Consider the following 117,310-nt stretch of genomic DNA (forward strand, 5'->3'; position numbering starts at 1 on the left):
AAGATTGGTGTAAGAAGGAAAAAAGAGGGGCGTGTGTGTGTGTGTGTTTTCATTCTTCATTGTCTTTGGCAGGAGTCTCGCGCCGTAATCGTGGGCAGTTCCGGCAAGAACAATCAGATAATGCTCCTTTTTGAAGCTCACCAAACGCACACACATACTTCGGGTGAGGGCGGGGAGGTGGAGCAGAGGAAACAATTCATTTCCCTCCCCACCCACCTCCCCAAGTTTCTTGTTCCCTCTACATGCAAGAGAGACGCTTCTTCGGAAGCAAAATACTTTTTCTTTCTTTCTTTCTCAATGCTGGAAAAGTTTCTTCCGTGGGTGGGAAGGGGCGTGGCCAGCAGGGGTGTGGCTTTTCCGCCGCCGCCGCCGCCACCACCCCCACCTCGCAGTCCCAATTTGCATCGAATGTTTCATCAGGACTTCCTGATCTCTTTCTATTGGCTGCAGGTAGAGAGCTGGACGAAAAAGAGAGTGTGTCTCGCTGGGAACTCATGCAAATATCTGGCCGATCTCCACCGCCCCCCCCCCCCCACCGCGCGCCAGCCCCAAGTGCACAGCCGCGCTTCTTTCCCTCCTCGTTTGCTGCCGAGCCGAGCCGCGCCGCGTCCCGGCGGATAAGCACAAGCACGTGTGAACGGAGGGCGATCCGTTGCCCGGACGCCCCTCTCGGGCGGAGGAGCTTTTGGACCATTGCATCCTGGTGCTCCGCCGGCCACATGGTGGATCGCCTGGGTGGGAAGTGAACGGCTCGAGAGGAGGGGGAGGTGGGGAAGGCGTCGGGACGCCAGCCGAATTGGAATCATGAATGAGATGTCTAGCTTCTTGCACATTGGGGACATCGTCTCCTTGTACGCAGAAGGGTCGGTCAATGGCTTCATCAGCACTTTGGGGTGAGTTTGCAGTGCCCTTTCCTGTGGGGTTGTGGAGGGTGGGAAGAAAGAGAGCCAGTCCTTGCGAGGAAAGGAGCTCGGCGGCGGCGCTGAGAAGGAAACGGAGCTGTTTCTAAGGGCTGCGATGGCTTCACGGGTGTCATCGAGGGCGATGCGCGAGTTTTTCGTTAGCCTGAAGTTGAGCTGAAGTTCCGGAGAGCGCCTGAGTTGCATAGACACCACGGCCCGTGGTTTTTTTTGAGACTGGTTGGAGCACAGACGCGGGCATGCAAGCATTGCTGAATGGCAGCGGGGATCTCTTTCTGTAGGGCCTGGATCGAAAGTGGTTTGTTGTTGGCTTGTTTAGTCCGGCAGGATCTGCTTGCCGAGAGTGGTCAAAAGCTCGGCTGGTGTGGAGCTCGAGATGTCTTCCTGGTTTGGGCTGTAATTTAGTCCCTAGCCAGCAGGGGTCCGGGCTCGATGACAAGGGCAACTCAGCCTCAGAATCGTAGAGTTGAAGGTACCACGAGAGTCATCCTCCAGTTCAACCCCCCCCCCCACATTACAGTAATCTTTTACCTAAAATAGGGCTCGAACCCTGAGATTAAGAGTCTTTATGCTCTGCGGACTGAGCTGACAGTGGGCTTCCTTGAGCCTCTTGAGTTTTGGGGAAAGACAGTGGCTTTGGCCATAAAAGTCAGTGCCTGCTCTGGCAACAAGAAGACCAGAAATAAAATTGCTCTGACCTCTGGGCCAATTTGCACAATATATATATTTGCGGGAGGCAGTGCAAGACAGGAGTGCCTGGTGTGCTATGGTCCATGGGGTCACGAAGAGTCGGACACGACTAAACGACTAAACAACAACATATATTTTAATCCACCCAGTTCTTCCTGGGTTTGCACTTGCCTGGGCGGATGTAATTGGTAACAAGTTATCATGCATATTGTCTCCAGAGAGCACCATGACTGTGACAATGGGGGGGGGGAAGTGTCTGAACAATCCTGGGGATTGTTGCCGCCCCCATTTATGTGATTGCCTGATCAACACATCAAGTGTATGCTTGAAAGCTTGGGCGTAGCCAAGGGGGAGGCAGGGAGGCAGCTGCCCCCTCAATCAGTACAAATCAATACAAATCTGAGGTTCTGCCCCCACTAACAAAAACCTTCCTCCTCTAACAAAAATCCTGGCTATGCTCATGCTTGAGAGCCCCATTCATCCAGAACTATTTGCTAGGACATAAGATGTACTGAATGAACCAGCCCTAACTGGCATTTTGATCCATGAAGTGGCAGGGATTTACTTTTCTCCTGCTCATCCCTGCCCCTCCTAAAGTTTTCAACAATGATGATGACAAATCCTGCTACTTTGGTTCGCACTTGTGATAAACAACACCCCCTCCAAAAAAAAAAAAGCATGACCCAATAACATTAATGCAATTAATGCTTTCAGTGTTGTATAGATGAATGCAAACCGAATTCCTGCTTTTGCCTTTCTTTTAGAAAAACAAACTGTATCACGAACTGTAGACGCCTTTTCCTGAATCACCCTGGCCTCGCCTCGCTTGCTAGTGCTGTCTACTCCCAGCTCACCCTCCCACCCTTGTTCCTCCTCTCTCCAAATCTCTCCCTTCGCTTTTGTCCTGTCTTCTGCTTAATTTTGTAAGCCTGCTGGGCAGGGACTTTGTCACTTCTGCCTTGTGTGCAGCACCTAGTGCAGGGCTGGTGCTCCATAGGCGCTAATTAACAGCCATGAATCAGTGCCTGTAAACTGTGACATAACCTGCCAAGTAGTTTGTCAGTGCGCAGTACTCAGTAGCCGCTAAGACTGTGCCGTCCAACTGTGCTAATTTATTCTTTGCTCTGGTGGGCTGTTTGTATCCTCAGCAGACCCTGTAAGCGTTCCCCGGGAGAAGAAAAGGAACAAAGTAATGTTAGTGGCTGGATGTGGGTAGATTCTTGCTTGCTGTCTGCCAAGGATCTTGCTTAGAGTTGTGCTGCTTGTAAAAACCATGCAGGATGCCTGCAAATCCAGAGTAGGAGTCAACAGCGATGGCGCTGCCCCCACAACCGGCAGACCCAGGCATTCTTTTTTTAACAGGCCCAGCAGTCTGCTTGTGCCTAGATGGCAGAGTCCTATGTTGATTGCTCTATGGGGATTTATACATGGGTGCTGTATAGTCAGTGGCTGAGGACAAGAAGAATTCCCTTCCTGTCTGAAATGGAAGTGTTGAAGGGGAGCACTGTGTTAACATCACAGCAGCTGCCATGCAGGCTGTAAACTGCTTTGTGCTTCTTGCAATCTTCAGTAGTTGGGAGGAGGTGCAGCAGAAGGCCCAACGAAAACTATGCAAGTTGGAAAATGCCCATTAGATGCATTTGGACTGGTGCAAGCAGAACATGAGTGACAAAAGTCACGCTATCCTCCTCTGGAAACAGACAGGGGGTTATTGCTCTTCACTTGGTTCGAAGAACGGACTATAGAATTCCTTTAAGGCATAGCTGTCAACTTTCGGATTTGAAAATAAGGGATCAGCAGCCTCACCTGTCCCGGGTGAATGAGGGCAATGGGGAGATTATGAAACTCTGTCTACAATGTGAAGAGAAGGATTAAGTTCCTAAGATTCAATCAGGGAAGAGATTGCTATCCCAGGATCCACTTTTGGAATGAGAAAATAGAGGCAGGAGATGGATTAGAACGGAGGAAATATGTAGCGGAAAAGAGACACAGAGAAGCAGACCAATTAGAACAGGCATCCCCAAACTTCGTCCCTCCAGATGTTTTGGACTACAATTCCCATCTTCCCCGACCACTGGTCCTGTTAGCTAGGGATCATGGGAGTTGCAGGCCAAAACATCTGGGGGGGGCGCAGTTTGGGGATGCCTGGTCTACAGTATATCTAACAATGCAGGATAGCAGCGGGAAATGGCGCTGAAATAAGGGAGTTTCCTGCAAAAAAAGTGAGGGTTGACAGCTATGCTTTAAGGGTCTATAGCACTGTAACCCAGGAAGATAGGACCAACTTTTAGGAAGCAACTACTTGGGTATTTACAGAGCATTATGTTACCTATACAACGGCCATTGTGGTCTTTGTGGTACACCACAGGATGAAATCAGCTAATACCTTTGTCTTTTCAAGATTCAGCTTCATTTATTTGCCCACATCCACCCTGTCGCTGCCTCCAAGGTTGGGTTGTCATGTGTCTCTTTTTCCAGGACATGTCCTCTTTTTCAGGGGTAAAATTTGAGACAAATTGCATTTGCTTTGAATGGCTGTCATAGTGTCTTCTTTTTTGCTCTTCAAAATATGGCAACCCTACTCCAAGCACCCTTTCTAGCACCTCAGCTGCCTCTCCCAATTCAGATGAAACGGAGAGATAGAGCTTGGTGTCATCTGCTTATTGGTTTCATTTCACTCAGCAACTCATTGTGACAGCTCCTCCCAGATCATTCAGGAATTCATCAGAAGTCTCAGAGATGCATCTCAATTGGTCCCCCATCCCAGCAGTGTCAAATTCAACCCATACCTCACCAGGAAATGTGGTGGTTGCTCTTATATATCTATTGTCATTGGATGTACAGAGTTACCACTTAGACACTGCAATATTAAGCAGCATACAAATTATTAAAATGAAAAAAATAAAATTTGCAAATGTGAATTGCTTTGATGGTCCCATGTAGGGTGGCAACTTACTCGCCCCCAAGAAAACAAATCAGGACACAGATTTGCACAAAACATGCATGTGCTAGTTTGTAGGCATATATACAGATTTAGAAATGCTTGCTGTTATTGATGCATTAATACAGTACCCCAGACTGTCGTGGTTAGGTAACTTGTCTCCCTGCAAGTATGGTATCTAGACGCTAACTGATAGGCATCCTGCTCTCCCTTCTAATGGTTTTTAGTCTTTAAATCAGACAACCCTTCAGATAGAGGACTGTCCTCTTTAAAATAGGACACATGACCACCCTAGCCCTATTGCATGGGTAGGCAAACTAAGGCCTGGGGGCCGGATGCGGCCCAATCGCCTGTGGACGGTCCAGGAATCAGCGTGTTTTTTCATGAGTAGAATGTGCCATTTTATTTAAAATGCATCTCTGGGTTATTTGTCTGCCCCCCCCAAGGTCTGAGGGGCAGTGGACCGGCCCCCTGCTGAAAAAGTTTGCTGACCCCTGCCCTATTGGAAAGGAGTGGATCATTGCCTTTGCCATTGCAGTAGTGCACCAGATCAGTGAGAAATGGAATGAACTTTTGCTTTCAGTTGCTCATTTTTTGAAATAGTCACTTTCTCTCATTGAACTCATTGTTTAAGTGTAGTTGGACTGTGTGCCCTTTGTGCATAAATTTCAATTGCAGCTCAAGCTCTTTGCTAAGGTTGGTATTGAAAGCCTGCCAAAACACTAAAATTGCATGAAATGACAAGGTTGGAATGAATGCAGGAGACAATTAAAGACTTCTTGCAGAAATGAAAGGCTTGCTCTCCTGCCTGTAACAGAAGAACCCGTTGGTGACCAAACATGTCAAATTACCCTAAGGCTAAATAAAGCTGCCAGTTACACCCTTCCCATGGCATACTTAGTTCTGAAGGCTTTGCGTTAATCTCATCAAAGTTGAAGGGGGGGTTGGGGAATCTACCAATGATGCTGGATTAAAGCAGCAAACATGAGCGCAACTGTGATCATAAGGACAATTATTAAAGGGGGGCTTATTTCTATTGGCAGATGGAAGCCCTTATTTTGCTCATTCCTGTGTGTCACTGAGGAGTTATGTCTGCCCAGATAGTGAACCATTATGGTATATAATAACAGTGACAGTAGCTTGGCTGTTGCCATGGCTAAGGAAATGACACTCAGTAGCCATGGAGGCCACAATTCTACATCACATGTGCCTTGCCATGAAAAGTCTTTTTAATTTGCTTATCTAACAGAATCTTTTTTAAGGAAATGGTCCTGATATTCCCCCCCCCCCCATGTTCAGTTCAAACTCCATACATCCATATTGGCATAATAACTACCAACAACAGTAAGGGGTTAGGAGGGGGGGTAGAGCCTGGAAATACAGGCTGATTAGTTTAATGTCTGTTCCAGAAAAAACTGATGGAAATCATTGTTATAGACAGAATTACTGAGCATATAGAAGGACAAGTCTTGCTGAAGCAGAACTAGCATGGCTTCTGCATGCGTGGGGCCTATCTCACTAGCCTACCCAAGTTCTAGGAGAGTATCAACAAGCATATTGATAGAGGAGTTCCTCTTGCCATGGTGTACTTAGACTTCAGAAAAGAATGTTTAGCAGTAATGGAGTGAGAAAAGTCATATTGCGGATTAGTAACTGATTAATGAACATGCAGCAGAAGGAAGGAATAACTGGATAGTTCTCCCAATGGAGGGATGTGGAGAATGAAATCCACAAGGATCAATCTACCTGTGCCTTTTAACTTTCCATAAGAAAGGAAGATAGGTAAGGTGGGCCTAGGGACTGCTTCTGTGTTTGCTCTTTACTGAATTAGGACAGTGGTCTGTGCAGTCCACTTCTGCCTGCCCTGGTTGACAACTCCTCTTAGGATGCAGGTCTTTGCGAACCCTCCTGATGGTGATGAGGGAAGACCTTCTGCATGCTAGGAATGGGCTCTGTCAATGTGTCACACACATCGTAATCATTTTCAGCCATTTTCAGATAAAGGCACATTCTAATAATTGCCCTCTACAGATGGTCAACTAGGGCATGGAAAGATTGATTTATTTTCAGAGGATTTGGCTTTCAGTTTTTAGTCCTTTGTCCTACCGGTAATTGTTGCTTCCTTCTTTGCTGCTTAGCCTTGAGCTAAACATACAAAGCTACCTTATATTGAATCTGGCCTTTGTCCCATTAAACCCAGTGCTGTCCATTGGCAGTGGCTCTCCAAGGTGACTTACTTCCTAAATTTGCTACCTGAGCCCCTTTTTAACTACTGATGCCAGGGGCTGAATCTGGGGACCCTCTGCCAGAAGCAAAAAGCAGTCTTGCTCTCCAGTGTGGAGTTGGGCAAAGGGATCTATACCAGGCATAGGCAAACTCGGCCCTCCAGATGTTTTGGGACTACAACTCCCATCATCACTAGCTAACAAGACCAGTGGTCAGGGATGATGCGAATTGTAGTCTCAAAACATCTGGAGGGCCGAGTTTGCCTATGCCTGATCTACACCATTGGTGGTGGGGCACATGTTTCTTTCCTGACATGCATTGCTAGTGCTGTCAGGATGCCAGCCATGGCTTGGATCCCAACTACTCATACTTAGCATAGACCCATTAAAATCAATGGGACTTAAATTTGCTCTAGATATGACAAGGCTGGATTTAGTCCTATAACTCTGGGTGGGTATCCAGTGAATCATGAGAATTTGGTGAGGGAACTGAGCTAGATCTTCCCTACTGTTACAGTTCCCAGAGTACCTTGGGGAAAGCAAATTACTGTTAAACCTGCAGTGTCCCAAAGCTGACAGGGATACTGGTAATTATGGCAGAAGGGTGGGCAGAAGCTAAATTGTGACCTATTACCCTGTTTCTGGTGAACCATCTTGTAATGTCAATGGTGGATCTATTCCTTGATTAGATCAGGATTCCAGAATATAGACTACTGGTAGTCTATCCCAGAACTTGCAGATAATTCTGGGAGGAAGAACACCTGTCCACATGTAACCGTGAACAAGGAAAATACTCAGAAAGAAACCTCTTCATTTAACAACCATAGTCTCAGTCCATGTTCTGATTTCTAAGGGTCCCAGGCCTCTAAACTTAGCACTCCTAAGTCCCTTCTGGTTGCAGGTTGCAAAAAGTGCCGGACTATGTGAACCTTGATTGGATCCGCAGGACTCTTCTTATGGGAAGACCCAGCCAGATGGGCAGGGTACAAATAAATTATTATTATTATTATCATCATCATCATCATCATCATCATTGTCTTTTAGCAAGAGTTCTTAGTCATAATTCTCTAACATGATGCCTTAATAGTTGAGAGAACTCTCACTTAAATAAATAAATACTTTATGCTTTAACAGTAAATTGGTACATCCATTTCACAATATTCTTCACTATCCTCCTCTCACTTTGAACAGGCAGCTAGTGTTAGTAAATGTTAGTAAAAAAAGAAGAAAAAAGACTGTAAAGTCAGTGTAGACCATAGGAAATTAAGCCAGCACATGTTAAAATGTGTTTGGGGTAACACACACTTGGTTTCAGCCCATATTGTAGACACAAATGCAATTATTTGAATTAATAATTCTTTACACCACAAACTGCAAACTTGCATTCCATCAATGTAGAACTACTTCTGCTTATTGTGAAGAATGGAGCATGCAAACAGTATGTCAGAAAAGAGTATGACTATGTGCTGGGATTGCACTCTGACCTGGTTGAAGAGGAAGGGCTTTGAGTAAACATGGCTGTATAAGTGACTGCTATTTAGTTTTCAATCACACCTTCAGATAACTATTATTGTGGTTGCATGTGGATTTGCAGGGTGGGGCTCCATGGAACAGGATTTAGTACACAGGAAAGCAGCAGCAAATCTGCATGGTGTGAAATATTATTCTGTCGGTAACAATTAAACAGGCACAATAACATGGCTTTGACAGTTATTGTCTCATGCTCTTCCAGTGTTAAGAAAGAATGGGGTCCATTTCAATTGGCTGGTAGGGAGGTAAATGCCCAGAGAGCACAGAAGACTCTTTTAAAATGCAAAGATTCCCTTCTTATGAGTGGTCAATATTGTCACGAGCCCTGCAGTGTGCAGTCAGAATTTGGTTGGATTGGCAGGCTCTGACTCAAGAGAAGGAAAAAGAAAAGTGGTGTGGGAAGGGAGGGCTGAATGGTGGGAACACAAGTTGGATGAGGGAGGATCTCCCCTTACTACCCTGACTTCAGTTGCTTAGGGACGAGGGAGCAGGGATGCTAGCTTATCCTCATTTTCCTTTAGAGTGGAGAGTTTCAGTGGAGGATGGGGAGGGCTTGGAGCAGCCAAGTGGGGAGGCAGAACCGGAGGTAGCAGCAGTTGAACAGGAACCCGAGCCGGAGAGTGCAGTCTTGAATCAGGTGCTACCTTCACAGGTGGGAGTACAGGTAACAGACCCACCCACCCAAAAGGTAGGTGGGTCCGACATTCCTGCGAGGCAAAGGTATTTTGCAAAGGAGAGTGCCACACCTTGTCTTTCAAAGCTTGGTGGGTGAGGCGTGGAAACTTGTTAGGGCATCTTCATTGCTTTCATCCAGTTCTGAACTTCTTGTCCTGCTCTTCAGCTCCTGAGCCATGACTCCTGTTTCTTGTGCCTGATGCTGAACCTGGACCATTGTTTGTCTGAATAAATATCTCTTTCTTACTTACTTACAAGCAAGAGCCTCTGCTTGGGTGTGTCAGGGTGGCAACCAGGGCAGATAGCCAAGGTTCTCTGGTGCCAGCTTCTTGAGGCACACATGTTTATTAAGCATATGTTGGCTGGTTTGGCTGTAAAGTAGGAATTGGAGGTTAGCTTCTAACATTAAACATAGTGCATGAATGATAGAAACAAAACCCACATCCTTCCTTCCTCTCACCCCTCTCCTGCTCTAAAATGGTTTCTCCCACCTCATTGCAGATACCCGATGTGAGCCAAGGGAAACCACCTTGCAGCTGTGGAGCATGGGAAATTAAGAGAGAGGGAGGGGCAGGTTTCACTCCAGTCCTCTATGCACATCATTTAATTTTAAAGTTAACTCCTCCTTTCCCACCCACCCACCCACCCCAAGCTGATGTGTTAGAATCTAATCAAATTATTTCCAGGCTTTTAAAATCTACACATATGCTTTTTGGACTGTGTGTGTTCTGTGAAAGGAAGTTTTATATATGCAGCTAGTTAAAGAAGGCACAGATAGCTACACACATTGTTTGGGTAAGTTCACTTTTTGGCACCAATATGTGATCTTCTTCAGACATAAAACAATATTTGTTGCAATCAGTACTTCTCATAAGATCATTGAAATAGTCTTAATCAGGTCAGGGTCCTTTGTTCATTTGGACACTGTCTGCAGAGGAAGAATGTCCATTTGAATCTGAACCTTGCTTGCATATGGACTTAAGGGGTTCACTGTAACTGCTAATCAGCACATTTAGCCCCTTTGAACTTTGACAGGGGTGTGGCCAGGCAGACCACGTCAGCCCACTGGGCAATGAGGAATGACTGACTTTGCCCACTGGCCAGATCCAGTTCCATAGCTCTGATTTTTCTGATAGTGTCTTACGTGAAAGCGTAAGAAAAGCCATAGAACACCACAGTGTGCTTAATGGAACACAACAGTCCTTGAAAATTGCTCATAGCAATTTAAAGCGAATTTGCACACCTAATTGCGGCAATGGCTTGCTAATTTGCATGTGCAAAATTGCCATCTCCTGATGAGTGATGATGGTTCATTTGTTCTTACCGCCTCAGGCATTTATTCAACAGGAGCCCCTTCCCTCTCCCCATATCTGCCTTCACCAAACACCAAGATGGAATCAGGCTTGGTGTCATTGCTCCAGACCTCTGTGCACTTGGTCAAAGGTGCAGTTAGAGCATCTGTGTGTACAAATAGACATGCACAGGCTGTGTACATGTATAGGGACCTTGCCTTTTTCAGAATTCCCAGTTGCATGGAAAGAGCCTGGAGAGAGATGCTATTCAAGGAACACTCACAGGTTGGGAGTGGGGGCAGAGGGTACGATTCCATTCCTGTCTTCAGAGAATAAATGAAAACAGCTAGGAAGGAGCAATATTGAAAGGAAAATTAGTGTGTCCTGGGTTGTATTGTCTGTTGTCTCACAGCTTGCCTTAGACTGAATTATCCATTCTGTTGAAGTGTCCATTCACATATGCATGTACCTCATTTGAAAACAACCATGATGAGAGATGCCTTTCAGGATCTCAGTCAGTGATCTGTTTACAGCCGTGGTTGGTTGGGTGCCTTTGGCTGTTCACAAGCAGGGCACACAGAGATGATGGTCTGTGTTTGCCCTCAGCACCTGTTTGTTTGTTTTTGTATCCACTGCTGCAGAATGTGATGCTGGCTGGTTGAGCCACTAGTTTCAAAGGACTAGACCTGCTTTCTCCAATACGGTGCCCCCTTGATGTTACTAGATTACAACTCCCATCAGTTCCAGCCAGCATGGCCAGCAGTCAGCAGTATGATGGGAGTTGTAGTCCAACAGTGTCTGGAGGACACCAGGATGAGAAAACCAGGACTAAGACCGACACCTCAGTGGGTTTTTTTTTTAAAAAAGGCTGAGATCACAAATGCATGTCCATCACTTTATGCTTGCAGCACCGAAAAATGATTTGAATGGAACTTCATGTTGCATTTGTTTCTGAAGTGTGTCTTAGGCTGGGGTAAAGTAAAACAGATTATAGATTGATGCTGATCAAATGGTGGAGAAGCAGGAATTCTGGCGGCAGATGTGTCAGTAGGAAAAGCGCTAAAACCACAGCTTCTATGGTTCTTTAGGGATTTTTTTTTTCAAGGACTGTGTGGTTCATGGTGTGTTGTGAGGTTGCATTTGCAATTTCCAAGTCACAGTTCCATTCAAGTGAAAGCTCTTTAGCTAGCTGCCTTAGACACCTAGAGTGGCCAGATGGTGAAAAGGAGGGGATTGCTCTACCTTGAGTAGTTGTGTAGAAGAAGGCACTTCAGCAGTTATAGGTCTGCTCTTCACAGTCAGCACTGCTGAAGTGCAATGTCTGCCATATATGGATGATAATAAGTACCCTGCCCATCTGGCTGGGTTTTCCCAGCCACTCTGGGCGGCTTCCAACAAAGGTTAAAAATACATTAAAATGTCACACATTAAAAACTTCCCTAAACAGGGTTGCCTTCAGATGTCTTCTAAATGTCAGGTAGTTGTTTATCTCTTTGACATCTGATGGGAGGGTGTTCCACAGGGTGGGCGCCACTACCGAGAAGGCCCTCTGCCTGGTTCCCTGTGGCTTTGTTTCTTGCAATGAGGGAACCGCCAGAAGGCCCTTGGTGCTGGACCTCAGTGTCCGGGCAGAACGATGGGGGTGGAGACTCTCCTTCAGGTATACTGTGCCGAGGCTGTTTAGGCTTTAAAGGTCAGCACCAACACTTTGAATTGTGCTTGGAAACGTACTGGGAGCCAATGTAGGTCTTTCAGGACCGGTGTTATATGGTTTCGGTGATCGCTCCCAGTCACCTGTCTAGCTGCCGCATTCTGGATTAGTTGTAGTTTCCGGGTCACCTTCAAAGGTAGCCCCACGTAGAGCGCATTGCAATAGTCCAAGCTGGAGATAACTAGAGCATGCACCACTCTGGCGAGACAGTCTGCGGGCAGGTAGGCTCTCAGCCTGCGTACCAGATGGAGCTGATAGACAGCTGCCCTGGATACAGAATTGACCTGCACCTCCATGGACAGCTGCGAGCCCAAAATGACTCCCAGGCTGTGTACCTGGTCCTTCAGGGGCACAGTTACCCCATTCAGGATCAAGGAGTCCTCCACACCAGCCCGCCCCCTGTCCCCCAAGAACAGTACTTCTGTCTTGTCAGGATTCAACCTCAATCTATTAGCCACCACCCATCCTCCAACCGCCTCCAGGCACTCACACAGGACCTTCACTGCCTTCACTGGTTCCGATTTAAAAGAAAGGTACAGTAGAGCATATTGATGGAGCCCCAGCACAACCCCCCTGATTATTTCTCCCAGCGGCTTCATGTAGCTGTTAAAAAGCATGGGGGAGAGGACGGAACCCTGAGGCATCCCACAAGTGAGCTTGAAGGGGCAAAATCAAAGGGTAGGGCCACACTTTAGGGTTTCCCTTTTGGGGTTGTGATGAGGGCAAGGGTGCCTGCCTTCAAACTGAACTACAATTTTTTGTCAAGTCCCTGTTTCGTGGACTAGAAATGTCTGAGGGCATCATTGATGGGAGGAAGGAGTACCAGGGAGTGGAGTGCAGTCCCAGAACCATCCTTGGCTGAGAGTCCTGGGTGGGAGGTAGCAACCTGGATGAGAGCCAGAAAGCTGCCCAGAACAACACATGTGTGTGATTGATGGGTGGCAATATCTTAAATATTGTATATGCTTCTGCCAGTGCTTTTACTGTTGCCTTGATGTTTTTGCTGCAGACTAGATTGAGAGATTGGTGATTAAGAAGGAAGTGTTGGAGAGATTGGGTGGATGGTGCATTTGTGAGTCTTGCTGGAGGTGTCTGAGTAATATGGCATGAGTGATAATGGATGAGAGGGGGATGCTCTGTGATTTGTGTTGATGCAGTGTGAATGGTCTGAGTAAGGAAATCGCTTGGGAGTAGGTGGAAGACAGAATTGGGTGTGTGATGTGCGTGTGTTAGTGGGGCAAATACTGCACATTGCGAGTCTGGCTGTGCTTTGGCAAGCCGGAGGGTGAAGAGACAAGGGATGGTGCCCCTATTCAAGTGGCTATTGGCAGGAGACAGCATGGTGAGCAACGAGGTGGATAAGGTTGGAGGGTTGAGGGCAGGGTCAGAATAGCTGCAGACCATACCTCTCTCCTGTTCTCCATTCACCTTACTGACACTTGATGGCCAGGCTACTGAGCCATTTCCCTGATCCCTAAAAAAGTTTTCTAAGAGTGTTGCTACATTTTGGGTTTCTTTAAAAAAATATTGTTTCATCTGTTATTGCAGTCTTAGTTTTATATTGTTATTTTTATTTCGTCTGTCTATCTATCTACCGTATCATCTATCTAGCTATCTGTCATTTGTCCCCCCCTCTCTCTCACACACACATTATCTTTTTGTAAACTGCTTAGAGGGTGTTCTAGTATTAAGTAGCAGCATATAAATATATGAAATAAATAAATAGAATAACCGACACTTCAAGTGTCCCTATTTTCCAGGGACGTCCCTGATTTCGAGAAGCCATCCTGGTTTCTGATTTGATCCTGGAATATCCTGCTTTTCCTTGGCATGTCCCTATTTTCATCAGAGAAATGCTGAAGGGTATGGAATAACGCTTGCATTGAATCCTAAGCCCAGTGCCTTGCTATCTGGATTGTCCTAGATTAACATCCTGTAGATTCATCCCAGCCCTCTGCTCTGGAACTGTACAACAAATGCAGCATTTCTATTTTGGCGAGTTCCCTACTGGGACAATGCAGCGTGAATGCAAGTGCAGCAGTGGCCCAGCCTGGACCTGCGCTAATTAAACACTGGTTCAGCTTCCTTAGATCATGATGCACTAATTGCCTGATTCTATCATCTAGATAAGGAACCCTGAATGGCCTAATTACAATAAGGTTCTGTGTGCCTCACCTCCTTGCTGAATCTACTCTTGTATTAAATTTCATGTGTTAACTGTTTCATGTCAGCAACACTTGCACATGCAATTCGCCGCAGCTGATCCTTGAAGGACATTTCAAGGGAAAGCAGAAAATGTGTTTGGTTCTCTTCTGGCCCTGTTGCCTTTTCTTTTCTGGATGCCTTAAAACAACTGCAAATTGACATGTACAGTATTTTGTTCTGTTCAGTCATTGTGCTGACCACAGCAATGACAAAACAAAATAATGAAATCAATGCACTACATACATAACATAGAATTGGGGATCACCAAATTCATTTCAAAGTAAAAAAAACCAAGAAAATAAAACACTTGTCCACTTTAAAAGCAATCATTGACACAGCCTCCCTTTGTCCTCATGAGGCTTCGAGTATCCACAAATTCTTGTCACTCAATGGGCTTAAACAGCACAGCGAGTACCAGAAAATTGGATAGATACCTACTTCGCAAACAGAAGTTACACAACTTCTCTTTGAGCAATGTGTAGATCCAAACTTTCTTAATGGTGCAATCCTAACATACATGCCTCCTTAGAGTTGGTCCTATTGAGTTCAATGGGTTTATTCCTAGGTAATTTGGTATAGAACGGCAGTCTAAGTGTATATTGATTTTCTTTGTTGCTTATTTATGGTATTCAAAGATCAGCAACTTTTAGTAGCAGATATTTATACGCAGTAATTTTAAATATCCTCAAAAATGTCAGATGCCATGTGAAATGTACCCTTTAGCTTTTGTTTAACAATAACCTCTTGAAAACCTTTCATTTAAATTACTGCAAAAGGTTATTAAATTAAATGTTCTAATGTGCTTGTGATGCTGCTTTGATTCGCTCACCTTTGATTTGCAAAGGCAACAAGAGTCAGTGTAAGTGAGAGCCAATGTAGAGTGTCAGTCTGACTTAGAAGACCTGGGTTCAAATCCGCACTCGGCCGTGAAGCTTACTAGGCAACATTGGACCACCAGTCAGTATCTCTCAACCTAACCTACCTCACAGGGTTGTTGTGAGGAGAAAATGCTTGTGGAATGAGTGAGTGAGAGAACCAGGTATAATCTGTGGAGGAAAAGTGGTTTAGAAATGCAATAAGTAAATGCAAAATAGTATACTACATAATTAAGAATATGGTTGCAGTCATTTGAATCTCAAATTTCAGATTTACTTCCTCTCTACTAGAGTGTTTTATGGCCTGTTTTGCCCCAAATAGCCCCCATTTGGACTGGACACACACCGTCCAACATTTCTCTGATGAAAATAGGGCCGTCCCATTCCATAATGCTAATTTTACTATTTATACCCCACACATCTTACTGAGTTGCCCCCAGCCACTCTGGGCGGCTTCCAAGATATATAAAAATATAATAAAACATTAAACATAAAAAACCCCTTCCCTATACAGAATTGCCTTCAGACGGCTTGGGATCGGATAACTCCATACCTTCCAACATTTCTCCAATGAAAATAGGGACATCCTAAGGAAAAGCAGGACATTCCGGGATCAAAACAGAAACTGGGATGGCTTCTCTAAATCGGGGACGTCCCTGGAAAATAGAGACACTTGGAGGATCTGCTGTACATTTAAAGGAATATCATATCCCTTTAAGCAGCCATCTCTCCCCCTCCCCTAAATAATAGAATAATAGAAATCATAGAATTGTAGAGCTGGAAGGGACCACAAAGGCCATCTAGTCCAGGTATAGGCAAACTCGGCCCTCCAGATGTTTTGGGACTACAACTCCCACCATCCCTGACCACTGGTCCTGTTAGCTAGCGATGATGGGAGTTGTAGTCCCAAAACATCTGGAGGGCTGACTTTGCCTATGCCTGATCTAGTCCAATCACCTGCAATGCAGGAATCTTTTACCCAACGTGGGGCTTGAATGCATGACCCTGAGATAAAAGAGTATCATGGTAGCTTGTTAAGGCTGCTGGTTGTTTTTAGGAGTCTCCTATTCCGCTCACAGAGCTACAATTCCAAGAGTGTCTGAACAGTAAATCCTTCTTCCCAGTGAATTCTGGGAAGTGAAAGGCAAGCCGAACGGAGAGAGAGCAGGCTAATTTCTTACCAGAAAAAATGAGAAGAATGGTATCTCTGCCTTTTATCCCATATCTCAGATTCTACAAATGCTAGATATTTATTCCTTTTTTAAATAATGAAAGCTGGCAACCTGGGAATTATGGTTCATCCAGGGAATGCAGCTGCCCCCCCTTGCTTGCCTTCCCCATGTGGATGACCATGGTGTGGAAAGCATTATAATGAAGTGGCTCTCTGGGGAATTAAATACCAGGAGAGGAAATAGACTATAAGCAATGCGTCAGGCACACCTTAGTCATCACTGTTTTTGTCTTCGCAAAGTGAATATTGATGACTAATATCCCTGGCATCAGATATGTCTTTGTTTCGTACGCTTGTATCATTGAAGATTGTTCTCTTCTGTCATTATTATAAAATAAGAAAATAAAACCGACCGTGTTTGCCCTTTTCCAGAGAGGGGAAGTGTCTGGCACTTGCCCCCAATTCCTAAATAATTGTGCATACTCTTAGGAGGTGGGCAATGGTATAAGTGAGATAATAAGACATGGCAATTATTCTACAGCACTTTGAAGTCTTTAGAGTCTTTTGCATGCATTATCACAGTATCTTGAATTGATGACAATCGGTAGATCTAAGAAATGACGAGCAAAGAGTTTTGTTGCTTTTGAGTCAGACTGGGATTTGGGAGAGGGTGGAAATTCAGAAGTTTCCAGGCTTCCAGAATGCAAACTTCATTTTTTACTCTTTCTCTCCCTCACTAGTCTAGAGGAGTCAGATAAATTGGGAAAGAAAAAGTGATTTATATGCATTGTACATGTGATATAACATTTTGACACCAGACGGCGCAGTGGAGTCCCGTTTTTCTCTACCTGTTTTCCCTGTTTAAATTTACAATGTATTTAACTGAAATGCTTCTTTGATGTGTCCAGCCTCTGTGTGCTAGTATTCATGGTCACTCACTGTGCTATTGAGTTAACAGTGCACTTCTGAAGGGCAATTAAGATTTTCTGTTTGGTGGAGGCAACTCCCAACATTCACCCACCCCTCAATGAAATCAATAGGATTTATGCCCAAATATGAAGAATCGTAGAATCATAGAGTTGGAAGGGTCCCTGAGGGTCATCTAGTCCAACCCCTTGCAGTGCAGGAAGTTTGCCCACAGTATCTCTGGATGGACTCAAACCACCAACCTTCTGGTTAACAGCTGGACACACTAACCCACTGTGCCACAGGAGAAGTATGTGATGGATTCAGGACAAGCAGGGCTTTAAGGCTCAGCACACGTTAACAGCTTGAAATGCAGCAAAGTCCATTAGCAAAGTCCACTCCTGGCTGCTATGTTTCAAGGCGCTTTTTAATGTTGCTGTTCATGGCAGAGAAGGAGTGGAGGTGTCTTCACCCAATCTCTGTTACCTGATTTGTTTCCCCTGCACCAAACTCCAATTCATGGAAGCTGTCATAGGTGCATACGCTATGATCTGTGAAATGTACTCACCTTGGTTTAACTGTGGCTTCTGTTTTCTAATCCGATGGAAACTGGCGTGAGAGAAAGAGCATCAAGCAGGAGTGCAGTGGTACCTCGGTTTAAGTACACAATTGGTTCCGGAAGTCTGTACTTAACCTGAAGCGAACTTTCCCAGTGAAAGTAATGGAAAGTGGATTAATCCGTTCCAGACGGTTCCGCGAAGTACTCAACCTGAAGTGTACTTAACCCAAAGTATGAGTGTAATTGGTTCTGGAAGTCCGTACTCAGCGGTGGAGCTTCATGCTCCGTCACCGGGGGCAGAGAGCAGGTGTGCTGCCCCCAGTGACGTGGTGCGTGTTCTGGGGGTGGGGCACCCATGCGTTTTGGGGTGGGGTGCACCGTGCGCCGTGACGTGGCACGCGTTTTGGGGGCGGGGCAGGCAGCGGCAATGGCGCCCCTGGGATCGGGTCGCTCGGTGCTCGGGGTGCACCGCTCCGACCCCCCTATCTTCCTATGCCCCTGTTCCTACTTATCCTGAAGCGAACTTTCCCACTGAAAGTAATGGAAAGTGGATTAATCCGTTCCAGATGGGTCCGCGGAGTACTTGAACTGAAAGTACTCAAACCGAGGCGTACTTAAACCGAGGTATGACTGTATTTCTCAAGAACCAACAGGACGCTTATGGATTGTGGCTGAAGTCAGAATCATAGGACTATAGACTTGGAAGGGAACCAACGGGTCATCTAGTCTTGTGTACTTGGGGCTTCAAACTCTGCATTGATTACTGCAATGTGTTATACGTAGGGCTGCCTTTGAAGACGGTTTGGAAACTTCAGCTGGTGCAGAATTTAGCAGCCAGGTTGCTCACTGGAGAAAGATGGTTTGAGCATATTGCACCAATCCTGGTCCAACTGCACTGGCTACTGATTAGTTTCCAGGCCCAATTCAAAGTGCTGGTTTTGACCTATAAAGCCTTAAATGGCCCAGGACCGCAATACCTCAAGGACCACCTCTTTCCATATGAACCTACCCAGACCCTGAGATCATCTCCTAATCTGAGGCCCCCCTTCGTGTGTCTCCTCGAGAGGTCCAGAGGGTGGCAACACGAGATCGAGCCTTCTCTGCAGTGGCTCCCCTTCTGTGGAATGCACTCCCCAGGGAATTTCATCTGGCGCCCTCATTATACACCTTTATGCACCCGGCAAAAACGTTCCTTTTTAAACAGGCCTTTGGTTGATCTGATCAAGATCCCATACCCTTTTAAAATGTGGCTCTTTTTGGAGGGGTATTATTGGGTTATTGCTTTTATTTTTGATTTATATATTGTGATCTTTTCTGTGAATTGCCCTGAGACCTCTGGGTATGGGGCGGTATATAAATTCAATCAATCAATCAGTCATAAATTCAATCCATCCAACACTAGAGCCAGAGTAAGTGTTAATGTGTACACAGTTGGAGTTTTGATGCAGGTTAAAAGCAAGCACAGCACATATATGCATTTATCCTTCCCTGCCCCATATCTACCGGTAATTATTTCCTCTTCCTTCCCCTGCTACAGACGGGCAGCAGAAAGAAAAGGTTGAAGGAAATGTTTGTGCATTAGAAACCTGGGGAATAGCTGATAAGATTGGGACCACGCCCCATGTAGACCATTTGGTTTCATTTTCATAGAGCGTTTATGCCATCCTAGCTCTTAAAACAGATAAGATTGGAGATACTGCCTTTTAATAAATAAGAATCAAACAAACCACAAATCAATGAATAAATATGCAAATAGAACCCGGATGTTAAACTTATGGCTGGGTGGGTTAACAACTGGCCATGTGGCAACCCTAACTTAAAGGCATGATATATAGCTGCAGTGCGGAATCTCAGAAGCAGGTTTTGGTTCTTGATATATGAACAGAAGCAGCACAGGCTACTGGTATGGAGTTCCGGTGTCATATAAACCCAGGCTGTGTTTCCAGAGCAGCTGCTACCTTTTTGTTGTGTTATATGGCTGTGAAGGAATGTGATAAGCAGTGTAACCCGGGTGGGAAGAGGTGGTGGAACAATGTGGAAGGTACCAGGAAGAGCGAATGGAAATTTGAACTGACAGCAAGGAAGTTGTGCACGTCAGCAAAAACTGATTGGACGGAAGCCTGATAAATAGAAATAACAAATAGTTTTGGGGTGAAGCATGTGACTGATAGGAATACATGGGGAAGACTATTGTTGTTCTAGTTCAGGCATCCCCAAACTGCGGCCCTCCAGATGTTTTGGCCTGCAACTCCCATGATCCCTAGCTAACAGGACCAGTGGTCGGGGGAGATGGGGATTGTAGTCCAAAACATCTGGAGGGCCAAAGTTTGGGGATGCCTGTTCTAGTTGGTCTGCTTCTCTGTGTCTCTTTTCTACTACATATTTCCTCCTTTCTAATCCATCTCTTGCCTCTATTTTCTCATTCCAAAAGTGGATCCTGGGATAGCAATCTCTTCCCTGATTGAATCTTAGGAACTTAATCCTTCTCTTCACATTGTAGACAGAGTTTCATAATCTCCCCATTGCCCTCATTCACAAGTCAGACGTTTTCAAAGCCAGGCTGCGGAACACACCCCGTTACTCTCTTCCTACAAAAGTATATTTTTGTTCTTTTCCTTATTCTTTAGGTGTACATCCTGCCCTTCATCACTTTTGTGATCCCAGAGCGGATTGAAGCGGTTTAAAATCTGCAGCAAAATTAAAACAAGCCATTTGCTGTGTAAAGCACAATTGTAAATCAGCAGCCAACAGCAACTTGTCCCAACAAAGCGCAGCAGCAAATATATCAGATCTTCTCCGGCTGCATTACAACAGCAGGCACATCCATCTCTCATTGTTGTTGTTGTTTAGTCATTTAGTCGTGTCCGACTCTTTGTGACCCCCACGCCAGGCACTCCTGTCTTGCACTGCCTCCCACAGTTTGATCAGACTCATCTCTCATTAGCCCCTACCAAAAGCCCGGGAGAATAAATATGTTTTTAATAGGTGTTGAGAAATGCTCAGAGACCACCCTGAGTCTCTTTTGAAAGGGAGGGAGTTCCACAGCTAGGATGTTATGACAGAGAAGTGGCCCTATTTGTGGGTCAGCACCCCACTCCTTGGTAGAATCAGAAGAAGGGTCTCTGTATTATTCCAGTCCTCCTTATCCTCCACACCTTTGATTGCTCTGTTTACCATATAGTCCAGGGTCAGGGAGCTTTTCAGAAGGCTTTGGAGCTGGGTTTCAGAACTGCAGTTCCTTCCCTGCCTTCATCAGGACCTCCTGCTGCTCCCCAAGGCTGCCATTTTAATTATGATTAATAGATGTTGGTTATTTATATTTCCAGACATTATTTCATTTACTTTCCTAAGAATTTGGGCTGGAGTTGATGACAACTTTATATGCTCATGAAGGGGTCCTGCTTTATTATGTTTGAACTAATAAAGATGTGGTCCTAATATGGATTTTGGGATCCCCCTCCCCCTTATGGAACAATGCAGCTAACTTTACTTTTTGAGTTTTCTTCCTGTAATTCTATCTGTCCCTCCCCCTCACTTTCTACTCGATACTGTACTTTCATAGGGTTACTGTGTGGCAATTAGTGACAAAGCTGCCGAGTGCTCAAATAAACATAACACCTGCCCTTTTGCAACTGTTTTTATTTTGCAGTGGCCCAACCTGTCTTATTTGTACAACAAGTTTTGCTTTCTCACAATGAACATTAAAATCATGGATTGTGTTTAGAATGACCTTGTTGGAAACGGGAATTGGAATGGATTTGGTTATATACTGTCGAACTGTTTTATAAACGACATTTATGAAAAGACAGAAATGTACATGCAAAAAATAACTATGGAGAAGCGGTGGAAGTTGTGACTTACCTTAGATGTTTTCTTCATCCTTTTCTTCTCTTTCTTTCTTTTTCTGCTCTTTCCTGTTCTTTATTCTTTCAATTTTCATATTCTTTTCTTTATCTCTTCTTTATCTCTTTTTTATTCTTTATTGACGAGTGAGCTGAAATGGTTTTGAAGTTGTGATTTCATATAATATTGTTTTGTTTGAATTGTTTTAATGTATGGTTATTGTTTTCCTTTAATGTTTTTAAATGGTATATATCAATAAAGGTTTTTTTAAAAAATCTAAAATAAAAATAAAAAAATCACGGGTTTTACCGGTTAGGCACCTAAATCAAACCATGCAAACGTGTCCCATGAAATGCCCCTTTCAGCAGTGTGGTCCCAAACCATTTTGATGCCTTGAAGCAGAGTCCAAACAACAAACTGCTCCCTCCAAGAGTGGTTGATGGAGGAAGTGTTGCTTACCTGGTTTCCCAATGTGAGGCTCACTGTGGTTAGCAAGACCACAGACAGGTGAGGCAGCGCAGGAGGTTGGTGTACTGTAGGAGCATTGCGAGCATCATCAGATTGGCTGCACCTGCATCACACCAACCTCGCTGCCGCCTTGCTCCTCTCCCTCTTGGTAACCAGCATCAACTGTTCTGACATTTATAATCTCATGCAAATCAGTGCTTTAATTCTGATGGTTTTAAACATATCGCCTCTAATGCAAGTGGTAGTGTATGCACCAAAAAGCTTTTATGGAATGCTTGAAAACAACTTTTAGGTCTTAAGATAACCAGTGCCTGCTGTATAATATTGCTTGCTCACTGTCTCAGCAGAATGGAAATTTGTCTCATCATGAGAAGACCAAGGGCACATCAGTTAAGTGCCTGGTAATGACTCTGGAGCACATTCTGATTTCAGCAACCTTGAGAGATCAAAGCTGCTATGTTAGCTTCACAGGGATTAAACTAGGTGCCAGAAATGAGAATATGTCACCTTTTGCTACATCATATCTGTAGCTCAGTCAGAAGAGCGTGAAGTGCTTCTTGTCAAGGTTGTGGGCTTGAGCCCCACATTGGGCAAAAAGATTCCTGCATTGCAGGGCATTGGACTAGATGGCCCTTGTGGTCCCTTCCAACTCTACAATTCTATGATTCTTTGCTTCCTTACACCTCTGATTTGCAGGATGATTGCCTAATTTTCTTGCTACATCCAGGTCTTGGGGATCCAAGTGATTTAGAGAATCTAAATACGAATTCCAGTTGGCCGAGCAACAGAAGAGAGTGCTCTTCTCAGATTGTGAGAACAGTTCAGGGGATGGAAAAGGCTTCTTGTACAATCTTCATAATTTGAAGTAGCTTGAAAACACTGAACTGAGAGACATTAGGCAAACAATGTTGGGTTTCTGGGTTTGTTCCAAAGTACTCAAGAGGCCTCTTGCTGCTTAAGTGCTTGCATCTATTTCCCAGTTCTTCGTTGTTCTCAAAGCCCTTGGGATAAAAGACTGGCTGGCCCTTTGCATGTCAGAGAGGTGAGCAGATTTTCAGTTAGTCAGCCAATTATACATATGTCCCTCCTTTCTTTTTGGGAACTCAAGGTGATAGATGCACGGTTGCCTTTGAAGACAGTTTAGAAACTTCAGCTGGTGCAAAGTTCAACAGCAAAAATATTCAATTGTGCAACTGCCAGGACCATATAACGCCACTCCTAGAAGATCTACAGAACACTGGTTACTTCTTTGTTTTGTGTTCAAAACAGTATTACTGTACTGTTTTGTTTTTTAACCTTTAAAGTGCAATGCATCTTGCCCTAGATTATATTGAGACTGTCAGAAAAGGCACTTGAAGTACTGTTGCTGCCTACAAGATCTATTCTTGAGCCTTTCGAGTCAGATCTTTGGTCCATCTCGCTCACTATTGTCTACGTTGGCTGGTAGCACTTCTCCAGGATTTCAGACTGGGGACATCCCCACATGTTGACAGCTGAACCAGTGACTTTCTGCATGTAAAGGAGATGCTTTGCCACTGAGCTATAGCTTTCTGGATGCTGGTAGCTTGGCTCCGGTAATCCCTGCCCAAGGAACATAGGAAGCTGCCTTCTATAGAGTCAGGCCATTGGTCCATCTACTTCAATATGGTCTACACTGACTGGGAGGAGCCTTTCAGGGCTTCAAGGAGGGGACATTTCAACCTGGAGATGCTGGGAATTGAGCCTGGTACCTTCTGTAAGCAAGGCAAATGCTCTACCACTGAGCTTTGGCCTTTTCCCAAGTTGATGTATATTCCCATGGTTTGCTTTCTTCCTGCTTTCAGGTGGCAGATGAACTTCATATTTCTGAAAGCTCTTAATTGGCGTAGGGTTTTTTTTGGCTGGAATCTGCAGAACTTAGTTTCCTAACTTCTTTAATAAGAGAGTTCCCCACCACTCCATAAAATCACTTTGCCTTTGTTTGGGACATAGAGTTATATCCAATCATGTTAGCCCTATTCAGAGTAAACCCATTAAAATTTCAGGACATGACTAACTTAGGTCTGTTCATTTTACTCTGAGTACAACTTGAGATACAGCTTATGCTATCTAACTAGGGATGTTTACGCCCATACCTTTTAAAGTGTTTTCACAAGTTGCTGCCTGCCCTTTTCTTTCCTGCATCAGCAGACATTCCCCTCCACAAGATTATAAACTCTTCTCAGTGTCACTTGTGAAAATCCCCATACATTTTCACTTGTGCAGTTGGGTGGTGGTAGGAAATGCTTTTGAGTAGTGAAACAGCCAGAGGTGAAAAGGTTAAGTGAATCACCCTCTCCTTTTGTAGTCATTTTGTCTGCTTATGTTTAAAAAAAGAAAGTTGGGGAGGAGAGATGTTTGTGAATGAGCATCACATGTAGTTGGGGGTCACAGTGTCAGTAGTGAAAACCCTTCTCTGGATTCTTCTGCTCCTTATTCACCAAGGTTCACTGCTGAAGTGTCCACTGTTAGATAATAGTTCAGCAAACAAAAAGAAATGCTTTTTGAAATGGAAGAAAAGAACCCTTAAATTTGGATAAGTGTTTCACGGAACACTAATGTCAACATGAATCTGGTGACCCAAGTTACATTTTTAATGGATAGCTGGCACACCCAAAAGTGTTGAGCTAGTACTGGCAGTGCCAGTAGCCTCAGGATCTACCATAACCCAGTAATGGATCCTGATCAGTCATATTAGAATCGCTTGTTGGAGACCATCTCCAGTCACAAAGAGAAAGGATTACCGCTGTGGGACCCAACCTTCATTTTGACCCTTCCTGCTGAGGACACCTTGGCATTGTTTGAATGCATTCAGTAAAAGCTGGTGTACCTTTGAAATTCTGGCTGCCTGCTTCCTTAAGTGCCAGGAGCAGCTAGCTGTTTGTTTCACTACCATAGGAAGAGCTGGAAAGGAGACAGATGGAATGAAGTGCTCTAGCAGGCAGAGCCTGATTCTCTGGAGCAACAGGGTCCCCTGACATACAAGCAACAGGTTGTTCAACATGCAGCTGATCTCAGATCCTGCTGGAATCCCCCAGCCTTCTTTTGCAACATTCTCCCCAGCAGAATGTATTGACAGCCTGTGATATGGCACTGTATTGTTTCTGTGAAGGCAATGGGGGGATTATTGTTGTTCCTTCCACATATGCCCCAAGGTAGTGTACAAAATCTAAAAATAAAAGCTAAAGAACAGTACACAATTAACAGAAGTCGAGTTTAAAAACAATGCAAAATAGACACCTGTGGCACAGTCTTATTCATTCAACTGGGAAATGTGCTTTATTAGTAATCTGGGGGTCCTAAAATAAGCTTATCACCTACACCCTGGTCATGTTTTCCACTTGTACACTGTTGTGTCTGCTGCTCTGGCTCTGACTTACATGGCACGACTAACCTGCATCTCTCTGGCCCAAGGTGTGGTGGCTGGTGCCAAATGGAGTTGGTAGGGTGGCAAGTCGGGGAAGCCGAGCCAATGACACACAGAATGATCCCTGAGTTTTGTCAATAAGAAAGCAAGCTGGTGGGGGTTTGGCTGGGGCAGACTGAGGTTGGTCAGCCAGTGCCCCCTTTCCCGTAATGGAGCTGCCTCCCTTGCCTCTGACTCTGAGGACTGTAGCTCAGAAACCCTCATGCAAGGATGGGGAACCTTTGGTCCTCCAGGTTGCTGAACTACAGCTCTCATCATCCCGGGCCATTGACCATTCTTGCTGCGGTTGATGGGAATTGCAGTTCAGCAACATCCAGGGGGCCACAAGGGTTTCCCATCCCTGTCCGAGTGGAACCACAGGCCCTTCCACTCTGTTGAAGCTTATGACTGCTCAACCAAGGTGGTCTCCATTCTCATGGAAGGCAGAGGGAGCTAGTCAGACCTGCAGCTTCTTAGTTTGAGGTTGACTGCTGCTGGAACATGTGGACTCTGTTCATATGGATTTTCCAGCCTGGGCACTACATGGAGCTGTCCAGTCACTGTTGCTGGAGACTAAGTGGCCTCGGAAGTTATGAGGGCTTTTCTCCAGCTTGGGCTGGTGCAGCAGCTGCAACGGTTCCTGGATCAGGATAATTTGCCTGCAGTGATCCATGAGCTGGTAATAATCTCAAGGCTGGATTACTGTAACACACTCAATGCTGCGCCTGCTTATATGGTCTCCATATCAATGTGCCCTTCCTTCTTGGCTCCAGTGTTTAAACAGTGACACATTTGAATGATTAAACATTCAGTTACATCATTTAAAGCTTGCAGCCATAGTCAAGATAGAAATAAACTTCAACAAAGGGCAAGATGCATCAGAGTTATTGTGGCTCCTGAAATGAGGGGGGGACCCAAGGTTTGAGGAGGTACACCTCCAGCATCTGTGTTATACTACTGGCCTCTATTGATTCATGATGACAGTGTTCTGCGCTATATTGCAACTGGAAGCATACATGCCAAAATACACGGAGGAGTTATGTTATTATATACTGAGAGGGATGGTGGCAAGTTACCAAACCATCTTCCTCATTATCATAGTGCAGAGGGTTTCTGTTGACAAATAGGAAATAACTTTTTAATTGCACAGAATGTTTATGTATTAGGTACTGTTGCCTAAGCAGGCTGAATGAATTATCAAGGTCCCAGGTTTAACCCCTGGTATCTCCAGCTAAATGGATCTTGGGTAGCAGGGAGAAGAGAGACCTGGTCTTTCTGCCTTGGTCTAAGACTGCCTCTCTTGTTTCATATCCAAGCACTCACTGAGCCAATGTGGAGAAAGTCTCCAATGTGGAGGAAGAGTATACAGAGAGACAAAAAGCTTCTTCAACATTTAAGATCATAGTGGAAAGTGTTCAAAAACATGAAAGGTTATCACTGCTGATGTTGCGTTATTTCCAAAATGAAACAAAAAGGAATTGTAATTCTTGGGTTATTGTGGAAATGATTATTCTTAATAGAGAAGTTAGTTGATGCTTAGAATGAAAGTGATTGTTCTCAAATATATGGGCTGTCAGAAAGATGTACCAAATTATGTATTTTGAGTAACTCAGTCTGGTATGAGTAACCCCAGATGTTCAAAATCATGAATTGTCTTCCTTAAAGTCACAAGATTAGACTTTAATTATTCTGCAATTTTAACACATAATGCATTTTGAAGCTTTTGCATTAGCTGTCTGTTTTAGAACATCTTGGCAAATGTTAATTTTCAAGTTTCGCTGCACTGCTACAGGATGTTCAAGATTTATTTTTATTCATTTTTTTAAAAGGGAATTTTAAATTTATTTTTCAAAGCATATTTGGTCTCTGGTGTGTGTGTGCGTGTGTGTGTACAAACAAACCAGATGCCTGATTGTTTGGATACCCCACCCCAAGGTGCTGCTGGTGTACCATGAAATAATGGTGCTGTATCCCCAAAATTTAAGACTAGGTCTAGGAATCTGTGTTATTGCTTTGAATTATTTTTGCAGCTTTGGCAAACACAAAGCAGGACGTCACCCTGTGTCTCCTGTTTTCTGTGATAAAGGTACAAAGGTAAAGGACCCCTGGATGGTTAAGTTCAGTCAAACTTGAATATAGGGTGCGGCACTCATCTTGCTTCAGGCTGAGGGAGCTGGCAGAGCAAGGAGACAGTAGAACAGATAACTTTTCAGATCATTGAAATCACTGAGTTCAAAGTCAAATACCATAACTGAATGTTCTCTTGCTTGTTTTTCAGGCTGGTGGATGACCGGTGTGTAGTGGAGCCAACAGCTGGTGATTTGGATAACCCACCCAAGAAATTTCGAGGTAAGAGACTAATGAAGCCGTAAAGTCAACATTTTTGCTGGATCAACTGCTTTGAGATTCCCTAAAAACAATTCTCTGTTTAGGTACTGATTTGCGGTTGGCTTTAGCAGTGAGTGGCACAGCTACATTACTGTTACAAGTCTAGCATCATGAGTACTAATTTGGTTGTTATCCACAGCCCTCTCACAGAAAGACAGTTTGTTGGGATAACCACTAAACTTAAGAATCCTTTCCTTGTCAGCTCTGTCAAAGACAAAAAATGTTTCAAACTTTTTATATTTTGGTGCCTTCAGTTTTGCACTCTTTGAGAGAGTCAGTTATATCTTATTGATATCTTTAAAAAAATTTATCACATCACATTTACTCACTACATTAGCCCCCCAGGAAACCCTATTATTAATTATTTTGTATTTTTATTATCATTACTTTATTTTGGTTTATTACAGTCTTCACATTAATGTTGCTGGATAGGTCCCAACAATTTAAAATATAACATTCAAAACAGTTTAAACAAATCACAAGAACAGGGTAGGTCTCAAAAACATATAACTTAAGTGTCAAAAGCCAGGGTAAAGAGGTGTATCTTCAACACAGACAAAAAGGTGCCAGATATATTTTTGTAAGGAGGGAACTCCACAACCTAGGTAGGAGCTTCCACAGAGAGATCCCTCTCCTGGGCCACCACTCCTTGAGTTTTTTCTGAGGGTGGTAGAACTACCAAGAAGACCATATCTGCTGATGTTAACATCCAATAAGGCTTGCAGGGAATGAAACTGCCTTGGAAGTATTTGGAGCCAGGTCATTAAGGCCTTAAAAGTTAGTGTGAGCATCCTGGATTGGACCAGGAAACAAACCAACAACCAGTGCAGTTGTTCTACAACAAGGGTTCTGAATGGAATCCCAGCCAGTAACGTGACCATTGCATTTTTCTTCTTCTTCCAAACTTCATTGATAATTTTAAAAACAATTACCAAGCACAAAGTGCTGTCTTCCAGGACAAATGCAGGTACAGATATTGAAACAGACTTAGAAAATCTTTTACTTTGGAGATTAAGCTCATGTCCACAGGGTATACTTCAATCTAGTGTTACGATAATTTCTCCTCAGTGACTGCTGTGACTGAGACAGAAGGGAAATCACTGTACTATTGTTAATTGTTTCTGAGTTCAAGGGCAGCCCCATGTTGAGCACATGGCAATAATCCAGTCTGGAAATTACCAGAGCACAGAGGGTTGAAGTGTAGAGTACAGTATAAACAAATAGAAGTGAACGAAATGTTTTTGTTTTTGTAAAAGGTCAATAAAAATATTATTAAAAAAACAAACAAATAGAAGTGAATAACAATAAATCTTGTCAAGGGTTCACAGCATAGGAGCCAACTCCTAGGGGCTGAGGTCCCTTCAGCCCCTGCAATAAAATATATGAGGGGGCTTACCCCCCCAGTTGATGGCCATTGCCATTCAAATGATGTGCGCATGCTGTGTCTTGTGATCAATTATGTGGGACAGGGTTTTCCTCCCGCAATATTCTATCCAAGTTGGCCCCCCTGGTTCACAGTGTATTGTAGTTCTAATCTTACTTTTAAGTTTTGGATTGGAGCTGATTGGGATTGTAACAAGTGGAAGTATAATCTATTTATGCTGTATCAAACCGAATGGAGAATTGCATGGATAGATAGGAGGAAGCAAGCAGAAAATGACTGCATTTCTTCACCCCACTGGCGGAGCTTCAGGCTCCGGCACCGGGGGTGGGGCTGGCGCGCATTCTGGGGGCGTGGCGTGCGCTCTGGGGGCATGACGCGCATTCTGGGGGCGTGACGGGCAGCTGCCATGGTGCCCTCGGGATCGTGCTGCCTGGGGCGGAGCGCCCCTATCGCCCCTCCCTTCCTACGCCCTTGCTTCACCCCGCAACCTTGTGAAAGGAGCGAGAGTCACAGTGGGCTCTCCTAAGCCACTGCGGCCATCTCCTCCCCATCCCCATCCCCAGGCAATCCCCATGCTTGGCGCTCTGCTGTTGTGTCAAATACCCTGCAGGCCAAACGTTTTAAATGGAGCCCCCTCTACATCTTGCATCCAATATCCCACTCCACCCACTGCTCCCTAGTACACAGCTGCTTCCCCATGAAAAGCAGGAGCAGAAAAAGAACAGGTTCCAAGGTGAAGGCATGAAGGGACCTTCATTTAGAATATCTGGCACTGCAGGAGCTGCTGAACTACAACTCCCATCTGCCCCAGCAAGCATGTCTAAAGGCCAGGGATGATGGGAGTTGCAGTGCAGCAACATTTGAAGGACCAAAGTTTCCCCATACCTGGTTTAGACGGATGGGCCTTCTGACATCCAGCACACTCAACATGGCATTGGCTGACATGAATGCCCAGGTACGGAAGGGGAGGCTACCTTGGCTTCTTATGAAAGGCATTTCTGTGCCTGCTCCCCTTGCACATGGTGTAGGGTTGCAGCTTGTGTGTTTCAGCCAAACGCTGAGCAGCCAAGAAGCCACTCAAGCCAATGCCAAAGCAATAAATTTTATTGGGAGCTTGCATTGGCTCTCTAATGCCGGTTATATGGCCAGGCTCCCAAGCACATTCAAGTCAGTAGGGGCTTTCTTTTTTAACTGAATGCATTCTCTGATCTCTCTGGCTGATGCATTGACTTGGTTAAAAAAATTATTTGAAGTTAGACCAAGCTGGGGGTAGAAGAACATGATTTAAAGACAAAGCAAAATCTGAAACTTAAAACTGATACTGGGTAGAATAAATTTCAGTATCATATAAAATATAAGTCTTGGTTCTCAAGATTCCCCCCTCCCAAATGCTATTGTTAAAGGGAGAATAATACTTAACCTTTTTATGGTGCTTTCAAAGTTTTCTTGGTGTTCAAAGCTCTTTTTTGCATCTATTATCCAGATGCGATCCTTACCTGTAAGGTAAGTTGGTATTATCATTAACCTCCACTTAGCAGATGGGAGACTCAGGCTGAGAAAGTGGATTTCCCAGTGCTACCTAGTGAGCTCATGGAGTTGTGAGATATGAACCTAAGATGTCCTGATTCACAGCTCAGTTTCTGAACCACCACACAACATGAGCTGTCTTCTCTGCAATTTGTTTCATTCACTCTGCTCTGGCAATGTAAGATACTTGGAGGTATGCCAACTAAGAAAGGGCACAGGAAGGGAGGGCACTTCAGGAATACGGTTAATTTGCTAAGCTTTGTGTATGTTACCTTAGATTATTTTTCAGTATTCACTTTGGTGCTTCTTGAGCTCTGTTCATTTATTGGTAACAAGAGCCAGTGGCGTTCTGTCAATCAAACATTAAACATTGTTGGAAATGTAAAGATGAATGTAGGATATATACCTAGGAAGGTGAACTCAATCTTACTATATTTCAGTCCAAGGAACATTCCCCCAAGGCTGTTGGTGGAGTGCCTCTTTCTCACCTCGTTCAGGGATGTTTCCATTTGAGCACCGATGAAAACAAAATTGCAGGTGTGGCTAAATAAACATGGTGCAGAATTACCTAGTCTGTTTTTCTAGTGATTTGAGGGAAACTTTGGGTCTGGGTTATCTAGCCAATGTTTCCTCCATCTTGATTTCTTTGACAGCTACTGTTGATAGGTAGCTATGCTGCCCCCCCCGAAGATAATTCGGCAGGCTGCTAACAAGATCAGAACCACCTCTGTTGCTAGAACACACAGTGAGAGGCAGGCCTATCCAAGGATATTGGAGGTTTTGTGCTCTCTCTCTCTTGTAATATGGGAGGGTAGGTCCTTAGCTGAGCAGGAGAGCACCTGCTTGGCATGCAAAAGGCCCCCAGTTCAATCCCTGACATTTCCAAAAAAGGCTGGGCAGGACCTTTGTTTGAAATCCTGGAGAACCATTACCAGTAAGCATAAATAGTACTGAGGTAGATGAACCAATGGTTTCTTGGAATAACCTAAGGTCCCCCATGATGCTGAATGCTGGAAGTGTGGGAATGTTGTGGGTAGCAGGAGAGGATATATTGATTAAATATTATCCTTCCTCACGCTAGTGAGTCAGTAGCAGAGTACATTCCCCAGTGTATAGCAGGAAGCTAGTTGGTAGATTCAGTTGAATCTCTTTACTTAAACAATCTAATCTGGCTTGTCCACATTGGGTTAGTTCCTGGTAAATTCCCTTTATTCCCTCTTAAAAAGAATAAAGACACAAAAGTCTTCTTTTAAAAGTAATGATAAAAAGTTTACTTACATTCAGTTCACAGTAGGTTCCCTGAAGGCAGGCATTAGCTTGTAGTTACAGAAAAGGGTTTGAGTTAATCCCATATGGGAATGAGCCCATGTGCTGCTGGCTGAGAGCCAGCAGACAGCAAAATAACATCAATATCAGAAGAGAGTCAAAGAGGAAGATGGCTGCGTGACTGGCCCTTTTACAGGGCCTCACAGGGTCACACCCATCTACCTGGTCACATACAGGGGGGCGGATGCTCCAGACAGGTGTGACAGGAAGTCCTCCTGGCTGGAGTAAGATCCCCTGTGTGTCTACTCTGGGCAAACAGGAAGTGTTGTACTTGACTGCTTATGTTACATCCCACAGGAAGAGGACAGACAAAAGGAAGAACTCTCTTCTCACTGTGCATAGTTAAACTATGGAATTCACAGCCACAAGATGAAGCAATGGTTCTCATCACCAACTTTAAAAGAGGCTTTGACAAATCCGTGGACGATAAGTCTACCAATGGCCATTGGCTGTGATGATGACTATGTCCTACCTCCAGTATCAGAAGAGGTGTTCCTCTGAATACCAGTTGCTCAGGAGTACAAATGGTTAGAGTGCTGCCATGCTCGGGTCCTACTTTTGGGCTTCCCCTTGGCATCTGTGTGGCTGAGAGAGTACAGGCTTCTGGACTAGATGGGCCTTTGATCTGATGTAGTAGGACTCTGATGTTCTTAGATAATCTGAAAGAAAGAAAAAATAAACAGAAAAGAGCCTTATGAAACTGAAGCCTACCAACACTTGAAGCCCAATAGGCATTCAGGATGTATTATCTGCTAAAGGAGCACGGCGTGTCACAAACCATAGTATCGTGAACACCGTGGACAGATATGTCACTGCAAATATTTAGGATTGTGAGTTGCGTTTTGCCAGAATTTAATCAGGAAATAGTCAGAGCTAGTGGCCTGGAGGGATACAGGCAGTTCCAGAGAAAGTCAAGCTGGGAGAAGCAATCAAAGCGAGGGCTCAGGCAGCAGTCAGTAGCTTTTAAGGGCCAGATGACTGACTTATTATATCTGTGCTGGGCTGGTAGCTGCATCATCATCATCATCATCATTATTATCTCTTACCCGCCCTTCCCCATAAAGTCCTATGGCAGGTTACAGCAATTTAAAAATACAATATTAAAAACAGTTTATAACCAATTACAGTTATGAGACTAGACTGGGAACGAAAATACTGTATGTACATCTATATCTCCAGGTATCTCTATATATCCAGGGTGTCAAATACTAGGGTAAGGGTGTGTGTCTTCAGCACCTTTGGTACCACTTTCTGGCCATCTCCTGTGGTGATGCTGGTGATATGCTTGTGCACTACCATAGTGGCATTGGGGCTGTCACAAGAGTCCTTTGTGTTATATCAGAAGTGGGGATGTCCCCCCCCCCCCCGGTTGAGGACATCATCAGTGGTCGGGGGACCTGTGTATCAGCAGTGGCTAGGGCCCAAAGTGGATAGGTCAACCCTTCTCTCTTCTCTTCTTTCTCCCCATCCATTTTTCTTTCTTTGCCACTCTCCTTTTAGACCTGATACCTGGTGATTTTCTCCTTGGACACACCCATAATATGCAATTCCAGCTCCTGTGGAAATGGGCAAAGTGCTATTGAGGCTTTTTTGTGCTCCTGTGCCTTTGATTAAAATGTTATACAGTATGCACTTTCCTAGGACCCAGGTGGCGCTGTGGTTAAACCACTGAGCCTAGGGCTTGCTGATCAGAAGGTCGGCGGTTCGAATCCCTGTGACGGGGTGAGCTCCCGTAGCTTGGTCCCAGCTCCTGCCAACCTAGCAGTTCGAAAGCACATCAAAATGCAAGTAGATAAATAGGAACCGCTACAGCGGGAAGGTAAACGGCGTTTCCATGTGCTGCTCTGGTTTGCCAGAAGCAGCTTTGTCATGCTGGCCACATGACCTGGAAGCTATACGCCGGCTCCCTCGGCCAATAATGCGAGATGAGCGCGCAACCCCAGAGTCGGTCACGACTGGACCTAATGGTCAGGGGTCCCTTTACCTTTACCTATGAGTAAGCCCCATTGAACTGGGCCGACTTCTGAGAACTTTAGAGAACTGCGCTGTGGAAATCTCTTGGATGATGTAGACACGGTGCCAGGAGAAGAGCTAACCTGAGCCACTCCTGTTTGGCACACTTCAGCCATGCCTTCTGTGACTCAACCTTTGCTAATTGTTTCCTATGCATGCGAGAGCCATGGATTCTCAAGCATGTCTTTGTGGTGTGTTGGCTGCCTGGTGTCCCGTTCCAAAGGAAAAAAGGTGATGAGTCAGGAAAGGGCAGGGCAACTCTTGGCCTGTGAAACAGGATGTCAGGGCCAAAACATCGGTTTTCTTTCCTAAAACCATCCCTTCTCTTAGTCCTTGTCCATTCCAACAACCCCACTTTCCCTATAAGTATAGAGGCTCATTTCCCTTCTCAACAATTTCTCTTCTGACTTGCATTGTCACCACACTCTGGCCTAATAATCCATCTAAACAAAGCATTTGGATGGAATTCATACGCTCCGGCTGCCCCTATGCATCAGGGACAGACATCAGGGCTGGCTCTACCATTAAGCAGAGTGAGGAAGCCACTTCAGGTGGCAGATTCTGGTGTTACGTGGGTTGTTGGTGACAGCATCCCTCTCAGCTGCTCCTTCTGCTCAACTTATTTATCAATACATTACACAAACATACAGAAACGAATTCAAATACAAGCATTAAAAATACAAAAAGTATGATTCTTAAAAAGGAAGTAGGAGCGGAGGACGGATAGAGAAAAAAGTCGTAAGAACAGTATTTAAAACCAATTGTTCTAGAAAAACCATTAGGAAATGTATCCGCATTCTTCCATCTCCATGTTAAGGAGAAGGCTACATTTCAGGGGGAAGGCAGCCCACAACAAACAAATGGGGGAAGCAAAACCAGAACTTGAATTCTTTTCAGACGCAGACTTTTGACCTATTGCTCAAGCGATGGCACACATTCCAGCTGCCTATGCGTTTTGTAGCATCGTATAATGCTCATGGGTTGAAAATATCCTCCAGCTATTTGCAAGTTTAAACAGAGTGATTGGCAGCTTGTGTCAGTTTTAGTGGCTATTAAATTGCTCGTTGCTCTTCTACCACCATTTTATCTACTGGTAATCTTTTTATCCTTGCCCTTTTGTTTCCAGGAGTATCCTGTACAAGGCAACACTATAGATATAATTGTATGTGGTAGTGATAATGTTTCCTCTATTTGAGATGGAAAGGGGTACAGTTATGCCATTGTCAGAAGTATTGGCTTTTTAACGTTCGTGCATTTGTTTATTTCAAAATATATCTACGCTGCATTTCTATGCAAAGCCCATCTGAAATGGTTTACAGCAATAGAAGAACTACAGTGGTACCTCGCAAGATGAAAAGAATTCGTTCCACGGGTCGTGCCTTCTTACAAAAATTTTCATCTTGTGGAAACAAACGGCAGACGGCCAAAACAAACAAACAAACAAACAAGCAGCAAAAACCCCCCGTCTTGCGAGATGTGGCCATAGAAAGCTTCGTCTTGCGAGGCAACAAAGAATCGCTAGACGCTTTCGTCTAGCAAGTTTTTAGTTCCACGAGGCATTCGTCTTGCGAGGTACCACTGTATATCATTTAAATACAAAATAATGAAACCCATCCTATTTGTTAGGTTTGACTTGCTCATGGTTTTCTGTGTATATATGTATGTGTGCTATGATATTTGTGCTTCTGGAAGTGAAAAACCCCTTTGCTCTGCCATCACTTGTCCTTGTCTTGTTTCCTTTGCCACAGCTCAGAATGGAAACATGCACAGGAAAACAAAACAGAAATACACTGTCTGTATTGGGTAGAATGCTTTCAGATCTGCATACACACATTTCTTTTCTGGGGCTTCCTGAATCTTGCTATGCAGTGGGTTTTTGAAACAGAATGGATTTCATATTCTCACAAGGATATGCAACGAACCTAGCATGAATCCTCAGGTGTTTACACTTTGCCATCCTGGGATTCAGGAAATTTGACCCTGAATGAATGCAGTGCCAGCAGGGCATGTGCCACTCCAGGGCTGTTTCTCCTCTTGACGTCATAGGATTTCAATAAAAGCAGCTTCAGGTTACTGCAAGGAAACCAGTGCAAGTAATAACATCGACGGGTCCAAACACTCAGAAAAACCTCACTCTCTTGAAAACTGCTGGAGCTGACACACCTTTTGTGCAGAGTTCTAGCTTTCAGGAAAATTCACTCCCAATGAATTTCAGAAGGCTGGTCTATTAATCAGACAGTGGTTCAGCACTTTTGATATTCTGTGATATAATTATTTACAGCACAAGATTAAAAATGCTATCCTCAACTTCTGGTCTTTGGCACATGTTATCACATCCTTGTGGGTCTTTGAGCTTTTTTGGTCCTAGGACTGTGTAGGGACTTACTGGGCAATTTCTAGAAATAGAACTCCCCCATTTCAGGTTCACTTTTTGAGACAAAAACACGTGGGCCTAGATTCAACAAAACAGTTGTATCAGCAATGAGTCTGGCTAGTGCAGTGTGGCTTTCCCTCATCTTCTCTCCCCATGTGCCTATGCACCCCCCCCAATCAACCCCAGAGGGTTGGGAGAATCCCTAGAACAGCACATGGGGGCAGGAGAGCAAAAAATGGTTGCGCTGGCAGAACAATAATAATAGTGTGAAATTGAATTCCTCCCATGGTTTTGTCAAAAAAGACGAGACAATCTGTTTGCCAAGCAGCAGACACAGCTATAGTGGTGACCTGCACCAGACGACTTATGAAACCTCCAAATTAAACTAAACTAAACGCGGGTGGCGCTGTAGGTTAAACCACAGAGCCTAGGGCTTGCTGATCAGAAGGTCGGCGGTTCGAATCCCTGCGACGGGGTGAGCTCCTGTTGTTCGGTCCCTGCTCCTGCCCACGTAGCAGTTCAAAAGCACGTCAAAGTGCAAGTAGATAAATAGGTACCGCTACAGCGGGAAGGTAAACAGCGTTTCCATGCGCTGCTCTGGTTTTGCCAGAAGTGGCTTATTCATGCTGGCCACATGACCCGGAAGCTGTACGCCGGCTCCCTCAGCCAATAAAGCGAGATGAGCGCCGCAATCCCAGAGTCGTTTGCAACTGGACCTAATGGTCAGGGGTCCCTTTACCTTTACCTTTAAATTGAACGAAGTATATAATTCTGAGGCATGGATTTCTTTTCTGCCCTGGTTTGGACCTTGGCATTTCGCTGACTGTATTCCTCTGATCTTCCTTAAGTTTCTTTTGTGGATTGGTCTTCAAAGATCACTGATGAAATTTCACTTCATAGTGAAACTGCCCTGATATTCCTTTTTAAACACCCCCCCCCTTTGGGCCCATGCAAATGTCACTTAAGGCTTTCCTATGTGCCTCTGTTTGATTGCAAATGACACACATTCATGCAAATGGCTGCTGGAGATTTACTGAATCTGTATGTTTCTAGAGAAGCAGACTTCTTAAATAGCATTTGCACACCTCTTCAGAAACAGGTATTAAGCTGCACATGTTCAAAAAGTCATGTTGGCAGCAGCCCTTAGAATCCAGCTAAAATCACATAGTTCAGCTATGAAGTGTCTGGACTTGGCTGGGCCAACAGAAATGTCTGATCACAGCTTGGCAGTTCCTTCCCCTCGCCCCTTTCCATGCTTTCCCCGAGGCTTTTTCAGCAAGGCAGATCCCCATGTTTGGACACGTTTTGGGGGGGGAAAGGAAGGTGTTCAAATCTTGTACTTTGTCAGAGAGATGACAATAAATGCTTTAAGGTTTTTTTAAAAACACACACACACACACACACACACACACTGTGGGTGGCTGGCTGGGTGTAACAGACAACATTATTGCACATAAACCCCACCCATTGAGGACATAGCAGCAGGACCGCTGATTCCATTCATACCCTCTGCTCAGAAGCAGCTCTGTGTCCAGCAGGATCCGCAGGAAGCAGAGCCATTCCACTAATGTATTCACACCTCTGCTCTAATTCTGGTGTTCAGTCCTCAGGGAGACTTCCAGCTAAGTCACCGAACTGCTGGTGCAGTTTAACCTTGACACGACTCACTTGCAAGCACATGTGCCTATTCCTTTGGTGATGATGGCAGAGGCAAGGAGTGGGGGCGACCCTGCGCTAAATGATGTGGGATGCATTGTCCACACTGACTGCTGTGGCTCGCCAGGGTTTCAGTTAGGGTTCTCTACCAGTCCTACCCGGAGATGCCAGGGTTTGAACCAAAGACCTTCTGCACCGAGCAGATGCTGTACCACTCAGCTACATCCATTCCTTTTGCTGTATCCCTGGGGATGCCAGCGCATTGCTGTACCCTCAAGCTCCATTTATTCTCTGGGTTAACCCTTCTTTATTTAAGTGATGGTCTTTGGTGAGGGTGCAGGGCTGATTTCCAGGTAGGAATTTTGAAACTTTTTGGCTCAGCCCTTATTCTTGTCTGGCCTTCCTCAGATCACTCTGGTCAGACCTCACCTGGAATACTGTGTCCAGTTCTGGGCACCACAGTTCAAGAAGGATACTGACAAGCTGGAACGTGTCCAGAGGAGGGCAACCAAAATGGTCAAAGGCCTGGAAACGATGCCTTATGAGGAATGGCTTAGGGAGCTGGGTATGTTTAGCCTGGAGAAGAGAAGGTTAAGGGGTGATATGATAGCCATGTTCAAATATATAAAAGGATGTCATATAGAGGAGGGAGAAAGGTTGTTTTCTGCTGCTCCAGAGAAGCGGACACGGAGCAATGGATTCAAACTACAAGAAAGAAGATTCCACCTAAACATTAGGAAGAACTTCCTGACAGTAAGAGCTGTTCGGCAGTGGAATTTGCTACCAAGGAGTGTGGTGGAGTCTCCTTCTTTGGAGGTCTTTAAGCAGAGGCTTGACAGCCATCTGTCAGGAATGCTTTGATGGTGTTTCCTGCTTGGCAGGGGGTTGGACTGGATGGCCCTTGTGGTCTCTTCCAACTCTATGATTCTGATATATGGGCTCCCAGCTTGTTACCTGGAGGAGAAAAAGTATGAAAAATAAGAAATTGTACCATTAATCTCCAGCACAGGCGATTGATGACGCATTGGGGCACATCAGTTCTTGTACTGAGAGACAGTAAGGACCCACAGCCCCTTCACGGACTTGTTCAGTACATGAGAGGTTGTTTTGTGTGACGCTCCCTCTAGTTTTCTATGTACAAGCATTTGTGTGTGAGGTGTGTATATGAATGTGGAAATCTGAGCATTTGCCAATCTTTGAGCACCTACTAGCAGTAGAACAGTCCAGACCAGGCAGAGGTTGACCACTTAGTCTGCTGTTTGTGAGGAGCTGGTCCTAATTCATGAGGAAGAGTCAGGACCTGCTAAGGTAGGGGTTTCCAATATGATGCTCTCTAGACAATGAGAGTTGGGAGTCCAGCAAAACTCGGGGAGGGGGAAGGGGGGGGGTCACCAGATGCATTAACCCTGTGCTAAGGAATTCCACTGGTATGGGAGGCGAGGTGTCCTTGGTGTGGGACTTGCCAATAGCAGAAGCAGCTGTGTGGAATGAGACGACCAAAAAATGGCTTCCTTCCAGAACCGGTGAGAATAATTTTTTGCGCCTGCTTATTCATCACTCACTGATGAATAACTGACAGGTTTGCCAGCAACTTGGGACGGGATCCAAGAATGGAAATTATTTTCTTCTAGTGTCTGAAGTTTCTATGGTGCTATTTTAGGAGCAATTAAGAGCCATCAAGGACTTTGGTTCCATCCACCTGGGACCATCTTTCTAACAAACAATTGAAATCACTGCTACTGGTAGGCCAATTTTCAAAGCAATTTTCACATGTTTTGCCAGGGTGGGGCAAAAATATCACTCAAGGATCAGATTAATCTTCAAGCAGGGGAATTTAAAGAACTTTTTAGGGTAGATCTACCTTTAAATACAAGGTTGCTAGTTCCCCCTTTTAAAAAATGGTCACAGTGTGAATGGCACCCACAAATTGCAAGGCTGATTTTAATTCTTTCTCAACCCTCCTTTATTTATTTTGATAATGCATTTTGTGCAGGGTCAAATGTGAAGAAGAATTATTCTTACTGCTTAATAGAACTTTTCCATCCTTGCCGAAAAGCTGTACATGCTATTACATTTGCAGGAATTGCTATTGCTTCCTAAAAGATGTATGAGAATCTCTTTTCCTAGCATTTGAGAGCTACAGGAGGGATGGCGATAATGAAAAACGGCCCTCTTTTTCTAGCATCTAAAAGCTGTAGAAGGATTTGCATTCTCACATAGCTCTTAGACACTAGCAGTGACACAAGGGGAGGTGGACTCCCACAGCTAAGAGTCTTGTCTTTTCCAGACTTTTCAGATACTGTATGTAAGATTTACATCGTATTTAACCTGAAAGTTAACATTAGTAGAAAGAGAATAATTTGGTGAGCAGCAGCTCTTAATAATCAGTGGTGAGCGTTAGAAGAATGCAATGCTTTTAGGCTTCCCACAGGCAATTGGTTGGCCACTGCGAGAACAGGATGCGCTAGGTGGGACATGGGCCTGATCCAGCAGGCGCGTCTTATGTTCTTATGAATTGTGGTTTTAGCAAGCTAACGCTTGCTAACGTCTTCTCGTTACAGATTGCCTCTTTAGAGTATGTCCTATGAACCGCTACTCCGCCCAGAAACAATACTGGAAAGCCAAGCAAACCAAACAGGACAAGGACAAAATAGCCGATGTGGTACTGCTGCAGAAACTTCAGGTATGACAAGCTCCAAAAAACGTATTAACCACATTTCTTTCTGATCTGGCAAGGCTGGAGGACCTTTCCATTGCTTCCTGCTTTAGACCTTGCTGTATTGTCTATTGTCTACCCTCAGCATCATCCTTGCTGCCCCCTGGAATTCGTAGGGTGGAAGGCCAACAGTAGGGGGAGCCAGAGCCAATGACAGACAGAGCCAACTCAAGAGCCAGCCTCTTGGTTGTTCTGCCACCCTCAGAAGCTCAGCTGTAAGGGATTCTCTGTGGCAAAGCCTCAGTTGTGGAATTCCCTCCCCGCAGAGTTTCATTTAGCAACTTTCATCATATCCTGGTCTCTCTCTCTCTCTCTCTCTCTCTCTCTCTCTCTCTCTCTCTCTCTCTCTCTCTCTGTGTGTGTGTGTGTGTGTTTGTGTGTGTGTGTGTGTGTGTGATACCTTTGTGTATACAGTGATACCTCAGGTTTCGAATGTCTCCATTGATGAACGTTTCGGTTTTCGAATGCCGTAAACCTGGAAGTAAATGCTTCGATTTTCGAACACACCTTGGAAGTCAAACATGCCACACAGCTTCTGCTGAGTGCAAGATCTGGAGGTGTAGCTGTTGGCTATTGAGGTTTTGGGTTTTGAATGTTTCGAAGTCAAACCGTCTTCTGGAATGGGTTATGTTCGAAAACTAAGGTACCACTGTATGTATGTATGTATGTATGTATGTATGTATGTATGTATGTATGTATTTACAGTGGTACCTCAGGTTGCGGACCTGATCCGTTCCAGGATGTCAGTCGCCGAGTCTGCGCCTGCGCAAAGTGCAATTTTGCGCTTCTGCGCAGGCGCGTAGGTTACGGACGCGCCGAACCCAGAAGTAACCCGTTCCGGGCCTTCTGGGTTTGGCGCGTCTGTAACCCAAAAAGACGCAACCCACAGCGGACGCAACCCAAGGTATGACTGTATGTATGTATGTATGTACGGATGTACAGTGGTGTCTTGACTTACGAAGGCGATCTGTTCCGCGGCGCTCTTCGTAAGTCGAAACCTTCGGTTGTTGAAGCGTCTATTGTGCGCGATTTTGCGCTTTGCGCATGCGCAGACTGTGCAGGCAGTGAAAAGACTTCCGGGTTTGCCGACTTCGTAAGTCGAAACCTTCGAAAGTCGAGGCATTCAGATGTCGAGGTACCACTGTATATGGGATCCACTCTATTGTGATAGAAAATTGTTTTTAATATTGTATTTTTAAATTGCTATAACCTACCCTGGGAAGAAGTAATAATGATAATAGTAATAATCCTCCAAATTTATCTTCACTGCTTTATGGCATATAAACTTTCTCTTTTGGGGGAATTTTGTTTATTTATTCATAATTTTCAATTTTATACCGTACATTTCACTAATTTTATACATTTCACTAAAAACTTTCTTTTTAAAAAAGCTGAGATTCTTAGGATGCTGAATTCTGTGCCCAGAACCATTCCTGCATGTGTGCATTGTGCAACTGGGAAATGCACACTGGCCTGACTTTATAGAAGGGCTTGTATTTGCACTGCCATTTCACACACCCCCTCTGTATAATGAGCCCCAGCTGTTCTTCTGGTTCCCTGGATCACGCCCAGTGCCTCCCCCCCCCACCTTGTGTAATGAGATTCTAACAGTAATTCACACCATCAACAATTGTGGTTAGCCTACATGGAGACAAATGAGTAAATTAATACGGTATTTGAAATATAATGGAAGTAGATTTTCTGTGCAAGGAGGGGCATAGCTTGGCTCCATTGTTCCTCACCTCTCCCAGCTGAGGCATTTATGTAATGCATTGATATGCTGCCGCTCAGCCATAATTTCTGAGGAGTGTCCCCAGCAAAACAATAAATAAAAAGAGCAAAGCAAAAATGCAAGTCCAACACCCAAACAAAATAACCCACAACAGAAAAAAAAGATTTAAAACAGAGGCAGAAAAACCAGCCCTAACATTCCTGATTCTTCAAAAGTGCTTGTGTGTTTTGAGGCTACAATGCAGCCTTGTTGCAGACAACTTTTAAAAAACGAGGCCTGTTTTCATTTTTTAAGGACAACCCCCCCCCTCACCAGGTTAGGCTGATAACTGTATTTCAATCAGAGGAAATGATTTTCTAAAATAGAAACAGAAAGAACGGAAATCCAGTCACACCTTTTTTTTTTTTAAGAACGATCTGAATTTTCCTGGGGCAATTCTCCCAAATATTTGAAGCTGAACGGCACCATCAGAGCCAGCTTTGCAGCAAAGTTTTGCACGTGTGTACTCAGTATCAAGTCTCAGTGAGTTCAGTACACAAATCCCATTAAACTGTGTATTGGGTTGCAGTCTAAATTCATTTTGGTGGCTTTGGTGAAATTGTAACCCATTTTTAAGCATCCTGATGGACTCTGTTCTGCTCCATTGGGGTGATCAGAAGGCATTCCTGTCCTCCTTCCCATGTTGAACCTAGGTGAGATTCTGCCTTCTGAGCCCTTGTTATCAGGCAGGAACAGCAACATCCTTAGAGCTTCCACCTTCTAATTTTGGGCCTTTCATATGGAACACCTTAGCTGACCAGCTCCCTTCTGAGCCTTAGAAGACTGGTTTTTGTTTTAAATTATTATTTATGAAGGCTCTTTGAATTGTAGGTGGGCTAGAGATAGAGGCTGCTTTTATTCAGTCCTTGGCTATTTCCTGATCCCTGCTGGTTATGCTATTGTTTGCTAATTTATTTATTTTGGAAAATATATCTTGCTCTCTGTCCAACAATCACTAAAACAACAAATACAGCTACAAGTCAGGAGCAGATAAAATGCTAAAGTAACAAATAATCTTAACATGCAAGTACCGGTCACTGCAAAATTAAGACAAGAGATTAACAAACAATTGAATGGCACTGTAATTTTTTATTGTGGGCACAGGTTTTTTGGTGAATGAGGTTTTTTTTAGAAATAACATTGATTCGTGTTAAAAGTAAATGAATGCACAAAACCATCCTCCTTTGCCAGTCAATGTGGTTTGCAGGCTTCCACATGGGAAGATCTGTTCCCATGTGGGCTGCGCGTTCCCCTATACACTGTGCTTGCTCAGTTCAAGCTCCACTCCTAGCCTAGCCTTCTGAAAATGGGATCCCTTACCTTCTTACTTGTTGATTTGTAATTCCTTGCCATGAAGGTTATTCCTCCAGCTGTGCTCTAAGAACCAGTAAAGTTATTTAAGGTGGGTCCACCACTTACACATAATTTACTTACATGATTGCAACCTTAGGCACATGCCCAATGAATGGATGAATGAATGAATGAATGAATGGAGATGGGAAATCTGTGCCACTGAAAGAGCTTTTTAAGCCCTCTGCTTTGCTGACCTGACTCTGGGAAGGGCTCTCAAGGGCTCTAGTAACCATGGCAAAGCAGAGCTCCCATATGTCCAACCCTTGGGGCTGATGCAAAAGGACACCCTGCCCCATGGTAACAAAATCTGCCAGGCTGAGGAACCAGGTCACACTCCCCCATCTTGCTTCCAACAAAGGTAATCAAGCAGGGAAACCAAAGCTGTTCCAAACTGTGTACACATTTTAAGCTTAAAATGCATCTAAGGTCATTCTTACTCTCAATGGCTTGGGGATCGAAGATGGCTTGGGGAAAAAACTCATCAAAACGCAGAAATTCCTAAGAAACAACAGGACAGATCTAGATTGTAGCTAACGTTGTATGTACACCACTTCCCAGACTGCATTGGATGCAGAGTAAAATTCAGACACAAATTCAATCTGGACACAAATTCAGGCTGGAAGCCAGATTGAAATGCAGCTGCAAATGGGCCTACTGGTTCAAAAATATAATTGTGTCTTTTTAAAAGCTCTACCCTAGGCAGATGCTAAGGGCTGGCTTCCAGTAATGCTAGCCAAGGGTTCCTGTTGTTTTTGGTTTGGAGTGGAGATGGGCAGATGGGTTCAATTTGCACCTGTGCAGTGGCACTTCATTGTTCCTGGTGAGCCATAGTTTGTTTGAACTCTGGCTTACTGTTACATGCAAATTAGGCTGTACTATACTTTCTCCAATCATGGTGTAGAGAAGGAAGCTACAGGTCACTGAGTTCTCTCCGCAAACAGTGGAAACAATCTGTCACATTTTTTTTTTACAGCTGTTAAGGTTAAAAACTTGCATTCAAAAAGCAAGCAAACTAAAAAGAATGGAGATGCCTCTTTCTCCTCTCTCCTCTCCTCTTTCATTAGGTTTTCCCCTTTTCTTCTTCCTTCCTTTGTTCTATTTTAGACCAAGTACTGTAGCTGTTTTATATTAGTATATTATAAAAAAGATACTTTGTAATTGGTATGTATTTTTGTATATCTCCGAATAAGTATCAATAAATAATAGTTATTTTTTAAAAAGCAAGCAAGCAAGAAGTCTCACAAAACTGAATTTTGCATCTAGTATCTTAATGTGAAATTGGGAATATGCACAGCCCTGAATACAGACCATTGTGCCAGTTTAACCTTTATGGGCGACACTCAGGAAGAGCAAGGACTCCACTGAAGCACAGAGAGAATTTCAAATGGTGCCTTCATTTGCTGTTGCTTCTGATTTCTTCCTAGGATCAGAAGGTTCAATCATGCACACTTTTCTTTGCCTTGCGTACCTAGATCCGTTCCACTATCTGCTCCATCCCATACTTCCTGTACTCTGACCCAGCCCAGGAGCCTCAGGGGTTATTTGCTTATTTTTCTTTCAGTTCCTTTTGCTGCCGGTATTTCTCCTGAGCAGCAGGCTTGTCCCAAACTGTGCGTGCTCTGCTTTCCTCCCCTTTGCTACCAGACTGGAAACCGAGTCAAATATTAATCCGGTGTTTTGGAGAGATCAGGGTTTAATTAAATAAAGAGTGCAGTAGCGTTTCTGAGGGCTTTGGATTGCCAGTGAAGCATCTGAGAAGAGCCAGCCTCTGCCAGGGTGGATTTGTGGTCAGGGCACCACCTACTTGGAAGATGGTTTTGTTCCATGGCTTGAAGTGGTTGACTCATGGCTAATGGTTGTTCTCTTGCACCGCACAAGCAATTCTCTTTCCTGCAGGGCAGCCTCAGGAATCCACCCTCACCGCTCCCTTCTTTTTTTCTTTTTCTTTTTTCTTTTACATAGTCAAACATTTAATCTCATTACATTTGTTGTATTTACAATTTATCTTTTACGTTTATCCATATCATTGTCTCCTAGTCTTAATTCTCAAATTAGAGATTCAACTTAACATTCAAGACTTAAACTTAGAATTTAAGATTACAAATTCGACTTCCACACTACTTTCTTCTGCTATTTTTGAATTCGCATGTCTGGTTGCGCGGTATAACATTCCTTATAGTTTCAGTCCATTTTCAGCTTTCTTCATATGATTATTAAACCTTTATATTCTTACTTATATACTTATATCGTCTTACTTAAACCCCATTTTTTTGTTTATTTTTTTGTTTCTTTGCTATACATTGTATTTGTATTTTCTATCTGTATATCCAATAAAGATTTCTAATTTGTTGTTGTGGATTCATTTCCTTCTGCGAGTAATTTCTTATTAAAGATGTTATTTTAATTCTACTATCTTGTCTATGTATGTTATAAATTTCCCCCATTCTTTCATATACACCCCACTGCCTTGCTGTCCTATTCTCGATGTTAGTTTTGCAATTTCCATGTACTCCACAATTTTCTTTCGCCAGTCCTTCCACTGATGGAATTAGCTCTTGTTTCCAAACCTGAGCTAGAATTACCCTCGCTCCTGTATTCACATAAAAAGGAACCATTTCACGTTATCTTTCTCAACATCTTTTCCCACCATTCCCAACAGGAATGCCTTTTATTTTTTTTTGTAATTCCTGGTTTGGATTCATTCTGTTATGGTCTGTGTTTCCCTACAGCATGCTGCACAGATGGAGCAGAAGCAGAACGAAACCGAGAATAAGAAGGTGCATGGGGATGTGGTGAAGTATGGAAGCGTCATACAGGTATGGAAGGTTGTTTTTCTCCTCCGCTTCTGAGAGCTGGGAAAGGTGAAGGAAAGGCAACCAAAAGCGGTTGGGGGGGAGTGGGGCCGGCAGAGCAACTCGCCTTTGAGGAAAAGAAAGGTTTAGAGAAAAATGGTGATTGAGGAGGGATGTAGAAAAGCATGTATGGTGTGGGAAATGTGGACAGAGAGAGGTTTTTCTCCCAGTCTCCTAATACTAGAACCCGGAGATACCCAACGAAGCTGAATCTTGGGAGAGTCGGGGAAGAAAAGAAAGCATTTCCTCACACAGTAAGTAGTGAAATGATGGAATTCGCTTCCACAATATGTGGTTATGACCACCAATTTAGAAGGCTTGGGAAGGAGATTAGATTACTTCCTAGAGCAGGCATCCCCAAACTGCGGCCCTCCAGATGTTTTGGCCTACAGCTCCCATGAGCCCTAGCTAACAGGACCAGTGGTCAGGGATGATGGGAATTGTAGTCCAAAACATCTGGAGGGCCAAAGTTTGGGGATGCCTGTCCTAGAGGGTTAGGCTCTCAATGGTTACTAGATATGATGGCTGGTTGTGAGGCGGCATGCCTCTGAATAATAATTTTATTTATTGGTGAACAACAACAGTGTGAGAGAGCAATTGCCCTCATCTCCTGCCTACTGTGGGAAGCAGAATTGGAGTGGTGTGATTCAGCAAGGCTCTTATATTTCTGATCCTACATTTTTGCTCCCAGTTCCCTGGTAAGAGTGATTGATTGTTAAGCCAGTCTGGGAATTTTAGCTCTGGGAGGGGTGTGGGCCTGTGGGGGGGGTCTCCCATCAACTCTCAGCTCCCAGAATTATTGGGTGGGAGGGAGCCACGATGGGTTAAAGTGTTATCATAGTGCTTTTAACATACTGTATGTTGTGAATGTGGCCTAAGTTTTTCTCAAGCACTCTGTGTAACCGAGTACCGCACAAGGTTCCAGGTAGGAACTGTCCTGCTTCGTGTTTGGTTTTCCAGCTTCTCCACATGAAGAGTAATAAATACCTGACCGTTAACAAGCGCCTCCCTGCCTTATTGGAGAAGAATGCCATGAGGGTGACGCTCGATGCCACAGGCAATGAAGGCTCCTGGCTCTTCATTCAACCCTTCTGGAAACTGAGGAGCAATGGAGATAATGTGAGTGTGTTATGGGGAGGCAGAAAATAATATGTGACTCTTCCCAGTAATACTGCTATAAGCTTTAGGCCATGTGGTGCCCCCTAGATGTGGCTGGACTACAACTCCCACCATCCCTATCAATGGCCATGCTTTCTGGGGTTGATGGGAGTTGGTAGTCCAACAACATCTAGAGGTCACCTTGTTTGCTATCCCTGCTGTAAGCTATAGATCTCCCAAGGCTTTACAAGCAGGGATTGATTTAGGATTGTCCACTTCCCAGTGGAGCAGGTGCCACTTTTAAGGAGGAGAAATCTCTGAGAGAGGCAGCAACTTGACTCGAAACACACAAGGAGTTTGGCGACTGAGCTCCCAGGATGGACTCTCAGCCCCAAATCCCAGGAAGATATTTCCACATTTTCTATCCTGAAATTTGTTAAAGGAGAGATTGATTTGGGGGTACTGTGTCATGGAAAGGAGTACATAATCTGGCCAAGTTCACAGATGCTTCTTTATTACTCAGTGGTTGCAGTGTCAAATGATGATTTATGTGTGCGTGGCAACAGGGCCGTCTTGAGCAGATCGCGCGCCCTGGTGCTGAGGGGCGGAGATCGCTCCGCCGCCCGCCCCGCCCTCGCAGGGCGCAATTGGTTTTCATGCGGCTTTGCCGCGCAGCGCCCTCCTTCCCAGGCCGGCGCCCAGCTTACCAGCCCCGCGCCATGGTGCACTGCACCACCGGGGGTCTACGACAAGCCGGGCCTGCGTGGCAACAGCTGCAGACTGAGTTTTCATATCAGCTCACACAAAGTGCTTTTTGATAGAGGTGGTTCACATTGTTGCAAGTACTGTAATTGAATGCTAAGGTATCAACTTAAGAGCTACTGGGTGATATGCATGCATATGCGAATCAGCTTCCCCCCCCCCCCCACTGGAATGTGTTTGCAATTCAAATGGGTAACTAAAGATTGGGCGGGAAATGTGGGATTTGTTGGCTGCAGACTTACACTTAGTTACCTGGAAGTAAGCCTCATTGTGCTCCTTATCTTATCTTTGAGTAGACATGCATGGACTTGTGCTACCAATTCCTCAGTTGCCACATTTTCTTCATGTTCACTGGAGGTATTTTACCGGTAGGCCAACACTCACTAACCCCGAGGTTCTCAGACTGTGGTCCACAGACCACCAGTGGTCTGCTTCATTCAGGTTGTCCATGGTGTGTCTGAAGAACATCACATGTTGAATTCTACAGCTTTCCAATTGTAATACAGTAACCTAGATACAATTTAAGACATCAAAGAAGTGCTAAAAATAAAAATAAAAAATCCTACAGCATCTAGCACAGCGCATTACAGTTGCTACAGGAGGCAGGAAAGAATCTTTAAGTGATCTGCCAAGGTCCTCAGCAACATTTAAGTGGTCGGGGGGGGGGCGAGGCGGTGTGTGGGGGGGAGACTTTGGAACTGCTGTCCTAACTATTATGACATCCTTTCCCAGGTAGTTGTTGGAGACAAGGTGATTCTGAATCCTGTGAATGCTGGGCAGCCTCTACATGCTAGCAACTATGAACTCGCTGATAACCCAGGATGCAAAGAGGTACTAGGAATTGGGAGAAGGGAAGTGGTGTGAATATGGGGCGTTAATGACAGTGGCCTAAGCTAGATTGCTATTTTAGATCCCCCCTTACAGGATTTCATTTGGGGCTAGTTGTGCGTGTGGTGCTGTGATCTAAACCACTGAACCTCTCGGGCTTGCTGATCAGAAGGTTGGCTGTTTGAATCCCCGCGATGGAGTGAGCTCCCGTTGCTCTGTCCCAGCTCCTGCCAACCTAGCAGTTCAAAAGCATGCCAGTGCAAGTAGATAAATAGGTACTGCTGGGGTGAGAAGGTAAACAGCGTTTCTGTGCACTCTGATTTCCGTCACGGTGTTCCATTGCACCAGAAGTGATTTAGTCATGCTGGTCACATGACCCGGAAAGCTGTTTGTGGACGAATGCCGGCTTCCTCAGCCTGAAAGTGAGATGAGTGCTGCAACTCCATAGTTGCCTTTGATTGGACTTAACCGTCCAAGGGTCCTTTACCTTAGTCGTATGTTGCATGTGCATCTTCTAACAGCTCTTTGTTTTCCTAGGTGAATTCTGTCAATTGCAACACCAGCTGGAAGATCAACTTGTTCATGCAGTTTCGGGACCACATGGAGGAAGTGCTTAAAGGGGTAATTATGAGCGTGTGTCCATCAGCCTTGAGTCGCTCTGCTGAGGACATCTGCTGAGTTTAGTTTGGCTTTCAAAGAACCTTGCTTTAGTGTTTGCTCCTGGTTTAAAACAAAATATGGTTTGTCACTGAACAAGCTAATTTCAAACCATGGGCCATGAAGCTGGTTGGTTTAACTTATCATTGCTTTGAACCAGGAACCCTGGTTTGCACATAATGGTGACTAGAAATTGTTTGAAAGGAAACTCAACTTGGCAGAAGTATTCCTCCTAGTCTTGTGGGAGGAGGAGAAGGAAGGGGGAAGTGTTCAAGCTTGATATCTTACTTGCCCTTGATGAAGCTCATCCACAGAGCTCCAAACCATGCTTTAGTGTTAACGTGCAGAGTATGCAATTATTCCCTTGCATTGTGGTTTCCCTAGAGTCTAGACCAGGCATAGGCAACCTTGGCTCTCCAGATGTTTTGGAACGACAACTCCCATGATTCCTGACCAATGGCTCTGTTAGCTAGGGATCATGGGAGTTGTAGGCCAAAACATCTGGAGAGCCAAGGTTGCCTATGCCTGGTCTAGACAGCAAGAAACTATATTTGCATATATATTTTTTTTGTATTTGACTGACAGGGGGACGTGGTCAGGTTGTTCCATGCAGAGCAGGAGAAATTCCTCACCTGTGATGAATACAAAGCCAAGCTGCACGTTTTTCTTCGAACTACCTTGCGGCAATCAGCCACATCAGCCACAAGCTCCAATGCACTCTGGGAAGTTGAGGTGAGTGCCAGGCCTATTGCAGGTTTTTGCTTGCAAAAAGTTGCCTTTCCCTTTCCCTATATTGTTTATTTAATCTGAATGCATTATTACTTTAGCTTACATGGCAGGTCTGTGTGTTTTGGTGTCCCAATTCTGTGTCTCCCTGATGATCAACAACAGGAATGTCCATGGGAGACAGCATTGCATTCTGGGTTGTTTTAAATAGTGACAATGAGGGATTAATTGTGCTCACATGGACTTCACCTTGGCATGTACTTTCAAAGCTGTAGACCAGGCATCCCCAAACTTCGGCCCTCCAGATGTTTTGGACTACAATTCCCATCTTCCCTGACCACTGGTCCTGTTATGTAGCTAGGGATCATGGGAGTCGTAGGCCAAAACATCTGGAGGGCTGCAGTTTGGGGATGCCTGCTGTAGACCAACCTTGGAACAAATAAATTTTAGAAATTAAGCACTGGGATAATGTGACATTTCTCAAGTTTCAATTTCTTAGCTAAAATAAAGTGGTCTAAAGATTCCTATTGGATTCCTATTGGATTACTCGGCACACCAGGAGATGGCACATAACTCCTACTGAAGCCTTTGGGGAGCTAGAGAGCAAAGAATAGCCTCATCACAAGAGCCAAAGCTAGCCTAGAAAAGAAGAGTGGATTCTGGGTAAATGCATAACAATAGTGTCATCAGATTATGCTTTGTTATTACTCATTGTCAGAGTTTGCCTAATATTTTAAAAGCATCTCAAAGAAGAGAAAGGCTCTAGCTTCGCTTCTCAGCAAAATAAATCTGAAGGTGTTACCAGATGTTGATGTATCCTTTGTTTAAATCTATAAATTCCATGACCAGAGCCAATCACAAGGAGGGCTTCTGTGCAGCACTGGTGACTAATGCTTTAGTCAAGTGGCATGGACAGCTCAGGTAGACAAGTGGCCTCGAAGAGCCAGAGGATTCAAGCATTCCTGTGCTTTGGCCAGCAAAAAGGCAAGTATCAGACCTGCGACTTACAACACACTGATTTTGCTTTCCAGGTGGTCCATCATGATCCCTGCCGCGGTGGAGCTGGGCACTGGAATGGCTTATACCGCTTCAAGCACCTTGCCACGGGGAACTATTTGGCAGCAGAGGTGAGAGGAACTGAGTAGACTCTAGCCTAGCAGGTTCTGTGTAGACTCCAGTAGGTTGTGGTTTGGGTTCCCTCCACTAATCAACACTATGTTAAAGCTGAACTTCAAGCTAAAACTTGGCAATATGTTGGGATGAGTCATTTTATTGGCTCCATTTAGGGCGAACTCTAGAGCCATGCCTTTTGATGTAGTATCAGTTTGATCTTTCCTCTTTCTTTACCAAAGTGTCCCAAACCGTAAAGCCTTATAACATTCCTGAATTGCAGGCTGCATCACTATCTCCTCTGCGCATCTCCCCGCCCCTGCAGGCTAGGTTTGACTGGTGGGTAAGGACTCTCACCTGTCAATTACCTGGTGCCCACAATGATGCCCGGTGACCTGTACTTGCTTCCTTGTTGTCCAGGCCTAATTGCCATGCCAGATCCAGGCTCATGCCAGATCTGCCTACCTCACCCCCATCTTTTGCCCTGGTTGCTGTGAGTGTAGGGCTGCCGATGTGGTGATTGTTCTGCCACTTCATAAAACAGTGTTGTACTGGGTAGGGAGTTAGCATTGCACCCAAATTCTGCAGAGTGTACTTCATATTTTCAAGATCACAAACTATGCAGATTTTAGTTCGCGTTTTCATATAAACACATGCAAATCAAACTAGGTACTCCCGTCATCTGACTATGCCGTACTTCTTAAGTGAATGCATTCTCAACAATATATGTTCCATATAAGTGACATCCTATGGAGAATACCCCAGGGCTCTCCTGCACTCTCTATAGAGGGGCCTGCCATTTTTCTTATGGTGGATAGAGACTCTCCAGACTCTTCTCTGATGCTGTTTGTACAAACAGCCATTCAGAAGTAGGAGTGTGTGACTGTATTCCAAAGCGGAGTCCGCACTCCTATTTCCTCCTTGCTCAAATTCCTCTGTCAGTGAGAACAGTAGGGAAGTTATGGTGCATCATGAGGTTTGCTGAGCTGAAGCCACTCTTTATGTGAAAACAGCTGAAGGGGAGCCGTCATCTTTGAGCTGATCTTGCCTTCACTGTTATAAATGGTCCTTGGGTGACTCTAGGCCGCTCTCATAGCTCTTTCTTGCTTACAATGATGGACCAGGGCCATAAACAATATTATTGCTGGTCTGTGCTGCTCATGCCAGGCACTTCCCAGCAACTCAAGCCTACTGGTACAGCCTCTTCTGTAATGAAGCCTTTCATCACTTTATAGCCGTTTCCCTTCCTCGGCTTGATTAGTGGCTACAGAGGAAGGATTCTCTTTGTTTGTTCACTTTGAGCCAATATCTGCTTTCCCTTTTAGTGGATTAGGCTCAGTGTTTAGTAGCTCCAAAAAAAATGTGGCCTGGCAGGTTGCAACTCACTCAAACATCTCTCGTCCAAATCCTGTTTCCTTGTGCCTTTGGATAGTATGGTGATCTGGCCAAAGCAGCTGCACAGGTGTCTCCCGGAGTCTGGATGTGTAGCATTATAAACTATGTTATTCAACCTCTGGACTTTTAGTGTTATATATCTGACCCCTGTGTTTTCCTCCCTCATGGTTTTGATTTATGGACTACCTAAAATGAGGCTGCATTTTCAATTTTAATATTGTATTTTAATCTGTATTTTAATTGTTTTCTTTTGTTTTATGTCTTATTGTAATTTTATTGGTGTTAGCCGCCCTGAGCCCGGTTTTGACAGGGGAGGGCGGGGTATAAATAAAAATTTATTATTATTATTATTATTATTATTATTATTATTATTATATGACGGTTAAAAATATATCAGGGAAGTGGCTGATATTTTTATTTCTTCAACTTTCCAGGAAAACCCCAGTTACAAAGGAGACACAGGAGAACCAAAGTCCACGGTAAGTTGCCTCTTGCATTTGACTTGCTTGTGATGGTTTGGCTTAGCAGTATGCAGGAGGCAACTTTTTAGATTGGGCTTTTAAAAAGTTCACTTTTCTTTTTAAAAGTTACATTCATAAAGTCATTCATTTATTTTTATCAATTTATTTATAACCCACCCTTTGCCCTGAGGTCCTGGGGCGGGGTGGGGTTGTGTGTTACAGCATTAAAAACAATACTAAAAACAAAGTACAGGTAATAGCTTTCACAGCACTCTTATCTCAGTGCCTCTAACTGGGTACCCAGACATTATCAAGGCAAATTTCTATGCCAGTGTATGCCACAATGAAACCAATTGGCCTGGACAGGTGCCAGTCATTAATACTTTTCTCTCTCCCACCCTCCTCTCCTCTCTCTCTCCTCTGGCTTAAATTGCTTTAGAATTTTGCATCCCAAACTCATGGCCAGCAGCTGTGAAATACTAAAGCTACATTTTGTTTGCTTTATTCTTTCATTTTAGACTTTTAGGTCATGTGTGTGTATTGAAAGAGCATGTAAAAATGGCAGAATTTTAAAATTAGGACTAAATAATCAACATTTCACTGAAATTACAAGAAAAGCCACATCACAGAGAACAGCAGCAATTACTGCAATAGCAAAAACAAAATTGACTAAATAAATTTTCATACCTGGACTGGCTTGCTGTAGGTTGGTGCCCTGAAGATCCCATAGCAAGTTCATGACCATTTTTGGTGCACGAACTTTGTTGGGTTTTGCTCACACCTAACTGGGAAAAAAATTGCCTTATTTTGGGACAGGCCGGAACAAGTCGCTGCAGTCGGAGATACACAGGGGAAAAGATCAAATACCGACTGGTGGCTGTGCCTCACGGCAATGACATTGCTTCCCTTTTTGAACTGGATCCCACCACACTGCAGAAGACCGACTCTTTTGTCCCACGGTAAGTTGCTTTATCCAGGACGTCCAAAGAATCCAAGCCAGAATGGAGATATAGGACATAAGCCAGAGAGAAAGGCATAGCTGTGTGCAAATAGGAGGCATAAGAAAAGAAAGTTGAAGAAGGTCCCTGCTGGATCAGACCAAAGGCCCTGCTAATTCAGCATCTTGTTCTCATAGGGGCCAACTCAATGCCTATGGAAAGTTCACAAGCATGACTTAAATGCAGCAGAATTCTTCCCACTTGTAATTCCCAGCAATTGGTATTAAGAGGCATAGAGCCTTAGTTGAGGCAGAACATCACTCCTGCAGGTAGTAGTCACTGAGAGAGCCTTATCACCATGAATTTGTCTCCTTCTCTTTGAAAACCATCCAGGTTAGTGACCACCCATCTACATCTTGTGGGAGCAAATTCCATAGTTCAGCTATATGCTGTGTACTTTCTTTTGTTCGCCCTGAGTCTTCTGAGTTCTTGCATTGTGAGAGAGGGAAGAAAATGTTTCTCTATCCACTTTCTCTATACATGGGGCACAATCTGACGCATAAGGTGGAACTGGAGCGGAGCAGGCAGAGAATGCACACAACAGAGTACATGCAAGTAGGAAATAGGATTCAGAAGTGATGAGACTGTGGACCATGGTCTGGCCACAGCCCAGGACGCTGTTTTTAGCGGCCTACCACTGATTTCCAAAATGGTGCATAGCACCGTTGTTGTAAAGTTGTAGAGAAGCTCAGGAGAAGCGGAAGGAGGGCACCTTTGTGTTTCTTCTCTAAAACCTAACAATAATCCTGTGCCAGAAGGAAGAAGCAATGCTTTTCAAAGGGGAGGAAGGACACATGGTTTTGGAAGGGCTTTCCTCCCCATTACAGAGTTGGGGTAAGAGGCTCTTCTCCTAGCCCAGGGTGTGATGGAGAGCAAAACAGATGCAAGTGTTCGAAAGGGTGTCCTGTCCAATGAGTGCGGTTCAGAGATGAACGGTAATCCCATTGAAACCAATGGAATTTACGGCTTTAACGGCTTCGGTCTTATTAAAGTCAGTATTTATGTACCACTATATCAGGGGTGGCCAACTCCCAAGATGATCTACTCACAGAGTTAAAAACTGGGAGTGATCTACTCCCTTTTGGGGGGTTCAGGTCAAAGCTGTTGAGTTTTTTTTAAGGAAGGGAAGCCCTGTTTTTTTGGGGGGGGGTTAGGTCAAACTTGTTGAGCTTCTTTTAGGAGGGAGGGAGGCCCATTTTTGTTTAGGGCTTTAGGCCATAGTTCAGCTTTTTTTAGGGAGGAGGAAAATTTTGGGTGAGCTTTTTTTAGGGGTGCCAGTGATCTAGCAGTGATCTACCACAGATATCCAGTGATCTACTGGTAGATCACAATCTACCTGTTGGACGTGCCTGCACTATATCATTAAAAATATAAAAGTGGTTTGCAATAATATCTAGTTATAATAAAAAACAGATACAAATTTATAAACAAATAGCATCAACTAATAATCTTGGAAAGATGTATTCTTAAAAGCCTGGCAGAAAAGAAAAGTTCTCAGCAGGAGTTTAAAAGTTGAAATAGAAGGAGTGTAATATCTTCCTCATTCTTACCTTCTTGTGGTTTCAGGAACTCCTATGTCCGACTGCGTCACCTCTGCACCAACACTTGGATCCAAAGTACCAATGTACCCATTGATGTGGATGAAGAGCGACCCATTCGCCTTATGGTAAGTTTATTTCTGGGCCAGTGGCTGATTCTGCTATAAACAAGAGAACTGGTCCTTGGTGAAGGGAGCGCCAGCTTGCTACAGGAACCAATCTGGCATCCCCACCAGCCCTGTTAGTATCAGGAAGGTGGCACTGTGGCTCTGTCCCACCACAAAGGCTGCTACCGCTTCTGACTGCTAGAAGCCTTTGGTGACTGATAGTGCATGGGCAGTTCCACAGTTCTGTTTCTTGGAAGCTATCTTGGAAGCATCCAATACTGGTTGCAGCTAAGAGACAGAGCTACGAGCTAGATGGATTGGTTGGTCATATTACTGTGGCAGTAGAATGCCATGCTTGATTTTATTTATTAAGACATTTCTTTCTTGCCTCTCTCTAAAAAAATTGGACATGCAAGGTAGCTCGCAATACAATGAATACGGTGAAATATATATACACATATAAAAATACAGTGGCACACTACGCAACACCAACTATAAGAATCAGAAGAATAAAAGTGATCTAAAAACCAACCAACCCATGAGCAGAATCATCAGCTAACCCCCCCCCCCCACAAAAAAATTGTCCAGAACTTATGTCTCTCACCCAAATCAGACACTCACTTGACCTGGGCACTTTTAATAATAATAATAATAATAATAATAATAATAATAATAATAATAATAATAGATTATTATTATTATTATTATTATTATTATTATTATTATTATTACCCCGCCCATTTGGCTGGGTTTCCCCAGCCACTCTGGCGGCTTCCAAGAGAAAAATGAAATAAAATAATCTATTAAACATTAAAAGCCTCCCTAAACAGGGCTGCCTTCAGATGTCTTCTAAAAATCTGGTAGCTGTTTTTCTCTTTGACATCTGATGGGAGGGCATTCCACCGGGCGGGCACCACCACCGAGAAGCCCTCTGCCTGGTTCCCTGCAACTTGGCTTCTCGCAACAAGGGAACCACCAGAAGGCCCTCGATACTGGACCTCAGTGTCCGGGCAGAACGATGGGGGGGTGGGAAACGCTCCTTCAGGTACACTGGCACTGAAAAGAAAGGCTGGGGTGGATGGCATGTGCCTCTTGGACCAACATATTCTAGGACAGGCATGGCCAAACTTGGCCCTCCAGCTGTTTTGGGACTACAACTCCCATCATCCCTAGCTAACAGGACCAGTGGTCAGGGATGATGGGAATTGTAGTCCCAAAACAGCTGGAGGGCCAAGTTTGGCCATGCCTGTTCTAGGAGGTGTAAATTGCCAAGAAGCACAGACTTGCTTATTTGGGGGACAAAGCAAACTTTGGTATTGGATGACCAGGTTCTCTTTTTCAGCTTGGCACATGCCCCACCAAGGAGGACAAAGAGGCATTTGCCATTGTCTCTGTGCCAGTGTCAGAAATCCGTGATTTGGACTTTGCCAATGATGCCAGCTACATGTTAGCCAATGTAGTGGAGAAGATGAACGAAGGATTCCTCAGCCAGAATGACCGGAGGTAAAAATATCCCAAGTATTTTGATTCACTGTGCATGGGGAGGCAATGGTGCAATGGGATCCACTGACAGATGCAATCAACATGTGTGGTTATAGGTCCATCAACCTGAAGAACCAATAGCAGGTTGCCTTTTGCAGGGAAACAAATTTCATGTCCACGAGGTTGCCTGATCATTTTGTTTTGATTTGCATCATTTGTCTTGGACACATAATCTGATGTTTCTTGCTGCAGAATTTGAAAATGTTTGGATGTAGAATTTGGTGTAGCTTTGAATTGTAAGGAAACAAGGCAAATGATGAAGTCCATAGTTCACATCTATGTTGATTTGGTTTCTTGTTAACTACATATGTGGGGTGTGTATGTATGGTGTTAATGACCCTGGTTTGAAGGGAGTAGGGATAATTTACTGATGATGCTCACTATAACTTGTCTGGCAGGTTTGTGATCCAACTGCTGGAAGACCTGGTTTTTTTTGTCAGTGATGTACCCAACAATGGGCAGAATGTTTTGGATATCGTTGTTACCAAGCCCAACCGGGAGAGGCAGAAGCTCATGAGGGAGCAGAACATTCTGAAACAGGTGATTGGGTCTAGAGAGAAAGACTTAAGATGGAGACAAGATCATTGCAGTATTAAGTGGAGAGTTTTTACTACTTCTCCAGCCACATTTCTCTTCTGAGGCTACAAGGGAGTAAAGCACCTTACTTCTGAGAAAACATGTAGAGACATGTGCTGCACATAATAGGTCAGGCATCCCCAAACTTCGGCCCTCCAGATGTTTTGGACTACAATTCCCACCTTTCCCAACCACTGGTCCTGTTAGCAAGGGATCATGGGAGTTGTAGGCCAAAACATCTGGAGGGCCGCAGTTTGGGGATGCCTGTAATAGGTCTTTCTCCATCACTCAGCATGGGACCCAGTGGGACCCCGCAGCACAGCCATCATGGGGCCCAACAGAAGACCTCCAGGGCCACTCTCCAGAACTGGTCCTGCATGTCCTTTTCAGTATGACTGGTAACTTCCATTTCCATTGGGTAGATATTTGGGATCCTGAAGGCTCCATTCAAGGACAAGGGTGGGGAAGGCCCACTCGTACGACTGGAAGAGCTGTCTGACCAGAAGAATGCTCCCTACCAGTACATGTTCCGGCTCTGCTACAGGGTGTTGCGGCACTCCCAGGAAGACTATCGCAAGAACCAGGTAGGCTTTCGCCGACATGAGGATGTAAGTCTGTAGGAGATAGAACTTGGGGGTTCTAATATTCTGAGACCTTTAGGCACAATGATGATCCATGTGGGAAACAAAGCATTCAGACAGTGAGGAATTAGACTTGCCGTTCTAACTCGGGCGTGTTGTCCTCGTCCCGCAGGAACATATTGCCAAGCAGTTTGGCATGATGCAGTCCCAGATTGGCTACGACATCTTGGCCGAGGACACCATCACTGCCCTCTTGCACAACAACCGCAAGCTGCTCGAGAAACATATCACCAAGACGGAGGTGGAGACATTTGTGAGCTTGGTGCGAAAGAACCGGGAACCCAGGTGTGTGTCGCCCCCCCTGGCAGTGAGGCAGCCAGAGCTGCCAACTTTAGAACCAGGCCTTTTCATCTGCAGCAGTTAGCAGGTGATAATATTTATCTCCATGGTAAAGAGCTTTGGCTGCTAAATCGAGCTGTTGCTAAAGACTGAAAAATGAGGCTGCTTTTTCTGGCTAGCTGGTGATTCTAGTTCAGGGTCCTAATACTAAGGGAAACATATTTTCCAATGCTTTTACTTTTTCCTTCCATGTGGTGCCTTCTATGGCAGCTGCATGTTGTGGCAATGCCTCTTGCATGCTTGGATGGAGGCTGGAGAGTTGGGCGTGGCTATATGTGAGAACCTCTGAAGGTTGCCGTCCAAAGGGTCTCACACTTTTTGTTCCCCTTTTGGCCCCCCTTTTGCCTCTGCCCCTGCCATCACTGCCCTGCGGGCCCCTGGAAAGTTTTCCCCAAGTGAACGTGGCTGAAAAAGGTTCCCTTCTCCTGCTTTATGTGAACTCTACCCTTTTGTCAGTGTGGAAAACCACAAGTTGGTCACTCTCCTAGGTTTGTTTGACTAAAGGGAACTGAAGTGCTGTGGATATAGTGGGGTTGGCAGCGGATTGCTGGAGGGTAGCTGTGTTAGTCATGTAGGTGGAGGAGTTGAAGGCACTGGCAGTAAACGCACAGGAAAACTGTTCAAAAGGATGGTCTGAATCAGACAAGGTGGGGGGAAAACTTACACAGCGAGTGTTGATCGCTGAGATAACAGATGCACTGGGCTGTCCTTAAATATACAGTGGTACCTCTACTTACGAATTTAATGCGTTCCGGGCGCACATTTGTAAGTCGAAAAAAATTGTAAGTCGGATCCCATAGGAATGCATTGGGAGAAAAAAATTGTAAGTAGAAGCAACCCTATCTAAAAATTCGTGAGGAGAAAAAATCCTATCTAAACTTCATCCAAGATGGCGGGCGGAGCTCCATTCATAAGTAGAAACATTCGCAAGTAGAGGTACCACTGTATACCCATTTCTATGATGTTAAGAATGACGTTCTTAAAAAAAAAAGCTTGATGTTTGATTGCTATGTGTCAATGTGGGATCAGGAAGAGGATTGATTTCCTGCCCGTAATCCAGCCAAAAGCAGCTCAGATACACCTGGGTGGAAGGTAGTCCTTCTAGGTTGTTTGGAAGATGATATGATAAAACCTCTCCTATGTCTCCTAGGTTTTTAGACTATCTGTCAGATTTGTGTGTGTCGAACCATGTGGCCATTCCTGTCACTCAGGAACTGATCTGCAAGTGTGTGCTGGACCCCAAGAACACTGACATCCTGATCCAAACTGAGTGAGTATCTAGAGTGCCCTGTTCCTTTGAACACTGGAGTTGCCTTAGTCTTCCGCTTAGAAATTACCTTCTCTGGAAAGGGTAACTTTCAGCCCATATCGGTTAAAATTGGGAAGAGCACCCCATATAAATAAATAAAAAATGAGTATCTTGGGTCAATGAGTAAAACAAGTTAATGAAGAAGGTATTGAGAAGAGTTCTAATCTTTGATCTTACTATATACTTGATTTTATATTTGTATGCTGCTTTTCCAACAACAAAGGGAGCTTCCAGGAAACCTGTTTATTGAGCATTTATGCTGAATCGTTTGCAGGGAGGTTAGATGATGTGGCATCAAAGGAAGTTTCATCCCACACTTTTAAGTGCATTTCCCCATCACTTTCCTTATTTCAAAAAGTCTGATCCTTTGAGGAAGTGGCTTTTTTTCCCAATTAACTTTGACTCTGCAGCCTGAATTTGCCAGATGTAATTGAATCCTATCTGAAAATCGCAACAGTGCCCTAAGTTGAGCTCCGAGTGGCTGCCAACAGTAACAAATACACACAGCAATAACAGATAAAAACAACACTTCATCAGTCTAATGATATAAACAAACACAAGAGCATTTCAATAAGCAAAATCCAGCAATTCATTAAAAAAAGGACACAGTTCAATACAAACCCGTAATAATTCAGAAACAGTTCATTTCGGCAAATTCCAACTGTAGGTTAACTCAAGTCTGAGGGTTGCCTTCCAAAACATTTCTCTGTACTGTGAGTAGACGATCAACTAAGTTCAGTTTCTTCCAGATTTAGTTATTTCTCCAGCATGAGTGAGGAGAATTACAGACAAATGGTGCTGATTATGGAGAAAGCATTATATTATAGCCTCCCTGAAGGAGTCAGTGTATCCTGAAGATTAAATTACTACATCGTAATGTGGCCATTATTGGAGCCTCGTTCTGTAGTCGGAAAGCAAATTAGAAAAATAATGGACAGATTAATAGAAAAACAGAAAGAGGGAGAGACAGGGGGTGGTAAGGCTATCATTGTCTGCCAGCTGCAGTGCCAGTTACTGGAAATCACAAGTGGGGAAAACCACTGTTGCAGCAGTGGGTTCCCCAAAGTCATCAAGTTTGCCACTGTGAGAACAGGATGCTGGACTATAGAGATCAGGGGTCGGCAAACTAAGGCCTGGAGGCCGGATCCGGCCCAATTGCCTTCAGGATCCAGCCCGCGAAGGGTCTGTGGATCGGCGTGGCGATTCTGTCCGTTCATTTTTTTCCCTGTGCCTCCATTTTTTCCCTGCGCCATTCCCCCCCTCCTCCCTCCCTCCCTCCTCCTGGCTTCTCCCCGCCCTATGTGGAGGAGAAAGGGGGCTGGGCTGAGTGCCATTTCTTGCAGCGCCTCTCCAGAGCCAGCCAGCCCTTTTGCGCCACTCATTCCTCTGCCGCCACCACCACCAGCCTATGCCGCTCGCAAGGGCAGGCACAGGTAAGCGGTGTCCTTTTATTTTAAATTAAAATGCATCTGTGGGCACGTGTATGTGTAGTCTGGCTCGCCACAAGGTCTGAGGCACGGTGAACCGCCCCCCTGCCAAAAAAGTTTGCTGGCCCCTGATACAGATCATTGGCCTGTAGCAGCAGACTCTTCGTATGTTCTTATGGGTGGAGAGGAGTCCCTTACCAGCTTTGAACTGGCCTAGGGGTTAAATGGCATTCGGCAGGTTCGTTTTTTCCTCTTTGTTGCCGCTCTGCCTGTAAAGTGGGGGAAACAATCCTATGGGATGGTTCAGTGTCCCATTCTGCTTTTCCAGGTTGAGACCTGTGAAGGAGATGTCCCAGACTCATGAGTACTTGAGTATTGAATTTTCTGAGGAAGAGGTGTGGCTGACTTGGAGTGACCGAAACAACGATAACCATGAAAAGAGCATCCGGCAGCTCGCCCAGGAAGCACGAGCAGGCAATGCCCACGACGAGAACGTCCTGAGCTACTATAGGTAACAAGCGGGTCTCCATTGGTATTGTTTCTGCCTGGGCCTCAACCCATCCTTTTCCTCTTTAGCAATTATTGCCTGTTACCCTAAGTAGCAATCCTAAAACAGTCCTCTTAGTAGGTTGTTATTTAAACAGAACTTCAGTCACTCTGTTGTGATAATGGTACCTGTAGGCATAATTTGATTTCCCCTCTGTTGGCTGCATCATGTTGTAGTGTTAATCTTTTAGTGGGGTGGGGTAGTAGCAGTGCTTTCCCCCCCCCTGGGGGGACGCAGGGGGACGCATATCCCTAAACATTTTGTCAATCTTTGTACTTTTGTCCATTTACTGTATTTATTTTTCCTGATTTGAACTATAAAATGGTTATTTTCTTGAGTCAAAACAAGAGTGCCCCTAAACATTTTTTAAAGAAAAAAAAAACTGCTTATAATACTGCAGGATTATAACTTTTAGTAATGATCACTTTTAGTAAATGTTGCTGTTTTATTCTTTTGATGTTTGTTTCAAGCTTTTTGCATTTGTAAGTCTTTTTGTTAAACAAGAACAACTGAACTGACAGGGAACTGCCTTGGAAAAGTCTTCGACTTTACTAATTATTAATTTGCTCTCTTTTTTTTAACCTTCCGCACATGCTCATACTTATGTGATTTTTCTCTTTTCGCTCTTTGTCTCCTCTCCATCCCTGCTTTTGCCCTTTACAGATACCAGCTGAAGTTGTTTGCCCGCATGTGCATGGATAGGCAATACTTGGCCATTAAGGAAATCTCCAAGCAACTGGGTGTGGAGCTCATCTTCCTCTGCATGGCAGATGAAATGTTGCCCTTTGACCTCCGGGCTTCCTTCTGTCATCTCATGCTGCATGTGCATGTGGATAGGGATCCACAGGAGAAGGTGATGCCCGTGAAGTTTGCACGTCTGTGGACTGAGATTCCTACAGCCATCACCATCAAAGAGTAAGGAATATCTGGAGGACAAGGGAATGCATGTATGAGGGGGGACCATAGCAACTAGGACAGTGGTCTTCAACATTAGATCTCTGGTGTTGTTGGACTGCAACTCCCACCATCCCTAACCATTGGTTAAGCTGACAGGGGATGATGGGATTTGTAGTCCAGCAATATCTGGAAACCAAGATTGATTAACTCTAATCAAGAAGGTTCTAGGTCCATATCCCACCCTCTTCACTGGTCACAGTAATAATAATAGTAATAATTGTTTATTTATACCCTGCCCATCTGGCGGTATGGACAATATGGATGGCCCAGGTAGAATAACCTTCTAGGAAGTGTGTGTGCATGCCCAAATGATGTCATAAATGCAGCCACCATGTTGATTGCAGGTAACTCACAACTTATGCTTATTTAACATATGCACCCTCAGCTTTACATGCTTTGCTGAATAATAATAATAATAATTTTTAAAATGATGCAAAAATGGTGTACATAGGGGAAAATAAGAAATGGTTTGAAAATGGTGTGCATGGTAAAAAAAAGAGGGTGGGAGAGCAGGAAAAAATGGCCAGCAACCTTTGTGAGAATGTTTGGGTGTGGAAGAGGCAGTTGGAGAGAGTGCTCAAAGGAGGCCAGAGAGACTTGAGGGGTTTGCAGCAATTTTTAAAATGGGGTTTTAAATGGTTTTCTAGGGTTTTTTAAAAAAATGGTTTTCTAGTGGGGGGCAGTTCTGGATTAATGCAGGTTTGCTTATATGTGCAATGGCCAGGAACTCAACCTCCCTGTAAATTACCTGTAATTCAATGTATTCAGAAAGTCCAGAGTTTATCTGTGCTGGAGATTAGGTACCTCATTCATTCATTCATTCATTCATTCATTCAATCAATCTTCTTTTCAGCTATGATGCCAATGTGAATAGCTCAAGGGATGACAAAAAGAATAAGTTTGCCAGCACCATGGAATTTGTGGAGGACTATCTCAACAATGTCGTCAGTGAGGCAGTGCCCTTTGCTAATGAGGAGAAGAACAAGCTCACTTTTGAGGTCAGTTAATAGCAGCTTCAAAAACGTATAATCCATCTTCCCCAATGCTGCAAACTCAATTCAGATTTGGGCTCTGGTGGTGGCTGTTTTTAACAAAAGTAAAAGGCACTGGGAGATCTGGTCCATAAGGTCTTTCATGTCACGTGTAACTTGGCCCCAAGACTGAGGAAGAACTAGTTCTCACTGCTGCCACTATCGGGTCAGATTAGGAAAGTAAGTTGCCAGTGGATGGCTTTTGACACCACCAGCTCTTATTGACCTCATTGGTAGTTTGGGGCATTTTTCAAGAGCGATTTCATCTCCACTAGTTTGGTAAAACCTCTCTCTCTCTCTCTCTTTCTTTTCCCAGGTGGTCAGTCTTGCCCACAATCTCATCTACTTTGGCTTCTATAGCTTTAGTGAGCTGCTGCGCTTGACACGAACTCTTCTTGGCATCATAGACTGCGTCCAAAACCCTCAGCTGATGATGCAGGCCATGTACAATGATGATATGACTGGTATGTCTAGTGAGTCTTCATCTTATTGAGCCAAGGGCGAATGCCATCATTTAAATTAAAAATAACATCTATTTTTAAATGCTGCAGTCTAATAAAGCACTGCAAGGGTATGGTGTTAGATAGGGGTTGTTTGTCTTAGGTAGGACAGACGCTTGGTTCTCAGATGTGGCTAAACTTCAACTCCCATCATCCCTGAGCATTGCCTATGCTGCCTGGGGCTGGAGGGAGTTGGCGGTCCTACAACGTCTGAAGGGCCACAGATTCCCCATCTCTGTTTTACGAATTGCGGAAGAAGCATAATTCATTCCGTGAACCTTGATTGACCAGAAATGGTTAAAGGAAAACCCTACAATTGACCTTACACATTTCTTTTTATTTGGTTTGTACATCACATTGATTCACTTAATGCAGGCATGTCAAACCTGCGGCCCTCCAGATGTCTTGGCCTACAACTCCCATGATCCCTAGCTAGCAGGACCAGTGGTTGGGGAAGATGGGAATTGTAGTCCAAAACATCTGGAGGGCCGCAGGTTTGACATGCCTGATCTTAATGGATATGACCATGACTCGCTCTTCGTGGCCGGGGCGTAATTTGGCAAGGATCATATAATGACCTTAACAAAATATTCATACACTGGACGACAATTCAGAAGAAATAAAGATGTCGACAGAATAATGAGGGGAAATAACTTGAAATTAGCACAGAAATAAAAATGTGCTCTGCTTACCCGCCAAGGACTCAGACCAGATATTTTTCAGTTTCAACTGTCCTTTGGTTTGCGTGCGGAGATGCGTTTTCTGCTGATCTCCAGCCAAAGCTCAGCAAATAGCCATTGCAAGATGTCTATGTAAGTAGGACCAGCTTTGCCCATGATTTTTGTGGTTGCTCTTCCAGGGAAAAATGTCCGGAGGTCCATCCATGGTGTTGGCCAGATGATGTCGACTATGGTGCTGAGCAGGAAGCAGTCCATCTTTGGTCCCTCGAATATGAATGCCGTGGTAGTTCCTGAACCTGCTGATAGGGGAAGGAGCATAGAAAATGAAAACATTGTGGTGATGGAAACGAAGCTGAAAATTCTAGAGATTTTGCAGGTTAGGGCAAGTCTGAAGTTCCTGAGACCTTGTGACCATGTGACACCAGTAGTTGCTCATGATGGACCTTTTCTTAACACTGACTTGGGGCTTAAGAAGGGAAAGTGATTATGAAAGGTTGGAAAGGTGTGCAAATTGGATTGATTGATTGATTGATTATCTCTCCATACTCTCTGTTCTTCCTCAGTTCATCCTGAATGTACGCCTGGATTACAGGATCTCATATTTGCTCTCTGTCTTCAAGAAAGAATTTGTAGAGGTCTATCCCATGCAGGACAGCGGAGCGGATGGAACAGCTCCAGCCTTTGACTCTACAAGTAATCTCCTACACCTCCCTTGTCTTTTCTCCCTACTTGAACTGTGTCATGGAAACCTTTCTAACTTCATAGTGCCTTAATAGACAATACAAAAGCAGGCAGGTGTTAGACTTTTACCTGCAGATCAATGAAACCCGTAACACTGCAGATGGGGTTGGATTACAACACCCATCATGCATTACCATTGATCATGCGGACTGTGATTGATAAGAATCCAGCAACATCTGGAGAGCTAAAGATTCCCCATCTGCATTCTAAACAGGAAAGCAATGGTGGGGAACTATTATTATTATTATTATTCTTAGTATTATTATTAGCCATTTAGGGTGAATCATGCCCATCTTTCCTAAGCCTGGGTGCACTCCTAATTTTCCATTTGCAAGCCTATCTTGCATTTGGTGCTTTTTGAAATCAAGCCACAGCTGCAAATATCTTCCTTTGCATGGCAACAGAAAGGGACATCAGATTTTAAAAGTCTCAGAATCAAGCTGCAGTTGTGAAGGAGGAATCCCTATTCTTCCTCTGCAGCTTGAGGTTTTCTGGACCTGATGAGGAAATGCCTGACCTCACAGGATGCATCTGATGTCATATGAAATCAGATGATTGAAAGGTGGGCCACCTGCCTGTCAAAAGTGGTCCATGGAGTGTTGGCCACTTTTGGATCCTGCCAAAAATCAACTTTGAGACAGAGATGGATGACAGGGTCAGAAATGTGGAGCTGTTCAGTTGATTAGTTTTCCCTTCCTTTCTTATTTACATTCCCCATTACCATCTCTGAGTTGTCTCCTAATGGTGCACAGCATTGCTCACTTCCTATGCATTTCCTTTTCCTGCAGCTGCAGCAATGAACCTGGACCGGATAGGCGAGCAGGCTGAAGCCATGTTTGGGGTTGGGTAAGTTCTTGTCACTTCCAGCTTTTCTATTAGTGCTCCCAATTAACTTTTTCAAAGAGCATCTCTTTGTTCGGAGCCAAAAGTGTAGGCATAGGAGATAATTAATCACTAGGAGCTACCATAAAAATATATTTTTTTAAGATAATGCAACAAATCTGGATTTTTGCATGCAAATCATTCTTGAAACTCCAAAACCAGTGTTGGATATGATGTCCTTTTTTCAACTTGGCGGCAGGAAAACAAGCAGCATGTTAGAAGTCGATGATGAAGGAGGCCGGATGTTCCTTCGGGTGCTGATCCATTTGACCATGCACGACTACCCCCCACTTGTCTCAGGTTCCCTTCAGCTCCTCTTCAAACATTTCAGCCAGAGGCAGGAGGTCTTGCACACCTTTAAGCAGGTAACTCTCTGTGCCATGTGACTTCTGCCAGCCAGCAGGTCCTCTACATCTGCTTCCTTTCTGTGTTGTCTTACAATTCTTCCTCAATGGAACTGGCCACTTGGCTGGCGTGTGCTGCTTATCTTTGCCTCCCCTGTTGCTTCACTTTGTTTGGACCTAGCTGTAAAGGGAACAAGCATTGCCTTGGTACTGTGTGCATCAGGTGGCCCTTGATCCACTAAGGTTCCCATCCGTCTGAGATCAGTGTGGGGGCAGTGTGTGCCTCCACACATTCTTTGTTACACACAAATTTCATGATTAGAGGCATTGTAGCCATCTGAGGAACCCTTGAACAAACTGAGAGAGATACATGTCTCTCATGCTATCTTTTAACAGAGCTAGGCCGTCGTCCTGGTTCTTTTTTTTGACATCCAGCAGCATCAGCAGATGTTCTTCACGGTATCTCAATGCAGGTTCAGCTGCTGATCTCGGCTCAGGATGTTGAGAACTACAAAGTGATCAAGTCAGAGCTGGATAAACTACGCATGATGGTGGAGAAGTCTGAGCTCTGGGTGGAAAAGAAGGGCAGCTCCAAGGGAGAAGACGGACAAGAAGGAGAAAAAAAGGAGAAGAAAGAGGTAGAAAGAGGAGCGGCTCTGGGGCAGGGAGGGAGCACCTCTGCATTGCTGGTTCAAAGTCTGGGTGTGCTTTGAATGATGAATGAATGAGAATCGAAAGCCTGGGTTGAGAACGTTCCACATGTTATTTCAGCAGTAACATTTGCTTTGCCACTGAGTGATCCCTCGACAAGGAGCTTTTGCTAATCCTGGATCTCTTGTGAGTATCTATGACAAAAAGTGGATGGGAAAAGGAGAGCACTCGATTAGGAATGGGTGTGTGTGTGTGTGTGTGAAACGACACAAGGTAGTCACTTTGAATCAGGTTTGGTTTCGTTTATTACACTATAGCATAATGTGTACCTAAAAGATTAGCTTGTGTACAATATAGGCTAGCCTGGTTTTTGACTGCTATGAAGGGAGAGTAGGCTCCACAGAAAACACGGGGTGGATTTCTTCTTCATTAGCTGCTGCAAGGATGCCTGAATAGTTTTATTTATTTCCCCTCCCCAGCGACCCACAGATGAGGAGCCTGGGACCCCTGGAGAAAAAAGCAGTGAGAACTACCAGCTGGTTAAAGGGGTAAGCATTTGCACCTCACATTCCTTCTCGGGAAGTTGTGAGGAAAGAGGGGAGAACCTTGCCGTGAGCTTGTTGGAGGAAGCTTGTGATGGCAATTAATCCATACAGACACAATATGCCTTGGGCTAGGCAGCATCCCTCGATTCTGCAGCGGCATGTGAGGGCACCTCTCATTTTGCTTCTCTAGAATCAGGGGTAAGATTGCTACTACCACTAATTCATCTCCTGTTGGGCGGTGGGTTTAAAAAATTTTTTTTGTTTGTTTCAACTTGTTTTCCTTCAGATTCTAGAGCGGCTTAATAAAATGTGTGGGGTCGGTGAGCAGATGCGAAAGAAGCAGCAGCGCCTGCTGAAGAATATGGATGCCCACAAAGTGATGCTGGACCTCCTACAGATCCCCTATGAGAAGGTGAGGAGGAGGAGATGAACGAGTGGCAGTCGTGATTAGGAGAGCAGAACAACATGCTGGGCTGCTGGAGTTCTCATGGGGATAACGCTGTTCTAAATCTGTGGGGTTGTCAGTGGTGCCTTCACTGGGATAGAGTGGGGTGTGGCGAGAAGTGGGGAGCTCCAGGCTGGTGGTGTTGGTGTCCCACACAGGTGTCCCCTGATCTTGATGCCACCTCACCCCACTTCGTCATGGTCTGCTCGAATTAAGGGACATTAAAGACTTTGCAGCAGGGACCTATGTTTTATTCTCCGTGAACAGGGTGACACAAAGATGTTGGAGATCCTGAAGTTGACCCACCAGTTCCTGCAGAAGTTTTGTGCTGGCAACCAAGAAAACCAGGCCCTGCTTCATAAGCAGCTCAGCTTGTTCCTCACCACTGGGGTAAGAGAAGAAGGAGCAAGTGAAATAAAAGGGGCGGGGGACCTAAGAAATGTTGTGTACAGGCAGCATGCAAGATATAAATTCTCGTAGATCTCCTGTTTCTGTTCAGATTCAGCCAGTAAAGAATTTACAACAGAGGCTTATAGTTTCACTGCCCCACACTTGAGTTGTGAGGCCACCTCTCCATGGAGCCCAAACTATCCCAGTCTATCCCAGCCCAAACTATCCCAATCTCACAGGGTTGCTGTGAGGATGCAGTTGAAAAGCCCTGTCTAGGCCTTTCCTAAAAGCTTTGGGTGAAAAATGGGATGTTGTTTATTTTATGCTATTTCTTTACTCCAAGGAGCTCAAGGTGGGCTACATGGTTCTCTACCCCTCCCCTGTTTTTAACCCTGTGAGGTAAGTTAGCCTGAGGCTGTCACTGTCCTAATGTCCCTCAGAAAGCTTAATGGGGATATGAGCCTCGGTCTTCCCAGTCCTAATCTGACACTGAGCAGACAGAAGAAAGAAATAGACTGGAAGATAGGTACAATATGTTATAAGAAAGTACTAGAAAATACAGTAAGAATAAGGTATGAATGTAAGTGCATTCAATATTGTAAATCGGGAATTGACGGGAAGTCTGATCTGATTTAGGGTTTGTTTTCTTTTTATCTTAATGTATTGTACTTTCAATAGGTATTTATTTATTTAATCAATTTTTATTCTTTTTTTTACTATTACTATTATTTACTTATTATATGTGATTTAATTTATGGGAAGATAAAATAGTGGATGCATTCTTAGAGTAAAAGTTTGTATATGTCTTAAAGAGTACGTATGGATTTAAGTGGATAAATAAAGAAATGATACACTAAAAGAAAAAAAAAAGTAGACTGGAAGATGTTCCAAGAAGCCAACGATCAAGGCCAGATACAGGTATGAGCTACACCTGCTGAGCCTCCCGAGGCCTCACTCTCCCTTCTTCTTTCCGTCAGCTTCTGGAAGCAGAGACCATGCAGCACATCTTCCTGAACAACTACCAGCTGTGTTCCGAGATCAACGAGACGGTGCTGCAGCACTTCATCCACTGCCTGGCCACCCACGGACGCCACGTCCAGTACCTGGACTTCCTGCACACCATCATCAAGGCTGAGGGCAAGTACATCAAGAAGTGCCAGGACATGATCATGACTGAGGTGAGGCTCCATCTCTCTCTCTCTCTCTCTCCCTCCCCCCCCTCTCTGGCTGAGCGAAAAGAGGGAGGAGGTGAGGTACAGATCACGACACGAGGAGCTGATGGGAAGTCCTGGTCTAGCAGTAAGGAAATTGGGCTTTAAAGCTGGAAGGGTAAATCAGGCAGCCTCAAGTGTAGGCTTCCTTCAGGCTTTAGCTGAATCGCCTGCCCGCAGTTCTCCCGTAATTTGAGGGGGAAAGCGTCAAGCTGCATGTTTCTGGCTGGGTTAATGGAGTGCCAGGCCTGTGACACATGCAGTTGCAATCTCATAGAAGGGAAAAAAACTGATTTTGCTGGGGGGGGGGGAGAATGCCATTTTCTGGTAGGAAGGTAATAACAACAACATCAGCAGCATCTGTAACAATGCACAGGCCTGAATAGCTGCTGTCTGACTATAATGGCTTGTAAAAAAAAGAAGTAAGCAAGACGCTATGGCGACCAGCATCAATGCCAGTATCAGCCTTGGGGGGGGTTGCATGCTTGCTAGTGCAGCCCAAGTGCTGATGCAGGGACTGTCTGTAGCTGCTGCCATCACCTGCCACTTTCTGGGTGATCATTTGGGGGCCCAGGAGCTTGAGCTCCACCTCTAGCTGTAGTGTTGCCCCTACATCTCAATCTCTGAGGTGTATATGGCTTGATCCCTGTCAGGGGGACTCCCTACAGGGTGCCTCCCCCCATCATCCTGACCAGCACCTCGCTCAGCGACAGCGCTAGCAGCGGGTCAGGGGGAAGCGGAATGGAGGAGGGAAGGCTCAGCGAGGCATCAGAGCCCTGGCAACGCTCTGGGGAACAGGCGGTGCAGGGAGGGCTCAGCGAGGCTTCAGAGCCCCTGCACCACTCTGACCAACAAGTGGAGGAGGGACGGCTCAGGGAGACATCGGAGCCCAGGCACTGCCCTAACTGGCCAGGGAAAGAAGGGGCACATGCCCAAACACAGGGCGAAAGGGGCGGCGTTTTGGGGTGCCCAGGTTATTATGCTGGCCCCAAAGCCGACGGGCGCCATTGCCGGGTTCTGAGAGTGACTAGGAGGTCATGTTTTCTGCTATCTCTGCACTGTAAATACCGTGTTTCTCATATTATAAGACATGTCTTATATTTATTTTTTCCTCAAAAAACACACACTATGGCTTATTTTCAAGGGATGTCTTATTTTTTTCCTCCTCCTCCTGCCGCGGCCGGCATTGCTGCTGCGCCTATCACTATGTCTTATTTTCGGGGTATGGCTTATATTCCTTGAATGCTTAAAAATCCTGCTATGGCTTATTTTATGGGTATGTCTTAAAATATGAGAAACAGGGTAGTATGCACAATAAAGCCTTTAAAGACACAACAGACTGGAGCATCTTTACTCGGGAGTAGCCGCAACAACTCCCTGACAATCCCTATTGAGCTTTCCAGCTTGGGCTTCATTCTTCAGACTGGTGGTGAAATTATACGAGAGAGAAAAACAGAACACTTAGTCTATAAGCAATGGGGAAGAGGGACTTTCCCAACCAGGAGATGCCGTCACAGTGACTGCTGTGCTGTAAAAATGCCATCCTCTCATTGTATCTCAGGTCCTTAGAATTATATTCTCCTTTGGATGAGGCATTCCTCTTTAGCTCTACCACAGCCTGTATACAGCTAGTCAGGGGTGCAGTGGAGATGGAGAGGGGCTGAGAAGGGACTATTTCTTTGCAGAGGTTTGCCAACCTTTTGGAGCAGGGATGGGGAGCCAGTGTTCAAGGGCGGTGGGAGTTGAAGTCTTGCAACACCTAGAGAACCACAGATTAGCCACTCTCGTTTCTGGGCTGTGTTGCTTAGCCTCCTTGTCCTGTTTCCACAGCTGACCAATGCTGGGGATGACGTGGTGGTGTTTTACAACGATAAGGCCTCCCTAGCCAACATGTTGGAGATGATGACAGCAGCCCGGGACGGAGTAGAGGAGAACAGCCCCCTTATGTACCACATCTCTCTGGTGGATCTGCTGGCAGCCTGTGCTGAAGGCAAAAACGTCTACACCGAAATCAAGTGCACCTCTCTCCTCCCCTTGGAGGACGTGGTGCGAGTGGTGACTCACGAAGACTGCATCACGGAGGTGAGGGCTGGATCCGGGCAGCTGCTTGAGGTGCAGGCACTCAAAGGCTGTGGCTTTGCGGTTGTTGCTGGTTTCCAGGTTTCTGCCCTTCTAGGGAGAGTCACGATTCTAAACGAAGGGAAATCTGCTTTTCAAATGCATGTGAGATGGTTATTCCCCAGTGTGATGTGGTGGGTAGTGTCAGACACGAACCATTCCCTGCTCAGCCATGATACCCACTGGGCGACCTTATAGCCAGTCACTGTAAGAATAAGCAGCATCCTTCTGGATCAGGCCAGGGGTCCATAAAACCAGCCGCTTGCTTCCTACTGGCCTGCCAGTTGCCTCTGGGGAGCCAGCAAGCAGAGCATGAAGGCAATATTTGTCTCTTGCTATTGGTCTCCAGCAACTGCTACGCAGTGGCATAATTCCTCTGGAAGCTTCATTTGGCCATTAGGAAGTCTTCATCATGGAGTTGTAAGAATGCATCTTTGGCACCTGTTGCTCTTTGCAGCAGAGTGTTTAGATGCTGAAGTAGCCCCCTCCCTTGGCTCAAATCCCCCTTTTCCGTTTTCTTGTACAGATGTGGGTGGGGGTTCAGGGAAGCATTTGGGGGCACCAATATAAACAAACATGCTCCTATGAAGTCCAAAGGGATGAGTGTGGAGGTTTCTTGCCTTGCCTCTTCTCATTCTGCACCAGGCAGGAGCGTCTGACCCATCCCTTCTTCTCTTCCAGGTGAAGATTGCTTACGTCAACTTTGTCAACCATTGCTACGTGGACACAGAGGTGGAGATGAAGGAGATCTACACCAGCAACCACATCTGGACGCTGTTTGAGAACTTCACTCTTGACATGGCCAGGGCAAGTGTTGGTACCTAAATAGTGTTGCTGGGATAATGGGAGGAGGGAGAGAGGTTCCCACTGCCCTTTGTGATGGGACTCCAGGAAAAGGAAGTCCCTTTGCTCATAGCATAAGCCTGACGCTTCGCTGATGGCAGTTATATGAACAGCTAGTTAGCTGAAGAATTGGCGGAAGGAGGAAGTGTCACACAACACCTCATCCATCTGTAGAATTCATTGCTGAAGGTGCTTTGTTGGCCATTAGCAAAAACAGCTATTTTATTAAAACAAAAAAAATATGATGGGATTTAGTGACCACATGTGACAGATGGGTCTATTAGTGGCGCTTAGCCATAATGAAAAGGCAGGGTGGCATTAATGTAGGAATGAACAGAAAGAACCTCGGAGGGGCACTAAATATAATTTATGGAGCCCAATGTGGTTTTGATTACAGTTTTCATTTGGGGCGCTGTAAAACAAAACAATGCTCTGTATTTTCTATGTGCTCAGCTGCAAACGGATTAGCTGTAATAGCCAGCATGACTTCAGAGTTTGAAGACAGTAAACCTCTGGCTACCAAATGCCGGTGGCTGTCAGGAGGGAATAGATATCCCCGATATGCCCTGCTTCTGAACTTCCCTTTGGCTTGTGGCCAGCTGGAAGGTTGAATGCTGAGCTAGCTCTTCATTACTGTTCAGTGTGCTGGAGCGGGTATGCCGTCCTCCGAGCAGGACGCTGTTTTATTGTCCTTGTGTTTTGTGTGACGAGAAATTGCTTCCTCAAATTATACTGTGCCATTATGACTGTAGGCAATGCACATTTGTTCCTGCTTGGCAGTATGCCCCAAGGCTAGGAACTCCCATGCCAGGGCCTACTATTACAGAATACTGGTAATTCATGGTAGAGGCAAACTCTGCCCAGTTCCCTGGCTTTGGGGTTAGGGGAGGAGATGCCAGACTTTTGTCTCACAGATGCCACCTGGAGTCATCTAACTCTGGAAATATTATCTCCATGCTCTGTTTTCTGGTCCTATGAGCTATAATCCACTGCCTCAACAGTTCTGGTGGAATGGTGGCACTAAAAGCATGAGCTGAGGAGTCTCAAACTGAGAACTTGTCTCAGTCACAAACTCATTAGGTGGCCTGAAGGAGGCCACTCAGCCACATCCTCTTATCAGCAATGGGGAGGATAATAATATCGACCTACCTTATAGGGTTGTAGTTACGATTGCTAAGATAATGTTGAAGGAGTGCTTTGAAAAGTGAAGTACTGTTTTTTTCATCTCCATCTCCACAGGTGTGCAAGAAGCGTGAGAAGCGCCTGTCGGATCCCTCTTTGGAGAAGTATGTCCTCACTGTGGTGCTGGACACAATCCATGCTTTCTTCAGCTCTCCTTTCTCTGAGAACAGCACCTCACTACAGGTACAAATGGGTCGCTTCAGGTTCTCAAATCTCTTCCAGCGTAGGACCATAATTGTGAACTGGGAAGGATGTCACTGGTCCCAGTACTTCTAAGGACCAAGGTTTGCAGTATAATTCTGTGTCTGCATAGGCCAGCTGTAGCATGCCTTTCCCTTCTCTTCTGAGGGACAGATACATTCATAAGGCGAATGCTACTTTGTTGGCTAAAAAGGTATTTGAGAAGCTCAGTGTGCCCCGGTGAAGCAGAAGTAGAATATTCTCCATAGCTAAAAATTAGGATTCAGTTTGCACACTTTATATTATCATTCTTTCATTCATTCCCACTTGAATCAGGATAGCAATCAGCAATTGAGTGGATCCTCAACTCAAGTTTAGAATCGAAAAACAAAACCACTGTAAGAGGTTGATTTGATAAGCTGCTGTTCTTAGGGTAACTAGATGAGTCAGCGGGAGATCCATGATTGGGTACCTTGCTTTGTTTTTTTTTTAATGTAAATACAGCTGGTGGGAGGGGAGCAAAATCAGATCAGGTCTGTGGAGGGTCAGTAGTTGCACCCACCCGGTGGAATACCCTTCCATCAGATGTCAAGGAAATACACAGCTATCTGACTTTTAGAAGACATCTGAAGGCAGCCCTGTTTAGGGAAGTTTTTACTGTTTGATGTTTTACTGTGTTTTTAATATTCTGTTGGGAGCCACCTAGAGTGGGGTATAAATAATAATAATAATAATAATAATAATAATAATAATAATAATAATAATAATAATACCCTTTTCGCCTGCACCCTTTCCCTAATCCAATTGCCCCTCCCCTGCTTTCTGCTGCTAGCTTTGTGGGAAAAATATACTTTTTATCTTTCCCTCTGTGAGTTAAACTGCTACTTTGCAATTTTGATTTGGGAAAATGGTATGAGGGGAAAGGGTTAACCCTTTACCACAACCCCGATCTTGTTCATGCCTCCCCAGCTGCTGTTACATTCTTTTAAAAACTCCAGGATCTATGGATCACTCATAGTCTAATCTCATGGTCCCCTTGTCTCATTGTATCCAAACAGAAGCTGATACAGCAGTGTAAGGTAAGCAATGTGCTGAAAGTGCCCCTTAAATGCCTCACCTCTCTTGCAGACCCACCAGACTATTGTGGTGCAGCTCCTCCAGTCTACCATGCGGCTCTTGGAGTGTCCTTGGCTGCAGCAGCAACACAAGGGCTCAGTGGAAGCTTGCATCCGCACACTGGCTATGGTTGGTAAGGAACTGTCTTGGGCTGACTGAGTCAGGGGGACTGTCTGGGCTTTGTCCCCTGAGGTCAACATGAGGAAAGCAGACCTACATCCTTCAGTGGTCTGATTTGGATGGACTTCAGATCTTCTCTCCCTGCAGTTATTTAGGCACCTGAGATTTTGCATGGCTGAAATTCCTACCAGAGGTGGCCAACTGTGGTCTCCAACATGGGGTCTACTAGTTCTTGGCATGGGTGATCTGCCAGAACCAGGGCTGTGGGTTCCCTGGGTGTACCTTGGAGCGCCTTCCTTGTTTGTAAGCCTTCTCTCCTTTCAGCCAAGAGCCGCTCCATTGCGTTACCCATGGACCTTGATGCCCACGTCAGCTCCCTGCTGAACAGCGCCTCCATCAGCAATGCACAGAGGAATGCCGCCAGCTACAAGACAGCCTCACGCACTTTCCCCCGGGTCTCGGCAACAACCAACCAGTGGGACTATAAAAACATCATTGAGAAGCTGCAGGTAGGGACTGGGAAGAGGTCTTGTTTGGAAGGTATCCACGGTGTGCTTCTCCTCAAGGAAGGGCTTCTCTTCTGTCAGAAATAAAAATCTGAACGCCACTCTGAGGAAACTCCCAATTCTGTGTGCCCAAAAGTTGTCAGCCTTTCTGAAGCCTGCATAAATGGCAGCTCTGATCTGTCGTATACTTGATATCCTACTCTATGTGATGGGCCAATGGCCGTAATAAATATCATTCATTCATTCATTTGACGATATCCTACTCTCTGGCTGTGCCCACACATTTTCAGGTTTATCTTTGCAGGCTTCAGAACTAGAAACTTGCGTCTTCCCTTTTCTATGAAAGCCAAGATATTCAGGATCCTGAATTCTGCACTCAGTAACAAATGTCACGCTGCTGTAGCATAATCTCATCTAGCTTTTGCCCTGACGACACTGTGCTTTTCCAGGACATCATCAATTCTTTGGAGGAGCGCTTGAAGCCCTTGGTAGAAGCTGAACTTTCAGTCCTGGTGGACGTCTTGCACCGCCCAGAACTGCTTTTCATGGAAGGCACGGAAGCCTACCAGCGTTGCGAAAGTGGCGGTTTCCTTTGCAAGTAAGTGGGTCCTGGAAGACGGATTCTGGAGAGTGATCTGGGACAGGGGGGTGGTGACATGGAGGTTAGGGTAGCACACAAGTGGGGCTTTTACCGGTATGCTCACACTGCTTCAACCTCCCTGCTGCCCCCCCCAAATCTTGGTACTGCTATCTTGGTGATGCTGCTGAGAGGCCAGGTCTGCAACACTGCCCTGCCCTGCTGGCTCCTCCTGGGAGCGGGTGGTGCTGTGGTCTAAACCACTAAACCTCTTGGGCTTGCTGATCGGAAGGTCGGCGGTTCGAATCCCTGCGATGGAGTGAGCTTCCGTTGTTCTGTCCCAGCTCCTGCCAACCAAGCAATTTGAAAGCATGCCAGTGCAAGTAGATAAATAAGGCACTGCTGCGGTGAGAAGGTAAATGGCATTTCCGTGCACTCTGGTTTCCATCACGGTGTTCCGTTGCGCCATAAGCAGTTTAGTCATGCTGGCCACATGAGCCAGGAAAGCTGTCTGTGGACAAACGCTGGCTCTCTCAGCCTGAAAGCGAGATGAGTGCCACAACCCCAGAGTCGCCTTTGACTGGACTTAACCGCCAAGGAGTCCTTTACCTTTTTTTTTACTTTTTACTCCTGGAAGGAGAAGATTAAAAGTGCTGGTATGAAAGAATTAAAGGCTTTGAGACTGGGTTGGCAAGACTGATGTGGCCTGTGGACTTGTCCAGTTAGGAACAGGGTCCTTGGTATTTTGTAACATTCCTTGTGGGTGGGTGTGCATACGGGTAGTGGAAATGAGAGGAATTCTTCTTGTGTTGCTAGATTGGTCCAGCACACCAAAGACCTGATGGAAAGTGAGGAGAAGCTTTGCATTAAGGTGCTGAGGACCCTGCAGCAGATGCTGATGAAGAGGAACAAATACGGAGAGAGGGTGAGTGGCTGAGGAGGTTTGGGCTCACATATAAGGTACCTCCACAACAAACTCACTTTTTCTGTCTGTTTTCCCTGGTAGGCTCTCTGGGTAAAGAGCCAGGCCTGTTTTACCGCTTTCTGAGAGGATCCCCCTTCTTGGCATTGCATCTCTTAACTGCACAAAAACTATCTAGTCACTGCCCTTTCACAGAGTTTAACTCATTCACTGAGAGCCTGAATGAAATGAGTCATTAATATTAAAGACTTAGGAGGAGTTCTGCTGGCTCAGACCAAAGGTCTGTCTATGTAGTCCAGCATCTTGTTCCTTACAGTGGTCAGCTTTCTTCCATAATCCTCCATGGATCCTCTTTGGAGGACCTGCTCCAGGTGCCTCCACTAAATGAAGTAATGGAGTAATTCTCAGGGAGAGGGCCTTTTTGGTAGTGGCACCACTGTTATGGATCAGTTTTTCAAATGAGATTGCCTGGCATCATCTTTGTTAACTTTTGAGTGCCAGGTGGATACCTTTCTATTTACCTAAGCCTCCTAAACAAGTTATGTAGTTTGGGCCTCTCAGTTTTTTAATCCATGTTTTTAATCTTGGAGGGTGTTGTTTGTTCTGTTTATTTAAAATATTTGTTTAATTTTGACTTTGTGCTTTATATTCCTTCCTTCCTTCCTTCCTTCCTTCCTTCCTTCCTTCCTTCCTTCCTTCCTTCCTTCCTTCCTTTTTTTTTTTAGTAAACCACCCAGAAAACTTTGTGTTATGGTTTGAAATACAAATACAAAAGATAATGATGATCATGATGAGCAGTTCCTCCCACTTCTTTCTCATGCAGGGCAACACATTGAGGAAAATGCTTTTGTCTAATTATCTGCAAACTAAGAGGTCTGGCTCCAAAGGGGAGATTGTTGACCCTTCTGGAACTGGTAAGCGGTCTGCAGTTCTGGCTTTCATCTTCCTCATTCTTGTGTCATTTTCTCCCCATCCCTTCTCTGGATCCCTTAAATTCATCTTCTGCCACTCAGGTGTGCAGGACACAGATATAGGATGGGCTTTTCAAATGTTCTTGAAGGTGCACATGTTGGTTGCATCCAGCTTTCTGTGAGCCCAGACTCCTGGTCCATCTAGCTCAGGGTTTCCTGGTGCAGACTAGCAGTGGCCCTCTCTCATGGTTTCAGCGCTGCCATGGCTTGGATCTGGTACTTTCTATGTGCAGGAGATATGCTCTGTCACTGAGCCTTGGACCTTACCTTCTGCTCTTCAAAGCTATCACTGTGAACCAGGGGGCTGTTTATTATCCCTGGCCAAGCAGAGAGGAAACTGATGGATAGAGGAGCCAAGGTAGCAAAGACTATTTGCAAATACAAATTCTTCACCATCACCAGCTACTTAAGCTGATATGTAGCCCTTAATACAGTTTAATCGCATCAGTGGTTTTTGCATCTTTTTCTGCTTGATTGGGCCAAAGTCACATAAACCGCCCAAGGGTAGTAATTAAATGGAGCACCGTATTTTTCCATGTCTGAGGGTGACACATTAACTATTGGATTAGCCTTCCTCTCTGTATTAGTTAGGTTATGATTTTTAAGCTGTTCGGCCGCCTCCATCCCCCTCTTCCCCTAATGTTTTTTTTTTGCCTACAGGCCAAGATCAGGATTGGTCAGTCATTGCTGCCATTCAGTGTCGGCTGGACAGAGAAGGGGCCACCAAGCTGGTGTCTGATCTCATCATGAACACCAAGAATGAGAAGATTTTTCAGGAAAGCATCCGCCTGGCCATACGGCTGTTGGACGGGGGCAACACAGAGATACAGGTTTGTGTCTGCAACGGCTTCCACTTAAGTTCAGAAAACTACCCAAGTGCTCACTTTTTGCCTAGTGTAAATTCGGTTTAACTTCTAATGCCATACTGTGACTGTGGGGTACATAGGCAGGGACAGAGCTACCAAATTTGACTGTCCCATGGTATAATGTGATCCTGCGGCAACGACTTTGGGTGCCCTAGCAAGCGAGCACAAAACATGTTTGGTGGAATTAACCCTTTAAAAGTATTACATCAGTTGGTTGACTATATAATTGGAAGAAGGAAGTTGTAAGACATCCAGCCAGATTTCTTTAAAATCATACCCATGAGATGCCTAACTGTAGTACAGTGGTACCTCTACTTATGGATGCGATCCGTTCCGGGGTGCTGTTTGCGCCCCAAAAAGTCCGTAAGTAGAATGTCACTACTGTGCGTGCGCGAAGCCTGCAGATCACTTCTGTGCATGTGCTTGCGGCGAACCTGAAAGTAAACACTTTGCCGCGTTCATAACCTAAAAGTTACGTAACTAGAGGTATGACTGTAATAGATTTTCTTAAACAACTTTTGCTCCCTCTACTGGGCATCTTTAAAATAGCATGTTGTGACAACATTTGACTTTACCATTAACATTCCTTTATTTTAGAAACCTGATCTGGGCATAACTAACTTTGAAATGCACATATCCAACTTTGTTCTAATTTAAGCTTTCCTAAAAGTTTTTTTAAAAGCCAATGGGAGTATAATTTTCCTCCACTATACAGTGGTACCTTGGGTTACAGATGCTTCAGCTTACAAACGCTTTAGGTTACAAACTCCGCTAACCCAGAAATAGTACCTCGGGTTAAGAACTTTGCTTCAGGATGAGAACAGAAATCGTGCTCCAGCGGCGCGGCGGCAGCAGGAGGCCCCATTAGCTAAAGTGGTACCTCAGGTTAAGAACAGTTTCAGGTTAAGAACAGACCTCCAGAACGAATTAAGTTCTCAATGCAAGGTACCACTGTATCATGAATCATAAATCTTGTAAGATTTTAACTTCCCTACCTCTGGGGGAAATTGTTGATGAAGCGTGATGTCATATTATAAATCTGATGGTGCAGACCAAACCACGGACTTCCTCTGCTGGGTATCCTTCCTTTCATTGTGGTCATTACTTTTTTCCTTCTTGATACAATCTGGAAAATGTTAATTTAGTATGAGTCTGGCTTGTGGAAATCTGCAGGATAGGAATTTTGTGTTGTGACCATCAGATCCCAATTGTAATGTGACACCTGAGCTGCCTGTCAGAAGACCTTGTGATTGCTAAAGGTAATCCAGATGGCCTTGGAAGAAATGGTCGGTCCTAGCAGGATAAGAAATTATCAGGAGCCCCGCTGGATCAGGCCAAAGACCCATTAATCCAACACCCTGCTCTTTTGCAACCATTTCCCAAATGCTTATGGGAAGCCTGCAAGGAGGACTGTGTGTCTAACCGCTGTCCCTGTTCCCCCCACCCTTTCTGAAGAAATCATTCTATAACTTGATGACGGGTGACAAGAAGTCAGAAAAGTTCTTTAAAGTGCTGCATGACCGGATGAAGAAAGCTCAGCAGGAAGTCAAGTCTACAGTGACTGTGAACATGAGTGATATTGGCAACAAACCTTGTGAGGACAAAGACTCCCCGGACCATACCAGCAAAGGTACGTGGAAAGTAGGGATTTTTTTTCTGGGCTCAACAGAGCTTGCCTAGGAGAGCAACCAATGCTCTTGGCGAGAATCACTGGAATTGGCTCAGCCACATCTCTCCCAACCCTTGGATTCCCAAATGAAGAATCGTAACTCCCTCTTGAAGAATGTGGGGTCTGTGACTTGTGGGTCACATGTAACCCTCAACCTCATGTGGATGACGAGGAGAGAGACAGAGAGATAGAAGTGCCCCAACCACTTTTTACTCTACCCTGCTCCCCCACACGCTGACTTTGGCCCTGCCCATCACCAGCAAGAATTCCCCCATAGATTACCCATGAAGGAAAGCAACCCTCCATGGGAAAATAAAGGTTCCTTGCACTGATGGGTGCTATTTTTTTTATCTCCATCAATCTTTAAGCCAGCTCCCTTAGCGTTCTGCAAGTGGTTAACTTGGTCATTAATAAACCAAAGCTCCAGGAGACACCCAGCTTAGATGAAAGGCTGTCTGTCACCCAGGCTGGCAATGACTGTATTAGGGAGACACCTAATTACTGGGGGCAGGGATCCTTGGTGTGTGTCACTGTTGCCAGCCTAAACCACTTGGTATTTCAGCTTCCTGGTAGAAGCCATGCTCCAGGATAGCAAGTGGGTGAGCCTTCTGTCAGTAGATTACAAAGTCTTCAGTGGCCGAGTCTTCCAGAGTGTCAAAAAGGGGACATCACTTGAGCTGCTGGGTGATGCTTACAGGAAGGGAGAGGCTCAGTGGAACAAAGGGGGATGCCTGCTGGGGGTCCTTTTTCTGAAAAGTCAGACAGACTGGCTTTAGGCCTTCCAGACAGGTTGCCCACAGCTCATATGCTAAGTGTTGATTTCCTTGCAGAACGGGTCACATCTTTCATGCTGCCCAGCGCCCCATCCCGTTATCCGATGGGGGTAGGGCTCCGGACCGGCCACGATGCAAGGGATAGAAGCCAGAGCAATGAAATGGGTGTGTCCGTCTTGATCATGGAGCCAATTCTTCGCTTCCTGCAGCTGCTGTGTGAGAATCACAACCGGGATCTCCAGGTGGGCATCCTGCACTGAAATGGGTCCCTTCTGCAGCATGTCTCATATCCAAGTGATGTCTGCTGTTGAAAAGCTGCCCGCCGCTGAGATGCCTCTTAAACTCTGCTCTTGGTTTCACAGAACTTCCTCCGCTGTCAGAACAATAAAACCAACTACAATCTGGTGTGTGAAACCCTGCAGTTTCTGGATATTATGTGTGGTAGTACCACAGGACGGCTAGGCTTGTTGGGCCTCTACATCAATGAATACAACGTCGCCCTCATCACCCAGACTCTGGAGACACTGACAGAATATTGCCAGGGACCCTGTCATGAGAACCAGGTAACCCCAACCCCTGACCTGTGGATAAAAGCACATTGCTTCATCATCCAGTGAAATTGTGAGTTCGGTTTGGTTCACACACACAGAATAGGGAGATAGAGCATCAATTTTTACAGCCATGTCTCAGCATTTGAATAGGAGCAGAGATTTGGAGTCTGCTGTGAGCCAGTTGAGTAACTCCCATGTATTAACCCACAGAGCTGCATTGTGACCCATGAATCAAACGGCATAGACATCATCACAGCCCTGATCCTCAATGACATCAGCCCCCTCTGCAAGTACCGAATGGACTTGGTTCTTCAACTAAAGGTAGATGGCTTGGCTGGAAATGTGGTGATGGGACAGGGAGAGATGGGATGGCAAGAGATGCTTAGTTTTTGGGGTTGACTTCCTGCATGCAATTATGTCATGGTTAGACTAGAAAGTATTTGAATGTGATAATTCTAGCTCTTTGCGCCAAGATAGGGCTTTGCATGCACCAAGCTTCTTCTTCCACTTCCTGCCTCTCAAATACTGCTCACCCAATCATAGTGTGTGTTGGTTCCTCCTTGCTCTCCCTCATCCCTTTGGAATCCTGACTTCTCTTGTAGCTTTCATGGAGGATTGATCCTCTGCAGAGTGAGTGCGCTCTGGATACATGGTGTGCTGAAACCATCTATCTTTACTGCAGTAGCTTTTTTTTGTTGGTTTTAGGACAATGCCTCCAAGCTTTTGCTGGCCCTGATGGAGAGCAGGCATGACAGTGAGAATGCTGAGCGGATTCTCATCAGCCTCCGGCCTCAGGAATTGGTAAGAAGGTTGAGGGGGTTGGGATTGCTCTGTCTGGAACTTTCTTGCTTTTGAGAGATCTGTTGCACTTCAAATCGTTATTGAAAGCAAGGGGATAAATGGACCTGGAATTGTATGGAGCGAGTGGAGACCCACTGGGATATAAGGCATCCATCCCTTAAACAGCTTCTCATCCTCCTCTTTATCAGCTTTGCAGTTCCCTCTTGGCAGAGCCTTGTAAAAGTCTATCCTGTTTTACTTTCACGAGAGTGGAATCCATTTGCTCCCAAGCAACTGGTCTCAGTCTGCACCATGTTAGATGGGTACTGTCTTTGAGCATTCTTCAGACAATATGCCAGCTATCTCACTCCTTGGCACATTCAGCAGAGAGACCAAGGTTATAGATTATAGCAGGGGTGTGGAACATTTTTCAGCCTGAAGACTGCACTTCCTTGTTGGCCAACATTCTGGGAGCTGCAGGCCAATGGTGGGTAGAGTTTGAGGCAGGAATAGGCAGAGCAATGGATGGGACTCCGCAAAAGCCAAAGGTTTTTGTACCCACTTATCTCCCTCTTCCAACGAGACAAGCCGCACACTCTGTCCCAGTTCCAAGAACACATTCCAGCCAGGCAAAAGCACTCAAGGAGGGCGTGAAACAGGGTCTGTGAGGGACATGGAATGGGAACAGGGGAAGTGACTTGAGGAGAGCGGACATGGCCTCGGAAGATCCCTCAGGCCCAGTAAATAGGCCTGGGGGGGGGTCTCCATCAGCTGACAAGCCTGAGGTTTGCCCAGGGACTAGAATACAGTAGGCTCAAAGTTGAGAGAACTAACTGGTCAGTTGATGAGCATTTGCCCTTTAGTTTCAATACCACTTGGAAACATTTGCAAAGACTAGAATGGAATAAGGGGTTGGTGAGGTGGGTTGGAATTTGCGGACTCTAGGATGGGGCAGCTATGTGGGAGGGGAAAAGACTCAGGGCGTTATTTTCAACCCTTCTGGATTCTGAGATTTTTAGTCTGTTTCTCTACAAGAGCTAGTAACAGGAAGGCTGTGCGTTTTCTTATTAAAAATGAAAGGTGTGATTCTCAGGATACTAAATTCTTCACAGAATAGCAGATTCTCTGCTCATACTGCAAGCCTATCTGGTTACTATGCTGTTGCTATAGCCTTGCCTATAGCAGATTCCTTACGTGTGAAATATTTCACAGGTTGATGTCATTAAGAAAGCCTATGTTCAAGAAGAAGAGTGTGAGAACTCTGATGTTTCTCCTCGGGAAGTTGGACACAACATCTACATTTTAGCCCTACAGGTATCCTTTGTATGAAAACTTTACTGCTCGATAAAGATTCCTTTCCCATTTCCTAGGCACTAGTGCCCCTGAGGATGAAGGATGGATTAGAGAGGGTTACTCTTCCCACATTCTCCCTCCAGACCAATTAAAATAGTTTCTCAAGCACAACATTGGAAGATTTCAGCCTCAGTTGATATGTGGATGGCGCTGCAGTCTTGACCCGCATGCAATGCAACACACTTCCAACAAAAAGAAATAGAATCATAGAATCATAGAATCATAGAGTTGGAAGAGACCACAAGGGCCATCCAGTCCAACCCCCTGCCAAGCAGGAAACACCATCAAAGCATTCCTGACAGATGGCTGTCAAGCCTCTGCTTAAAGACCTCCAAAGAAGGAGACTCCACCACACTCCTTGGCAGCAAATTCCACTGCCGAACAGCTCTTACTGTCAGGAAGTTCTTCCTAATGTTTAGGTGGAATTTTCTTTCTTGTAGTTTGAATCCGTTGCTCCGTGTCCACTTCTCTGGAACAGCAGAAAACAATCTTTCTCAAAATAGACATCTTGGGGTCTTGTTCTCTCTTCAGGTCCAAATCTGCTTTACCCTTCAGTTTTTATTCCTTCTTTCTCCACACAAACCCAGATCAAGGAAGTATATTGTTTTGTGTGTGTGTGTGTACCATACTCTCATCCCACAGCTCCATATAAACCTTTAAATGGGGAGGAGGAAGCAATGGTACAACTGATGGGCAGAGCAATTAAAAACCCCAATTTGCTGTGAGTTTAGATGTGATGGAGGTGTCCCTCCACCCAGCCTAGCTTGGCTCTCCTAACCTTTGCTGTGGAAGTTGCTCCATCATTGGTGGGAAAGTCCTGCCAGCAAGGAGCACCCCAATGTTCCTGTCCAAATGATGGGCACAAGCGTTACTTTTGGTTGAACTGGTGATGTGCATTCTGAAAGGATGCACTGGTGCAAAGGCTTCATTATTATTATTATTATTATTAGTATTAGTATTATTAGTATTAGTATTGTAACTGAGTGACATTAGGCTCCAGAGCAAACAGGCTTTCACCTATCCACAAATGACTTTGAAGCCAACTGTTAGGCTCTGACAATTCAGTATTTGTTTTCTTTACATTTTCAGCTGTCTCGGCACAACAAGCATCTCCAGCATCTCTTAAAACCTGTGAAACGAATTCAGGAGGAGGAGGAGGAAGGGATCTCTTCTATGGTATGTGTATGCTCCCTGTTGAAACAGGAAGGTGCTTAGGAAGTACTGCTGACATATTGCGTCAGTCCTGGTAAGGGACAGTTCTGCAGATGTTTCCCATAATTTAATTTTTCACCTGTTTACATTTTCCCATGTGGTGAAATGTGGAGATGGTGAAGCTCCACAAGCCTTCAGTGATTCAAATCCATAAGGATATTAACTAAGGACACTGTTACTATGCCAGTTTACAAAGGATTTTATTAAAACACTGTTGGAATGCTTTTGAGATGTTTCGTGCTAGTGAAATCAAGGGTTATGATCGAGAAACATTTATGCCATGGAATGTTCACAAGCATTTTTTTTTAAAACTGCTGACGTAGTAAAGCATTTTGGCAAAGAGTCTGTTTGTGAGGGAAATTAAATAGTTTTCAGGGATTAAAATTGTGCACAGGCCCAAGGGCAATGTGGCTAAGGGAAGGAGGCAGAGTTGGGAGTGGACCAAAAAACAGAAACTTAAAGATAGGTAGAAGAGACAGAGGCTTTGGGAAAAGGTGGTCGAGGAAGAGAAGCAGATATGAAACAGAGCTGTGGGTTGCAGGCAAACTTCAAACATCACTGAGTGGCTGGATGGCTAGAGCATGGCAGGTGGCTCTGCTTAAGAAACTTTACTCACTGTTGTGGAGGTACACATCAGAACACATTTGCCTTATATTAGTGGCTATTTTGTTGTATATATTATGATTTATATGGTGTTTTTACTGTTTGATTTTACTACTTGTTTTTGCTGTTTGACCCTGTGGGATTTGTTAGCTGCCCAGAGTGACCCAAGGTGCATGGTTAAGAGTCAGCGTAGCCAAAGGGCACATGGAGGAATAGGCAATGGCTTAACAATAAAAGGAGACAATGGGGTGCAGCGCTCATCTCGCTTCAGGCTGAGGGAGCTGGCACTTGTCCAGCTTTCTGGGTCATGTGGCCAGCTTGACTAAACTGCTTCTGGCACAACGGAACATAGTGATGGAAACCAGAGCGCATGGACACATCGTTTACCTTCTCGCTGCAGCGGTACCTATTTATCTACTTGCTCTGCTGTGCTTTCGAACTGCTAGGTTGGCAGGAGCTGGGGCAGAGCAACGGGAGCTCCCCTGGTCGCGCCAACCTTCTGATTGGCAAGCCCAAGAGGCTCAGTGGTTTAGACCACAGCGCCACCCACACCTCTGGGTTCACAATATGTCATGGAGGCACAGAATGGAAGAATGAAAGGGCCTTACTTCTTGGCCTTCAGATCAAGAACAGGGGGGGGGGGAGCTTTTGAGCGATAGTATGTTACACCAGAAGAGGAAAAAAGAACCCCGAACACCAAAGTAGGAAATCTACTGGATGATTGTACAGCTTTGTGTTGCTTTCCTGTGGGCATAGTGGCCTCTGGACACACTTTCCTTCACCTCCCAGTAGTTCTTTATACAGCAGTGCAGGTGAGTTTTCCCTGTGGTACAAGCAACTTTCCTTTTATTTTTCAGAGATAGCCACACTGACTGCTTGGCTGTGAGCTTGATTGCTCACATCGCACAGTCCAAGACCACGATCATTACCCAGTTATAATTCAATTTCTATGTGGGGATTTATGGGCACTGATTTGTAATTTACAGATTAGTGGTCTTTGGCTGTTAATTAGTGTGCTGAATTGAATGGCTGTCTCCCAGGGGAAGCACAGGCCCTGTCTACCCTAACTATATATGTTCCCCTCACCCCCCAGAGCTTGTCATACCTAGTAAAAACAAGGAAATGTATTGCTAATACATAGCTGAAGGAGATTCCCCCTGGGCCTTTACAAGCTGAGGATATAGTATTTTCCCCTTCTCTTTCTCACAGCTCATTCTACACAACAAACAGCTGACCCAGATGCTGAAATCAACAACTCCTGTCCAAGAGGAAGAGGAAGACCCACTAGCGTATTATGAGAAGCACACATCCCAGATAGAGGTGGGGTTGACATTTTTCATAGCTATCTCCACACATTTTCAAAGCTGCGTGTAATTAGAATTTTGGGGGGTCATGTCTGGTATCCGGATTTCTCTATCAGATGACCGAAACGGTGTAATATACAGTTCTGCATTTCATTATCTAACAGCATGTGGAGGACCTGCTCCGAAATCTCTATAAGAGGCCTATGAGGGGGCCTTGGATACTGTGAATCCAAAGCTTCCTCTGATTTGCCCTCACAAATGGCAAAAATGTACACCAGTTCTGAAGTTAGCATAATTGTTTTCTCTTCCATTAATGTCAATAGTGGGGAACCTATTTTTCATGAAGGCTGAATGAAGGCAGTACACAGTGGAAAACCTCCAGCTCTGGCTGGTGTGAGCCACTAGGCTCACCTCTACAGAACTTTTCTCCTCATCTTCAACTCTAGGATGGCTCTATTAGCCACCAGAGCTGCTGCTTGTGCAGCTTGTAAGTTGCACAACCAATTTTTCAAGAGCTCAGGCTCCTGCCTCTCAGCTGTCATCCCATTAGTTCTGCTTGAATGTAAGGAATCATGGCGGAATACACTAATCTGGCCGCCTCCCTTGTGTCTAGCAAATCTCTTTGAAAAATGCCCTGTGGTTGACTCACTCAAGATTCCACCTAGTCATGTCCTTTCTCTACCTTATCCTGAACCATATAAAACCTTTATGATGCTGCATCTGGTGATGCTAACTCTTGCCTGCCCATGTCGAAGCACTGGCCCATGCTGTCTGCTGGTGCAGCGTCCTGGGTTAGCTGCAACTCTCGCAGGCATTGTGCCCCAACCTAGATGCTTATTTCCTGGCTTTAGCTGCTGGGGGTGCTTGTCACATATACAGATGCACTGGTTTTAGCTGTATGTTTTATACATACTGTAAGGGGGACTCCCTACAGGGAGCCAGCCCCCATCATCCTAACGTCCACCTCATCAAGTACAGAGAGCACCAGTGGTTCTGAAGCAGCCAGAGGAGGAGATTCGGAGAGGGAGAGAAATCAGAGTGAAGAACAATGGGAAAGCTCAGAGGCAGAGGGATGCAGGCAGGCGCTTGGGAATACTGCAGAGCCAGGGAACTGACTGCTGAGGGAGGAAACTGAAAGGGCATCGCTCCCTCCAGCGCCAGAAATGAGGAGAGCACCGCAACGCAGGTCAAGGGGGTGGCGTTTTGGGGTGCCCAGACTACTTTGCTGGCGTAGGAACAGACGTACGCCATTGCCGGATTCTGATTCAGGATGAGAGGTCGTGTTTTCAAGCTGTCTCTACACTGTAAATAATTAGCACAATAAACGTCTTTGAAGACAAACTGGACTCAAGCGGAGTTACTCTAGAGTAGCCACGATGACCCTCTGACACATACGGTTCTAAACTTTGACCCATACTTAAGCTACCAGGATAAAGTGGGGGGAAAGACCTAGGTCCCTTCCAGGATATGAACCAAAGACTCCTCAAATCTCTGCTTTCTCCCAGATTGTGCGCCTCGACCGGAGCATGGAGCAGATCATCTTCCCGGTGCCCAGCATTTGCGAGTTTGTGACCAAAGAGACAAAATACCGCCTGTTCACCACAACAGAGCAGGACGACCAGGGCAGCAAAGTCAGTGACTTCTTTGAGCAGTCGTCCTTTCTCCACAACGAGATGGAATGGCAGAAGAAACTGCGCAGTAAGACTAGAACAAGGCAGGAGGCTGTTTGTACAGATAATAATTTAGAATGCCAAATTGCATGTCAGCTCAAGCCCCTGCAGCACCTGTTGAGGAGCGTGGATAGTCAAGTGATGTTCACCAGGCTCCACGGACCCTGTCCTGAAGGTGGCACCCAATTCATTCCCTGCAGCTCTCCAGAGAATCATGGGGCCATGCAGACTCCATAGCCCCGGAGAGAGCGCTTTGGAGCGATCATTTCAATAGCTGTTCCTGTTTCACAGTGAGACCGCAGCTTTTTCAGGAGTGCCAACCATGTCAATCAGGAAACCCCATGATGATTCAATAATCCATTCAATTCTAGAAGTCTGTGAGGCAGGCCATCTTGTTTTATTTTTTCATTAAATTTATATTTTGCCCTTCCTCCCAAAGCAACCCGGGGGGCAGCCAACAAGTGGTAAAACAAGAAAGGAAATATTTTAAACAATTCCAGTACAGGTGCAGAGTGGGAAAGATTTCAATAGAAACGTCTTTTCGAAATTGGAAGGTCTTCAGTTGTTGCTGAAAAGACAAGAGATGGTGCCTGTCTAGTACTGTATTCAATAGTTCCACACCCCTGCAGGAGGATATTACTGCTGCCAGTCCAAGTGTCATCAAGATCTACCCATGACAATGAGCTCATTGCAAACCCTAACTGCAGCCACTCGCTCAATAGCAAAGACCAGTTCAAGAATGTGCCCTTCCACTTGTTTGGGGCCTGTGATGAACTGAGAGTGCCCCATAGTAGTCACGAAGGCCGTGATGGTCTGTAGAGGCAGCCTCTGCATGGATATTGACGTCTCCCAATGCCAATGTGGGGATTCTCCAGTCAGGGAGGCTGCTGAGTGGTTGTCACATCTGCAGCATCCCTATCCTGTCTCTCAGCTCTGAGAGAGCTGGCTGGATGTCCCTTTAAATAAACAGTGGCTAACCCAGGCATCCCCAAACTTCGGCTCTCCAGATGTTTTGCACTACAGTCCCCATCTTCTCCGACCACTGGTCCTGTTAGCTACGGATCATGGGAGTTGTAGGCCAAAACATCTGGAAGGCCGCAGTTTGGGGATGCCTGGGCTAACCTGTAGCTGCACAGACTACAACTCCCATTATCCTCGCCATTGGCCATGCTAGCTGGGGCTGATGGGAGTTGGAGTCCAATAAGATATGGAGGGCTGCTGTTTCACCCTCCCTGCTTAAAATGTTAGGCTTGAAAATCTCAGTGAGTTTTTTCCTGCAGAAAACAGAGGTAGAAAGAAGGAAATGAGGACATGATCCCGGATTAGTTTTATGTGCTGCAGTCCACTGAAATGTGATGAGCACAAATATGAGGTATCATTTGAAAATTATGTCCCAGTTTCTGGCAATTGATAGTGTTTGCAACTGGGTTGGGGAATCAAGAGCATTGATCCCTGGCTCTATAAATAATTGCACTGAGATTGCTGGGTCTTTGGAGAGTTCTGTGCTACTTTCCGAAAAGCGTACGTGATATACTCAGCTTTGCCTTTCTTTCTTCTCATAGGCAACCCACTGATGTACTGGTTCTCCCGCAGAATGACACTCTGGGGAAGCATTTCCTTCAACCTAGCTGTCTTCATAAACATCATCATTGCTTTATTCTATCCTTATGTCGAGGCATCCTCAATGGGTATATGTTCCATCAGGCTCACTTTGATTTCTATACAACCGTTTGCCAGCATTCATGGATCCTTTTGCAGGGATACTTTGTCCACTTGGTATTCATGCAAAGAAAATGCTATCTGGGGCCCTGTGGTTCTTCAGTCAATTTTGCCAGCTAGGCCTTTGCAGCCAACTCGCTAGCAGTTCTTTACCTCGAATAAGCTATCGTTTCAAAAACCCGAATCACTTATCTTTTTGTGAACATTAAAAAGAAACCCCCGTTGGAAAGAACCTTTCTGCAAAAACTTTGGTAAACCTGTTCCCAGTAAGAAGTTGTGTTCTGTTTGTATATTATGAGTGGTTGTTTTTTTTGAAACAAACAAGCATGTAAATCAGTGGTTTTCAACCAGTGTGCCATGCACAGCTGTTTGTTGTAGCAGTCCTGGCTACAAGCTCCCTAGGTGAATGGTGCCTCTGGCCCTGGCCGGGGGGTGCTGGTTGCCAGGAGCTGAAGCGGCCTTGGAGTAAGAGAGCAAGTGGGCGAGGGAGCCCAGCCATCCAGTCCGCCTGCCCTTGCTGTTGGGAATGGACAGACAAGTCCCAGGCCCCTGTGGGGCAGTGTGAGGAGCCACCTCTCTTTGGGGCTGGGCAGTTCAGAGACCGGGGCGGCGGCAGCAGCAGCTGCCCAGAGGACTCCCAAGGAGAGGGGAGAGGAGGCTGAGGGAGCACTCCACAAGGGAAGCTGTTTGAAAAAGGGTGAGAGACTGCCAGATCTGCAGGCAAGGGTGACATAACTGGGCTCCTGAGCCCCACAGGGGTGCTGCAGAAAGAATGTAGTTGGTCAAGGGAGCCATGGACTCAAAAAGGTTGAAAGCCTCTGATGTAGATGACACTCATAGTAGACTGTACATACCCTGATGTGGTCTCCTGAAAGAAATGTCTCACTTTAGATCTGGGTGCTTAGATCTGGGGTTGAAAGCAGTAAATGTGTAGTCAGATGAGGCAGGATGTGGTCCACTGAGCAGCTGTGCTGTTGGGGAGTGGCTAGCAGTGCCTGTGTGGGTACAGGGTGATGGCATCTTTGGTTCCCACTAGGCATTGCTGGTTATGCATTAGTAGCACATCTGCACCGTCCTGGGCAAGGAGTCATCTGTGTGGCACAGAGTTCTCCTCCGTCAGCTGCAGTTCTTTGCAGAAAATCCGACTGCCGTTTGTTCCAGTTCAGCAGTAAACTGCAGATTTTCCGACGAGACCCAGGCGTAGAAATCACAAACAAAAGTGTGGATGAGCCCTAACAGTAATGGCATTCACTGCCTTCTGCTTTACCTCGCTGGCTGCTGCTATGCAAGTGCTTTAATGCTGTGTGCTCTTGAGTCGACGCTTGTTTCTTCTCACCTAATGCTGTACAACGTGATCAGTAGCGGGGCATGCAGAGCTCCACTTCTGTCACCAGTGTCCCTGCAGCTCACTTAGAAGGTGCTGAGGTGGGACAGAACAGTGGCAAGGTCAGGGTTTGTGGGGGGGGGCATCCAAACCTCACCCTTCCCCACCCCCGCACCTTCCAGGTAAGTCTCAGTGATGCCAGTGTCAGGAGAGCGATTCTGCTCCATCACAGCAGCTGCTGCTGAAGGTTATGCTACAAACAAATGTCTTGGCTACTTAATGAATTAATTTGTGCATTTCCAGGGCTGTTGGATTCTCCACTGATCCCCCTGCTCTCCTGGCTTTTAATCTGCTTCTCCATCATGGCTCTCTTTACCCGACGCTACGGGATCCGACCGCTCCTTGTGGCATTGATCCTGAGATCCATCTACCACCTGGGCATTGGACTCACTCTGAACATACTGGGAGCTCTCAATGTAAGTCACTTGGCTAACCTCAGGCCAAACTCTGGCTGCGGTCTTATACATATTTGGTGGGAATGAGTTCCATTGAACTACCTTGCCTACTGAGATCAAGTAGGCGCCTTCACTGTACTCTTTTTGACGCCTGCTAAAAACATTCTTGTTTAAACATGCCTACCTAGATGCTTAGAAAATCGAAGTAATTTTAAACTAGTTTAGTATTTTAACTTTTGTGTGCTTTTAAGTTTGGTTGTGGAATTTAATTGATTTTACTGTTGTATCTTTTCTAAAATGCTGAGGTTTTTTATTATTATTATTACAATCAAGCAGTGTATACATTTTATTAAGCAGACAAACCAACAAACAAAGAAGCTGTTCTGACTATTGGTCGAATAAAGTATATTGATTGATTGACAAACAAAGAAGCAAGGGGCTTTAGGTACTGGCACCATGCCTAGAGCCAAGACCAGTTTGTCTGTGCAAATCTAATGGCAATGGATTTATAGCAGTGTTAACTGAAAGCAGAAGAATGCTGTCAATAAAGCTAAAGTAGCATAATAAACAGCATAAACTCACTCTGGAAAGTAACTGTTTGCCTCTTTCCCCCTCTGCTTTGTGTTTGTTCCACAGCTGACAAATAAGATTGTGTTTGTGGTGAGCTTTGTTGGCAACCGTGGGACATTCATCCGAGGATATAAGGCCATGATCATGGATATGGAATTTCTCTATCATGTTGCCTATATTGTGACCAGCGTCTTGGGGCTCTTTGTGCACGAACTATTCTACAGCATCTTGGTATGCTAATTTCTTCTGTATTATCTACCTATTGTATGCGTGGCATTTCACCTCTTTTTATGCCTGCCTTGTTCTCGCTAGCTAGCTAGGATTGCAATTATTCATTTTATGAAGTGGACAAGAAAGAAATACGAATCATTGACTAGATGGGATGGTTTGGTACTGTCAAGCAACACCGAAACCAATTCCTGTTCTGAGAAGTAGCTAGGCTCTTGAAGCAAAAGTCCAAAGGATTTCTTTCTTGTTCCTTTGTGGAAAAGAACGCCCACATTTATCTGTCAGAAAAGTGGGGGTGTTGGTGCTCAGATGAATGAATGGCAATCATTCTCCTGCTAATAAATATTATAGGCCTGAAGGACTGCCACAGAATGCCTGTTCTCTTCAGACTGATTCTATATAAGTAAGTTATTATTATTTTTCTGTTTCAGCTGTTTGACTTGATTTACCGGGAGGAGACCTTATTTAATGTCATCAAAAGTGTGACACGCAACGGACGCTCCATTCTTCTGACAGCCCTTCTGGCTCTCATCCTCGTCTACCTCTTCTCCATTGTAGGCTTTCTCTTTCTGAAAGATGACTTCATCCTTGAAGTAGACCCATTGCCCAACATCAAATCGAAAGGTTTGCTCCCCCCCCCCTCTCAAGTTTGATATTTAACAATAGGGGTTTAAATAGAAAGGATTTTAAGATTTGCTGACTTCTGAAGCAACCCATTTGTCTTCACCGGGGTTGATTGATTGATTGATATTTATTACGGCCATTGGCCCATCACACAACAATTCCCATACCAACATATATGTATTTAAACCTCCAAATTTAAAACAGCCAAAAACTTACAAAAAACAAACAAACAAAGACCAACAACATACAATACAATAAATTTGCAACATAACCATCGCCCTCTGCTCATAAATTAATAAAAGACATCAATGATGATATCACCTAATTACATCCTAAAACATAAATCATGGTTTAAAAGGGTTATCCGAGCCGCACAGGAGTCCGTTTTTCTTCTTTAGGGATAGGACGCTGATCAAGAATCTGGCAACCGTGAGTGATCTTAAGGGGTCTTCATCATTTAGTAGATATCTCAGTTTGGCTTCATTCGAATCATCGGCGATTCCCTTTAGATATGGAGCAAGAAACTTGCTCCTGGCCGATAAGTGAAGAGCACAATCAAGGATTATGTGATGCAATGATTCCGGTGCCCCACAATTACAATCACATAAGAGCGATATCTGTCCATTGGAAAATCTATTTCTAAGCACGTTCGATGGGAAGGTGTTGCTTCACCGGGGTTCATCCAATTACACTGGAAACCTCTAAGTTCCCTCCTGCGTTTATTTAAGGATTGGTTTTCACCTTGATTTTGTACTAGACCTTTCAGCCGAGAATGAATAACTGATAATGGGCAAGCTAAATTTACTCCAGCTTGTTTATGTCCTTAAGGCTTGCAATTTGGAAGCCTTGACGTTCAGCGCTGCACTTAAGGGAAGTGCAATTTGAGACTCCTGGATTGGGCACCTTTTATGAGTGTATAAATAGCAGCTTTTACTAGCAAAGGACTGCAACTGTGAAAGAACTGGCTTGTATGTGTTTTGCGGGCTAACATGGCAGTCTCTTCCCCCAATTCAAAATACGACGTATAAAGACTCTTCTGTTCAAGTGTGTAGATTTCAGTGGGTTCAGATGCTTCACTTCAGGGGTTGCCAACATGGTATCTTTGGGCACCAGTGTACCCAAAAGGCACCTGCAGAAGGTCTCTGTAAATAATCTCCTCAAAACCTTCAATGCTTGACTTTGCTCTTCCTCCATCATTCTTGTTTTCACCTGATCAGCTTCTCCTAGACTGAACATGCTCCCCTGTCAGGCTTTTGGGAATTGGCTTCCTCCCCTCATGTCAGCAGATAAAAAGATCAAAGAAAGGAACGTCTTACCAGTTAGAAACTTTAATAATCACAGTGAGAGAACAAAGAACACATCTCCTAGAAATGGTGGTGCTCCCGATTAAGAATCCCTATTAATCTAAGTCACTCCTACGTCTTGTAATCTGAGCTTGTACCCTCTGCGCTTTCTGTTCTGAGACTTTCTGAGCTCTTCATGACTTTGGGGCGATCAGAGGAATGCTGTCCAAAGATTGTGAATCTGTTAACCCTCTCTCTTCCAGTGTTTCTTCTCCTAGCTGTTCCCCATCCAGTATTTCCCAGCTTCTGCCTTCTGATCTATGGCCCTCTGCAAACCACTGTTCCAAATCTGTACTGTCCTCCTGCTCCTGGGAAGATTCAGGGTCAGGGGTCGCTCCCGTTCCTCCTCAGTGCAGCCCTCCTCAGCATGGTCCCTGACACCCCTTAAACATGTCCACGCTTGTTTCATTGAATGCTTGGACTGGACACCCTCCTTCCCTCCTGTTCTGAAGAGATGCAAAGAGCTTCTATTGGTGTGTGAATTCAATGCTGGCTGATGTAGATGCATTTTTCCCCTCTTCTATTGACACAATCACTCCTAAGTGCTCTCTACAGCCATGGGGTATCTGGAAGGCTCCTTGGTTTACTGAGGAGCCCTGAGTGATGAAGCAGGCCAGACATCAGCTAGTGCAGGGAGTGCAAGTCCCGGCATGAATCTGACTGAATTGAGGTACAAGTACATAGCTGTTCATGCCACATGGCAGTGATGGGAGCAAAGATGGTGTATCTCTTGTGCATCCTCAGTGAATTGTGCAGCAGAGCTATTCAAAGTGGTTGGCCCAGAACAGTGTGGCGTTATTAACAGACCACTCAATGGTCTCCTGCAAGAGATTTGTGAATTAGTTTGAGGGTAAAATTAGTTGGCTCTGTGCTGAACACAGTGCCACCATTAGTTCGTGCTTGTTGGAGGTCCTTGGAGCACCATTCAAGTACAGCTTGTGGGAACGGTTAGTTTGAGGGTGTGGACAGGATGCTTGTGGTGGTGAGGCTATGTGCAACCTAGAACAAGAAGAACATGATGGGAGATACTTTTTGACATGGCTTCGGTCAAAGGAACAAAGGACTTTGTCATTGTTACGAATTGAAAGATGATGTTTTGACAATTCTGCTGCCTCCTGTCCTTCCAGGTACTCCTTTGGGGATGCAAGCTGACATGGACGCTTTTATGGAGACATGCAGTAGCGACAAAGTGAGCTGCTCTTCTGGTGTTGCTAAGCCCAAAGTGATAGAAGGTAGGTGGGGTGGCTGAAGCATCTTTCTCTAATTCAGATGCTTGTAGGAGTGAAGAGAAACTTTGCATATTTTATCTGGCACCTTGAGAGGGCAAATAGGATGAAATTGATCTGTGTCTCGGAAGTCAGCACAAGATGCTGTAAGATCTAATGTCCAAGTTAAGATGCAAAGTTACTTTGTTGGTACTTATCCACAGCATCTTACTGGGACTAGGAGCCACTCTATGTAAGTCAGTCAGGATGGTAGCCAACTAACTTATTTCTGCCACTTCAAGGATCTCTGCTTGCACAATGGAACTCTTCTCCTCTCTTATCCCCCTGTGTCCCCCTCAGGTCTGCTTCAGAGGACCAGGAGTATTCTCAGAGAAGATTTTGGGGGCAAACACGGGAGGAGAGGAATAGGGGAAATTTCATTTCACAAGTGGAGATCCTTGCACTGATGGAAAGAGTTGGATACTGCCCTAACAATATAATGCAGGGTGAATTTTAGAAACAAGCTGGGCTGTTGCCCGTGGCTATTGGAAATGTCTCTGCTATTTTCTTCCATCTTCAAAAAAAGGGAGGATGAGGCAGAACAGCCAGGAATTTTCTGCATATAGCCAATGAAGCAAAAAAATATGGATTTCAAAATACTGAAAGCTAATCATAGGTGCTCTGCTTGTGTTCCTGCTGAGTGCACTTTTTGCTTGCATTCCAGAAGCGGAGGAAGATAATTCAGAGCGTGCCTGCGACACATTGCTCATGTGCATAGTCACTGTCCTGAATCATGGCCTCAGAAATGGAGGTGGTGTGGGTGACATCCTCAGGAAGCCGTCCAAAGATGTGAGTTAATTTGGGGGCAACCCATGTTAGTCAATGCTGGCTAGGGGTCTAAACCAGCGCACCAAAGGGTGCCTGTGCCCTACTGAAATCAGTGCATACCATCGTGATGTGCATATTTGGATTTTTCCAATAGTTTGTCTATTGTGACATAGCGCAAGGGCACCTATGCTAAATACCAAATGCCGAACTCAACATTATATGGGGCAAATGAGGTCCCCAACCTGAGAGGTGTGATAGATCTTCTCACCTTGGTTTGCTACCTTCCCTTCTCACATTTCAGATGATCTTTTCTCACAATTTCACCTTTCGTCAGATCTTACAATTCCAACATTATGCACCCCTAACTCAATCAATCCTTCCAAATATTTTCTTCATTGATTACAAAAAAAGTCTATTGTAGCCACTGGCATGTTGGCAACTTGTCTGCCCATTTCTGGAGGGAAATGTTTGGCATTTTTCAGCAAAGCACCGGATCAGAGAAGCCATGCTTTCTTTTAATGGCTGTCCTTGTCTTTCTGTCCTAAAGGAGTCTCTCTTCCCTGCTCGAGTGATCTACGACCTCCTGTTCTTCTTCATTGTCATAATTATAGTCCTCAACCTCATATTTGGTGTCATCATCGACACCTTTGCAGATCTGAGGAGCGAGAAGCAGAAGAAAGAAGAAATCCTGAAGACGACATGTTTTATATGTGGTAATTGCCCAGAGAAACTATTTATCCAGGAAATATTCCCATATATTCAGCAAACATCCAACAAGATCATTACCTATCTGGTAGAGGAACTATCCCTGAAAGTAGAGGAACTATCTGGTAGAGGAACTATCCCTGAAAGTAAACTAAGTATTCGGGGGATGTTCTGCAGACCCCTACAGAAAGGGGAGTTAGGATTTGTGTGCTCATTTGACTGCAGCAGCTAAAACTGCCCACAATGCAAACATATGTTGTACTTCAGATATTCATTGGCCTGCATACAGGATCCAAAACACAGCAGAAATGTATCCATCTTAGTGCATTCAAATTTAAGTTTTCACAATTTTACTTTCAAAGCTAATTTTTATTGGCTTCTGATGGTCTATCCGTGGGTGCAAAATGGCAGAAGTGCAATATCACTTGAGATAATATGCATAATATCACATCTTTCCTATTTTACACAATTAACGGTGTTTAAATTTCAAGAGGTCTCTTGAAGTGGTTATAAACTACTCCATCCATCTTTTCTTTTAAGGCATGTTTTCAATTTTACAGAGACTTCTTTTAAGTGTCCAAAACAGGTACACTAATTTGAAATTTAACTGCTCAGCCGTGAACATTAGGCACTAGCCATTTTCTGCTCAAGACCTGCTAAAATTAGATTGGAAGAACCCCAAAGGCTTTCTCTTCCAGTTCCCTGCTGTGAATATGACCACCCATCCATTAGCACCCCACCGATCCAACTTATGCTGTTCATATTTCTGTCTGCTACAAGTGGAGGTCAGGTAGAGAAAAATGCTTGCAGAATCAGTCTCTTTAATGGGACTTATGGACGGGTGCAGCAGTTGCAAGATAACACAGCATTTTCCTTTTCTTCATTACTTCCTTAGGACTCGAAAGGGACAAGTTTGACAACAAGACTGTATCTTTTGAGGAGCACATTAAATTTGAACACAACATGTGGAATTACCTGTATTTCATTGTGCTGGTGCGAGTCAAAAACAAGACTGATTACACGGGGCCCGAGAGCTACGTAGCACAAATGATAAAGGTAAAGGCGATCAATACTCTTGCATGATGGGAAGAGTTTCACTTTGGAAAAATGCAGTTTTAGTGGACAGCCTCTGTGTGATGTATATAATCTCAAATAAAATCAGTTGCCCCAGGTTTACTTCCCTTCAGTTTTGCAATCTGGCCTCTGCCAGTGGCCAGATGTATCCGAGAGGATGTAACTTCAAGAATTGGTACCTGTACTGGCTTGTAAGCAAGGACTTTCTTGGTTTTTAATTTCTGTATAGTGCTTTTGAAGGGATGCTATTATTACACTGGGTGCCCTAGCTTTATTGCAGAATCGCTTCTCCATCAGTAGATGAATAACTCCTCTCTCTTGCTCAAACAGGCAGGACTTGGCACCAGAGTCTTTGTTCTTGACAGTTGAGTTAACCGCCCTCTCTTAGGTTCTGCCCTGTTTTGCGGTGCCAGGTTACTTTTGTTCTGATTACTTATTCCTTCCCTTAAAACTGTTGTTTCCTGCAACGACTGTTCCAGAACAAGAACCTGGACTGGTTCCCTCGGATGCGAGCCATGTCACTGGTCAGCAACGAAGGTGAAGGGGAGCAGAACGAGATCCGGTGTCTACAGGATAAACTGAATTCCACCATGAAATTGGTATCCCATCTCACATCACAGCTGAATGAGCTGAAGGAGCAGGTATGAGAAACTTTAAGAACAGGGGTCAGGGGTCCCCAAACTTACCCAGCTTCGGGCCGGTTCCTCCGGCGCTGATCGCGCGGTGGGCCGGAGGAATGCACTCCAATACGCATGCGCACTCGCTTTTTCTGGCGCGGCGCCGGAAATGGCTTCTGCGCATGTGCAGACGTCATTTCCGGTGCACTTCCGGGGCGGGGCGGCACCAGAAATAGCTTGTGCGCATGAGTATGGAGCGCATTCCTCCGGCCCACACATGCTATTTCTGGTGCCGCACCGCACCAATAAGAGCGGGCGGCGGTGGGGGTCAGCAGGGGCCACACAATTGGGGACCCTGGACTAAGGGAATGAATTAAAGAGAAGCAGTGCCTTTTTGGAACTTTGGGATGTCATAAAATTAGACCACATTTGCTAACCCTTCAACTAAATAATGCTCTTGGGGGGGGGTGGATCCTGTTGTTTGAATGCAATTGCTCTTAGAAGAAGCACAGAGCAGCCCTGACAACATTCGTAGAAATACAAAAGTATCTTATTGCTTTGAATTTTGTGTGGGCTGTCCAGAGGGCATGGTTAATAACTGTCAAAATAAATAAATAAAACGTTAGGATTGCAAATCACAATGTGACAAATAGCTAGCCTTTGCCAGCCCTGAGATTCAAAGTATTTCTCTCATATATTCCAAGCACACAATCCAACTTGTAGCTATTGCCACCGTTATTCTTTTCAAATGCTGTTCTGCAGAGAACTTTTATTTGGTGGAAGCTAATAGCAGGTTGCCCAAAAAAGATTAAAAGTAGAGGATGCACTGTCCCAAACATACCATCTGCCTTAAATGATCTCCTTTTACAACAGGGGGTGGGGATCCTTGATGGGCCACATCTTCATCTCCCCCACCCAACAGGACCACCCATCTGTCATAGTTGGCCCACAGGCAAAGGGGGAGAGAGCAACTATGGATTGAATTCTCTGTGCATCAGCTGATGAATGGACAGCTTAATCCCCCCTGAAATTTTTAAGCACCCCCCAGTTGAAAGGCATTGCCATTCAAATAGTGTGTGCCTGCAGCGTCTTGTAATTAATCGGGGTGGGGCTTACTTGCCCCCCGCCCCAAATATTTTATTCAAGTTGGCACCCCTGGCCTGTGGCTGTTACCTCCCTCCCTGCTCTACAACATGTAGGTCAGGGAAGTGTGGGTACATTTCTACATGAGTGATGCGTTAGCTGAGTACACCCAACAAAAGACCTCACAAGCTTCAACTTGCAGAGGTTTGTGGCAGAGAACACTTGTAAATTTGATAAAATAATGGTGTTATGAATTCAACTGAAGAAATGAAAATCATCTTTTAAACACCCCGTTTTTATATTCCAGATGACAGAGCAAAGGAAGCGAAGGCAGCGGATGGGCTTTGTGGATGTCCAGAACAGTCTGAACCACTGAGACAGAAGAATTAACTTCACCAAGCTAAAAAACTACTTTACATATGCAGTTCCTGCAGAGGGTATTTGGTACTAAGTTGCCAGCACAGATCTCATCCATCAAAGAAAGCCGATTCATGTCACGATGATTCATATTTTGGCGTTCCGGCACCACCTTCTGTTCATCTCCAGTAGGGCTGATTGCATTTTATTCGAGAGAGAGAGAGACCTGAAGCTGACAACTAGTATGATTTGTTGCTTTCGTGCGGATTCATAGTTTACCATACATTTGGGAGCTTTGCTGCTCCTTATGATAGCTCTGTTGCTATAACATGGGTTATCTGTCTCCATGCACTACATTTTGATGGCTTCGCAGCCAGGTGCAAATAGGATTGACACTGTTACTAGCAAGTAGTAGTTGCTATATTTTAACTTATTTTAACAGAGTCCATGAAATTCAACATACATGGATCTCTCTTTACAAGCTTGTCATCTCACTTTTCCTGGAGTCACTGGCATTTTTCTTCATCTCTAGAATCCTATCTAACCCAAGAAGAAACTAAGAAAATCTACTATTAGCGTAACACTTCAACTGAAGATGAGTGGCAGACTCCACTGTTGAGAAATGCAATGGCATTTTGCACCATGGAGAGAAGAGACTTTTTATCAGCGTTAGCGGAAGATTGCATGTTCGTGCTGCACTGTGAAAAAGCAATCTCTCCCCCCCCTTTCCCACACAATAGGTTAGAAGACAGTACACACGTAGGCGTTAGCCTGCTTCTAGGGAGGTTAAAAGGTGGTATAACTGGATTATTTCAGTTGGCTAATGCAAGGTAGCAGTAATATTTCAACTATCATCAGAATGGACATTGAAGGGTCATTAGTTAGTGTACGAAAACAGGTTTGGGGAGAAGGATGGAGAGAAAAGAGAGTACATCATAAAGTCCTGAGATGTAAATTAACCACACTTCTTATGAGCCCTGCTATGCTGGCTGGGGCTGTTGTGAATTGAAGGGCACCACATTGTGAAAGTCTGTTTTAGAATTTCCCTAACCAACATACACTGCCCCAGAGCATTTCCCCAACCATTTAGAAGCATTGCAAGTTCGACTTCAACAGCCAGGCTACAACTCAAACTCAACTATAATATAAAACAGAGTACATTAGGTACAGGTTTGTCTAACTGTGAGGGTGGCCACTTGAGGGAGATGATTAGGGAGAGATTATGACAGTTTCTTGTTCCAGCCTGCATATACTTTTCCATTCCTTTCTGACCCAAGCAGGGTGTTCCTCAAGGGTACATTTTACAGTGCAGGTTGAAAGAGGGGGGGGGATTTCATTAATCAAGAATGCAGCTTTGCAATTTGTCTTGCTCTGGAATATTTTACAAATATTGTTTTAAGTTTTAATGTGATAACTTTTTTAAGTTAACACAAACAGAACCAAATAAAATAAAATGGAAGGGAGAAGGAATCATCTCTTGATATGCTTGTTGGTAAAGCTACAAACTTGTCGGACATTAATATGACTGAGCAGATTTTTAAAAGATTTGTTGGATTAGTTGGATTCTGCTTGATACTGAAGCTATTTAAGCAAATATTTCAGACATATCATTTTCGGTAGGTTTTCATGAAATGCTCTGACTAGCCCAACTAATCTTGCCACAAGATTCCAGGGTGTTCCTAGGCTCATTCTGGGGTGAATTCCATGTTTGCTCAGAATGCTGGAAGACCTACTGGCTCTTAACTGTTTTCTCATCCTAGATGAGAACAGATGTTGCTTGTATTGCAGGGGCAGAATATGGTGAACCATTTGTTTTTAGAAACTTGTCCACTATTACCCTTTTTCTTTTACAGCAAAAACTGGTATTCTTCAGAACAAATAGCTTGAAAACGAGTGCTCTACTGCAACAATTTTGCACCAACATATGGCAGTTGTGCCTTCCTTGACTAAGTGGTGGCATTTCAGTAAAACACACAAGACCACATATCTATATGCTATAGTGCCTGTATTTGTTTGGGAATCCTCAATTCTAAAAAAGCCATGAAATACAATTCAGTGATGTCCCAGCATACCAGCTGTGTTCAACAGCATATATCCTTTCCCTAAAGAACATGCAAAAACCTAGACATACCAAAGAGTGGCAACCACATCAATATATTTAAAGACTTTCTAACATCTTCCTATAAACCACTGTCATCAAGAGGGGCTTCCTTGTCCCATTCTAGAAAACTTCACCAATACTGAAGCATTTTTCCCTGAGATAGAAATGGTTCTGAGATGAGATGTCAAAACCAGATCTCTTTGCTTTAAAAAGTCTGACAGCACCCTAGGTAAGCAAACGAAACAAACAAACAAACCTCTGTTTCAAGGAGGCAAAATATAATGCTTTAGGGAAATTGGCTAGTGTCACAAAGTTATCATTTGGAATCTTCTTCAGGATTCTTGGCAGAAAATTTCTCACGTAACTTTGTCCATTTTCCTTTCTTTGCTTCTTCCATCTGCTTCAAGCTAGCTGCATTTAGAGGAAGTTGGAACAGACAAAAAATAATAGGGTTTTCATTATAAAAACAATTTTCTTTAAGAAGCTGCTTAAACAGTAACATGGTGATATATGCAAGTTTGCCATCATGTGTACATGTGACAGGAAGCCACAGCCAGTCCTAGTTCCCTGGCGCATGTGCCTGTGCAGTTCACATGCCTGAATACTCACATTAATCATGTCCAACCATTCCATTTAAAGTACACTCTAAAAACCATAAGGTGTGAAACGACCATTCGTTTCCATCTCAATAAGTTTATGTTTCGCTGCCCGGGGCAGACCTGCTCTCCTTAGTCAGAACAGTACATGTCGAGCCAGCAAAGACTAGCATTTTTAATGCACTGCAGCTAGAACATAAGACCGCTATTTAGCTTCAGGACACTTCAGAAATGTTTACATTTACTGTTCTATGAAGGCTGTTTGTCTCGATACAGTTAGCTTAGATAAATCATAGTATAATAGAAAACTCTTGATCTGTAAAAAGTGAAAGCAAGCAGAGAAAGCATCTTCTACACGGGTTAATTTAGACTGTTCTTTATCATATTTTTTTGTTCCCAAATGCACGAAGAATGGAAAGCAACAGTTGATTACTGATGTCTATTCTGGGAGTGACAGGGAGTCTTAATTTGAGGCTCATTAGCTCTGGGAACACACACTCCCTTCTTCAGAATTGTGTGTCTCAAATGCAGGGCAATTAAACGCTGAAAACCCCAATTCTGTACTGAAAGGATTGGAGGCAAAACAGGGCCAATGAGAAACAAGAGAGCAGTATTAGCATGGTCAGGTGGACACGGAAGTATTCAATAGTACAAATTGGTGCATTACAAGCAGCTTTTGCATAATGTTTTGCTCATGGGAAGGCTATTTATGGGAAGGAGGGAGGGAGGAAACTCCTGTGCGCAAAGCAGAGGATGTAAAGGGCAGCTGAATCATTTTAGCCAACCAGACACAGAACACTAAAGGGATAAAGTATAGTTTGCCCAAATACCTGTTGCAAGGACTAGCTTGCATTCTTCAACTGTCACCCCAGTAAAGCTTGTATCTTTCAAACGTGGATACTATGCAAACAAACAGAAAAAACATACAGTCATACCTCAGGTTACGGCCGCTTCAGGTTGTGTGTTTTCGGGTTGCGCACCATGCCGAATCCAGAAGTCCTGCAACGGGTTACTTTCGAGTTTCGGCGCTCGCGCATGCACAGAAACACTGAATCGCGACACGTGCGTGCGCAGATGCGGTGCTGCGGGTTGCGAACGTGCCTCCCGCATGGATCACATTCGCAACCCAAGTGTCCACTGTATAAATACAGCAGCCTCCCGCTTCCCCTGAGAACAATGTTCTTTTAATCTTTCTTCTCATAATGGCATCAAAATTGCATGCTGAAGTAAATTTGCTGAATGCTACAGCATGAACATGCTCACTGCTGTTTCAGCAATATATGCATTTCTGAAATAGCAGGGATGGCTAACGTGGTCCTCCAAATCATAGAATTGTAAAGTTGGAAGGGACCACAAGGGTCATCTAGTCCAACCCCGTGATAATTATCCCATTATCAGGGTTAATGCATGACTACAACTCCCATCAACCCCAGCAAGCATAGCCAGTAGCAAAAGATTGGGGCAATTGTAGTCTTAACACTAGGAGAGCCACAGGTTTGCCACTCCAATTTACACAGTAAAAGGTGAACTGGCTTGCTCAAGAAAAAGCAAAGACCCTGTGGTAGACAATATGGTGCCCTATGGATGTTATTGGATTTCAACTCCCATTAACCCTGATAATGGGATAATTATCAGGGGGTTGGACTAGATGACCCTTGTGGTCCCTTCCAACTTTACAATTCTATGATTTTATTGGACATGCTGGCTAGGGCTGATGGGAGCTGGAGTCAAACAACATCTAGATCAGGCATCCCCAAACTGCGGCCCTCCAGATGTTTTGGCCTACAACTCCCATGATCCCTAGCCAACAGGACCAGTGGTCGGGGAAGATGGGAATTGTAGTTCAAAACATCTGGAGGGCCGAAGTTTGGGGATGCCTGATCTAGAAGGCGCCATGTTGGCTTCCCCTGTTAAAGATAAATAATAAAGGTCTTAGCATCAAGATTACAAAACACAACCCAGAGGCAGCTGTCAGATTCTAACACTGGGTACCAGGCCACAGTGATAGGACTTACCTTGTTTTTATAGTAATTGGTATGGATTTTGGCTAAACTCTCAAACATTTCATCGCAGGTCACTGGATCAGAAATCTGCAAGAGTACAAAAGTACAGTGAAATTATTCCTAGAGTGTAAACAACACTTCCATTGAACAGAAATTTTATATTACCAGTTTTTTAGACATTGCATTTTAAAATGCAAACTAGTTTTGTTCTTCATATCTATTCTAACAGAGTCACTGAGCTAAAATACAATCAGAAGTCCATCCTTGAGGAAAAACCTATCTAAGCTTCAGCTCTTTCACATATCAACCCAAAAGTCCTGAGTATACTGTGAGCAAATGAAGCTGTCTGTTGAGAGAAGGTGGCATTTTCTTACTTACTCAAAAATGACAAAACCCAAATCCCATGTCAATGGCAAATTCTAAACCCAGGCCCTGCCACCATTCAGTCTCACTTACTGTATTTCCTTTGAACCCTGCTTACCAATATTCCATAACTGTGGGGTACAAGGCATGGTACAAAGCCAGTCAGATACAGATAATTAACAAAGATAATTACATTTATTTATTATAAGATTATCAAGTGCAAAGGTTTTTCTGGTTACTTCAACAATGGCGCTTAATCTTTAGATTATACTTTTTAAACTTCTTACTGTCACTTTAAATACAAATAGCTTATATCCAGCTAAGATAGCTTTAAAGGAACAGTAAATTGGATAGTTCAGTTGGTAGAGCAAGAGACTCTTAATCTCAGGGTTGTGGGTTCAAGACCCACATTGGGCAAAAAAGATTCTTGCACTGCAGGGGGGTTAGACTGGAAGACCCTTGTGGTCCCTTCCAACTCTAGAGCTCTATGATTAAAGCCCTTTAGCCAAGTTGTTTTTGTATTCTCTACACCCCAGTTAAGCCTCACCAACACTATAACTGAGGACTGTTGGAAGCCTCTTCTTCCAACCCTTTACTGACCTGTTGAAGAGATTTGTTTTGCTGCATTGCCCTGGAAATCTGCCCTCTCCTGCCAGTCACCAGAGACCAACATTCAGGTTCTCCCCTTTCTTCCTCAGCCTAAGCCAAGGGATTCAGCTACCCACAGCAAGTTATCAGCCAACAAGGCATTCCACCTCTCCCTCATGTCTTCCTTCTTCCCTGACCCCCTTCCTCTGCTGTCACTGACCACCCTTAACTCCAAGTCTCCAGCCCACTGCAATTTCCAGTTAACTAACTGCTGACCAGCACCCAGCCATTTATATATCTATATACACACACAATATTGCACACATTTATTCTGACCACTCAAGCCCCGATCCATCCAATCCCACTGTCTAACTGAAAATTCCAAGCTTGCACACAACAAACAAAATATGCACAATCAATCTCCCTCCCTCCCGAATACTAAGGATTCTCTCTCGGCTGTCAGTTAAGGCCCCATGCAACAGTTAAAACTAGTTTTCACCAGACCAGACAGAAAACTTCCTACATCGAATACATTACAATGCAAAGTACAATACGAGTGTCAGAACACATTACACAATACCCATTACAACTTAATTCAAATAAACAGGATTTCTTCACACTGCGTTACACTGATGTGCTGCAAAGAAGTGTTTGCAGAATAAACAGCTCCAAAATATGCCAAACAGATCAACAAACATGAGCAAACCTCTTCACAGAGGGGAAAAAATGCATTCAATCCAAGATACTGTCAATAACTGTGGCCCAGATGTACTAGATAAGAGGACAAAGCACACTACAAGGTCATGTGGAAGGTAACTATCATATTCATTTCTAAGTTTTATTATATTGTACTTGGTCTTCTCAGACAGAAAAAAATGATGCATAAATATATGTTTTTAATGAGAGATGGGTGGGATGTGACAAACTACAAGAATGATATCTAGTCATGTAATGACCAAACGGCATCTTGGAAAGCAATAATCGGCTGCATGAATTATGCAAGTCAGAATAATATGACGTTTCTTTTCTTCCACAGCCCAAGATATTGGCCAGTGTTCAAATCAGAAAAATGGGGCAGGCCGCTTGTATAATATTGAGTTTTACATATTTTTGTATTCACACTGAAAAACCCTGATAGTGTTGCAGCTATCATGTGGAAAGCAGAAATAGCTTTTCAAAAAAGAAAAAATGCCCCAGCACATCTCATTACACATGAATAAAACAGACATTAGACTTACAAAGTACCTTTATATCTCCGACTCTGCTCTTTATGCATCCCTCCTGCTATTTGGCAAAAAATAATAATCTCTTTACTATATAAAGTATTTTATACATACAAATTGATATCAGCGCTGCAAGCATCAATTTAATTTTTTCAAAACCGATGCCAGTTTTGGAAAATTAAGGTAGGAATCAGCTGCTCTGAGCACAAAAAAAGTGGGAAAGCATGTTCTGAAATGCATGCAGAAGACAAAAGTAACAGAACAGTCCTGCTCTGAGGATGCTCAGAAGATAGTGACTCTTACAAATGAGTGTCTGCCATAGATTTACTTCATTAATATTTGCAAAGTATGCATTCTTCTTCCATGGAGACCATTATGTGGTGATGTACTATCTCAATGCATACATACATTGATGTCCCAGGCATTAAGAATTGACTCCAAAACATTTTAAGTGCTGAACAAATCATGACTTGAAATCAAGAAAAGCTCAAAGCCATAGAAATGGTCTCTTATCACTTAAGTACTGGTAACCTGGAAAAGCCGATATATCCCGCAAACAATGTGAACCTGGTTTTAAACCGGCATCAACCTGGAGGGTTGGGGAACCTAACAATTTTTGGCACTTGACTGCAGCACAGAAAGAGGGCTATCAGTTCAGCTAAGAGACCAGCTGCCATTTGGCACGTTCCTTCCCTGAATTGTTTCCAATGAAACTGATTGTTATAAAAACTACCTAACTTTAAGAACTGGTCCCTGAGTTTCTTTATTTTTCTCTTCCTTTCCTTCCCCTTTTTTGTTTTTGTGTTGTGTCTTTTAGATTGTAACCTTGTGGGCTCAGACTGTCTTTGTTTTACTCTGTATATAGCCTTTGGGTAAAGTAAAAGGTAAAGGGACCCTTGACCATTAGGTCCAGTCGTGACCAACTCTGGGGTTGCGCGCTCATCTCACATTATTGGCCGAGGGAGCCGGCGTATAGCTTCCAGGTCATGTGGCCAGCATGACAAAACCACTTCTGGCAAACCAGAGCAGCACATGGAAACGCCGTTTACCTTCCCGCTGTAGTGGTTCCTATTTATCTACTTGCATTTTGACGTGCTTTCGAACTGCTAGGTTGGCAGGAGCTGGGACCAAGCAAGGGAGCTCACCCCGTCGCGGGGATTCGAACCACCGACCTTCCAATTGGCAAGCCCTAGGCTCAGTGATTTAACCCACAGCGCCACCTGGCTCAGACTGTCTTTGTTTTACTCTGTATATAGCCTTTGGGTGCATTAAGTCAAATCCAGATACCTACTATTCATTTCATCTGGCCCTAACTTCAAGATCCTCACTGCACCAAGGTTCACATCATATACTAAATTTTTGAAAATGAACTTCCATGTAAGAATTAATATTATACCCATTTGTAGAGCACTGTGATGATAATACACATAAGAGTATATTGTACTGGAGTCAGTCAAAAGAGGGGATTTCAACATGTGCATCTCTTTTCACCACTGCATGTTGAAATGTACTTGCCAAAATTCTCTCTTATACTGGTATTTGCTATTCAAGCCACAGCCATGTGATTGTTTCTTGAGAGCTAGGGATGGGTCTTTTGAAAAATTGTGCTATAATCCAGAGAAAAACAGAGTCTATGGACATTACCCAGCAGTCATAGTAAGTGGCTTGGGGAGTAGTGAATTTATCTAAGTATTTTTATACGGCACTTCAATCATTTACTCCTGCATAGAACAGTTTATCAGAGCATTTCATGCAACTGATATCATAATTACATTTATATCCTTCCTTGCCACATGTTGCAGTGGAGATCAATCCCACTTTACATAGGAAGAAACATGAAGAACTTTCAAACTTGCCACCCCATTTCCAATGCAATCTTCTCATTTTGAATGGTCAAAAACCCACACAGTGAAGCAACCTGCACATTAAAGCTATATAACTCAATCCTCGCTCCTGCTGGCTAGTACTGCATCCAGAGCTCTGGTACGAACAGTGACTGAGGTGGAGGGGGAAGTACAATTGCTACATACAATTGGATTGGGCCTGATGCTGTTGCACAGCAGCAGTGAGATTGGCTCAAGCCCAGGAATACCCCATGTGGGGATCTTCCGCACTGTTACTGGATATCCCATCAATGGCACTCCTGCCCATTTAGCTTAGTTTTCCCAGCCCACTGCAAGTGGGGTATAGATTGCTCTGCCCCTTGGCACCAAGTCCCAGTAAACAAAGAGTGAGGTCTCAAACAATATATCTACCGGTATCTATATATATAAAACAGGGACCCAGGTGGCGCTGTGGTTAAACCACTGAGCCTAGGGCTTGCTGATCAGAAGGTTGGCGGTTCGAATCCCTGTGACGGGGTGAGCTCCCGTTGCTTGGTCCCAGCTCCTGCCAACCTAGCAGTTCGAAAGCACGTCAAAATGCAAGTAGATAAATAGGAACCGCTACAGCGGGAAGGTAAACGGCGTTTCCATGTGCTGCTCTGGTTTGCCAGAAGCGGCTTTGTCATGCTGGCCACATGACCTGGAAGCTATACGCCGGCTCCCTCGGCCAATAATGCGAGATGAGCGCGCAACCCCAGAGTCAGTCACGACTGGACCTAATGGTCAGGGGTCCCTTTAGCTTTACCTTTATATATATAAAAATGTAAAAATCATGAAAGTGTGGGTTCTACTTTTCTCCGTAACCGCTTGACCGATCGTCCTGAAATTTTGACACAACAATCCAGGCCACTCCCCGAGTGTTGTTAGGAAAAAAAACCCACACATCTCACACCTCCGCAGGTACAAGCCTCTTTTTCAACAAAGTAAAACAGCGCCCTCAAGTGGATTTCCTCCCACAGTACACAGTTCCTGTGAAATCTACACCACACCCACAAACCCCGCCTCCACCACCAGATCCACCACTCACATCCATCCATCCAGCAGGTGTTGAAGACCTCAGCAGAGACACACGACATGAACAGGCCTTTTGCAGCAGCAGGGCCCTAACCAACTTAAAACGGGCCTTTTGCAGCAGCAAGGCCCAAACAACTGAAAACAGGCCTTTTGCAGCAACAAGGCCCAACATTGCCAAGTGGAGGTAGGGGCCTGCCTGGAGGGGATGGGGGGCCGAATAGGGGGCAGGGATAGGTAATGGGTCAGAACAGGGGGGGGGGCGGGACACACAGGGATGAAACCTACCCTCTCCACAGTATCTCGCTTCGGCTCAGGGGGACCTGAAGGGGGGCTATTACCCTCCATTTCACAGACTAACGCACAGCAACGCGTGCAGGGCCAGCTAGTATATATATAAATGTAGGCATTGTGCACACAGATGAAACAGTCTTTCTCCATAACCGCTGAACCATAATGTAACAAATTTGGCCACAACGTACCTTGCCCATCAGGGAGGGATCTGGCATAAATCCCCCCCCAAAAAAAAACTACACCTGCCACACCTAAAATAATGATTAAACACAAAAAAGTGGCGCCCAAATTAGACATCACCACCAGAAGCTCTGAAGACTCCAGCAGCATCCAAAAGCTGCGCCGCCAGATGACATCACTAAGTTCCACAGCAACCAACTGAAAACAGTCCTTTTGCAGCAACAAGGCCCAGATTTTTCAATAGGCCGCAGCATTGCCAAGCAGGGAAAAACAAACAGAATAGGGCCTTTCACAATGGGGGGGGGCACAGGGATGAGGCACAACAAAGGGAGGGGAAAACACATACCCATGTGGGGGAGGGAGGACCCTGAGTCAGCCAAAGCAGTGGGAGGTGAGTTGGGACAGGGAAAACTGAGTAGGCCGACCACCAAAACGGCCATTCCACCTCCAAAGCCCAAGCCCAAAGCCTCTCCCGGCCAGCTGCATTGATAAATGCCTGGCAGCATTAGGCAGTCGTTCATCATTTCCCCTAACACACACTTGGGGGCACGGGGAGGGGTTTTTGCTTTTTAATTTAGTGGGCGTTGTGTCACATGCGAGGCTACTACAGCCATTTTAAGTAAGGGCAGTCGTGCCCCTTTTAACGTAGGCTTTATACTATGACTGATTGCCAGCCTCTGCGTCTTTAAAAAAACAACAACCATACACTTTCTCTCCCCAGTTTAAGACCTCGGATATTTGCAGTGGCCAATTCTCTCCCCCCCCCCCCCGCCAATTTACAGTCCCCTACCTTCCCCTTGCCACTTCCTGGGTTTTTTATGGACCCGAACAGCTCGGGCGCTTCAGAACGCGCCTTCTGTTGCTATGGGGCTGTGGGGCTTCGCTATTTGATTCCCCTCCCCCCGGTTGGGATTTTTAAAGTAGTTCTCTGGGTCCCGGGGTGCATCATCACCCCTGATCCTTTTCTTTGCCCAAATGGACATCTCCGCACCTTCCTCAACACCAAATACTCCTCAATTATACCCACAATAAAAACCATAAAAACTAAAAAATTAAAAACAACACATTAAAAAAACCGATATACCGATGTAGAGCTGTCTTCCCCTTGTCCCTGGTGTAGATCTTCACCCCCCCCCTTCTTCCCTGGCCTGGAATGTGTGGGCAGCACTTTAATGGTTTGCCTCAGGTGCTAAAATGTCTTGGGCTGGCCCTGAGCACAGGTGTGACTCACCCTAGGGCCTGCTTGATTCAGGCTACAATCCTGTGCACGATTACCTGGGGAGTAAGCCTCAATGCAGACACAGAACTAAGTCGTACCCTGGAAGTCGATTGCCTTGGCACTCGTACGTTTTGGCTCCCGAACGCCGCAAACTCGGAAGTGTTCCGGATTGCAAACGTTCTTTGGAAGTCGAACGTCCAACGCGGCTTCCAATTAGCTGCAGGAGCTTCCTGCTGCCAATAGGAAGCCGTGATTTGGTTTCCGAACGTTTGGGAAGTTGAACGAACTTCTGGAACCGATTCTGTTTGGCTTCCAAAGTATGACTATATTTGGGAATAAGGCCTGTGCCATCTCTTCAACATTTCACTATGCACACATCACATGCACAGGCACAAACACACATGGGTTGCTATCACATGCACAGGCACAAACACACATGGGTTGCTACCCGTCCTGTATAATATAGGACTGTCCCATATTTCATGCAAAATGCAGCTACACCCTGTATTTGAGCTCCCCCCCCCCCCAAGATAGGGATCCTCTCCAAATGCACTTGTTGGAAAGGCTGCGCAAAAGGTCATGTACTTGAGCTCGGGGTAGCCAAGCACAGACAGATTTACAAATTCAAGGGTATGTGTGCACGTTCCAGAGGGGCCATCCTGTTCGTTTGAAATAGACTGTAATGGTTTGAAGTCACTTCAGCACCAGATGAAAAAAACAAACCGCCCTGTATTTTACCAGAACAATGGTGGCCACTCTAAACACGCCACATAAATGTGGATTAAATAATGCGGAGACCACCAGCTGCCCGGGACGCCGACCTTCCTCCCCCTCCCCCTCCGGGCGTTGCCCCCGCCCCACCTGCGTGTTCTCTCCCTCGCGGAAGGCCTGCGCCACCCTCTGCCGAAGGAAAGTGCCCAAGTCCCGCCCGCGCTTGGTCTCCTCCACGGGCCACTCCTCGCAGAGCTTCAAGAAGCGCCGGTACCGCGTCAGCGCCATCTTGGCAGAGGCCTGCGCGACACCATTGGAGCGTGGCTCACGTGGTCCGGGCTATGCTAATCCCGTTATTAGCATACCGGAGGCGGGGCGATTGGCTCCTCCTGCTCCCTCGTTCCAATCTGGTTACAGATGGAACCTGCGCAGATGGAACGCGAGAGCGGCCCAGACCCGCGGGATCGCAGAGATAAGAAAAATGAGAGAGGTGCTTCTCTTTTTCAGGATGACAACATTCCGGGTTTACATTGGCGAAATGGATCGCGGTTCATGGAAATGAACGAAGAAATCTGGGATACGGTAGCCTTAGCTGTGATTGAGCAGCTGGGTCGTGCCCGCCGAAAACTAAGAGTTAGCGGCAAAGGGACTTCACGCTCCTCCTCCTCCTGACTCGGGACTAATTGAGCATTTGAAAAGTAGCTCTGCCAATGCAAATTCCAAATGCCGACCATCCTTTCCCGAAGTTGGAAAATGTGTGGCTGAGACCAGCGCTTTATGACAGCTCTGCAGGGTTGCAGTTTGAGGTTCGGTCTGAGACTTGCTTGGATTTTGAGGGGGAAAGGAAAAGAAAAGAGAAAGATTCACGCAAAACACCCCAAATTGCAGCCAAAGTCGATCTCCCTAAATTCCTCCAGTAGCATACAGAAGCTTGCCTGCAGACACTTTGCATTTATAAATGTTCAGAAACTAACTGCATTCGTTTGTCAGAATAAGAAACAAGTCCCGAATTACAAAGAGCACGAATCCTATCTTTGCTGCTATCTTTTGAAAATTATTTGGCCGCCCAAATGACAGCTACGGTAAAATTCGGAATTTCTCTATATGTTTCTGTGGGTTTGCGCAAGGGGTGCGGGGGCGAAGTCCATACAAACCAGAAATCTGGCAACATGTTACATTGTTATTTTTTCATAGCTCTATGAAGATTCGTTGGATTGGGAAGATTTTAGGAATGGAGCTCATTCTTCGGTATTTGCCGGTGCACCCGTGTTGGGAGTGGAGAGGGATTGGTAGCGCTGTGGGTTAAACCACAGAGCCTAGGGCTTGCCGATCAGAAGGTCGGCGGTTCGAATCCCCGTGAAGGGGTGAGCTCCCGTTGCTTGGTCCCAGCTCCTGCCAACCTAGCAGTTCGAAAGCACGTCAAAATGCAAGTAGATAATCTGATAAATAGGTAGACTACCGCTACAGCGGGAAGGTAAGCGGCGTTTCCGTGTGCTGCTCTGATTCGCCAGAAACGGCTTTGTCATGCTAGTCACATGACCTGGAAGCTGTACGCCGGCTCCCTCAGCCGAGATGAGCGCTGCAACCCCAGAGTCGGTCACGACTGGACCTAATGGTCAGGGGTCCTGAAATATACTCGGAGTCAAGAGTGAATTTCATGCTCTTTATTCAGCTCTTAGTCATCAAGGAGGAGAAGAGAAGACGAATGGCTCTTTTCCCCAAACCATCTGCTTATATACATTATTTACACAATGGGCCTTGCGTGATTGGCTACTTCAGGGCTACACCTGTGGGCCAATTATATTATGGATTGACTTCTGCCTGCAGCCTGATTGGCTGCTCCTACAGGCCAATCAGGTAGCAGATTCACTTCTGCCAGCCGCCTGATTGGCTGCTCCAGCAGGCCAATCAGGTTGCGGATTCACTTCCACCTGGAGTTGGATTGGGTAGCTCCCGCTGATTCTGAATCCTATTGTTCTAGGATTCAGCTCAGTACATAACAGGTCCCTTTACCTTTACCCGTGTTGGGAGTGGAGAGTGATTGGTAGGGGCGTCGTCTTATGCAAAGCAGCAAAGGCGAGACGCGCAAGTTTGAGTTTGATTCACAGATGATTTCTCCCAAAGAATTCTGGGAATTGTGGTTTATCCTTATCCTTCACAGAGCACAATTCCAAGTTCCCTTATCAAACTCAAATTCCCAGGATTCTTTGGGGGAAAGCCACTTGCTTTACATGGCTAGTTGGATGTGATCTTTTTCTTAGTCTTTCCGAAGCAAGTTCATCACTGCAGCTATGCCGTACCATCCTATTCATGCTTACTCCAAAGTAAGAATTCATTGGGATTTATTGCGAAGTAAATGTTGACAAAATTGCAGCCTTAATCTGCACATCCACACATAATTTTAGGTTTTTCTTTCCAAGATGCAATCATATGGTTAACACAGAAGGGCTAGTTGGA

At 44.9% G+C, this 117,310-nt stretch overlaps 2 protein-coding genes and 1 long non-coding RNA gene across 3 annotated transcripts; 2 read left to right on the forward strand and 1 right to left on the reverse strand.

The window, feature by feature from the left end:
- Positions 1–453: 453 nt before the first annotated feature.
- On the forward strand, positions 454–104,151 carry ITPR3 (inositol 1,4,5-trisphosphate receptor type 3). Its single transcript, XM_035124051.3, has 58 exons — positions 454–893; positions 27,714–27,784; positions 40,665–40,786; positions 46,673–46,759; positions 47,756–47,914; positions 49,388–49,486; positions 50,021–50,104; positions 50,726–50,872; positions 51,898–51,993; positions 53,806–53,850; positions 54,649–54,791; positions 56,397–56,496; positions 57,818–57,978; positions 58,416–58,557; positions 59,016–59,177; positions 59,347–59,519; positions 60,724–60,843; positions 62,638–62,820; positions 63,520–63,771; positions 64,667–64,811; positions 65,161–65,308; positions 66,204–66,400; positions 66,588–66,717; positions 67,554–67,611; positions 67,847–68,012; positions 68,465–68,629; positions 69,122–69,190; positions 69,474–69,599; positions 69,900–70,022; positions 71,000–71,200; positions 73,064–73,315; positions 74,033–74,158; positions 75,434–75,559; positions 76,685–76,805; positions 77,117–77,301; positions 77,748–77,896; positions 78,692–78,800; positions 79,621–79,711; positions 80,429–80,598; positions 82,090–82,264; positions 83,134–83,318; positions 83,439–83,639; positions 83,838–83,948; positions 84,333–84,428; positions 85,620–85,721; positions 86,850–86,936; positions 88,785–88,895; positions 90,385–90,577; positions 92,112–92,237; positions 93,896–94,068; positions 94,684–94,848; positions 95,277–95,469; positions 97,940–98,044; positions 98,742–98,866; positions 99,393–99,558; positions 100,446–100,606; positions 101,104–101,265; positions 102,632–104,151. Exons 1-58 carry the CDS (start codon positions 805–807, stop codon positions 102,698–102,700), a joined length of 7,998 nt encoding a protein of 2,665 aa, XP_034979942.3. The 5' UTR covers positions 454–804; the 3' UTR covers positions 102,701–104,151.
- A 518-nt stretch (positions 104,152–104,669) lies between these two features.
- On the reverse strand, positions 104,670–115,151 carry UQCC2 (ubiquinol-cytochrome c reductase complex assembly factor 2). The gene is made up of 4 exons (XM_035124052.3): positions 115,004–115,151; positions 107,394–107,468; positions 106,209–106,278; positions 104,670–105,193 (listed from the first exon to the last, which is right to left on the reverse strand). Exons 1-4 carry the CDS (start codon positions 115,139–115,141, stop codon positions 105,099–105,101), a joined length of 378 nt encoding a protein of 125 aa, XP_034979943.1. The 5' UTR covers positions 115,142–115,151; the 3' UTR covers positions 104,670–105,098.
- On the forward strand, positions 107,960–109,560 carry LOC148685073 (uncharacterized). Its single transcript, XR_015951078.1, has 2 exons — positions 107,960–109,144; positions 109,369–109,560. It is a non-coding gene; the product is annotated as an uncharacterized LOC148685073 (long non-coding RNA).
- Positions 115,152–117,310: the final 2,159 nt, after the last annotated feature.

This window comes from Zootoca vivipara, chromosome 7, assembly GCF_965207765.1.
Source record: "Zootoca vivipara chromosome 7, rZooViv2.hap1.1, whole genome shotgun sequence".
NCBI lineage: Eukaryota > Metazoa > Chordata > Lepidosauria > Squamata > Lacertidae > Zootoca > Zootoca vivipara.

Bases quoted from the DNA above. Each gene is read 5' to 3' on its own strand.
- ITPR3 (XM_035124051.3), top strand. From the start codon at position 805: ATGAATGAGATGTCTAGCTTCTTGCACATTGGGGACATCGTCTCCTTG. The intron at 69,600-69,899 runs GTGAGGAGGAGG...CTCCGTGAACAG, and splicing joins TACAGATCCCCTATGAGAAG to GGTGACACAAAGATGTTGGA. The intron at 73,316-74,032 runs GTGAGGGCTGGA...CTTCTCTTCCAG, and splicing joins ACGAAGACTGCATCACGGAG to GTGAAGATTGCTTACGTCAA.
- UQCC2 (XM_035124052.3), bottom strand. From the start codon at position 115,141: ATGGCGCTGACGCGGTACCGGCGCTTCTTGAAGCTCTGCGAGGAGTGG. The intron at 107,469-115,003 runs GTGGGGCGGGGG...GTACTCTTGCAG, and splicing joins GCGAGGGAGAGAACACGCAG to ATTTCTGATCCAGTGACCTG. The intron at 105,194-106,208 runs GTATTTGGGCAA...CTCTAAATGCAG, and splicing joins CAAGCTAGTCCTTGCAACAG to CTAGCTTGAAGCAGATGGAA.